Source organism: Heterodontus francisci, chromosome 21, assembly GCF_036365525.1.
Source record: "Heterodontus francisci isolate sHetFra1 chromosome 21, sHetFra1.hap1, whole genome shotgun sequence".
Lineage (NCBI taxonomy): Eukaryota > Metazoa > Chordata > Chondrichthyes > Heterodontiformes > Heterodontidae > Heterodontus > Heterodontus francisci.
The window spans coordinates 26775296-26919474 of NC_090391.1; positions in this window are offsets into that span (position 1 = coordinate 26775296).

The following is a 144179-nucleotide window of genomic DNA, read 5'->3' on the forward strand; positions in this document are numbered from 1 at the left end:
CGTAAATGAAAAGTTAGTCTCAAACAACCTTGAATATATTCAATGACGCAGGCTCCACTGCCTTCTGGGTGAGTGAATTCTAAATGCGATGGAACTTTCAAGAGAAGAAATTCCTCCTCATTACCATTTTAATTGGGAGACCACTTATTCATAAACGGTGGAGAATGTGCACAGGCTGTGGTTGATCACTGAGCTGGGCGGGAAGTGGACTACGAAATTAATGTTAGGAATTGACAAAGTTCTTCAAATTGATTCACTGGAACCACGACGTAAAATGTGGAATTTGGCAAGAAGGCAGAGTTCAAGGGTATTCGTCCTTGACCAGATTAGGATCTGAGCTGTGGCATTCGGTATGCCTGTAGGTTGCGGTGGAGGGAAATGGGTTACTTGGTAAGGAGAGCAGTATGGAGTTTGAGAGTCGAGGTGAGGAAAGCTGGATTACGGTTGTGGAAACAAAGTGTGAGAGCAGCCAATATTTCAGAGGTGATCAACAGCAGGTTTCTGATGGCTTGGATACAAGAGGAGGATGCTGATTTCCGGGCTGGCTGGGGCACCAATGTGGGCTTAGCCTGAGGTCGCAAGTTGAAGGTTCTTCCTTCTTGTAACTTGGACGAGGGCATTTCTGGCGAGGCTGGGATTTGTGATCCATCTTTTGTTTGCCTTGAGAATGTGATGGAGAGCCACCTTCTTGAAACCCTAGGCTCCATCTGCTTTTGACACACCGGCAGTGCAATTGGAAAGAAAGTTCTAGTATTTTTACGCAGCAATAGTGAAGAAATGGTGACGTCGTTCCAACTCAGGATGTGTATGGCTTGAGGGAACTTGCAGGTGTCCATGTTTCCATGCGTCCGCCCCCTTATGCTTTAAGGTGTTAGAGGTCGCGTGCTAGAAAGGAGCTGTCGAAGTAAAATTAGTCACTTCCTGCATTGTGAAATTGTGAATGGGGCACACCCACACTTTTTGGGATTTTCTTCTCCCTGCTGCTTTCACATGCGTTCAAGTCCTCTGAAGAAGGAATTTTCCTCCACACAAGCGAAGTCCAAAGTATGGAAAGTCCTCATCAGGGAACTCCTCTTTGCTGACGATGCTGCTTTAACATCTCACACTGAATAGTGCCTGCAGAGTCTCATCGACAGGTTTGCAGCTGCCTGCAATGAATTTGGCATAACCATCAGCCTCAAGAAAACGAACATCATGGGGCATGACGTCAGAAATGCTCCATCCATCAATATTGGCGACCACGCTCTGGAAGTGGTTCAAGAGTTCAACAACCTAGGCTCAACTATCACCAGTAACCTGTCTCTAGATGCAGAAATCAACAAGCACATGGGAAAGGCTTCCGCTGCTATGTCTAAACTGGCCAAGAGACTGTGGGAAAATGGTGCACTGACACGGAACACAAAAGTACGAGTGTATCAAGCCTGCTTCCTTCGTACCTTGCTCAATGGCAGCGAGGACTGGACAAAGTATGTCAGCCAAGAGCGACGTCTCAATTCATTCCATCTTCGCTGCCTCCGGAGAATACTTGGCATCAGGTGGCAGGACCGTATCTCCAACACAAAAATCCATCGAGGCGGCCAACTTCCCCAGCTTATACACACTACAGAGTCAGCGACGCTTGAGATGGCTTGGCCATGTGAGCCGCATGGAAGATGGCAGGATCCCCAAAGACACATTGTACAGTGAGTTCGCCACTGGTATGAGACCCACCGGCCGTCCAGGTCTCCGCTTTAAATTTCGTCTGCAAACGCGACATGAAATCCTGTGACATTGATCACAAGTCGTCAGAGTCAGTTGCCAGCGTTCGCCAGAGCTGGCAGGCAGCCATAAAGGCGGGGCTAAAGTGTGGCGAGTTGAAGAGACTTAGTAGTCGGCAGGAAAAACGACAGAGGCGCAAGAGGAGAGCCAACTGTGTAACAGCCCCGACAAATAAATTTTACTGCAACACCTGTTCAAGAGCCTGTCACTCTAGAATTGGCCTTTATAGCCACTCCAGGCGCTGCTCCATACACCACTGACCACCTCCAGGCGCTTACACATTGTCTCTCGAGATAAGGAGGCCAAAGATAACACACAGCAGTCACTGTGTGCAGTGGTGGAAGGAGTTCAGTGTTAACGTGGTGCATCAGGTGCACATCAAGTGTGTTCACTTACCTGGATCTTACTGAGGCGCTTGAGTTTTGTTGGAGGCGGCACAGATCCAGGAAAATGGAGAGCATTCCATTATTTCTGACTTATGCCTTTGTAGATTGCGAACCTAAGAGGCAGTGGATGAGTAATTTTTTGCATAAATTCCAGCGCCTGATCTTTTCTTGGAGCAACAATATTTATCTGGCTGGCCCAGTTAAATTCCTGATCAAAGGGAATGCCTAGGATGTTGATAATGTGGTAACTGGAAATTGACCACGATGATGAATATCAAGGGGAGGTCGTTAGTTTCTCACTTGCTGCATCTGGCAATTTCCTGGCAAATGTGTGATGTAATTTTCAATGTCCTTTTATGAGCACAAGCCTGATGCAAACAATGCAAAATCTATGGTGTGTTTAGTTGGCAGTGAATGAAGACAGGTTCAGCTTGTTTGTCATTCATCCAAATTTCGTCAATCCTGGCTTCAATGTTTGACCGAATAATTGAAAGTGGAAAATTACAGGGTAGATGAAGGAAGTACAAACTGTCGTTGATCTATTTGTTGAAACAAGCCACGAGCTTCATGGTTGGCTGTGATAATTTCGAATAGATACATTGTAATGAACAGGAAAACAAGGGCAATACGCAGGGTTGTATCATATATGGACAAGAGGAGGGGTCATTGGATCTGATACAGGCTCGTTCATTCCCCTTCAATACTTAGTTACATGTTGTAAAGGGGATGACACAATAGGAAGAGTTCTGCTGCTGTCCGTCGAACCATGGGGCTTGCAAAGCTTACTCTGGGGAGTTCGATGAAGCATCTCTTCCCACTATTTGGCAGTACGTCATAGTATCGGGGAAATTGCGGTGGTGCATGTCGGGGCAATGGGAGGGCTATCCTTACCTTCTTCTTGATGGATCTGTCGTTTGAGTGTCCAGTTGGTAGGTGATTGAGAAAGCTGTTAACAGCTCAGCTCTGGCACAGAGTTCTGGAAGTGACTGACAACAGATTGAAGGAGTTCCACGGAAAGTATGTACTACAATTCCCGCCCAAGTAATTCATTGCATTTTCTGGGTTACTTAAAAACAGCAACAAGAAACCTCGAACCCCGACTATGCCAGTTGGCTGTAAAGACAAAGCTGCCACAGATTTCACATTCATGACAAACAGAAATCAAGCACTTGGACTCTCTGGTGAATCAGATTCAGTCCTTTGTAAATACAAACATTTTTCTGTTTCAATAATTTCGTTACCATTCTCGGGAAGATCGGTTCCTCCCCTACATCCGAATTTTACATTTTGTTCCGAAATAGTTGTGTGATTTTATGTTTGATTTCGCACGATATCAGGATGGATCAATTCTACACTTACAAACTTGACATTCAACAATCCCCCAAAAAGACTTCAAGGCAAATCTGTCAGCAAAAACATGTCTACTTCCTTCTGCCTCTCCCTTACATGAGTTGCAGTTATTGCAGATGTTTTACTTTGCGGTGAGTAGTTTCCTCATTGGATTGAATTACCCTGAGAGAAGGACTCATAGCCTCATAGAATATTTCATTCACCTGCCCTGCACGGCCTGAAGTCAGGCAAATCCCTCGCCCTGACAGAGATCAACAAAGGAGAATGAAACATCCCAATTACACGATCAGATCCTGGGAAGGCACAAAATGTAGGTTCATTATTTACCAAATTTGGTAAACATGCATCTGTCAAAGGACAAAGCAGGAACCAGTCTTACTTCCACATAGGTTTATTCACAACACTCCATACAGCATAAGTGTAGACTACATTTCCCTTCTCCAGACCAGCTCCCCCGTACCCCTTCCCAGGTGGAAACTGGTTATTCCATATGTACCCTGATCTTTCCATAATTAGAATCAGCTGCTCTTAATCAGAATTAGAGCATGCAGCTATATACACTCAATTGACAAATCATTTGCAACATTGGCTCATTCGCAGCATTTTATTATCAGTCCATCAGTGTGTCCATTGTACTTTATTCTTTTTCTTGTGATTCTTCTTGGAATAGACAAGTTGCATGTGAGCATTTTAGCTCCACTTTGAAGACCAGACCTGCTCTTCACATGTCCTGCATTGCATGAATGCACACCCTCTGGACTGTTCATTCAACACTCACCACAAAATCTAACACTATGCCACTCACTCACACAGCGACATACACAAACACACGTAAGCAAAGTACAGTTGAAAAGAATAGTGCACTTTTAAAGTTTATAAACAAAATAATAGTTCATAATTCACATGGCTCGTTTTCGAAAAGACACAATGCAGACCTTTTGAAAAAGACGGCTTCCCTCTTGAAGTGTAGTTAAACAGCCGGAGTCACGTGCTGAAGTGGCTTTCATGATTCTCTTGAAGGGATAGAATTTCTGCAGGCCACAAACTAGGTTGCTTGTCGTCTCGTTACCACGAGGTCACTTTGCAGTATTGATGGGTTCGAAATGGAACAGGCTTGGAGTCCTCACCATGTTACCGACTCCAATTATTAAGGCATAGATTTTGCTGCACTTCCTGCTGCTGCTGTTGCATCTTTCTTCAGACAGCACTTTAATAATAAAAATAAACCAACATGGCTACCGTACCATGTGAATTCTCACATTACCCTTTCCCAAATATGGTGTTGGAAATAGGGTGATTATTCATCAACTGACTTATTACTTGATTACGGTCTTTGTTTCAGAAAGCCCCATTCAGTTCAGGATTGCCACTTGGATTGTCTCAGGATACGTGAAGTTGCCACTTCTTAGTCTGGAATGTATCATTTTGTCCTTGTGAGACAGTATGTCTGTATAGAAATTAACTGATCATGTCAGATGACCTTTGGTGGCCATCATTTGCGGCTCGTATGATCCGTTTTAACCTCTCCTCCTTTGCGTATGCACTTTGCCAACATACATTCCACTGCAATGAGGAAAGAAGTGGGTGAACCCAGACAGTAGAGGGTGGGGTGGCAAGAAACCGGTGACCTGCAGTGAAATGGACGCTGACCACAACCATGGCAACTTACATTAACAAAGCGCGACACACATCCAAAGAGACATCTCAGAAGACATAATAGAGCAGGTTAAAACAGAGTGACATCAAGAGCGAGTGGAAAAGTATAGATAGTGCGAGATTGATGAGCACGTAGTGAGAGATATCGACTTCCAGACGGGTTTTGAAGACAAGACGAGAGTTGAAATGATGTAGTGCAGGAATTTCCGATGCCCTAGGTACAGCTTATTGGGAAACACCTGCTGACGGTACAGCGGAAACAGTGGTGCATAGCAAATACTGTTCGACAACAGATGACAAGGGAGGAGTGGAGTAAGTTCACAGCGATTTATAGCTTGGCATGTTGTTGTGATTGAAAGGGTGTCATCTGCAACAGGATTGATATGGTCGTCCAAGTTTCTTCAAATTATTTCAGTGGAACAATGAGGACAAGGGTAATTTGGTGGAACGGTAGTGGACAGGGATTGGAGTGTTATTCTGGTCTGGACTTGAGTTCTGGCACTCGGGATACCTGCCGTTTCGGCTGTGCTCCTGATTTGGTTTTGGGTAGACAAAAACTGGAGTCGAAGACAGGGATAATGGAACTGACCAGGAGCAGAGCCTAGTCATGTGACCCTGTATTCCTGGAAGGTGGGGTAATTTGTGCTGACTGCTGTTTGATTGAATCCTGGATTTGTGATCATATTTCCTCCCTGGTTACCATTCATGAGCTTCAGTGAACATGGGCAGCAGCTGGTTCTGACAGCGGACACATTGAGTAAGATTCCTCCATATAAATAGAAGAAACAATATGAGTATAGAATGTGGGACGTCGGCCAGAAGTGTGTTTGAACATTCAAAACAGGAACTGATAAATACACGTATGAGTTTTCAGCAGCATTTGAGGTGAAACGGGGTAAGAGGAATGGGTCATTGTGATGGCGCAGGCTTATAGTTGTAAGCTCATCTCGAGGTTATCGTATGACCAAGGTTGCGGAAAATAGGGTTCAGTCATCGATAGTTTCCAGGAAAAGGATTTCTGGCTGGAGCGTAAAGTTTGTAACAAGGAACAAAGTAATTGGCTTCAGCCTTTGCAATATTTAATTGAAGGACATTGTTGTTCATCCAGAACCAGATTTCTGACAAGCCGTATGACAATCCAGAGACAACTGAGCAATGAGAGATATGATGGTGAGGAAGAGTTTGGTGTCTTCAGAACCAATAGTGAAAGTGACATTCTGTTTTTGGATGATGTCACTGGCAGACAGAATGTAAGTGAGAAATTGACCTTTCGAGATAAACAGAGACACTGCTGCAGAAATTGGAATAGAATCTACTGATGGTGATATTCTGGCGATGATTATAATGATAAGAATGGAAACAGATGATTGCAGTTCCAGAAACGGGGGCGATGGCGGAGAGATTTGGAGGATTGACTGATCAACTCGGTCAATTTCTGCAGACAGGTCGAGAATACGAGGAGGAAAAGTTAATGTTTATTTCAGTCACACAGGATGCCATTTGTGATTTTGATAAGAGCTGATATGGTACTGTGGCAGTAACGGATGTCTGATTGGAGGACTTCAATCATGGAATTCTGGAAAAGATAGGCACAAATTAAGGAGGCAACATGAAACGGCAAGAGCTTGGGATGGAAACTGAGTTTGGAAATCGACTAAAGAAAGGGTTCTAAAATAAAAACTAAAAGTGCTGGAAATACCCAGCAGGTCTGGCTGCATTTGAGGAGAGAGCAACAGAGTTAACGTTTCAGGTCAGTGAGCTTTGATCAGAAATGGCAAAGGTTAGAAATGTGATTGGTTTAAAGCAAATAAAGCGGCGGTGGGGCAAAAGATAACAAACTGGAAGGTGTTGATAGGTTAGAGGGTCACAGAGAATAACTGACAAGGAGGTCATCGGGGAAAGGCAAAGAGAGTGTGTTAATGGCGTGAAGAAAGACAGCACGTCAGTGCAGAGAGGTTGTTAAATGACTAAATAATAAAAGCTCCTGCCAAAAGCACAAACAGGAATAAACACCGTGGGCAGGAATATGGTGAAAAAATTGAATGATGAAACAAAGTAAAACAATAAAAGTAAACATGAAAGAGGACTTTAAAATTTTTTTTAAATGGGGGCCAGTCATGCTCTGAAATTATTGAACTCAATGTTCAGCTCGCAAGGCTGTAGAGTGCCTTACTGGTGAATGGGGTGCTGTTCCTCGATCTTGCGTTGATGTTAACTGGAACACTGCAGCAATCCGAGGACAGAGTGGTGGGCATGACAGCAGGGGTGTGTGTTGAAATGGCAAGTGACAGGTAGATCAGGATCATGTTTTCAGACTGAGCGGAGGTGTTCAGAAAAGCGCTTACCTAATCTGCGTTTGGTCTCACCAATGTAGTGGAGATTGCAATGTGACCAGCGAATACAGTATACTAAACTGAAAGAAGTACAAGTAAATGGCTGCTTCCTCTGAAATGGGTGTTTCAGGCCTTGGATAGTGAAGAGAGAGGAGATAAAAAGCGAGGTATTACACATCCTGCGATTCCATGGTTAGGTGCCGTGGGAAGGGGACGAGGTGGCGGGGGTAATGGAAGAGTGGACCAGGGTGTTGCAGAGGGAACGATCCGCTCGAAAGTCTGACAGGGAGAAAAAGATATATTTGGTCGAGGCATCACGCTGGACGTGACGGAAATGGCGCAGGATAATCATATGCATGTGCAGGCTGGCGAGTGGAAAATGTGGTCAAGAGGATCCCTGTCGCGGTTCTGGGAGGGAGAGGAAGGGCTGAGGGCGCAGGTGCAGGAAATTGACCGGACACGGTTGAGGGCCCTGTCACCCACAGTGGGGAGGAATCCTTGGTTGTGGAAAAAAGAAACCATATTAGAGGCACTGTCGTGCACAGTGAATCGTCACAAGTTTGAACACAGCTTCCAGGGAATTCTGGTCAATGAATAGTCCCAAGTCTAAACACATTTCTTGGGCGGAAGATGCACAGTGAATTATCACAAGATTAAACACAGGGACCAGGGGCTCCGGCACAGTGATTGGACACAAGTTTAAGCATAGGGCCCGGGGGGAACCTTCACAGTGAATGGTCACAAGTTTAAGCACAGGGTTGGGGTGGGGGACCTGCACAGTCATAGTCACCAGATTAAACACATGGCGTGAAGGGTACTTGCACAGTCAATAGTTCACAAGATTAAACAAAGGGCCTGGGCGATCCTGCACATTGAATAGGCACAAGTTTAAACACAGGGCACGGGGGAAACTTGCACAGTGATTCATGTCAAGTTTAAACACAATGGTCGGGTGTATCCTTCACAGTGGTTTGTGTCAAGCTTAAACACAGGGCCCGGGGGGATTCTGCACAGTGATTCGTAACAAATGTACACACAGGGCCCCAGGGAGAAGTCGCAGAGTGAACAGTCACAAGTTTAAACATCGGGCCCGGGGCATCCTGCACAGAGATTCGTGTCAAGGTTAGACATAGGGCCTGGGGGTGGCCACGCAGTGAAGAGTCACAAGATTAAACACAGTGCCCGGGAGGAAGCCGCACAGGGAGTCATCACAAGTTTAAATACAGGGCTTGGGGAAGCCGCACAGTGAACAGTCACAAGATTAAACACAGAGTCCGGGGATAAGCGACACAGTGATTAAACACAGGGCCCGGGGGGAAGCCGCAAGGCGAAAAGTCACAAGATTAAACACAGGGCCCGGGTGCCAGCCGCACTGTGAATAGTCTCAAGATTAAACACAGTGCCTGGGAGGAAGCCGCACAGTGAGTAGTCACAAGATTAAACACAGGGCCCATGGGGAAACCGCACAGTGAATAGTCACAAGATTAAACACAGGGCCCGTGGGAAGCCGCACAGTGAATAGTCACAACATTAAACACAGGGTCCGGGGGTAAGCCACAGAGTGATTAAACACAGGGCCCATGGGGAAACCGCACAGTGCAAAGTCACAAGATTAAACACAGGGCCCGTGGGAAGCCGCACAGTGAATAGTCACAACATTAAACACAGGGTCCGGGGGTAAGCCACAGAGTGATTAAACACAGGGCCCAGGTGGAAGCCGCACAATGAATAGTCACAAGATTAAACACAGTACCTGGGAGGAAGCCGCACAGTGAATAGTCTCAAGATTAAACACAGGGCCCGTGGGGAAGACGCACAGTGAATAGTCACAAGATTCAACACAGGGCCCGTGGGGAAGCCGCACAGTGAATAGTCACAAGATTAAACACAGGGCCCGGGGGAAGCCGCACAGTGAAAAGTCACAAGATTAAATACAGGGCCCGGGGGCAAGCCACAGAGTGATTAAACACAGGGCCCGGGGGGAAGCCGCACAATGAATAGTCACACGATTAAACACAGGGCCCGAGAGGAAGCCGCACAGTGAATAGTCACAACATTAAACACAGGGTCCGGGGGTAAGCCACAGAGTGATTAAACACAGGGCCCATGGGGAAACCGCACAGTGCAAAGTCACAAGATTAAACACAGGGCCCGTGGGAAGCCGCACAGTGAATAGTCACAACATTAAACACAGGGCCCAGGTGGAAGCCGCACAATGAATAGTCACAAGATTAAACACAGTACCTGGGAGGAAGCCGCACAGTGAATAGTCTCAAGATTAAACACAGGGCCCGTGGGGAAGACGCACAGTGAATAGTCACAAGATTCAACACAGGGCCCGTGGGGAAGCCGCACAGTGAATAGTCACAAGATTAAACACAGGGCCCGGGGGAAGCCGCACAGTGAAAAGTCACAAGATTAAATACAGGGCCCGGGGGCAAGCCACAGAGTGATTAAACACAGGGCCCGGGGGGAAGCCGCACAATGAATAGTCACACGATTAAACACAGGGCCCGAGAGGAAGCCGCACAGTGAATAGTCACAAGATTAAACACAGGGTCCGGAGGTAAGCCACAGAGTGATTAAACACAGGGCCCGGGGGGAAGCCGCACAATGAATAGTCACACGATTAAACACAGGGCCCGAGAGGAAGCCGCACAGTGAATAGTCACAAGATTAAACACAGGGCCCGAGAGGAAGCCGCACAGTGAATAGTCACAAGATTCAACACAGGGCCCGTGGGGAAGCCGCACTGTGAATAGTCACAAGATTAAACACAGGGCCCGGGGGAAGCCGCACTGTGAATAGTCACACGATTAAACACAGGGCCCGAGAGGAAGCCGCACAGTGAATAGTCACAAGATTCAACACAGGGCCCGTGGGGAAGCCGCACTGTGAATAGTCACAAGATTAAACACAGGGCCCGGGGGAAGCCGCACTGTGAATAGTCACACGATTAAACACAGGGCCCGAGAGGAAGCCGCACAGTGAGTAGTCACAAGATTAAACACAGGGCCCATGGGGAAGCCGCACAGTGAATAGTCACAAGATTAAACACAGGGTCCGGAGGTAAGCCACAGAGTGATTAAACACAGGGCCCGGGGGGAAGCCGCACAATGAATAGTCACAAGATTAAACACAGGGCCCGGGGAAGCCGCACAGTGAATAGTCACAAGATTAAACACAGGGCCCGGGGGGAAGCCGGAGAGTGAATAGTCACAAGATTAAACACAGGGCCCGGGGGGAAGCCGCATTGTGAATAGTCACCAGATTATACACAGGGCCCGGGTGAAGCCGCACAGTGAATATTCACAAGATTAAACACAGGGCCCGGGGAAGCCGCACAGTGAATAGTCACAAGATTAAACACAGGGCCCGGGGGGAAGCCGCATTGTGAGTAGTCACCAGATTATACACAGGGCCCGGGTGAAGCCGCACAGTGAATATTCACAAGATTAAACACAGGGCCCGGGGAAGCCGCACAGTGAATAGTCACAAGATTAAACACAGGGCCCGGGGGGAAGCCGCATTGTGAATAGTCACCAGATTATACACAGGGCCCGGGTGAAGCCGCACAGTGAATATTCACAAGATTAAACACAGGGCCCGGGGGGAAGCCACACAGTGAATCGTCACAAGATTAAACACAGGGTCCGGGGGTAAGCCACAGAGTGATTAAACACAGGGCCCGGGGGTAAGCCACACAGTGAATCGTCACAGGTTTAAACAAAGGGCCCGGGATGTAACGGCACAGTGCTCTTACCATTCCCTCGCGCAAATATAATGGCCACGAGTTGGACTCTAAGGCTGGTGGGAACTGCAGGAGCGTTCCAGTTATACCAACTCTGGAAATGAACAGTTTGCTCACACAGTGGATGCAAATCTCCTTCTATACTTTTCATGGCATATGATGCCAAGAAGACCAAAACTACTGGAGTGCACTGCCAGTGTTGCTTCCCTAGCTCAGAAGGCTAGTACAGAACGCCCCAGCACTGAGGGAGGTGAGCTGTCCATGACTCCGGGTGGGTGCCAGTTACCTCCAAAAGAAGCAGGTTCCTGACATTCAAGAGCAAAGCAAGTTGTGTTAGCATTCATCACCCAACCAGCACTGCGGACATACCGAACGTCTCTCTACCCCCAGCATAAGTACAGTGATCTCGGAGGAGAAGTGTATGGCAGACTTGGGGTAGCTGGGTACTTGTGGTATATCTGTAATGTTGTAGAAATGAACCCAAATGAGACACCCTCATATTGATCCCACAGCCGACAGATTGCAGATTACTCATCTTCTACACATGGTAAACACACTATGTGATCGAAGCCTCGCAGCACAGGAAGTAGTCACGTGTGGGCTTTAGATGCAAAATTAGCTGTCAAAACCCACATAGATGAATAGGCTGCAGCCACTCAGTTCGAAGCCTTAGTGGAGCAGTGGTTAGCACTGCAGCCTCACAGCTGCAGGGACCCGGGTTCAATTCTGGGTACTGCCTGTGTGGAGTTTGCAAGTTCTCCCTGTGTCTGTGTGGGTTTTCTCCGGGTGCTCCGGTTTCCTCCCACAAGCCAAAAGACTTGCAGGTTGGTAGGTAAATTGGCCATTATAAATTGTCACTAGTATAGGTAGGTGGTAGGGAAATATAGGGACAGGTGGGGATGTTTGGTAGGAATATGGGATCAGTGTAGGATTAGTATAAATGGGTGGTTGATGGTCGGCACAGACTCGGTGGGCCGAAGGGCCTGTTTCAGTGCTGTATATCTAATCTAATCTAATCTAATCATATGAAGAACAGATACTTGGGAAAGTGGTGGGGAACTACTAACACCTGTCAAATTGGAATTCAGTGGAATTACAGGCTTGAACAGAAGATCAGTCCGGAGCAGCCATTGCACAGTGCACCAGCTTGTATTTATACAGTAGCTTTAAGGTAGCAAAATGTGCCAAGACACTTCACAGGGGCATTACCAAAGGACAATTGGCACCAGGACAGGGGATATTTAGATCAAATGACCAAAGGAGATATTAGAGCAAATGACCAAAAGCTTGATCAAAGAGGAACGTTTTAAGGAGTGTATTAAAAGTAGGATAGAGAGTGAAGCAGTTTAAAGATAGTAGTGGGAAATTGTGTGTGGAATCAGAGGAGATAGGGGAAGCGTTAAATGAATATTTTGCGTCAGTATTTACAGTAGAGAAAGAAAATATTGTCGAGGAGAATACTGAGATACAGGCTACTAGGCTAGATGGGATTGAGGTTCACAAGGAGGATGTGTTATCAATTTTGGAAAGTGTGAAAATAGATAAGTCCCCTGGGCCAGATGGGATTTATCCTAGGATTCTCTGGGAAGCCAGGGAGGAGATTGCAGAGCCTTTGTCCTTGATCTTTATGTCGTCATTGTCGACATGGATAGTGCCGGAAGACTGGAGGATAGCAAATGTTGTCCCCTTGGTCAAGAAGGGGAGAAGAGACAGCCCTGGTAATTATAGACCTGTGAGCCTAACTTCGGTTGTGGGTAAAATGTTGGAAAAGGTTATAAGCGATAGGATTTATAATCATCTTGAAAAGAATAAGTTCATTAGCGATAGTCAGCATGGTTTTGTGAAGGGTAGGCCGTGCCTCACAAACCTTATTGAGTTTTTTGAGAAGGTGACCAAACAGGTGGATGAGGGTAAAGCCGTGGATGTGGTCTATATGGATTTCAGTAAGGCGTTTGATAAGTTTCCCCATGGTAGGCTATTGCAGAAAATACGGAAGTATGGGAGTGAAGGTGATTTAGTGTTTTGGATCAGAAATTGGCTAGCTGAAAGAAGACAGAGGGTGGTGGTTGATGGCAAATGTTCATCCTGGAGTTTAGTTACTAGTGGTGTACCGCAAGGATCTGTTTTGGGGCCAATGCTGTTTGTCATTTTTATAAATGACCTGGAAGAGGGTGTAGAAGGGTGGGTTAGTAAATTTGCGGATGACACGAAGGTCGGTGGAGTTGTGGGTAGTGCCGAAGGATGTTGTAGGTTACAGAGGGACATAGATAGGCTGCAGAGCTGGGCTAAGAGATGGCAAATGGAGTTTAATGCTGAAAAGTGTGAGGTGATTCACTTTGGAAGGAGTAACAGAAATGCAGAGTACTGGGCTAATGGGAAGATTCTTGGTAGTGTAGATGAGCAGAGAGATCTTGGTGTCCAGGTGCATAAATCCCTGAAAGTTGCCACCCAGGTTAATAGGGCTGTTAAGAAGGCATATAGTGTGTTAGCTTTTATTAGTAGGGGGATCGAGTTTCGGAGCCACGAGGTCATGCTGCAGCTGTACAAAACTCTGGTGCAGCCGCACCAGGAGCATTGCATGCAGTTCTGGTCACCGCATTATAGGAAGGATGTGGAAGCTTTGGAAAAGGTGCAGAGGAGATTTACTAGGATGTTGCCTGGTATGGAGGGAAGGTCTTACGAGGAAAGGCTGAGGGACTTGAGGTTGTTTTCGTTAGAGAGAAGGAGGAGGAGAGGTGACTTAATAGAGACATATAAGGTAATCAGAGGGTTAGATAGGGTGGATAGTGAGAGTCTTTTTCCTCGGATGGTGATGGCAAACACGAGGGGACATAGCTTTTAGTTCAGGGGTGATAGATATAGGACAGATGTTAGAGGGAGTTTCTTTACTCAGAGAGTAGTAGGGGCGTGGAACGCCCTTCCTGCAACAGTAGTAGACTCGCCAACTTTAAGGGCATTTAAGTGGTCATTGGATAGACATATGGATGAAAATGGAATAGTGTAGGTCAGATGGTTTCATAGGTCGGCGCAACATTGAGGGTCGAAGGGCCTGTACTGCGCTGTAATGTTCAATGTTCTATGTTCTATGTTCTAAAGATGGTGTATCGGTTCATTGCGTCTATGCCGTTTCTTCACGGAGCTATCCAGTCATTCCCAGTCCCCCCACTCAATCCCCATAGCCCTGCAAATTTATTTCCTTCACTTTGCCATACAATTTCAATTTGAATTCATTGATTGCCTCTGCTTTCACCACCCTTATGGACAGCAGGATTTAGATCATTAGTACCCGCTGTGTAAAAAAGTTCCCAATCATATTTAGCCTGTATCTCTTGCTCAAAGCCTTCAAGCTGTGTCCTCTCGTCCTTGTACCACGAGTTGCTGGGAAAGGATTTTCGTTCTCTAACTTATCTAAGCCTGTCATAACCGTGTACAATTCCATTAAATTTCCCCTCAACTTCCTTTGTTCGAAGGAGAGCAGCCCAGCTTTTCCAACCTAACCTTACAACTAAAATCCTCCATCCTCAGGAAAATCTCCTCTGCATCACCTCAAAAACCGTTACATTCTTCCTAAAGTGTTGTGATGATAATTGGACACAATATTCCAGTTGGAGCCTAAAGAAAGAGCTTTACACATGTTCAGCATAACTTCCTTTTGTACTCAATGCCTCTGTTCAGGAAGCCCAACATCCCATATGATTTACGAATTGCTCTCTCAATATGTTCTGCCACCTTCAAAGATCGATGCACATGATCCTGCTGGTCACTCTTTCCTCCCACACTCTTTCGAACTGTGTCATTAAGTATATATTTCCTCTCGCTATCCCATCTGCCAAAATACATCAACTACCACTTGTCAGTGTTATATTCCATCTGTCACCTGTCTTCCCATTCTTCTAGCCTATCTTTGTCCTGGTGTAGGCTGTTCATATCATCCTCACTGTTTGCCACCTCTTCAAGTTTGGTGTCGTCTGGAGATTTTGAAATTCTACTCTGTATTCTAAGATCCAAAGAATTTATACAGATCAAAACAGGAAAACATTGCTGCTCCACTGACTCTTGGGGAACACCACTGTCTACCATCCTCCAGTCTGAAAAACAATAATTTAATACGATTCGGTGTTTTCTGTCCTGAAGCTTATTTTTGATCCAATTGAACACTGACCCTCCTATTGCGTGAACCTCAATTTTGTTCACCAACCTTTATGTGTTGCCTTATCAGTCATTTTCTTCAAAACCACACAAAACAACATCCACCACATTCCCTTCATCAACCTTCTCTGTTATTTAATCTAAAATGTAATTAGGTTAGTCAAGTAAAATCTGCATGTTGCGGAATTGTTTCGGCTATCCATAGAAATTAAAACCTCTCCAAGTGTGTGCAGATTTTTCCCTCATTATTTTTTCTAAAACCTTACCCATCACTGATGCTAAACTAACTGGCCTGAGGTTGCGAGGATTGTCTTTACACACTGTCTTGAAAGCATTTGCCACTTTGCAATCCTCTGGCACCCCGCCCATACCCCCAACCCCCGCCACTCGTTATGCAGGGAAGGATTGAAGATTATAGTAAGCCCTTCCATTACCGCCATCCACACTTCCAATAGCAGCCTGGGAATCTATTCATCTAGATCAGGTGTCTTATCGACCCTAAGCTTAGCCCCCTTTTTAGTATCTCTCCTTCTCAATGTTTATCCTATCCATTGCTTCCACTCTCCCTGCTTCTGCAGAAATTTTGTCAGTTTCCACTTCCTGAGTGAAGACTGATATTAAGTCTTGATTAGGTATACTAAGTATATATTAAGTATATGTATGCTTCATAGTAGACCACAGAAAACTTAATTCTTGCACTATAAATACACATATGACTGCCTTAATAATCTGAGCAAAGAAACAGAGCTCCTTGGCTGGTAATTCATGCATCCGTGATCTACTGGTATAACTACAATATCCTTCTGTTAAAGATGGGTTCATGAACTGTTTATCGCAGCTTCTTCAGTAGTGCCTGCGTCCATGCTTACCTTCCAGTCACATCAGTCCTCTGTTGCACCTTCCACCGCTGTCGGTCCTGTGCAACTGTGATGTGAACTTTACCTTGAATGGACTCCTCTGACTCACTATCATTCCCACGCGGGATGATAATCTCTGAGTTGGTGCGTGTTGAAGACTGAGGGGGTGATGGTACATATAGGGGTTGCTGGTCGGGCTCACCATCTTCTGAAGGGCCTAACCAGTGAAAACAGAAAAAAAGGATGAACGAATGGAAAACATTGGGCAGGTTATACAGCTTGCTCGATCTGGGAGTGGTTAGGCATCCAAAACATGGGAAGCTTCCTGAAAGACATTCGCTGGTGGAATAAATAGAAGAGAAGAGAGCCAATCGCAATTCAGATCAGTTTGGATGGTCACATACTTCATTGCCGATGTGTTATCTTTGGAGAGGTGTTCAGTTGATAAGTCACGGGTCATCTAATGTGTAAGTTCGAATTATGGCGTTTGTCAGTTTGTTTAAAAATAATTGTGTTTGTATGCAAAGAGGTCAATTTATGAAAACTATAAGTTCATGTTTCGAACAAAGAACAGTACAGCACAGGACAGGTCATTCGGCCCTCCAAGCCTGCGCCAATCTTGATGCCTGCCTAAACTAAAACCTTCTGCACTTCTGGAGTCCGTTTCCCTCTATCCCTTCCTACTCATGTATTTGTCAAGATGCCTCTTAAACGTCTCGATGGTATCTGCTTCCACCACCTCCCCCTGCAACAAGTTCCAGGCACTCACCACCCACTGTGTAAAGAACTTGCCTCGCACATCCCCCCTAAACTTTGCCCCTCTCACCTTAAACCTATGTCTCCTAGTAACTGTCTCTTCCACCCTGGGAAAAAGATTCTGACTATCCACTCTGTCCATGCCACTTATAACTTTGGAAACCTCTATCATGTCGCCCCTCAACCTCCGTCGTTACAGTGAAAAGAATCCGAGTTTATCCAACCTCTCCTCATAGCTCATGCTCTCCAGACCAGGCAACATCCTGGTAAACCTCATCTGTACCACTAGTTGGTTCATGCTTCATTCTCTGGCTGTTGTTTGCATTTCTTGTCTTGATCTTGAACAAATGCAGAAATACTGGATGGGTGTACGGTTCCACGTTGAGAAAGCAAATATTGCATCAGTTGGAGTCATTGGCACAGTTTATGCAGGAGGATCTGCAAGTGCATGTACGCATTATGGTGTAAGTATAACCACTTCAAAGGAGTATGAGAATATCACTGTGTTAATGTAGCCATGCACTGTGCAGAATTCCACAACAAAGGTAAAATCCAGGACTTATCAATGGAGGCAGATATTAATGTATCAAATTACGTTCTTCAGTCTTCAGCATTCATCATTTCTATAACTGTAAATATTGAATTGTTTATGCACAAGTAGAGGGACATATTACTGCTTTAATGCAGCCGATGAACAGTGCAATATTGACCAGCAGAGGGAGGCATTATTGTAATTATGGTTCTGTACAGAATCCGCAGGCAGATGTGGACATTATTGAATCAATGTAATCATTGCGCTGTGCAGTTTTCACCAGTGTGACAGTTAGTCAACTTATATCTGGGAAGTTAGAATTTCAGTCTGCATTTTATCTAGCTAAGTTTATTTTCATATATATATGTATATATATATATGAAAGATGAAAATCATTCGCTGAACTTGTTTATTTAGTGACTGTAATGAATGTCAATTTTCATTGGGCCCAATTGAATTTCTTTGCTTTGAATCAGAGTTTCATTGTTATGTTATTCTTCCCAAACGTCAGTGAGATCATCAACTCGGGGACAGACATGTATCAGCCGCTCAAGAGGGAGGGAGAGAATGGATCAACGTCTGAGAAGATTACTTTGGAAGAGATTGATCAGCAAGCTTAAATATGTATAGTCAAACGACCAACTACCATCTTTTGAAATTAGGATATATATTGCAGTTCAGGGTTGTACTATATCCGACTCCTGATGCTGGTGTTCCTGGAGAGACTCGAAGTCCAAATATTGATGCTTCTAAATTTTCATAGAAATATAGCCGGTTATGGATTGTGTATCGATATTTCCGGGTATTCCATGGAATTGACAGTATTTGATCAGGATCTCTGGGAGTCTAGATGCACCTTCGAGGGGGTTTGGCAACGTGAATGTCAAAGAATTTGCAGATCAGGCATTTGTCTGCATCTGTCGAACCCATTTCCCACACTTATGCCGTCACCCCTAGTTTCCCAGCGAGCAGAAAAATAATCACATTAAACACTTAATTTTCCACCCCTCGCCCCTGCCCGCACCCCCCTCCCCCCACCTCAGAATAAAGCATACCAAGCCAGGTTTCTTAAACAACAAAATCAATTATTTTTAAAAAACAAAATCTTAAACAATAATGAAACAAATCTATAGCTGAAAATATTTTATAACTTCTTACTCTTCCTAACTCTCATGCACACATACATATGCACTCAAACACCAGTTAACCGGGGGGAAATGCTTTTCTCTTTACAACTGTTTCTTGAGAATAATAACATAACATGGTCATAATATTCTGGTCGCATATTCCCGGGTCGGTGAGCTGCCCCAGAGTCCAATAGTCGGATGCAACTTGAAATCTCTCCAGTTGGGTTTAATGAATAGTCTGTGATGGTTTGGCGTTCAAGGCTATTCGTCTGCAGCAGCCGCCACACAGATCTTTCAGCAAAGGGTATAGCAGCAGGCCTACTTGGATTTTGAAGTAGCTGTCTAGCAATATAAGCTTTCTTGAGCTTTCTGGGTCTTCTAAAATATAAGAGGGAGCAGAAATCACTCTTGAGACTGAGCTTTTTCAGAGACTGGAGGCAATATGATCCTGTTCCTTTAACAATGCAGGGCTTCCTTTCTGCAATGTAATTTTCCACCACAGAATATAGCAACTCCTCTTTTCCTAGGTCTTTTTTCTCTTTAGGGCTCTTTTCCCCTCTCCAAGCAGACCACAACCAGACCTCAAATGTAGGATTTTTTTTCCAAGAGAGGCAAATCGTATTTTTTCAAATAATAGCTCTTTTCCCTTGTCTGCAAACATAGGTCCCTGCCAGCTCACTGATCTCTCACAGGGAAAAGTGAAACTAAAACCCGAACAATAAGTAATGTGGCATTTATAAATCTTGCTGTCATTTCCCTATTGAGCTGCTTGGAAACAGGTGCTGGCAGTCTAAACTCCGTTCCAACACCAAGTTTCAGCGTTCAATGTTCACATAAAATCCTTTTGCTCAACCATTTAAAAGTGCACAGAATTCTTAGCTTTCAATACAAAAAGAAAAGGTCTTGTGACATTATTGTAATTACTGCTTGACTACGAGCTTCCTATTACTTGCTATTTGAATTCCCCACCCTGCTCTCACGCCCACATTTCTGACCTTGGCCTCCTGCAGTCTTCCGGTGAAGCTCAACACAAGCTCGAAGAAAGCACCTCGTCTTCTGATTAGGCACACTACGGCCTTCTGGGCTCAACATCGAGTTCAACAATCTCAGATCATGACTGCCATTATTTTTTTTCAATTTAATTGATTTCATTTTACTTTTAACCATGTGTCTGTTTTGCGTGCTTTTGCTTTTGGACAGAGCTTATCATTGCACGGCAATTAACACCCTCTCTGGAGTAATACTATGTATTTTTACGACAACTCTTTGCACCCCGTTTTCCTTTTATTCCGTGTTATGTCTGTTATTTCGTCCATCTGGAATTAAAAGTTAGTCTGATGGTGACCGTGAACCGATTGTCGATAGTTGTAGAAACCCCTCTGGTTCACTGAAGTCCTTCAGGAAAGGAAATCTGCTGTCCTTACCGGCCTGTCCTACAGGAGACGCCCGACCCACAGCAATGTGCCTGACTCATAAAATGTCCTCTGGAATGGTCTAGCAAGACATTCAGTTGTATCAAACCACTAACAAGTCTAAGGAATGGAATGAATCCAGAAGAACCATCCAACGTTGACTCAGGCTCCGGAAACACAGCAATGTCGACTTTGTAAAGTCCTCCTGACTAACATCTGGGGGCATGCGCCAAAACTCGAAGAGATGTCCCACAGGCTTTACAAGCAACAGCCTGATATATTCATACTTATGGAATCATACATAACGGACAATGTCTCAGGCACCACCATTATCATTCCCAGATATGTCCTGTCCCACTGAAAGGACATACCCACCGAAGCTGGTGGCAGAGCGGTATACAGTCAGGATGAAGTTGCCTTAGAAGCTCTCAACAATGACTCTAGACCCCATGAAGTCTCATGGCATCAGATCAAACATGAACGAGGAAACCTCCTGCTGATTGCCACCTACACCTGCTCGACCCCTCCCCCACGCCTTGGGTGAAGAATCAGTGCTTATCCATATTGAACACCAATTGGAAGAAGTACTTAGCGCAGCAAGGGCACAAGATGTGCTCTGGGTGGGAGACTTCAATGCCCATCACCAAGAATGGCTGGGTAGTACCACTACTGACCAAGCAGCTTGTGTCCTGAAGGGCACAACTGCGAGACTACGTCTGTGGCAGGTGGTGAGAGGACCAAGAAGAGGGAAAAACCTACTTGACCTCGTCTTCACCAATCTCCCTGCTGCAGATGCATCTGTCAAAAGCAGTATTGGGAGGAGTGAACATCGCACAGTCATTGTGGAGACGAAGTCCTGTCTTTACATTGTACTCTCCATTGTGCGGTGTGGCACTGCCACCATGCTAAAATGATGTAACTTCATGGCACAGCATATCCCTCACTCTACCATTATCATCAAGCTGTGGGATCTAACGTGGTTCAATGAGAGTGCAGGAGGGCTTCCCAAGAGCAGCACCAAATATACCTAAAAATGAAATGTCCGCCTGATGAAGCGACAAAGCTGGACTACTTGCATGCCCAGCAGTACTGCCTGTGCGGAGTTTGCAAGTTCTCCCTGTGTCTGCGTGGGTTTTCTCCGGGTGCTCCGGTTTATTCCCACAAGCCAAACGACTTGCAGGTTGGTAGGTAAATTGGCCATTATAAATTGCCCCTAGTAGAGGTAGGTGGTAGGGAAATATAGAGACAGGTGGGGATGTGGTAGGGAACATGGGATTAGTGTTGGATTAGTATAAAAGGGTGGTTGATGGTCGGCACAGACTTCATGGGCCGAAGGGCCTGTTTCAGTGCTGTATCTCTAAACTAAACTAAACTAAACAGTGGAAGCAGCAAGTGATAGACAGAGCTAAACAATTCCACAACCAACAGGTCAGCTCCTCACCCGAAGCCTTCTCCACCCGTATAGCCAGCTCTCCTGACTCCCATGCCATCTCCAAAAGGCTTTAGAAATTCAGCCTATTGAATCAGGAACGGGTTCCATCCACATGACGCAACAGAAGAAATAACTTGTAGAGGAAAAAGGAAAGTCCTTTGGTCGATGAACTCCATTTTTTCCCACAGTTCATATAAAACCCCTCCTCCCCCTCCCACAAGCTTTTCATACTCTCTTACACCAGCAAGCTAACAGTTAAAAAATCATTCTTCATACTGTCCCCACTCACTCACCTGGATGAGTGCAGGTCCAATAACACAAACAGCTCAGCAGTCCTGTCGCATTCAGTCATGAATGGTGGTGGACAAGTGAATAAGTAACAGAAGGAAGAGGTCCCACAAATATCCACATCCTTACTCCTCGGGGAGCCCAGCACATCAGTGCAAAGGACAAGGCTGCAATATTGACATCCATCTTCAGCCAGAAGTGCAGAGTGGATGTTTCATCTCGGCCTGCTCCTACGGCCGCCAGCATCACAGATGTCAGTCTTCAGCCAATCTTATTCACGTCACGTGATATCATGAACTAGCTGAAGGCATCGGATATTGCAAATGCTCTGGGCCCTGACAATATTCAAGCAATAGTATAGCTTATGTTCCAGAGCTAGCCATACGCCGAACCAAGCTGTTCCAGTACGGCTACAACAATAGCTTCCACCTTGCAATGTGGAAAATTGCCCAGGTATGTCCTGTCTACAAAAAAAAACAGGACAAATCAAACCTCGCCAATTATCGCCTTATCAGTCTACTCTCGATCAAGAGCAAAGTGATGGGGGTGGGGGGAGGGGTGTTCAGTGTTCTCAAGCGACACTTGCTCAGCAATAACCTGCTCAATTTGGTTTCCACCAGGGCCACTCAGCTCCTGACCTCATCACAGGCTTGGTCCAAACATGGGCAAAATAGTTGAAGTTCAGACGTGAGGGGAGCGTGACAGCTTTTGACATCATGTCAGTATTTAATTGAGCATGGCATTAAGAAGCCATATTAAAAACTGGAATCAAAGGGCATCAGAGGGAAAGATCTCCACTGTTTCGAGCAATACCTAGGAGAAAGAAAGTTGGTTGTGGTTGTTGGAGGTCAATTATCTCAGCCCCAGGATATCACTGCAGGAGTTCCTCAGGGCAGCGTGCTCAGCTCAGCCATCTTCAGTTGCTTCATCAATGACCTTCCATCCATTATAAGGTCAGAAGTGGGGATATTCGCTGATGATTGCACAATATTCAGCAATATTTGAGACTCATAATGTACTGAAGCAGCCTGTATCCACATGCAGCAAGATCTGGACATCATCAAGACTTGTCGTAATAAGTGGCAAGCAACATTTGCACAACACAAGTGCCAGTCAGTGACCATCTCAAACATGAGATAATCTAACCATCTCCCCTTGATGTTCAATCACATCAGAATTGTTGAATGCCCCACTTCCAATATCCAGTGGGTAACCATTGACCAGAAATTGAACTGAACCAACCAGATAAACACTATGGCTACAGGCGCAGGTCAGAGGTTAGGAATTCTGCCGCGAGTGCCTCATATCCCGTCTCCCAAATGCATGTTCACCATCTACAAGGCACATGTCAGGAGTATGATGGAATACTCTTCACTTGCTTGGATGGGTCCAGCTCCAGCAACACACAAGAAGCTCGACACTATCCAGGACAAAGCAGCCTGCTCGACTGGCACCCCATCCTCAACCTTCAACATTCACTCCCTCCACCACCGACGCACTGTGGAAGCAGTGTGTATCATGAACAAGGTACACTGTGGCAATACACCAAGTCTCCTTCGAACAGCACCTGCCAAAGCCGCTACCACTACTACCTAGAAGACCAAGAGCAACAGATGCATAAGAACATTAACACCTAAAAGTTCCCCTGCAAGCCACACACCATTCGGACTTGGAACTATATTGCCGTTCCTTCACTGTCGCAGGGTTAAAATTCTAGCACACCCTTCCTTACAGCACTGTTGGTGTACCTATACCCCCAGGACTGCAGCAGTTAAAGAAGGCAACTCACACCATCTCAAAGGCAATCAAGGATGGTCAATTCATGCTGGTCTTGCCAGGGACGCCCACGTCCTATGAATCAATAATAAAAGAAATAGCGTTCCTGCCCTCCACCTGATCACACATCTTAACATTATTTCTTCTTGAACCTTCTTTTCACTTTCTAAAAATAAACTATTACCTTTCTAATATTTGCCAGTTCTGATGTAAGGTCACAGACCTGAAATACTAACTCTGTCTCCATAGATGCTGTCAGATTTGCTCAGTATTTCCAGCACTTTCTAATTTAAGGTCAGGGTTTATTGGGTTGCCTGAGTGTCACATTATTAACAGGGATCCCAGAAAATGATAGTGTTGGCAGAGAGATCCTCAGATCTCTACTTTCACACTGCATTCTCTTAAGTATTTGAGAAATTCTGAGGAGATCTTGCATGTGTATTTATATAGGTTCTTTGCTGAACATCAGTGATTGCTGCAAGTGTTTGATGACATTTGTGGATGGTTAAAAAAAAACATGGCTCTTAGTAAACTGTGAATATTATAATAGCAGACTTCAGAAGGACATACACAATCTGCTGAAATTGGCAGATCCATGGTAGTTGCAATTTATTGTGGTCAACTTTGAAGTGATGCTGGGAAAATATCATGCTGGTATAATATAAATGGCACCATTTTCAGGGAATGCAAGTACAGAGGGATCCGGGGAATGCACGTCCATAAATCTTTGAGGATTGCAAGACAAGTAGCGAAGCTGATTGAGAAAGTGTATGGGATACTTGTTTTGGAAATAGAGATTTTGAATGTAAATATAAAGTAAATCAAGCTAAGCCATAACAAATCAATTGTTATGACACAGCTGGAGTCTTGTGTGCAATTCGGGGAAGAATACCTCAGAAGAATGTCAAGGCCCTGGAGAGGGTTCAGAGGAGGATTGTCAAGAAGACACCATGGGTGAGGGAATTCATTTACATGGAGAGAATGGAGGAGCCTGGATTTTTCTCATTACAGCAGAGCATGTTCAGGGGGATCTACCAGAGTTCAAAATGATGAAGGATTATGATAGAGTAAGCATGGTCAGCAGCGATCATTGCAAGGATTTTACTGGCCTCAAGCAGAACGGAAGCCAGGAAGGAAGTGGGGAGGGGGGATCATGGAGAAAAGTGGCGGGTGGCAGTTGATGTAGCAGAATAGAGATCCCATCGCCTCTCATCGTGCAGTGATCCCGGGGAAGGGATAGGCCGAAAACTGCCTTCACGCCCGGACGCAATTTGAGGATCTTAATTGGCCTATTAAGGGCCAATTATGGGATCATTCCATCGCCGCTGGGATCTTACTAGTGACAGATTCTTCCGTCACGTGGAGAGGACACCTTGTAAAAAGAAGCATTCTCCCTGCGGCCTTGTGGATGCGGTGGGCGGCTGCTTCCTTCCGGGCCAATTTCTGGCCCACAGGGCACCCCCACGAGGTAACAATGCATTTCCTGGGACCTCCCTCCTCCTGGTGCACAGGAACACCGCCCCGACCCTCTCACTGGGGCCTTATCGAATTTCTCCGGTGACCACGCCTCACCTACCTCTTTTCCGGGTTTCCAGCCCTGGGCCAGGGTCCGAGGCCCTCTGCAGAAGTGGCAGAATAACTAGAGGGGGAATGAAGAGACATTTCTTCACACAGAGGCTTGTTAAGATCTGGAAAGCACGACCTGAAAGAGCAATGAAATCAGCTTCCAGAGGAACTTTTGAAAGGCAATTGAATACGTCCTTGAAGTGGACGAATTTGCACGGTTATGAGAAAAAGCTACGTTTCTGGCAATAAATTAGATAGCTCTTTCAAAGGGACGACTCTGACTATAGTAACCGAATAGCCTTTCCTGTGCATCGATGATTCTGTGATCTGGACGCCAGATCAGTGACTCATTTACCTTTCACGCTGTCACACGTCATTGTCCTCGCAGGATCGGCTGGTAGTTGGAACCCGGGTTCATTGTATCCATGAATGGTCACATTTCGTATTATTGGTGCATTTTACCAGACTGTAATTCACGGTTCACACAAGTCAAAATCTATTGGTTATTTGGAAGAAAACATTAGTTTCTGTAGAAACTGCTGTGAAGAATTAACTTCCACAACAGCCGGACATTCAGAGGGTACTGGAAAACGTTCAGTTAATGTTCTGATCTCATCCTGTACCGGCCTCCAGAACCATGCTGCAGTCCTTCTGACCCTGTTTCTATTGCAGCTTTTGAACTGTAAGTTACGGATTATTGAATCCATTATGTTATTTATTGATACACTGATTATTATTGCAAGATGTGCATCATTAATCGAATTATCACCTTTACGACAGAACACATTCAGATGATGTAGAAAGTAAATAATGCTTCATACATTTTAATTTTCTTGTGTGGAGTTTAATGAAATATTGGAACTTGTTTATTGCCTTCTGCCTGCCGCTCGTACAAACAGAGCAGACTGATGTTGAAAATGTAATGGGACTATTTAAGCTGAGTCTGTCAGAAAAAGAGGCACTTCGCTGTTAGATTAGAATCTGTCAATGTCTGGGATCAATTTACAGAAAACGGATCTATTTTATTTACAGTTATCATTCATTGAGATGGTATGAAATGGATACTGAAATTTTTTATATAATTTGTAGAAGTTTCATTTGATACATATTTTGGATTGTTTATCTCCATTCTAAGTGCTATCAAGTACAAATAGGAACAAACCTCCATTTATAAAAGAAAGTCTTGCGTTAATATAACGCATTTTCCGACATCAGGGCGTCCCAAAGAGCTTCACTGTCAATTAAGTATTGATTTGTCGTGTTGCCTATACTGTAATGATGGCAACACGGGAGACAATTTTCATACAGCAAATTTCGACAAGCAGCACTGTGATAATGACCAAAATAACATGTATGTGTGTGTGTGACGTTGGTTGACGTATCAACATCGGCCAGAATACAAGGGTTAAGTCTTCCATCCTTCTTTCAAGTAGTGCACCTGAGAGGGCAGAGGGAGCCTCGGATTATTTTTTCTTCCGAGTGGCAGCCCAGATTTTGTGCTTAAGTCTCGGGAATTTGACTTGAACCCACCGTCTCCTGACTAGGAGGTGAGAGTGCTACCAACTGAGCTGCTGCTGACAGCACTACTGTTTCAGTGATATTAAAGGAGATGGACTATTTTACATCTAATTAACCAGTCTTTTAAATTCCCAGTTGAGATTTGTGTCGAACACAAAGACCACGATAGTTTGCTTTATATTTCGCCCTGCGTTTCTTATGCTGAAAGAGCCAGCTGGAATTGAAATTCTAATCTGATTATTTAAAGCGAGTCTGATAGAAGTAGAGTGCAGTCTTTGTTTGAATTGAGTGTATCAGATTCTGGGTGTAAGTTATCTCACTGAGTGTAGAACACCAGTCAAAACAACATCTACTGTCGATTTCTCAACACAAGTGTTGTCTGCTCGCCTAGTGGTACAGTTCACGAAAATAAATATTTCAAAATAGTTTCTTCTATATTAAAATGTTATGTTAAATCTATAATAACCTCCCAGCTGGAGCTAGGACCAAAATTCTCTTAATTCGTTTTAATTATCAGGATAATTATCGAATGCACTCTGCAAAAAATGATGTTACTGAAAGTACCTAAATCGTTGGGAACTTGCTCTGTCTTATCGATCAGTTAGTGGCGATCTTCAAAATTAGTATCTTTTATATTAATTCATTATTTTATTTCCTCCATTTATATGTGCAGTGCCTAAATATATTTAAGTTTTCCCAATCATATATGTTTACATAGTGTCATGTAGTGTGTAATGAGTTAGCGATATTGTTCTTTAGTACATTTGCAACAGCTCGATGTTTGCTGTTTTATTGCATCGATGATTCCATTCTGTTTCTCACTACTTCCCGTGTGTGATTGGTTACATTTATTAATCTCTGTCTATAAAGAAAACGTTATTGGTTTGCTAACAGGGAAACTTAGTCCCAGTGTTATCAGATACTTTATATATTTAACTAATTATATTAACGTGAATGTTGCCTAATTGGAGACTAAAGTCATATTTTGTGGATTATTTAAAGAACGTTTGATTCAAGGCACAGACAGGGTAAAAGTTATTTGCACATGACTCCCTGTATCCTTTTCTCCAATCGCTAGTTATTCAGAACCATTTTTAAAAAGCAGGCATGCTAAATGAAAACACATTTTTTACATTGCTTTTGTATGAAGCGAATATTGAAATAGTTTATCTCATTTGCAGAATTCACATTGAATACGGAGCTTGGGCTGTTGGTTTAATTTTACATTCTATCAATATTAAATAGGGAAACATTATCAATTCTTTCGCCATCAGAAAATATTGTTTTTATATTATATTGCATCTCATTAACACATCTTCGCAATTCCCATGTGGGACATGTGCGAAACTTTGATTTAAATCCAAAATTGAAAATAAATATCGTGGCAATTTGATTGTTTTGGTCCTCTGCGGCTCTTGTACCGACGCAACTGACTGGAGTTGAAATTCTAAGCAGACTATTCAAACACAAAATCTAGAATTAGAGCGTGATCACAGGAAGAAAAGAAGGTCTCGGGGTTTGGGGTCTATTGCAACACAAGAATTTTAGAACAGCAGTCAAAGCTAAGCCTACGGCCGACTGAACCCACACGAGCATTTCTGTTCCAGGTATTTCACAGTAGAAGTGCTGTCTGAACCTGTGTGGTATGCTGAATGGAACTGAAATAATTTAAATAGCTTGTGCCACGTTCGAGTGTTGCACATGGTCTATAAACATTGTAGAATATATTAACTAGAGTCAGAACCAATCGTATTTCAATTAGCATTAATTATTACAGAAATTGTGAAGTGCTTCTCCAAAAGATTATGTTATTGATTATTCCAAAAACTCCGGAGCATTTTCCATTTATTAGTGCTTACTCACTGATGACCTTGCAAATTTAGATATTTGTATTAAAGAATAAAGAACAAAGAAAATCACAGCACAGGAGCAGGCCCTTCGGCCCTCCAAGCCTGTCGCCGATCCAGATCCTCTATCAAAACCTGTTGCCTATTTTCTAAGGGTCTGTATCTCTTTGCTTCCTGCCCATTCATGTATCTGTCTAATACATCTCAAAAGACGCTATCGTGCCCGCATCTACCACCTCTGCTGGCAACGCGTCCCAGGCACCAACCACCCTCTGCGTAAAGAACTTTCCACGCATATCACCCCTCAACATTTCACCTCGCACTTTGAACTCATGACCCCTAGTAATTGAATCCCCCACTTTGGGAAAAAGCTTCTTGCTATCCACCCTGTCTATACCTCTCATGATTTTGTATACCTCAATCAGGTCCCCCCTCAACCTGCGTCTTTCTAATGAAAATAATCCTAATCTACTCAACCTCTCTTCATAGCTAGCGCCCTCCATACCAGGCAACATCCTGGTGAACCTCCTCTGCACCCTCTCCAAAGCATCTACATCCTTTTGGTAATGTGGCGACCAGAACTGCACGCAGAATTCCAAATGTGGCCGAACCAAAGTCTTATACAACTGTAACATGTCCTGCCAACTCCTTGTACTCAATACCCCGTCCGATGACGGAAAGCATGCTGTATGCCTTCTTGACCACTCTATTGACCTGCGTTGCCACCTTCTGGGAACAATGGACCTGAACACCCAAATCTCTCTGTACATCAATTTTCCCCAGCACTTTTCCATTTACTGCATAGTTCACTCTTGAATTGGATCTTCCAAAATGAATCACCTCGCATTTGCCTGGATTGAACTCCATCTGCCATTTCTCTGCCCAACTCTCCAATCTATCTATATTCTGCTGTTTTCTCTGACAGTCCCCTTCACTATCTGCTACTCCACCAATCTTAGTGTCGTCTGCAAACTTGTTAATAATAAATTCTCAACTCATTTCACATATTCATATGTACAATGTCAAGTAATGATTAATGTGACAAAGTCTCCTTCCACATGCTGCTTTTATGTAAAACATCGTGAAGTGTTTAATGAGATATCATGAATAGTCTCCTTCCACCTTCTACATATTTTTGCGGAGTTTTTCGGTGGATGATTCGATGCAGTTTCTCACTGTTTCTAGTGCGGGTTTGGTTACATTTGTTAATGTCTATCGACAACAAATGCTGGTTCACGACAGGGAAATGTTCCCTAAATGTTATTGCAGACTTTCATGATGAAATTTCTTTTGTTTTTGTCAAAGGGATTGTATTCTAAAATCCTGATTTTGAAGGTAATTTAAGAATATTTTCTGCAAGCCAACAGAACGGAGAGATAGTATTGAAAAAAACTAAAGCAAAATACTGTGGATGCTGAAAATCTGAAATAAAAACAAGAAATGCTGGAACCACTCAGCAACTCTGGCAGCATCTGTGAAAAGAGAAGCAGAGTCAACGTTTCGGGTCAGTGACCCTTCTTCGGAGAAAGTACTGAATGTCGCTGACTCCCTGAATCTTTTTTCTTAGCAATCGGCCCAGATCAAAATCAACTTACAGGAAATGTGCATATTTATTTAAATTTGTCATTTATTGAGATTATATAAAGTGAGTATTGAAACAGCTTCCTTAATTTGTAAATTTATCACTTAATACATTTTTACATTTTGTCCTGTTTGATTTTAAGTTCATCAAAATCAAATAGGAAACTGTTATCAGTTGTTGTCGCTGACAGCAAAAACGGATCTAATATTTGTCATCTGATTAACATTTAATTGCATTAACAGAAATATTTGAGTTAAACCTAGTTTTGTTTTAAACATTGAGCATAAATACCACAAGAGTTGGTTTTATGTTGTTTCCAGTGGCTCTCGGTCAGACGCAGTAGAGTGGAGTTAAAATTCTAATCAGGCATTTAAAATGGAGACTACTGGAAATAGAAAGTGCTCTGTGTTGCAAGCGAGTGTATGGGAGTCAGAACTGCAGAATACCGGGATCTGCATCCATCCAACTCATCCACATTGAGGTTTCTGCCCTCGGAATTTCTCAGTGAAGTGCCTTGTGATTCAGAGAATTAAATTAAATAGCTTGTACAGCATTTGGAAACTTCGGAAATGACTATAAATATTGTGTAATATGTTACCTGGAGGTGGAACCAATATTGATTCATTTGCATTAATTATTAATAGAGTTATCAATTACACTCTCCAAAAATTCTGCTACTGATCTTAGGGGAATTCGCTGGATGAGCTGTTTTATTTAGTCAGCGACAATCTTCAAAACTCACCATTTTTACAATATATCATGCTTTCTAATTCATACATTTATATGCACGGTGTCGTGTAATGATTAGTGTTTCTCAGTCTCTTTCTGCATGATTCATACATTCCGTGGAGTATTTAATATCCAGACGTGTTTCTGAATCTCTTTCCACAAGTCCCATACTTTTTATATCGTGTGATGCAGTGTTTAATGAAAGATGCGGAGTTCCTTCCCAATCCCTGGGGAAAGGCCCAGAAAGTGGTTTGGGGGTAGTAGGTCTGCCATGATTTTATTGAACAGTGAAATATGGGTAGGCAGTATGGCCTAATCCAACTCCTATTAAATTATTTAATGTCCTTCCACATGTTTCATACTCTGGTCACCTTGCGAGACAAATTCTGAATTCGTTTGCATATTTAAATTCAACAGACAGTGCCCAGAACAATTTGTTTCGGTACTGTAAATGTTCGATGCGTGTTTGGTTATTTCTAACCATGGTAACGTGTCTTTTGGCACTAGCCCATGTGTTGTAGAGATAGATTGTTAAAAGTTACTGATAATGCTGTTGACGCACAGAATCCAGATTTTTTTTGATGTGAGGTCCTTTTGCCCAGTGCTATGCCTATGTTTTAAGCTTAAATAACTGAATATTATCAATGAAATTATTTCTGACATCTGCAAGAGCTCACTTAATTGCGAAAGTTGTTCAAATTGGACCTAAAATAATTTGATATAATTTAACTATTTAGATTCTTAACCCACCTAATAATCTGCCGTGAGAAGCATGTACTTATAAACTCTCTGTATTGACTGCATTTTGTAATCCCAAAACCACCCCTGTACCTGGTTTTGCAACTCATTCAAGAGTTTAAATTCTGAGCTTTGAATATCCCACGTTTGTCCCGTTTCACTTCACCTTCCTTTGAATTTATTTTTATTTGTAATTAATATTTCTGTATTACTGATTTGCAGTAAATTAAAAGACATTGAAATTTACCTCAGGATCGGAAAATATTTATTTTCTGTTACCGTCCCTTCAAAAACTTGGGATCGGAATGCTGAATTCAATGCGAGTACCATCACCAGCGGGTTTCCAAGCTGGTCTATCAGCACCCTCTTCTCAGGGCACCTAAACACGGTCATCAAAGGTGAGAGCACCATCAACACAAATTTACAGGGCGATGGGAAAAGGGAGTGGGAATAATGAGACACATCTTACAAAGAGGTAGCATGGGCACCATGGGCTGAATGGCGTCCCTCTGTGCTGTTTCATTGTAAGATTCTTTGAGGGAGACAACCATCACCACCGCCTTCTCAGAGCACCGTCATATTGGTAATACATGGAGCCCACCCACCGTCACCACAAGGAGAGAGTGTATCCGGGTCTCAGTGTGTGTATATGTGAAAACAATTCTGGATACATTTTGGCCCATTACCAAAATTAATTTGTTACAGAAATTGTATTTTCAATTTAAGGAATGAAGCTCAGATGAGATCACAGATCCCAATATAATTTCTTCTGCAACGTGACGGGAATAATGACCCTGAAGTTAGTTGTATTTGTGTCTTTTCTTTCTGACAGTTTCATTCATTTCTTGCCCCAGTGAACTGTAATTGTCAACTTCTCATTTCAGGCAGGCCTGGGAACAGTCAGGCTGACCTGTCAGGTAATCGCCCTTGATTTTCACACTATCTGCTGTCTCTCTGCTCTAATCCATCCCATTAAATATTAAGCTTGGGCGACAATCTCAGTACCTTTTTGATCACGGATTAACCTACTGTCATGTTGCTAGTCAGAAAGGGAATGTGCCCCTCACAGTGTTACTAAAGATCTTTAATTCTGGCTGAGAGATGGCTGTTGGCTTTATGTGGAGGGACATTAACTGAGGGTCTCTGAAAGCAGAGTGTGAAGCATCAGCTCCAATAACACTGCTCCCAAAGGTGATCACATTTTACACCTCCCCAATCAGCGCTGAGATCGAGATCACGTGACCACCCAGCCCTGACTTTATTGGCTATGGTGGGTGAGGGTGCAATTTCTTCTGCTCTTTCCTGCTGCTGGGATCTGACTGTGTTCGTCCAATCAGTACTGAGCATGTAAATATGTAATCATTACAGCCATGCTCATCTCCCTATTTTTGCAGGTTAAGTCTGTTCTGAGCCGACATCGCCACCCGGATTCCATTGGAGCTGCTTTGTTGGTGGTAATTTCCGGTTGTCCATTATTTCCATGCTGGATTGCACCGTTTATGAGCATTTCCCTCTGCTTTTTGCCATGTTTGTTATTTACTCTAGGTTTTATTCGGGTTCTGGACATAGTCTGACACTAATTCCCCTCTTGCCTGGTGAAGGGGCGTACCACGCGCTGGAAGCCTGTGGGTTTATTTGACTGTAATCGCTTGATGACACTTCAAATATTTTACAGAGACGGTGAAGCTGAGACTGGTGAATGGCGGCTGTCGGTGAGTGGGAGAGTGGAGATTCACTACAGGGGTAGTGGGGGACCGTGGACGACTCTTACTGGGACCTGCAGGTCGCCACTGTTGTGTGTCCAGAGATGGGCTGTGGGACCGTGGTCTCTGCACTGGGCCAGGCTCACTTTGGGGAAGGCTTCGGACCCATTGTGAAGGAAGCTGTAAAGTGCGGCGGGACCGAGGCCGCTTTGAGGGAATGTAAGTCACATGAATGGGATTACTATTCCTGGCCACACTCCAGTGATGGCGGCGTCATTTGCTCAGGTAAAAATCTTTCTCAGTCTCTCATCTCCCGCTGCGTCAGATAGAATCCGGAGGAAAAAGTGGAAGTAAAATAATCCGTGATGATCCATACCTGGACCGTGAGATAATCCTTATAGTATTCTCTGGTTAGTAATAATGTTATATAACTATTAGAATCACTGTTTGTTAAAATTATATCACTCGTATTATATTTAATAAACATTCTCCACCGGGAGTAATAAATACCTGATACTGAGTACATTTATAACACAGACAGAGCAGTTTCCATTGAGATTTGCCCTGAAGCCACAGTGAATGATCTGAACTGCTGCAAATGGCACAATCTCAATCTATCTCTCCATTCATCAACCCAGAAGCCGCTACCGGGGATGTTCTGTCAGCCCGATTGTGCGCCTCTGCTGATCGCTGGCCTCAGATCTGGTATATTGTACATGTTGTGAAGCTGAAACTGGGGAGCAGCGGAGGGAGGTTTCTCAGCCTCGGGGATCTGGAGCAATGGATTAATGTGGGTATCACAAGAGGAAACTGCGCTTTCAGATCCCATCGCTGCCTGTGCATTCCCATTTAAGTTTGGGAAATATTATGAAAGTGAAATGCTCAGAACATTAAACAACAGAGCGACCATAGTGCAGAAAGCAATTGCAACGATTAAACTCAACACCGCTGAACTATTGGAAGAAAAGCGGCGAGTTTTCCTGAAATCCTGGCCAGTTACTCTAAGAAAGATAGTGATAGACCTCAAGAGGACAATGAGAGGCTGGTGAAATGGGTGGACACGTGGCAGATGAAATTTAATGCAGAGAAGTATCAACTAATGCATTCTGGTTGGAACAAGGAGGAGATGCAATATCACAGCATCGCAGAACTGTTACAGCGCACAAGTGGCTATTCAGCCCATCGTGTCACACTGGCTCTCTGAGAGAGCAATTCACTCAATTCCATTCCACTGCCTTCTCTCCATAGCCCTGCACATTCTTCGTTTTCAATTAATTGCCCAATTCCCTTTTGAATGCTTCAATTGAACCTGCCTCCACCAAATTCTCAGGCTACGCATTCGGGAACTTAACCACTTACTGCATGAAAACGTTTCTCGTCAAGTAATGTTTGTTTCTTTTACCCGTTACTTTAAATCGGTACCCTCTCCTTCCCGATCCTTTCACAAGTGGGGACAATTTCTCTCTATCTACCCTGTCCAGACACCTCATGCTTTCGAATACCTCCATCAAATCACCTTCAGCCTTCTCTTCTCCAGGGAAAACAGTCCTAACTTCTGCAATCTATCTTCATAGCTGAAATTCCTCATCCCTGGAACCATTCTCCTGAATCTCTTCTGTACGCTTTCAAATGCCCTGACATCTTTCCTCAAGTGTGGCACACAGGATTGGACGCAATACTCCAGCTGAGTCCGAACTCGTGTCTTATACAAATTCAACATAACTTTCTTGCTCTTTTTCCCTATTAATAAAGCCCAGGACACAGCTCTCTCAACCTGTCCTGCCATCTTCAATGACTTATGCACATATCTACCCAGGCACCTCTTCTCATGCGCCCCCTTTAGAATTGAGCCCTTTATTTTATATTTTGTCTCAATGTTCTACCTACCAAAATGAATCACTTCACATTTCTCTGCATTGAACTTCATCTGTCACCTGTTTGCCTATTGTACCAAATTGCCTATGTCCTTTTGAAGTTCTGCACTGTACTCCTCACCGTTCACAATGCTTCCAAGTTTTATATCATCTGCAAACTTTGAAATTATGTCCTGTACAACAAGGCCTAGGTCATTAATATATATCAGGGAAAGCAAGTGTCCCAAGACTGACCCCTGTGGAACTCGACTACAAACCTTCATCCAGCCTGAAAAATATCCATAACCACTACTCTTCGTTTCCTCTCACAACGCCAATTCTTTATTCTCCAAAGTGCCTGATGCAACAAATCCAATCACCTTTATCCAAACCAGTTTAAATATTGATTTTCCACTGAACCAGGAGCTCTGCATATTTTGAGTTCAATTGCCATAGACACACCCTGATCATGCCCAAAATTTCGCAGAGAGATCTTGTTTTCTGCCCTCTTTGGTCCAGTCCAACAGTCATATATTGATATAATTAGCAGTTTAGTTCATTGATCCTTTACAGACAATAGAAATTGCTAATGTGCCTCACACATTTCGTTTACTCATTTAACATAAGCTCTTCCCTAATGGCATTGGCTTGTCTGGAAAGAGAGGTCTGCACATTGTCTGTTCAGACATGCTGTTTTCGTTTCTAAAATTACTCGAATATCTTCATTGTCAAAGACAGAGTCCCATCCTTACAAAAGTAAGCGATTCTGTTATGTAATTAACATTAAATTGATTTATGATAATGTTATAAGCACCACAACCCGAGAACATAGTTGAATACAAAGATGCAGCATATTGGACTGCTGATATTCAAGGGTAGTACTTGTGGACGTTACATTCTCCGGTGTGAAGCGGAAGTGATGAATAGGGTGGTTGAAACTTTAAACCAAATAGGCAAAGCGACATCTGGTGAACTATCTGGTAATATAAACCTGAATGGATGAATCACAGAAAGCATCATCGGGTCCTACTCTTCTTTGAAAAAAAATGCTCATTAGTCAAAGATCATCCACGAAGGGAAGGAACACGCACAGCATATATTCCTCATCACAAATCTTCCTCCTAAACCACTCCCCTGCCTCATCCACCCTCAACTCCAAAAATAACTGAGAGGAGCTCGTGAACGTTTAGTTACAAAGTTCAAAAACATCCATTCAGTCGCCTAAACTGCTTCCCTTTCTTCCTCAACCCACCAGGCCTAACTTCCCATAAGTGAGCCCGCATCCCATCATCCAAAATTCGCATTGCTTGTGTCTCTCCTGGAGGCCTTCACGCTCTCTTTGAACTGATGCTGTCGATGAAATCTGCATCTTGCTGTCTGCACCCTATTTCTACCAAACTACTGAACACACACGTTCCCTTCTGTTGGAGAATTTTTCTGAGCTTTGCTAATTATAACATAACTTTGTAGAAGCAGAAAAGCAGGACACAGCTTGTAGCTAATCTAACCACAACCAATGGTCATAAATTGTAGACAGAGCAGCTAACCACAATCAACAGTTAAAAGGTGGCGACAGAGGTCATGGCGAATGTGGGGAAGTGGGCAAAGAATATTCTGCTGAACCTTCTGCCTTGAAAATTGCTTGTGCAACCCAGACAGACATTAGCAACGGGCGGATGTTGAACCTGGAGTGTGCATTGACTTGCAGCCTTATGCGAAGCTGACCTTGGGCTGTGCATGGTGTATAGTCACGTTGGCAGTCCTGTGGTTATCTTGTGGTTTTATGTCTGATTGAGAAACTGTCTGCTCTGCCTCTGTTATACTATTTAAGTCCACGGCGATCTGTAGCTCTTTGGGAGTAGCGCTGGACCGCATTTAGGTAAGGTGTACCAACCATGATATCATGCAATAAAGTGTTTGTTCTCAACGTCTGAGTCCGGAGAATTTGTTCAGCAATTGGGCACAATCTGGATTTTCTCCAACACCTTCCTTGTCCCCATGTTAGCTGACAATATGAACGATTCTCTCCCTCGCTTCATGTTCTGACTCCTCTCCTTCAAATCGGTGGGAATCGCACCTCCCCTTAAAGAAACCATTAACCACCTGCCCTTGCAAATTACTGCTGCAGCTCCAACTGTTATTACCTCACCAAAGTCCTTGAATGTGTTGTCACCTCAAAAATCCATGCTCATCTTTTATGGAGCTGCATGTTTCAATTCCTCAAATCATGTTTCTAGTAAAACCACAGTACTAAAGTAAGTTTAAAGGGTGGCATAGTGGCGCAGTGGTTAGCACCGCAACCACACAGTTTCAAAGGCCCGAGTTCGATTCTGGATGCTGCCTGTGTGGAGTCTGCACGTTTGCCCTGTGACTGCGTGGGTTTTCCTCTCACAGCCAAAGCCGTGCAGGTTGATAGATAAATTGGCTGTTGAAAATTGTTCCTGCTGCAGGTAGGGTATGTGGGAGTTTTGCAGATTCGGTGGGCCGAAGGGCCTGTTTCAGTGCTGTATCGCTAAATATAAAATAAAATATGTATGTATAAAAAAGAACAACTCTTATCAAAGTCATAAAGGGCATCCTAAGTTATTGTGACAAATGTAAACGATTCCTCTTTCTTGACTTGTCTTCAGCTTTTGATATGATTGATCATGGAATTCTGCTCCAACTCCTCTCCATTCACACACGGCTGGGGGGAACTGCATGCAGCTGGGGGTTCCAGTCTTATCTATTCAGTCATAGTCAGAAAGTTATCTGCAATGGCTTCTCTTCCCGCTCCTGTAAAGTCACCAAAGACTGAAGACTAAAGACCTTCGACTTCTCATTTACATGCTGCCTCTCAGTGATATCCACAAAGACAACCTTAGTTTTCACAGGTATCTCACGGTACCCAACTATACGTCAAATCCAACATTCTTGATCCCACCACTGCTTGGGAACTGCCAGAATTCCAGTCTGACATTCAGTACTGCGTTTGCAAAAAATTCCCACATTTCAGTATTGAAAGGATAGAAGTCATTGCCTTCAGTCCCCATCGCATCTGCTCCCTTGCCACCAACTCTATTTCTCCCCATGCCAACCGTCGGTGACTGAGCTTGACTGCTTGTAACCTTGGTATTATATTTAACTCCTCGCACACATCCATACCATCACGACCACTGTCTATTTTCTACCTCCATAATATCACCTGACTTTGCCCATATCTAGTCTTACCCATTGCTTTGTTCCCTCTAAACCTGATGATTCTAATGGATTCCTGGTTGTCTTCCCTGGTTACAACCTCTGCAAACTCTGCTGCCTTGACCAAGTGTCACTCAGCCATCTGCCCTGTGCTCACTGACCTACATTGCCCAGCAATGCGTGATTTTAAAATTCTCATCCTTGTTTTCAAATCCCTTCCTGGCCTCACAGCTCCTGTCTTTGCAATCGGCTCCAGGCTGACAGCTCCCAGTTTTGGCTTCTTGAGCATTCCTGATTTTAATTGCACACCATTGGCGGCCGTGCCTTTAGCTGTGAAGGACACACGTGCTAGAGTTACTTCCTTAAATCTCTCTACCTATCAATCTCTTTCCTGCTTTACGACACTCCATAAAACCTAAATCTTTTACTTAGCTTCTGGTCATCTGACAAGAATATTCTTAGGCACTCCGTGTCTAACTTTCTTTGATATGACTCCTGTATAGCACCTTGGGATGGTTTATTACGCTAATGGCGCCAGATAAATGCAAGTCACTTGCTATTCAAGATAAAGGAAATAGGAGATGGCAGTAAATGTCGGGCCAAGATAATAGATAAGGGTAACATACGTGGACAAGCAACAGATATAGTTATATAACATGAGTATAAAATGATGGTTAATCACGTGAGTGATTGCCTTTACAACAATGTATATAGCGTTTGAAACATAAAAGGGGGACTGGAGGCCAGAACTTGTTAGCGCCAGATGTTGTAGGATATCTGAAACATTTCTGCGCATTTCATTACATGTAATATGTAACTGCAGACAGATTTTCTGCTATAAATATTGTATAGTTTCATTTACCTTTCACGTATGCATTTAGAATGTTTATTTCTAGTGAGTGATGGTACAATGAGTTGGATTGAGTGATGAGGTGAATGCCTAATGTAAATCTAATCCTCCTATATTGTTGTCCAACAGACCATTTGCAGTTAAGGTTGTCCGATGGTGGGAGCCCATGTGCTGGCCGAGTGGAGATTTATTACAACGAGACATGGCGCTCAGTTTGTGATGACTCCTGGGATCTGGTGGAAGTCAACTTGGTTTGCAAACAGCTGGGTTGTGGAAAAGCATTAGACATGATACTTCCTGCTTCTTGTGAACCAGGCTCAGGGTCAGCTTGGTTGAATGAACTGAACTGTTTTGGTAACGAATAATTTCTCTGGGAAGTTCCCTCAGCATCGTGGGGTAACCACGACTGTTCTCATAAAGAAGATGTGCGGATCATGTGTTCAGGTAAGGCTGCTATGAATGTACTCATTTTATGTAGTGGTGTAAACGAGGATTCACACAGAAATTATGATATAGAATTGCATGGAATGTGTCATGGACTTGTCTCGTTTTTTCGCCTACGATTAAAAACAATGTGCAACTTTAAGACTCTGTTAAAAATAGAGCACCTTTAAGGGAGAGAACGTTCTGGAATTTCTAAGGCACAGTGTACCAGAAGCTGCATTTTGTTACCTGGGCCGCAGCGGGAGAGAGAGTTCACATGGTGCAATGTTACTACTTAACTGTGTGTAAAACTGAAAAAAAAGCGGCTGAACGCAGACTCACCAGCGAAACGAACTGAAGAGAAAGGAGCTGTTTATTCTCGCTCAGCAAAAATTCTATAGAGAGCTACAGGCCGAATTAATTGCCTAAAGAAGAAATTCCTTTTTTTTTTCAAGAAACCGTTTGTATTGCTGAAGGAACTGCTGTTGCCTCCTGCAGCTCAACAGTTAAACGCCTGTTAAGAACAGACCAGTGCATCCAATCCTCATGAAGACTTCAAGTGGCCTTTGACTATTTCCACATTAGAATGCCTCATCCACCAGGAAGGTAATCCACATGTTTACTTATTTTATTCGTTCTTGAGAAGCAGCTAAATTTCAAAAACACTAATTTTAAAACGAGTTAACTACTGTTGGTTTTGAATGCATGTGTGCGAATGTGGGGAGTTAGTTTAAAATCATCAGGTCTTTAGTCATAGGTTTATCTTAATAGTATTTAAGACTTTTGTTTCAATAAATAGTTAATTTGTTGGTGTCTGAAGATACTAGGTTTGGTCTCTTTTATTCTGGGGTTACCAGAGTGTTTATTTTGGCAGTTTTCCAATTGGGTGTGAAAGCTTAATAATATGCTGCGACCTGTGGAGTGACGGGACTGAATTGACAGTGTATTGCTCCCACCGCGGTTGTAATATATTAATTGGGAGGCTCGTCTGAGATCAGAATCAGATGAATTGAGGGTCTCATGTTTGGAATCATATAAATTACTGGTCTCTTGGACAGCATAAAATTTTGGATCTTGTGTCTGGCAGCATATTAATTGCTGTCGGCTTTGGGATCATATTAATTGGAAACTTGGGTGTCAGGATCCAAATCTAACACCAATTATGATAAAAGGGAACGAATTTTCTTGAATAGTAAGGTAGAGTCTATAACATCAGAATGGCTCAGCAGTTGCAGCAGAGTTCTCAGGAAAGGAAAATGTTTCCCTCAGTGGCTTGACACCTTTAACTCCGAATAAATGAAAAGGATTGGCAGCAAAATAGTGGTAGGAATTGAAATTCCTTTTTCAGGAATTGAAAGTCAACAATGCGGCGATAATTGACCTAATAGTCAATAATTCTAATAATTAGAAGGAAAATAAGAGGAACAAGAACGTACTAAGTCAGAGATTGATGCAGCAGAATTGGCAAACATTCAGTTGCAGTTAAGTCAACTGGATCTTCAACAGGATACAGAAAAATAAATACCAATAAGAAAACTTGAGGCTGGAAAAGAATTAAGAAAACTTGCACTTGAAAAAGAGGAAAGGGAGAAAGAGAAGGAATTTAGCCTAAAAGAGATGGAACTAAGACAAAGGAATAGTCTTGAATCCAGGGAAATGTCGGGTCATGAGGAATCTGAATTCAGCCCAGGACCCAGCAAAAAGCTGTTTACTTTATAAAAGCTGTTCCTACGTTGGGGGAAAGGGACGTAGAGGCACTTTTTTCCTATCTTTTGAAAAAAATAGTCAAACAGATGAAATGGCCGAAGGAAAGCTGGACACTGATTTTGCAAAGCCGGTTGGTCGGCAGAGCTCATGAAGTTGAGATGCTGCTTCCTGAAGAGGCTTCTGCAGAGTGTGAGATGGCAAAAATCCTATTCTCCTCGCGTATGAGTTAGGCCCTGAAGCTTATGGTCAGAAGTTTCAGGACTGACAGAGATTGGCTGAGCAGACAAATGTAGAATTTGAGAGGGTGAAACAATTTAATTTTGACCGGTAGAGACGGGCAGTAAAGACGCACACCACGTATGGGAAGCTTCGAGGGTTAATTCACTTAGAGGAATTTAAAAATTGCATTCCTTCAGTAGTGTGAACTCATGTAGATAACCTGAAAATTTTGAAATCTAGGCAGGCAGCGGAAGTTGTAGATGATTTTGACCTTGTGAATAAGCAAAACCTTTTGCCCGTCACCGCCATAAACCCAAGAATGATAGAAAGTGGGAGAGTGACAGGAAGGCAAGTATCCGGGGACAAGAATGAACAGTTGGAAATGCCCAAGTAGCACCTCCTGAAGTCAGAAAGGAAGGTGCTGAGGATAGAAGTGAGGTTCGCAAGCCAACGTGTTATCATTGACACAAAACGGGACATCTTCGTTCAGAATGCTGGAAATCGCCAGGTAAACCCATAGGACTCAGGGTACACAAAGTTAACGCAGAGGAAAATACTCTGCCTAAGAGGATAGCATACCAGGCTATAGCTTTAAACAGCAGCTTTAAAACAAGATCCATAAAGGAAAGTGAGGATAGACGTGAAGAAAACGATGCCCGAACGTTATGATTTTCTTTTTCAAAGGAAAAAGGAACAGCGCTTCCTTTAGGTCAAGTAGGAAGACATGTCATTATACTCAGGGATACAGGAGCAACCCAAACTTACTGGGGAAAGGTATAACGTTTCTACCAGAGATCGCCTGGAATGCTAAAGCTTTACTTAATGGAGTTGGCAGGGAGTATATACCCGCATCTTTATATAAAGTATGCCTAGAGAGTGACTTAATATCTGGTATGGTAACTATACAAGTTAGAACATTGAACCTAGAAAAAATGCAGAACTGAAGGAGGCCATTCAGTTCATCATGTCTGCGCTGGCCGAATAAGCCATCCACCCAAACTAATCCCACCTTCTAGTACCTCGCCCACAGTCCCGCAGGCTATAACACTTTGGGTGCATGTCCAGGTGCCTTTTAAAACAATTGAGGATCTCTGCCTCCACCACTGATCCTGGCAGTGAATTCTAGACACCCACCACCCTCTGGGTGAAAAAAGATTTTCCTCCTGTCCCCTCTAATCCTTCTACCAAACACCTTAAATCTGTGTCCACAGTTTGACAATCAAGGGAATTGATCGAATCCTCGGGAATGATTTGGCGAGATCAAAAGAATCAGTTTTGCCTACAATTACAGAGGAACCAAGTGAATTATGGAAACAGAGCAATTACATGAACAAGTTCCAGGAACTCACGTATAAATGAATCTTATTACTGGCCAGTTCTTCCAAAGGATGTGAGACAATTTTGCAGGACATGCCATACCTGTCAAATGGTAGGAAAACCGTAACCTACCACAAAACCGGCACCAATAGTTCCATACCAGTGATTGAGGAACCATTTAGCAGGGTAATGGTAGATTCTGTAGGATCCTGGCCAAAATCAAAATCTGGACCTCAATACATATTTACCATCATGGATATGGCTACTCAATTTCCAGAGGCAATTCCTGTGAGGACAATTAATGCTAGAATAATAGTAGCAAAGTTAGCACAATTCTTTTCGAGATATGGGTTATCACTATATGTTCAATCGGGTCAAGGTTCGAATGTCATGCCTAAGGTATTTCAAGACGTATGAGCAATTAGGGTATTAGTCAGTTAGAATCTTCAGCATCAAACCAACAGTCACGGGGTGCTTTGGAGAGATACCACCAAACACTCAAAACAATTATTAGAACAGACTGTCACGTGACTGGGATAAAGGGCAAAACTTTCTTTAATTTGCCCCCACAGACTTTACTGAATGAGTCCTGAATGAGTGAACTAGGCTTCATTCATTTCAAATTGGTTGACAGCCATGAGGTAAGAAGTCTTGTACAACTCATAAAAGACAGATTATTCGAACAAAACGCGGAATCTTCGAAGTTAGACTATGTATCTGTGTTCTGGGAAAGGGTCAGGAGATCTTTTGGTGCGGCTCAGAATCACATTAAATCATCCCAAGCCAACATGAATAAATGGGCAGACAAGAATGCAAAACCCCGCGATTTTTAACCAGGGAATGAAATATTAGTGTTATTACAGTTACAGGGACAACCATTATAAACACGGTTCAGTTGCCCATACAGAGTTGGTAAGGTAGATTACTTGATTGCTACTCCTGATCGTCGAAGGAAGAATGGTTGTGTCACATTAATATGTTCAAGCAATATTATCTCAGTGAGGAGGATAAGCCAGTACAGATATGTCAGGTAATCGGCACTCTTGAGAAGGGAAAGGAAAGTGAGGATGAGGCAGAAGGATGCATGGAAAATTCTCAGATTGAACATCCAACACTCAGATTAGGGAGTACAGAACGGCGAGGAAAATTGGATAACATGCTTTTGCACTGAGAGGCAAAACAACGTAAAGAGCTAACCAGGCTTTCAACAGCAGTTAATGGAATTTGTCGGGATACACTGGGATGTACAACCTTAGTCAGACATGATCGAGATAAAGGGGGAATCGTTCCTTCAAAAGAATATGTTTACCGCTTATCTGTGGTCAAACAGGCCCAAAGAAAAGCTAAGATCCAGTACATGCTGGAAAACAATTTGATCGATCGTCGTCAAAGGAGCTGGAATTCACCATTAGTGCTAGTATCAGTTCTGATGAAGAGTCACTGACCTGAAACGTTTACTCTGTTTCTCTCTCCACAGAAGCTGCCAGACCTGGTGAGTATTTCCAGTACTTCTTGTTTTTATTTCAGATTTCCAGCATTTTGCTTTTATAATGGGCTGGTATCTATACCTGAAAGGGTGAACCCAATTTTGTATGGACTACAGAAAAGTCAATGAGGTAATAAAGGCTGGCTCCTACCCAATTCCACGTTTAGAAGACCGTATTGACAGAGTGGGCCGTACTGGATTTACTCCCAAGATCGACATGTTAAAGGGATACTAGCAAGTTCCTTAGTCTTGTCGAGGCAGATATATCAGCTTGTCTAACATCTGACAGTCTTCCTCAGGCCACTTGATGCCATTCAGGCTTAAAAGAAAAGTCCCAAGCCACTTATCAATGATGAATGATTCAGTTTTTCCCGACTGTGTAGTGTATCTCAATGATGTACTAATATACAGAAACGCTTCGCAAGAACACTTAAACCAACCAGAAAATATGTTTAAAAAGTTACAAGCCATGGACTTAGTGATAAATCTGGCAAAAAGCGAATAGGGAAAAGCAAGAGTAACATAGCTCGAACACATAGCGGGGCAAGGACAGTTACTGCCAAAAACGGCAAAGGTACAAGTCTTAGTAGAGTTCCCTATCCCTGAACCTAAGTGGAAAATAATGAGCTTTTTAGGGATGCGCGGTTTTTACAGGAAATATGTACAGAACTTTTGTACTGTGGCTGCTCCATTAACCAATTTACAGCAAAAAAGAACAACAATGTAGAATGCTCAGATGATTGCCAGACAGCTTTTTAAAATATGAAAGCAATCTTAACTAATGAGCCAGTGTGGGCTGCTCCAAATTCTGCTAAACCATTCAAAATAGCAATTGATGCTGGCGACCTGGGGGCTGCTGCAGTACTATTGCAGGATGACGAATCAGGCATAGAGAAGCCAGAAGGGTACTTTTCAAGAAAACTAAGTTGTCATCAAAGAATGTATTCCACTGTGGAAGAAGAAATATTAGGACTTTTGATGGCTCTCAAACATTTTGAAATATATGTCTGCTAAGACGATAAATAAATACTAATATACACTGACCATAACACATTAACGTTCGTGTAAAAAAATAAAACCGAAATGTTAGAATATTTAGATGGAGTCTGTTATGACAGCTAAATCATCCAAACATTTTACATATATCGGGGAAAAATAATGCTATTGTTGACACTTTGTCACGAATTTGACCTTATTAAATTATATGGATTGCGATGGTATAAAGATAATGCTGTAAACTATCAGTAGAATTAATTGCGTTTGAATATGGAAGAAAATGTTATTTTTACCCCAGTTCCTAATATTTTTTAGTTTTTGCAACGTAATGAAAGGCATTGCAGGAATGGCGTTTCATTTTGCCATATGCGAGGGCGTTGTTTTCACCATGGATTAAGAACAGTGTGTGCCTTGATGATTCTGTTAAAAATAATGCTGTAGGGATAGAAATAGGGATAGAAAGTTTTGGAATTTCAAAGGCATTGTGTGCCAGAAACAGCATTTTTGTTACTTTGGCAACAGCAGGAGAGAAATGTCACATGTTATGATGTTTCTATTTAATTGTGTAAATTTGGCAAATCTGGCTTGAAACCAGACTGGCTAGAGAAGCACACTGAAGAGAAATTAGCTGTTTATTGTCTCTCAGCAAAGATTCGACAGGGAACTACGGGCCTAAATCGTGGTACACAGAGGCACCAACGACATAGGTATGAAGACAGATGGGGATTTAAGGCAGAAGTTCAGGGAGCTAGGGTAGAAGCTTAGAGCGAGAACAAACAAAGTTGTTATCTCTGGGTTGTTGCCCGTGCAACGTGCTAGCGAAGTGAGGAATAGGGAGAGAGAGGAGTTGAACACGTGGCTGCTGGGATGGTGTAGGAGGGAGGGTTTTGGTTTCCTCGATAATTGGGGCTCTTTCTGGGGTAGATGGGACCACTACAAACAGGATGCTCTTCACCTGAACCAGAGGGGTACCAATATCCTGGGGGGGGAGATTTGCTAGTGCTCTTCGGGGGGGGGGGGTGAGGGGGGGGGGGGTTGAAACTAATTCAGCAGGGGGACGGGAACCTAAATTGTAGTTCCAGTGTGCAGGATGTTGAGAGTAGTGAGGTCAGGGATAAGGTTATAAGGACACAAGAGGGCACTGGCAAGCAAGAACCTGGTTTAAAGTGTGTCTACATCAACGCCAGGAGCATCCGGAATAAGGTGGGTGAGCTTGCAGCATGGGTTGGTACCTGGGATCTCGATGTAGTGGCCATTTCAGAGACATGGGTAGAGCAGGGGCAGGAATGGATGTTGCTGGTTCCGGGATTTAGATGTTTCACTAAGAACAGAGAAGATGGTAAAAGCGGGGGTGGGGGGGGGGGGTGGGTGGGGGGGGGGCGGGGAGGGGATGTGGCATTGTTAATCAAGGAAAGTATTACAGCGGCAGAAAGGACGTTTGAGGACTCGTCTACTGAGGTAGTCTGGGCCGAGGTTAGAAACAGGAGAGGAGAGGTCACCCTGTTGGGAGTTTTCTATCGACCTCCGAATAGTTCCAGAGATGTAGAGGAAAGGATAGCGAAGATGATTCTCGACAGGAGCGAGAGTAACAGGGTAGTTGTTATGGGAGACTTTAACTTTCCAAATATTGACTGGAAATACCATAGTTCGAGTACTTTAGATGGGTCTGTTTTTGTCCAGTGTGTGCAGGAGGGTTTTCTGACACAGTATGTAGACAGGCCAACCGGGGCGATGCCACATTGGATTTGGTACTGGGCAATGAACCCGGCCAGGTGTTAGATTTAGAAGTTGGTGAGCACTTTGGTGATAGTGATCACAATTCGGTTAGGTTTACCTTAGCGATGGGCAGGGACAGGCATATACAGCAGGGCAAGAATTATAGCTGGGGGAAAGGAAATTATGATGCGATTCGGCAAGATTTAGGATGCGTAGGATGGGGAAGGAAACTGCAGGGGATGGGCACAACCGAAATGTGGAGCTTATTCAAGGAGCAGCTACTGCGTGTCCTTGATAAGTATGTACCTGTCAGGCAGGGAGGAAGTTGTCGATTGAGGCAGCTGTGGTTTACTAAAAAAGTTGAAGAGCTTGTCAAGAGGAAGATGAAGGCTTATGTTAGGATGAGACGTGAAGGCTCAGTTAGGGCGCTTGAGAGTTACAAGCCAGCCAGGAAGGATCTAAAGGGAGAGATAAGAAGAGCAAGGAGAGGACACGAGAAGTCATTGGCGGATAGGATCAAAGAAAACCCTAAGGCTTTCTATAGGTATATAAGGAATAAAAGAATGACTAGAGATATGTTAGGGCCAATCAAGGATAGTAGTGGGAAGTTGTGTGTGGAATCAGAGGAGATAGGGGAAGTGTTAAATGAATATCTTTCGTCAGTATTTACAGTGGAGAAAGAAAATGTTGTCGAGGAGAATACTGAGACACAGACTACTAGGCTAGATGGGATTGAGGTTCACAAGGAGGAGGTGTTAGCAATTTTGGAAAGTGTGAAAATAGATAAGTCCCCTGGGCCAGATGTGAATTAACCTAGGATTCTCTGGGAAGCCAGGGCAAGGATTGCAGAGCCATTGTCCTTGATTTTTATGTCTTCATTGTCGACAGGAATAGTGCCGGAAGACTGGAGGATAGCAAATGTTGTCCCCTTGTTCAAGAAGGGGAGTAGAGACAGCCCTGGTAATTATAGACCTGTGAGCCTTACTTCGGTTGTGGGTAAAATGTTGGAAAAGGTTATAAGAGATAGGATTTATAATCATCTTGAAAAGAATAAGTTCATTAGAGATATTCAGCACGGTTTTGTGAAGGGTAGGTCTTGCCTCACAAACCTTATTGAGTTTTTTGACAAGGTGACCAAACAGGTGGATGAGGGTAAAGCCGTCGATGTGGTCTATATGGATTTCAGTAAGGCGTTTGATAAGGTTCCCCACGGTAGGCTATTGCAGAAAATACAGAAGTATCGGATTGAAGGTGAATTAGTGCTTTGGATCAGAAATTGGCTAGCTGAAAGAAGACAGAGGGTGGTGGTTGATGGTAAATGTTCATCCTGAAGTATAGTTTCTACTGGTGTACCGCAAGGATCTGTTTTGGGGCCACTGCTGTTTGTCATTTTTATAAATGACCTGGATGAGGGTGTAGAAGGGTGGGTTAGTAAATTTGCGGATGACACGAAGGTCTGTGGAGTTGTGGATAGTGCCGAAGGATGTTGTAGGTTACAGAGGGACATAGATAGGCTGCAGAGCTGGGCTGAGAGATGGCAAATGGAGTTTAATGCAGAAAAGTGTGAGGTGATTCACTTCGGAAGGAGTAACAGGATTGCAGAATACTGGGCTAATGGGAAGATTCTTGGTAGTGTAGATGAGCAGAGAGATCTTGGTGTCCAGGTACATAAATCCCTGAAAGTTGCCATCCAGGTTGATAGAGCTGTTAAGAATGCATATGGTGTGTTAGCTTTTATTAGTAGGGGGATCGAGTTTCGGAGCCACGAGGTCATGCTGCAGCTGTACAGAACTCTGGTGCGGCCGCACCTGGAGTATTGCGTGCAGTTCTGGTCACCGCATTATAGGAAGGATGTGGAAGCTTTGGAAAAGGTGCAGAGGAGATTTCCTCGGATGTTGCCTGGTATGGAGGGAAGGTCTTACGAGGAAAGGCTGAGGGACTTGAGGTTGTTTTCGTTAGAGAGAAGGAGTAGGAGAGGTGACTTAATAGAGACATATAAGATAATCAGAGGGTTGGACAGGGTGGATAGTGAGAGCCTTTTTCCTCAGATGGTGATGGCAAACACGAGGGGACATAGCTTTAAGTTGAGGGGTGATAGATATAGGACAGATGTCAGAGGTAGTTTCTTTACTCAGAGAGTAGTAGGGGCGTGGAACGCCCTGACTGCAACAGTAGTTAACTCGCCAACTTTAAGGGCATTTAAGTGGTCATTGGATAGACATATGGATGAAAATGGAATAGTGCAGGTCAGATGGTTTCACAGGTCGGCGCACAATCGAGGGCTGAAGGGCCTGTACTGCGCTGTAATGTTCAATGTTCTATGTTCTAAATAAGAAAAGCCACCTTTTTTTCCAATAGACCATTTGTATTGCTGAAGGAACTGTTGGTGCCTATTAAGAATAGTCTACTGCATCAAAATCTCGTGAAGACTTGCAGCGGTCTTTGACTAATTCCCCGTTACAATACCTCATCCATCAGGAAGGTAACCCACAAAGAGTTGTTTATTTCATTTAATCTTAAGAAGCAACTAATTTTTAACAACACGTCTATTAAAACCGATTAAGTACAGTTATTTTTTAATGTATGTGTGTACATGGGGGAATTAGAATGAAAAAAGAAGTCATACTGTCTTTAGACCTAGGTTTGTCTTCATTGCGTTTAAGATTTATTTCTTCATAAATAGTTAATTTGTTGTTGGCTAAAGATACCTGGTTTGGCCTGTTGTATTCCAGGCGTTTATCGAATGGTTAATTTCGCTGTTTTCCAATTGGGTGTGAAAGCTTCATAATATGTTGCAACCTGTGGAGTGAGGGGACTGAATTGAAGTGCGTTGTTCAGTTCGTGGCCATAATAAATGTACAGCATAGAATCGGGCCATTCGGCCCAACCAGTCTATGTGGTATTTATGTTGCACGCGTGCATCACCCCAAATTACTGCATGCAACCCTCTCTGCATGTCCTCCAATGTCTTTCTCACTCATGTCCTTATCGAGCTTCACTGAAAATACATCTGTGCTGTTCGCCTCAGCTATTGCATGCGGTCCAAGTTCCACATTCGATTCACACCCTCTGCTGAAAACGATTCTGCAAAAATTCATATTTCGTATTTTGATGACTCTCTCATAGTTATGATCTCTAGCTGCGGTGTCTGACACGTTACAAGCAATTAGTTTAACCGTATCCCTCGATTTATTTGCTCCTATACATCATTCTCACTCGTATTTTCCAAGAAGTACGTGGCCTCTTTATTTGTACTACCAAAATTCACCACCCTAGACTTTATTTGTATTAAAATTAATTTGCCAATTGCACGCCCATTTGGTCCATTTATTAATGTCTTCACGTATTTTGTCGCTCTCTTCCTTGATATTAATTATATCCCCAAATTGCTGCCACCTTAAATTTTGAAATTATGTATCCCACTTCTAGGTACAAATCCTTTGTGTAAATATTGAGCAGCAGTGACCCCAGCACCAATCCCTGTGGAACACCACTTCCCACCTTCCGCCATTCGGGGCAATCACCTTTAACCCTGACATTGTATTTTGCAGCTGGTTTGCTACCATTGTTTCACTGATCCCTTGACTCCACTTGCGCGACCTCACTCAAGATCCTACTAGATGGCACCTTGTCTGAGGCCTTTGTAAAAAAAACATGCATATTGCATCGACTGCATTATCCCTGTTATCTTTCAGTACCTTCTTCAAAGAATTCTATGACGTTGCATGTCCTTCTGTTGTGAACTCCGTGTGATTATTCGTTATTACATCACGGGATGTCGGTGTTTTTTCTCTTGCCTTTCTTAAATAATTCCCGGGAACCAGCATGTGTTGATCTGTGCAATATGGACACACGAGTTATCCATATAACCATCTGGAAATCTCTTCTTTCATTGAGAGAACACAAAGAGCTGCGGCTGGTGAATGGGAAGCATCGCTGTGAGGGGAGAGGGGAAGTGTTCTACAATGGCACCTGGGGAACAGTGTGCTCAGATACACTTGATGGACCTGATGCAGAAGTGATCTGTAAACAATTACAGTGCGGTCCCCTCAGTTCTATAGATTATTACGCTCAGTCATTTGGAGAAGGATCTGGACCCATTTGGCTCAATAAGATTGAGTGTAAATCACAGGAAGCGTTCCTTTGGCAGTGTCAATCAGACCCGTGGGTTAAAAACAAATGTGCACACAGGGAGGCACTAGTGTTCTTTGTGCAGGTAGCACAGCAAATCTCTCAATGTGTGAGTGTCATTTCAGAAATTGATGCAGTCAGCATGTTTCTGTTCTGAACAGAAGCAAAAGTAACTATGGAGCAGACCCACAGATCAAAGGACCACATTCGAGAATATGTTTGCAAACGTGCGCCTTCACCAGGTAAAACCTCCTCTTCAATGTATCAACAATTTTTTTTAATTCATTCATGGCATGTGGACGTTGCTGGCCAGGCCACAATGTATCTCCCATCACTAATTGCGCTTGCGAAGGTGCTGGTGAGCTGCCTTCTTGAACGGCTGCAGTTCAGATGGGGTTGGTAAATCCACAGTGCTCTCAGGAACTATCTGACATCCACTCCTGTCTCATACTACATCAACAATAATCATTGATTCTCTTTGACAGATCCAGAACAATGGTTGTGCCTGTTTGGAGGTAACAACAACTGCACTGGGAGAGTGGAGATTTTGTGCAATAACAGCTGGGGCACGGTGTGTGATGACTCCTGGGATATGGCCGATGCCAATTAGAATTAGAATTAGAATTAGAATTAGAGCATTACAGTGCAGTACAGGCCCTTCGGCCCTCGAAGTTGCGCCGACCTGTGAAACCATCTGACCTACACTATTCCATTTTCATCCATATGTCTATCCAATGACCACTTAAATGCCCCTAAAGTTGGCGAATCTACCACTGCTGCAGGCAGGGCGTTCCACGCCCTTACTACTCTCTGAGTAAAGAAACTACCTCTCACATCTGTCCTATATCTATCACCCCTCAACTTGAAGCTATGTCCCCTCGTGTTTGCCATCACTATCCGAGGAAAAAAACGCTCACTATCCACCCTATCTAACCCTCTGATTATCTTATATGTCTCTATTAAGTCACCTCTCCTCCTCCTTCTCTCCAACGAAAACAACCTCAAGTCCCCCAGCCTTTCCTCGTAAGACCTTCCCTCCATGCCAGGCAACATCCTAGGGCGGCACAGTGGCGCAGTGGTTAGCACCGCAGCCTCACAGCTCCAGCGACCCGGGTTCAAATCTTGGTACTGCCTGTGTGGACATTGCAAGTTCTCCCTGTGTCTGCCTGGGTTTCCTCCGGGTGCTCCGGTTTCCTCCCACATGCCAAAGACTTGCAGGGTGATAGGTTAATTGGCCATTATAAATTGCCCCTAGTATAGGTAGGTGGTAGGGAAATATAGGAACAGGTGGGGATGTGGTATGAATATGGAATTAGGGTAGGATTAGTATAAGTGGGTGGTTGATGGTCGGCACAGACTCGCTGGGCCGAAGGGCCTGTTTCAGTGCTGTATCTCTTAAAAAAAAATATCCTCTGCACCCTTTCCATAGCTTCCGCATCCTTCCTATAATGCGGTGACCAGAACTGCACACAATACTCCAGGTGCGGTCTCACCAGAGTTTTGTACAGCTGCAGCATGACCTCGTGGCTCCGAAACTCGACCCCCCGACTCATAAAAGCTAACACACCATATGCCTTCTTAACAGCCCTATTAACCTGGGTAGCAACCTTCAGGGATTTATGCACCTGGACACCAAGATCTCTCTGCTCATCTACACTACCAAGAATCTTCCCATTAGCCCAGTACTCTGCATTCCTGTTACTCCTTCCAAAGTGAATCACCTCGCACTTTTACGCATTAAACTCCATTTGCCATCTCTCAGCCCAGCTGTGCAGCCTATCTATGTCCCTCTGTACCCTACAACATCCTTCGGCACTATCCACAACTCCACCGACCTTAGTGTCATCTGCAAATTTACTAACCCACCCTTCTACACCCTCTTCCAGGTCATTTATAAAAATGACAAACAGCAGTGGCCCCAAAATAGATCCTTCCGGTACACCACTAGTAACTAAACTCCAGGATGAACATTTGCCATCAACCACCACCCTCTGTCTTCTTTCAGCTAGCCAATTTCTGATCCAAAGCTCTAAATCACCTTCAACCCCATACTTCGGTATTCTCTGCAATAGCCTACCGTGGGGAACCTTATCAAACGCCTTACTGAAATCCATATAGACCACATCCACGGCTTTACCCTCATCCACCTGTTTGGTCACCATGTCAAAAAGCTCAATAAGGTTTGTGAGGCACGACCTACCCGTCACAAAACCGTGCTGACTATCTCTAATGAACTTATTCTTTTCAAGATGATTATAAATCCTGTCTCTTATAAACTTTTCCAACATTTTACCCACAACCGAAGTAAGGCTCACAGGTCTATAATTACCAGGGCTGTCTCTACTCCCCTTCTTGAACAAGGGGACAGCATTTGCTATCCTCCAGTCTTCCGGCACTATTCCTGTCAACATTGACGACATAAAGATCAAGGACAAAGGCTCTGCAGTCTCCTCCTTAGCTTCCCAGAGAATCCTAGGGTAAATCCCATCTGGCCCAGGGGACTTATCTATTTTCACACTTTCCAAAATTGATAACACCTCCTCCTTGTGAACCTCAATCCCATCTAGCCTAGCAGCTTGAATCTCAGCATTCTCCTCAACAACATTTTCTTTCTCTACTGTACATACTGACGCAAAATATTCATTTAACACTTCCCCTATCTCCTCTGATTCCACACACAACTTCCCACTACTATCCTTGATTGGCCCTAATCTAACTCTAGTCATTCCTTTATTCCTGATATACCTATAGAAAGCCTCAGGGTTTTCCCTGATCATATCCACCAATGACTTCTCGTGTCCTCTCCTTGCTCTTCTTATCTCTCCCTTTAGATCCTTCCTGGCCAGCCTGTAGCTCTCAAGCGCCCGAACTGAGCCTTCACGTCTCATCCGAACATAAGCCTTCTTCTTCCTCTTGGCAAGCGCTTCAACTTCTTTAGTAAACCACGGCTCCCTCGCTCGACAACTTCCTCCCTGCCTCACAGGTACATACTTATCAAGGACACGCTGTAGCTGCTCCTTGAATAAGCTCCACATTTCGATTGTGCCCATCCCTTGCAGTTTCCTTCCCCATCCGACGCATCCTAAATCTTGCCTAATCGCATCATAATTTCCTTTCCCCCAGCTATAATTTTTGCCCTGCGGTATATACCTGTCGCTGCCCATCGCCAAGGTAAACCTAACCGAATTGTGATCACTCTCACCAAAGTGCTCACCTACATCTAAATCTAACACCTGGCCGGGTTCATTTCCCAGTACCAAATCCAATGTGGCATCGCCCCTGGTTGGCCTGTCTACATACTGTGTCAGAAAACCCTCCTGCACACACTGGACAAAAACTGACCCATCTAAAGTACTCGAACTACAGTATTTCCAGTCGATATTTGGAAAGTTAAAGTCCCCCATAACAACTACCCTGTTACTCTCGCCCCTGTCGAGAATCATCTTCGCTATCCTTTCCTCTACATCTCTGGAACTATTTGGAGGTCTATAAAAGACTCCCAACAGGGTGACCTCACCTCTCCTTTTTCTAACCTCGGCCCATATTACCTCAGTAGACCAGTCCTCAAACATCCTTTCTGTCACTGTAATACTCTCCTTGATTAACAATGCCACACCCCCCCCCCTCTTTTACCACCTTCTCTGTTCTTACTGAAACATCTAAATCCCGGAACCTGCAACATCCATTCCTGCCCCTGCTCTACCCATGGCTCCGAAATTGCCACTACATCGAGATCCCAGGTATCAACCCATGCTGCAAGCTCACCCACCTTATTCCGGATGCACCTGGCGTTGACGTAGACACACTTTAAACCAGGTTCCTGCTTGCCAGTGCCCTCTTGCGTCCTTGTAACCATATCCCTGACCTCACTGCTCTCAACATCCTGTACACTGGCTCTACAATTTAGGTTCCCGTTCCCCTGCTGAATTAGTTTAAACCCCCCCTGAAGAGCACTAGCAAATCTCCCCCCCCCCCCCCCCAGGATATTGGTACCCTTCTGATTCTGGTGAAGAACATCCTGTTTGTAGAGGTCCCACCTACCCCAGAAAGAGCCCCAATTATCCAGGAAACCAAAACCCTCCCTCCTGCACCATCCCTGCAGCCACGTGTTCAACTCCTCTCTCTCCCTATTCCTTGCTTCGCTATCACGTGGCACGAGCAACAATCCAGAGATAACAACTCTGTTTGTTCTCGCTCTAAGCTTCCAACCTAGCTCCCTGAATTTCTGTCTTAAATCCCCATCTCTCTTCCTACCTATGTCGTTGGTGCCTATGTTTACCACGACTTGGGGCTGCTCCCCCTCCCCCTTAAGGATCCCAAAAACACGATCCGAGACATCACGAACCCTGGCACCTGTTAGCCAACATACCAACCGTGAGTCTCTCTCGTTCCCACAGAACCTTCTATCTGTTCCCCTAACTATGGAGGCCCCAATGACTAATGTTCTGCTCCTCTTCCCCCTTCCCCTCTGAGCAACATCGACAGACTCTGTGCCAGATACCTGTACCCCATTGCTTGCCCCTGGTAATTCGTCCCCCGCAACAGTATCCAAAACGGTATACCTGTTGTTGTGGGAAACGGCCACAGGGGATCCCTGCACTGCCTGCTGGTTCCCTCTCCTTCCCCTGACGGTAATCCATCTACCTAATTCTTTTACCTGAGGTGTGACTACCTCCCCAGAACTCCTCTCAATGTTGTCTGCAGTGAGCTGGGTTGTCGCCACGCTCCACTCGCCCCAGGAGGAGCTACGTTTTCCCAGGGTGGCGGTGTTATCTGTCTGGATGAGGTGAAGTGCACCGGAAGTGAATCTTCTCTGGACGACTGTCCTTCCTCATCGCCGGGTCAATCCGACTGTAATCACAAGGAAGATGCCAGTGTGATTTGTTCCGGTGAGGGTGGCAGGGTTTGGAGAGTGAGTTTTGGTTCTTTGTTTTGTTACATTGACTCGTTCGGGACGTTAGGAACAGTATTTATCGTTTTAATGTAAATTGCTGACATTTCATCTTCCTGAATTTTTTGCACAATATATTCAACAGGGTTCGAAGTGCCTCCAATTGCTTTCCCTTCCTCATCTGCAGGTACTGACCATTATGAGTATTCCAGCTAGCGTTAAGGTTTGTATTCGTTTATTTAGTATCGTTGCCCTTTTCGGAAGATAATATGAGCTCATTCTCACTGACTGACGGGAACATTTTTCCCTCACCGCATATTTTCAAGCGTCTGGTTGGAGTTCCATTAACCCCAGTTTCTGGCTGTACCTTACCTGTCCTGTACTCAACAGAAACATGGGGCCACTATCTCTGTAATTTAGACTGGGTCACACGTTCCTCTGTTGCAATGCACACCACACATACTGGGGAATGTTCAGCTTGACTCATTGCTCTGAAGCAGTGTTTATAATTATTAAATACTTATTGCAAATATTTGATCATGCAAGGCGGTCTGTGTCTGTGATAAACCTTTCTGTATTGTTTTCATTAAGAAAAGGGATATAAAACTACTTCCATCCTAGTTGTGGTCTGCTTCGGAGTCCTGTTAATCTGTGAGTTGAACTCACTGATGGAGGTTATACAGGAAAAGTCAATCAGAAGAGGTGAGCTTCATACCTTACCACAGAACGAACACAAGATCCCAGATATTGTGCCATATCCTTGCAAGACTCTAGTTAACTGCAGCTTTCCAATGAATGTCAAGTGGCCTTATTAGAAATAAATCGTAATCGTGTTTGCTGATTTGCTCTATTCAATGTGCTTCGGAATTAGGAAAATCCGACATTTAAAATGTTATCTTACTTCATCCATTGGTTATAATTCCAGCCATTCAGATTATAGGTATAGCCATTCATTCTCGAGCTGTCCAACCTGTTTCTCTATTCCAAAATAAAGCTTCCGCTCGAATTTCACCCATTCAACTCACTGCTGAATTACAAGGGTTCGAATAAATGATTCACATAGGTGAACTACCAGCTCCCCAAAATAAGGTACATCGATGGATTGTCGGAGGAGCAGAGACAGCATGCCCCATCGGGTGCAAGATCGAGAGCTTCGTGGCATCTCGACTAACTGGAAGAGGTGAAAACACAGCGAGAGAGAGCGAAAGAGAGGGAGGAAGAAGCCTGCTCTTCCAGCTTCAGAGAGTGACAGTAAAATTATCTGCCATAGGTCGTATACTTCTTGTGTCAATTTAGCTTATGCATCGAGTCTAAAATGTTGATTCCTCATAAGCTTAATATTTTTAAATTACTTACGAGTTCTCGACCACCTATTTTGGATGAACTGTGACTTCTGAACCTACATCTTACACTATGTACACGAATCTTTTCTCACAGTGAGGGAACATACCAAAGAACAATAAGCTCCTCGCTCATATTTCCAACTGATGCTGTCACAGAATCAGTCAACTTCATCCAGCTTCTCTTCAGCTGAATTCCACTTGTGGGCCCAGAATCCAGTAATCAGTTGAAATTTGTTTCTCCTGATACCCGCTCATTTCTTCTTGCCCCCAGACTGCTGCAGATGAACATATCAGTATGCAGAACAAAATAGACACATAGACATATACAAAAGTATACACAAAAAAACTACTCTGCATTCACAATACCTGGCTTTGTCTCTTTGCTGTCACCATCATTGTGACATTGTGATTTGAATGTGCTCGCAGATAATTTACTGTTAAACGCTCGTGTGTTGGAACAAAACGTAAATCTCTCCATCCTCCATCCGACTGGTTCTGTCACTCACGGCAAGGATTCACCAGCTGGTTTATACCAAGCAGTTTATGCAGCGATTGGGAATATTGTACCTGGCAAGGATACCTCGCAGATCCGGCGTTCAGTTCTGTGGTTTATATTTCATACCGAATTTTCACTGGACAAATGTCACGTCCCCTTAATTACCCCATTTTAATGGTCTATTTACTCACTGAAATCTGTCAGAAACCGCTCATTATCCCGATGTGAAGGAGTCAGATCACAGTGCGAGTGTGTCTAAATATGTGTATATAGAAAGGCGAGCAATGGGTTTGGGAATATTTCCACCGGCCGCTATTGCTTAAAGAACGTGCTTTCTGTTTTTTTGTAAATAGTAATCAAAGTCATTGTTTCATTTTCCCTTCCGTCTGCACACTGACTGCCAGATATCTAAACTCCCGAATAATAAACACATCGGCTGTTCGTGTTGTTTGTTAATTTTATATTCTCTCAAACAGCAACTGAATGTCATAAATCAGCTGAAAGTATTTTCAACTTTTCATTTATCGTCACATCCTTTATAGCATATTCTATATCTGCTGACTTTACAGTCTGATTCACTACCATTTCATTTTATTCCCTTTAAGCATGATCATAAACAGTCACTGCTCTCAGTGGAGACAGTCACCATGATTCACATTTTATTTCTCGAGGTGACTGGATTTCTGGATCAGAAACATGTTTCCATCAGGACCTGCTTACGTGAAATCGGTGGTTTCTACCAAAAAACTTATTCTAACAGTTTGAATGCTGAATTTTAACATTAACCAACAAATTCTACTTCACAATACTAGGGCAACAACACTACCGAATCGATAACATTGTCCTTGCGCTATATTTGGGGAGTAATTTAACCGTTGAGATATATTTCTTAGTTTAAAACAAAACACACCCAGAAGAAAAACAATCTGAAATTAGCCTCCTTGCACTCGTTTCTGCCCCATTATTTGGGGTGGGGTAAAGGTTTGGAGTCACCGCCGGCCGTTTGAGACTCTGAAAGGAAAGGAGACCGGGACGGGGTGGACAGATTCTGTATTACGAAGCTGTGCTCACCGACTGGGTTTTAAACTATGGTCTCTGCTCTGATGCCTGAAATCGAAATCACCACCTGTACTGTGTATTGTTTTGACTGCTCTCTGGATGATCCAACATTTATGGTCCATGATAAGTTTCTCTTGAACCACTGCAGTCCCTGAGATGGTTGATGCTCCACAATCGGGTCATATAAAAAGTTCCTGGACATTGTTACCAGATGAACACCAAAAACTTCTTATTCCTGTCTGGTGCAAAGGTAAGACGGGAAAGGTAGCCAAACCTTGGCTTTCAAGGGAAATTGGAGATAACATTAGATCCAAGGAAGAGGCATACAAATTTGCCAGTAAATAAAAGTACAGACCTGAGGATTGGGAACAGTTTAGAATTCAATAAAGAAGGACCAAGGGATTGATTAAGAAGAGGAAAATGCAGTACGAGAGTAAACGTGTGAGGATCATAAGAACTGACTGTAATAGCTTCTTTAGATATGTGAAGAGAAAAAGATTGGTGAAAACAAATGTAGGCCCCTTACAGTCAGAAACAGGGGAATTTATTATGGGGAATAAAGAAATTGCTGACCAACCAAATGGATACTTCACTTCTGTCTTCACAAAGGAGGACACAAACATCACACCGGAAATGTTGGGGAACACAGGGTTTAGTGAGAGGGAGGAACTGAATGAAATGAGTATTAGTAGAGAAATGGTGTTGAGGAAACTGACGGGAGTGAAGGCCGATAAATCCCCAGGGCCTGATAATCTACATCACAGAGTACTTAAGGAAGTGGCCCTCGAAATCATGGATGCATTGGTGCTCATCTTCCAAGATGTAAAATCATGCAACAGTAGTAGACTCGGCAACTTTAAGGGCATTTAAGTGGTCATTGGATAGACATATGGATGAAAATGGAATAGTTTAGGTCAGATGGTTTCACAGGTCGGCGCAACATCGAGGGCCGAAGGGCCTGTACTGCGCTGAAATGTTCATTGTTCTATGATCTAAACTCTGGAACAGTTCTTACAGATTGAAGTGTAGCTAATGTAACCCCACTATTTTAAAAGAGAGTGAGAGAGAAAAGGGGGAATTGTAGACCAGTCAGTCTAAGGTCGTTAATGGGGAAAATTCTAGAGTCTATTATCGAAGATTTTCTAGCAGAGCACTTGGAGAACAGTGGTGGAATCGGACAGAGTCAGCACGGATTTACGAAAGGGAAATCATGCTTGACAAATCTCCTAGAATTCTTCGAGGATGTAATTAGTAGGGTTGATGAGGGAGAGCCACTGGATGTGGTTTATTTGGACTTTCAGAAGGCTTTTGTCTAAAGATACGGGGTAAACTTTTCAGGACTGAGATGAGGAGAAATTTCTTCACCCTGAGAGTGATGAGCCTATAGAAATTGGTACCACAGAATGCAGTTGAGGCCAAAGCATTGTATGTTTTCAAGAAGGAGTTGGATTTCACGAAAGGGTTCAAAGGATATGGGGCAAAAGTGGGAACAGGCTATTGAGTTGGATGATCAGCCATGATCATAATGAATGGCGGACCAGGGCCAAATGTCCTACTTCTGCTCCTATTTTCGATGTGTCTATGTTTCTATGATGAAGGTATTATGTTATTTGTTCGAACGTCCCTATCAATGTCTCCAATAACTATCCATGTTTGTGTTTAACAGTTGCTGATTCCATTGAGTCCCTCAATCAGATTGAATATTACACCAGTCCCAGTTTGGGTGACACGGATCCTGGATCAGAAAATCCTGAAGGGAACTCCTCCAGGAATCAGGGTGGATACATTTCTACTCGCTACCATCACTTTAAAAAAAAAATCATCATGTTATCTAAAATCAGCAACTAAATATATCAGAACTTAGTCGCTGTAAAATGATGCTGCTGGAGACATGGAGATTTTCTGAGTGATTTTAGTTTTAGAAAATGGAGAAATAGTTTGGATTCCTACAAAATCATCCCGATTGCACCCAGTACTTTAATAGAATGAAACATTCAATATTATGTTTTCTGACACTGTTTTCTGGGCGGTGAAATGTGAAATTTGTGTGCATATTGGATGGGTGATTCAAGGGATACATGTGACTTTAGAACGGAGGGCAACATGCTGGTGGATAGCGGTGTGAAGGATTCCCAACGTTTTTTGCTGCTGGGTGATATTCCCAGAGTCGTCCGAGCTGGTGGGTCGAGGCCTCACTTTAAGACGATGCGCTAGCAACTGAGCCTAGTGAACAGGAAATGCAAGCGATTTTCCAAGCTATTCACAATTTAATGAAAGTCGCGCGAGGACAACAGAGTTTCAGAGTCTGGTCATCTACAAGGAGGGGGAAGGTCAGTGGAAGGTCAGTTTTGCATACATGAAGCATCATGGCAGTGTAGGGACGGTGAGAGATACTGAATCACGGTATGGACTATCTGAAGGCTGACCAATCTTGGCGAGTACATCGGATGAATTCAGGTTGAGCATCCACTCCGACTTGCAACCTATGTTTGCAGAGTAAAAAGAATGGAGGACTTGAGAAATGAGTTAAGCAATAGGTCTCATCCACGCCGGTTTTGAGGCCTCCCATTGTGGAGGAAGATCAGAGATGGAGAGAGCTGCAGTCACCGGGAATTCGGCTACAGCACCCAGAGACGGAAAAGGATCATGAGGCTGGAAGAGAGTGTGGATGAGCAGGGAGCACAGTAGCAGCCACAGGGGGACAATGATCATGAGGCTAGAAGAGATTGTGTATGAAAAAGGCGCATGTAGCACGCAACCAACGTCTTGAATAATGTATATGCTACCCGTCAGACAGGGTTTACCATTAGAGGTTCTGCTTCCTGCAAATGTCGGAGCAGCAGTGTCAGTGAAGGTTCTGTCTCTCCAGGAAGGCGGCCATTGAGCTTCGTCCTATGTAGGAGGAGGATCTGAACCCAATGGGAATTGGTATGCTCCCATTTCCTGCGACACTGAAACTCACAGTGGCACTGAATTGTTACACCTCAGGATCATTGCAGAGATCCTCTGGAGACATCTGTGGGATATCCCGGCCTGTGGCACATCACTGCATCAAGAAGGCCGTAAATGCCATGTTCAAGAAGGCGAGCCAATACATACACTTTCACACCAATCTGGACAGCCAGACTGAGATTGTTGTAGTATTTGGGGAAATCGCGAGATGCAGGGTGTCATCGACAGCATGCATGTGGCCATTAAGACTTCCACAGTTCAGGAATCAATAGGAACTGCGTCTACCCTCTGTGCAAATGGTTTGGGAACATTGCAAATTCTTCTTATGTATCTGTGCAAGGTTCCTGGGAGGCTATCACGATGCCTTCATTCCACAGCGGTCTGAGGTGCACGAGTTTTTCAGCCCCCCCCCCCAATGAGACTTCAAGGATGGATAATAGGTGTCAAGGGCGACCACTGAAGGCGTGCCTCATATGCCTGTGCAAAACCCAGCACAGATGCAAAGGAGAGCTGCAACAGTTGCCATTCAACAATTCCAACGACCACTGAGTAGGCGATAAAGCTTCTAGAAATGCAGTTCAGATGCTTTGATAGATCTGGTTGAGCCATTCAATTTGCCCCATCATGATTCTTGCATATCGTGGTGCTCTGTTGTGCTCTGCTCGTGGAGATAAATGACGTGACGCTACATCCTCAGAGGTCTCCTGCGGCACAAGTTTGCAAAACGCATATAAACTTATATAAAACTTATATAAACTAACCTTTTTGTTTTGGCAGTTTCTTTTTGCAGAGGCGACAGGGAGAGCGAGGTGGCAGCTGTGTAAGTGAGTTTACAACTTATATAAACTTACCTTTTTGTTTCGGCAGTTTATTTTTGCAGAGGCGACAGGGAGAGCGAGGTGGCAGCTGGGTATGTGAGTTTACAACTTATATAAACTTACCTTTTTGTTTCGGCAGTTTGTTTTTGCAGCGGCGACAGGGAGAGCGAGGTGACAGCTGTGTAAGTGAGTTTACAACTTATATAAACTTACCTTTTTGTTTCGGCAGTTTCTTTTTGCAGCGGCGACAGGGAGAGCGAGGTGGCAGCTGGGTAAGTAAGTCCTATATATTTAGGCAGCGGCTGAACCCGAGAGACTACACCTGTAGTGTCTCCCACCCGCCCTCCTCCTCGAACCAAAAAAAAAGGACTCGGTGGTGTGCAGATAAGGGAAGGCTTTTTCTATTTTTTTTTCGTGTGATTGGTAAAAACATTTCATTCCTTTTTCATTTATCTAAGATAAGCTTAAGATTAAAATTGGCAGGATATCTTAGACCCGTGTTATGCTCCTCTTGCTCAATGTGGGAGCTCAGGGACACGGCTGATGTCCCTGACTCCATCACGTGCTGGAAGTGTGTCCAGCTGCAGCTCGTGTTAGACTGCATGACGGCTCTGGAGCTGCGGATGGACTCACTTTGGAGCATCCGCGATGCTGAGGAGGTCGTGGATTGCACGTTTAGCGAATTGGTCACACCGCAGATTAGGATTGCTGAGGGAGAAAGGGAATGGGTGACCAAAAGGCAGAGAAAGAGCAGGAAGGCAGCGCAGGTGTCCCCTGCGGTCATCTGCCTCCAAAACAGGTATACCGTTTTGGATACTGCTGAGGGAGATGGCTCACCAGGAGAAGGCAGCAGTAGCCAGGTTCATGGCACGGTGGCTGGCTCTGCTGTTCGGAAGGGCGGGATAAAGAGTGGAAGGGCTATAGTCATCGCGGATTCGATTGTAAGGGGAGTAGATAGGCGGTTCTGTGGTCGAAAACGAGACTCCCGAATGGTATGTTGCCTCCCAGGTGCACGGGTCAGGGATGTCTCAGATCGGCTGCAGAACATTCTGAAAGGGGAGGGTGAACAGCCTGTTGTCGTTGTGCACATAGGCACCAATGATATAGGTAAAAAACAGGATGAGGTCCGACAAGCAGACTTTAGGGAGTTAGGAGCCAAGTTAAAAAGTAGGACCTCAGAGGTAGTAATCTCAGGATTGCTACCAGTGCCACGTGATAGTCAGAGTAGAAATGAAAGAATAGTCAGGATGAATGCGTGGCTTGAGAGATGGTGCAGGAGGGAGGGGTTCAGATTTTTGGGACATTGGGACCGGTTCTGGGGGAGGTGGGACTATTACAAATTGGACGGTCTACACCTGGGCCGGACTGGAACCAATGTCCTTGGGGCGGCTTTTGCTAATGCTGTTGGGGAGGGTTTAAAATAATGTGGCGGAGGGATGGGATCCAAATGAGGAGGTCAGTGGACAGTAAGGAGGTAGTAACTAAAGCCTGTCTGGAACTAGATAATGAAGTCTGTGTGAATAAGGGAAAGAGTAGGCAGGAAGCAGATGATGAACACAAAGGGACTGGTGGTCTGAGGTGCATTCCTTTTAATGCAAGAAGTGTAGTAGGAAAGGCAGATGAACTTAGGGCTTGAATTAGTACCTGGGAGTATGATGTCATTGCTATTACTGAGACTTGGTTGAGGGAAGGGCATGATTGGCAACTAAATATCCCAGGATACCGATGCTTCAGGCGGGATAGTGAGGGAGGTAAAAGGGGTGGAAGAGTTGCATTACTAGTCAAAGAGGATATCACAGCTGTGCTGAAGGAGGGCACTATGGAGGACTCTAGCTGTGAGGCAAAATGGGCAGAACTCAGAAATAGGAAGCGTGCGGTAACAATGTTGGGGCTGTACTACAGGCCTCGCAACAGCGAGCGTGAGATAGAGGTATAAATATGTAAACAGATTATGGAAAGATGTAGGAGCAACAGGGTGGTGGTGATAGGAGATTTTAGTCTTCCCAACATTGACTGGGATTCACTTAGTGTTGGAGGTCTCGATGGAGCAGAATTTGTAAGGAACATCCAGGAGGGTTTTCTAGAGCAGTACGTAAATATTCCAACTCGGGAAGAGGCCATACTGGACCTGGTGTTGGGGAATGAGCCCGGCCAGGTGGTTGAAGTTTCAGTAGGGGACTACTTTGGGAATAGTGATCACAATTCCGTAACTTTTAGAATACTCATGGACAAAGACGAGAGTGGTCCCAAAGGAAGAGTGCTAAATTGGGGGAAGGCCAACTATACCAAAATTCGGCAGGAGCTCTTTGAAGGTAAATCCACATTTGATATGTGGGAGGCTTTGAAAGAGAGGTTGATTAGCGTGCAGGAGAGACATGTTCCTGTGAAAATGAGGGATAGAAATGGCAAGATTAGGGAACTATGGATGACAGGTGAAATTGTGAAACTAGCTAAGAGGAAAAAGGAAGCATACATAAGGTCTAGGAGGCTGAAGAAAGACGAAGCTTTGAAAGAATATCGGGAATGTAGGACCAATCTGAAACGAGGAATTAAGAGGGCTAAATGTGGTCATGAAATATCTTTAGCAAACAGGGTTAAGGAAAATCCCAAAGCCTTTTATTCATATTTAAGGAGCAAGAGGGTAACTAGAGAATGGATTGGCCCACTCAAGGACAAAGGAGGAAAGTTATGCGTGGAGTCAGAGAAAATGGGTGAGATTCTAAACGGGTACTTTGCATCGGTATACACCGAGGAGAGGGAGATGACGGATGTTGAGGTTAGGGACAGATGTTTGATTACTCTCGGTCAAGTCGGCATAAGGAGGGAGGAAGTGTTGGGTATTCTAAAAGGCATTGAGGTGGACAAGTCCCCAGGTCCGGATGGGATCTATCCCAGGTTACTGAGGGAAGCGAGAGAGGAAACAGCTGGGGTCTTCACAGATATCTTTGCAGCATCCTTAAACACGGGTGAGGTCCTGGAGGACTGGAGAATTGCTAATGTTGTCCCCTTGTTTAAGAAAGGTCGCCGGGATAATCCAGGTAATTATAGACTGGTGAGCCTGACGTCAGTGGTAGGGAAGCTGATGGATAAGATACTGAGGGATAGGATCTATTCCCATTTGGAAGAAAATGGGCTTATCAGTGATAGGCAACATGGTTTTGTGCAGGGACGTTCATGTCTTACCAACTTAATAGAATTCTTTGAGGAAGTGACAAAGTTGATTGATGAGGGAAGGGCTGTAGATGTCATATACATGGACTTCAGTAAGGCGTTTGATAAGGTTCCCCATGGTAGGCTGATGGAAAATGTGAAGTCGCATGGGGTCCAGTGTGTAGAAGCTAGATGGATAAAGAACTGGCTGGGCAACAGGAGACAGAGAGTAGCAGTGGAAGGGAGATTCTCAAAATGGAGACGTGTGACCAGTGGTGTTCCACAGGGATCCGTGCTGGGACCACTATTGTTTGTGATATACATAAATGATTTGGAGGAAGGTATAGGTGGTCTGATTAGCAAGATTGCAGACGACACTAAGATTGTTGGAGTAGCAGATAGTGAAGGGGACTTTTTTTTAGAGATACAGCACTGAAACAGGCCCTTCGGCCCACCGAGTCTGTGCCGACCATCAACCACCCATTTATACTAATCCTGCACTAATCCCATATTCCTATCACATCCCCACCTGTCCCTATATATTTCCCTACCACCTACCTGTACCAGGGGCAATTTATAATGGCCGATTAACATATCAACCTGCAAGTCTTCGGCATGTGGGAGGAAACTGGAGCACCCGGAGGAACCCCACGCAGACACAGGGAGAACTTGCAAACTCCGCACAGATGTACATTGATGTCCAGAGAGATTTGGCTGTTCAGTTCCATTGTTCCCTGAAGGTGGCAACGCAGGTCAATAGAGTGGTCAAGCAGGCATATGGCATGCTTTCCTTCATCGGACGGCGTATTGAGTACAAGAGTTGGCAGGTCATGTTGCAGTTGTATAAGACATTGGTAAGGCCACATTTGGAATACTGCGTGCAGTTCTGGTCGCCACATTACCAAAAGGATGTGGATGCTTTGGAGAGGGTGCAGAGGAGGTTCACCAGGATGTTGCCTGGTATGGAGGGCGCTAGCTATGAAGAGAGGTTGAATAGATTAGGATTATTTTCATTAGAAAGACGGAGGGTGAGGGGGGACCTGATTGAGGTGTACAAAATCATGAGAGGTAAAGACAGGGTGGATAGCAAGGAGCTTTTTTCCCAGAGTGGGGGTTTCAATAACTCGGGGTCACGAGTTCAAAGTGAGAGGGGAAAAGTTTAGGGGGGATATGTGTGGAAAGTTCTTTAAGCAGAGGGTGGTTGGTGCCTGGAATGCTTTGCCAGTGGAGGTGGTAGACGCAGGCATGATAGGTACTTTTAAGATGTATCTAGACAGATACATGAATGGACAAGAAGTAAAGAGATACAGGCCCTTAGAAAATAGGCGACAGGTTTAGATAGAGGATCTGGATCGGCGTAGGCTTGGAGGGCCGAAGGGCCTATTCTTGTGCTGTAATTTTCTTTGTTCTTTGTTCTTTTGTTCTGCAGTGTCGCCGGCTGCGTCTGCTTCTACTTGATCTGAGAGAGAGAGACAATAATGGTGAGAGTGTGCTCCATACATTATTTGACTATTCATTTTCTGGAGCTGCAGGAGGCCAATGATACCACATCAACGCTATGCTTATTGCTCAGCAGCATTCATTTATTTTCCCTCATCCATTGGGGCACACACTATCTGGTGCCTCCGGACACATCTCACCATCTGTGCCACAGGCTGCTCTGCCTCCAGTCCTCCTCGCTCCACGGCCACTTCCTCCATTGGCATCAGGACTATGAGAAAAGGGACGCCACCTCCAGTCCTTCTTCTCTCATGCACATTGTGAATTCACTTCCCCTGCAAGCACACAGATTAACATTGGCATTTACCCGTCATAGACAGACACCATAGCTTGGTTGGCAGCAGCCTCACTGACCACCATGGCACCACAAGGATGCCTGCTGCATGCAGCCATTCAGTGCTGGAAGTGCAGGGATCAGCTGTGACTGACCAGTGTCCTGCACAGAGGGGTTAATATACCTCTGGCAGCCATTGTTGCTACCTGGGAATTGTTGCAGACTCAGTGGGGACACCCCCTATCCAATTTCAGTTTCATTTTTTCTTACATTTAAGGCTGCCAGCTAATGTTCAGCAGTTCACTCACCTTGCCTAAGCACATCATAGCATTGATCCAGTTCTTGCACTGCAGCCTCTTATGTGGGACCACCTCATAGCTGCTCACCTCCTCTTCAATCTCCTGCCATGCTCTCCTTGCCTGCCTAGCTGGTGTCCTCCACCTGTCCCAAGCGAAACGCGCTTCCCTCCTTACCCTTGCTGCCTGGATGAGCACTTTTGGCGTGGCAGGAGAAAACCTGGGCGTCATCCTTGCTCTGGCCGCTGCCATCTGCCAAATACACCAGGTGCCAGCCCTCCCACCCAATGTCCTTCAGAGCTCCTGCCTTTCAATCGATTGCTGGCTGTCTTTTAAATATGACACTGACCTAGGAAGACTCAATTGCCGCCACATGACATGGTCCTACCATTCGCCATCCTTTAATCTCACTACAGCTGAAGATCGCCATCTGCCCTGGCCGTCCCGGGTAGATTGACATTTAATCATATAATTCGAAATATTCAGTATTACCATTTGATTTCAGTGAAAATCATTATTTCCTCTCAGGTCTGGTTCCGGGTGATTATGATGATATTGAGACTGGAGCCATTGACACTCAGGATGGTCACTTGTTTCTGGACAGTGCTCCTGATGATCTCTTCACACTGACAAGTGCCGGCGGTGATCTCTCCACTCTCGGTGAGTTAAACTCCCACAGTCACCATTCTCTGTCACTACTTTTAATTTCATTCCTATCGGTGTTGCCACAGGCCGCTGGTTGATTTAAATTCATGTTGTGATTAAAGGAAATTAGATTAAACAAAGCTTGACTTATTTTAGAAAAGACATCCTGATAGTATTTGGTCTATGATATCTCTCTTATTAACACTCCCACTGGAAATCCTTCATGTGCTCAATGTGAACACCCTGATTCAAGCTCAGCATATCCACTTCATCTGCTGTCATCCAGCGGTAAAAAAAACAACTCGGTGAATGGAGCTGGATAACATTCAGAATCCAGCAAATTCCAGTCCCCTTTACGTTATTGACACATATATATATGACCCGCACTGAACCCGCTTTCAGTCCAATCATTAATCCATAATCTTTCTCTCACAGTATACAGCTCTCGGACCCACACTGAACCCGCTTTCAGTCTATTCATTAATCCATAATCTTTCTCTCACAATATACAGCTCTCGGACCAACACTGAACCCGCTTTCAGTCTATTCATTAATCCATAATCTTTCTCTCCACAGTATACAGCTCTCGGACCAACACTGAACCCGCTTTCAGTCTATTCATTAATCCATAATCTTTCTCTCACAATATACAGCTCTCGGACCAACACTGAACCCGCTTTCAATCCAATCATTCATCCATAATCTTTCTCTCCACAGAATACAGCTCACAGACCCGCACTGAACCCACTTTCAGTCCAATCATTATTCCATAATCTTTCTCTCCACAGTATACAACTCTCAGACCCGCATTGATCCCGCTTTCAGCCCAATCATTAATCCATAATCTTTCTCTCCACAGTATACAGCTCTCAGACCCGCACTGATCCCGCTTTCAGCCCAATCATTAATCCATAATCTTTCTCTCCACAGTATACAGCTCTCAGACCCGCACTGATCCCGCTTTCAGCCCAATCATTAATCCATAATCTTTCTCTCCACAGTATACAGCTCTCAGACCCGCACTGATCCCGCTTTCAGCCCAATCATTAATCCATAATCTTTCTCTCCACAGTATACAGCTCTCAGACCCGCACTGATCCCGCTTTCAGCCCAATCATTAATCCATAATCTTTCTCTCCACAGTATACAGCTCTCAGACCCGCACTGATCCCGCTTTCAATCCAATCATTCATCCATAATCTTTCTCTCCACAGTATACAGCTCTCAGACTCGCATTGATCCCGCTTTGCTGGTTTGCTCCCTTCCTGAAAAAAAATGAGGATGTTCACTGTGACACGTTCACAATAGCAGACATTCCACGAACGATGGACAATGACTTTAGAGTTCAACATCTTACATCTCCATCACCCCGGTAAGACCAATGCTTTATTATTTGTTCCAAGTATTTGCGCTGACAGTGTGCAGTCCCGGCTGTTTCCGATATGAATATGATAATTACTGGTGTTTTCAACGGTCAGTGATTCCAAAGTATCAGAGAGACGATTTTCTGTACTTACTAAAGAAATAGGAAGCTTATTGTAGCAGAAATATTCGGAGGAGATCATATACTGCATTTGATGGGATTATTTGATGGATAGCATTGCTGTAAACCTCTCAAGTCATTTTTGTTCTCGTTTCAGCTAAACGCCAGCTTGAAATCTTGCATGTGTTGTCTGGAGGTGGATCACAGACTGGTGGAAAATATTCTGTGTTAAATCTGAGAGAATGGCATGAAATTTCCCAACAGTGTGAACATGCTGAATGTGCTTTGCTTTACTATATAGACATCACTTTATATTAATCAAGCATCATTTTACTTTGTATTGAAATAAGTAGATTTGGCTTTTATCCATATTTTGCCTGAAAGTGCGTGTGTTCTGTTCAATTAAAATACCAAACAGAATTGATTTCGGATCATTTCTCTGTCTATACAAATACTGAGATAGATTACTCTGCATGTAATTACCAACAATGTGACAGAGATTACAATCATTGCTTATTAATAACAGTTTATACAAAGTTTGTTTTGTAACCGCCTCACATTTACATATGCTATTAAAGAAGGTTTAGAATACATCAGACAACCAATGAATGGTCTGTCTCTTTTCTCTGCATTTATTGTAACTGCTTCCTCCACCGCCATATACTCAATGTGGACAAATTACTGCAGTTTATAATGTAAATCTTGATTTACAATGGAAATAGCCTTAAATAATAATAACATATTTATTAAATGTTTTAGTTGGAATTTGTGCCTTTGTCAATATTAATGCTTGTATTATGTTTCAAGTGCTAAATAAACACTAATTCCCAGATATAATATCTTGTTGTTTTACTTCACTACACTATCCCTGAGGATTCTGGAGTATTTCGGGATAGCAGGAGAATCTGATCAGAAATGAATGTGTTTTTGCACTTTAATTTTAAATATTTCAGCAGAACGCAATTGTTGCTCAGTCGGGAGAACGACTACACCGTGCATTATCCTCCAACAGATTGTGATTTTCATGCCATTCCTTCACCTACTGAAACACCAGTATCCACCAGCAGAAGGCGGACCTGCGTGAGAAGGGCAGCGGCGGCGGGAGATAAAAAGCGGCGGCAGAGTGCCCTTTCTCCCTCTCCCCACATGTCAGAGCCGAAGTGTGACATCTCAGGGGAAGAGGGTAGTGTTTGCTGGGCCGCTCGTCCGTGTCTCTCTTGATTAGCCAAGTGGTTTAAATCAATGACGTTATTACAGCTGAATACTGCAGGTAAGAAATTCACTTTTGAAATATTTAACATCGAAATTAATTAAGTAAGTAGAATAGAGAATGGCTGGGCAGTCGTTGTATTGCAGCTGTAGTATGTGGGAGCCGATGGACGCCGGTGCGATCCATGATGATCACATCTGCAGCAAGTGTTGGCTGCTCGAGTTACTTTCGGCTCAGAGTTGATGAGTTGGAGTCCGAGCTGCGGATTGTGCGACACATCAGGGAGGGGGAGAGTTACCTGGACACTGGATTTCAGGAGAAAGTCACAGCCTTAGATTAATTACATCTCATTTGGACCGTGATCAGGGACAGGGGGTATGCATGCGAGTGAGGAAGATATGGTGATCTCGGGCTTAGCTTTGGAGGAAAACTCAGCCAGTGCCCTTAGTCAATAGGTATGAGTTTCTTGCTCCCGGTGTGGACGAGGGCACAGACTGCAGGAAGGATGAGCGAACTGACCACAGCAAGGTGGTTGAAAGCGCCAATCAAATGAGACGATACAAGAGAAATATAATCGTCATAGGGGATGGCATATTTAGGGGATTAGCAGCAAAGACAGGGAGTCCAAAAGGCTGTGTTTCCTACGTGGTGCCAATGTTAAGGACATCTGTTCGGTGCTAGAGAGGAACTTGGAGTGGGAGGGGGAGGATACAGTTGTTGTGGTCCACGTAGGTACCAACGACATAGGTTGGAATAGGAAAGAGGGACTATGAGCAGCTGGGGTCTAAATTAAAAAGCAGATACACAAAGGTAATCATCTCTGGATTACTACCTGAAGCACGTGCACATTGGCGTAGAATAAATAAGATTAGAGGGGTAAACACGTGGCTCAAAGATTTGTGTGGGAGAAATGTGCTTTGATTCATGGGGCACTGGCACCAGTACTGGGGAAGGACAGAGATAAAAACAAGAAATGCTGGAACCACTCAGCAGGTCTGGCAGCATCTGTGAAAAGAGAAGCAGAGTTAACGTTTCGGGTCAGTGACCCTTGTTCGGAACTGACAAATATTAGAAAAGTCACAGGTTATAAGCAAGTGAGTTGGGGGTGGGAAAAGAGATAACAAAGGAGAAGGTGTGGATTGGACCAGGCCACATAGCTGACCAAAAGGTCAAGGAGCAAAGGCAAGCAATATGTTAATGGTTTGTTGAAAGACAAAGCATTAGTACAGATTAGGTATCAATGCACTGAATATTGAACAGCAGTAAGTACAAACCTGAAAAAAAAACAGTAGGTGAGCAAACGGAACAAACTAAGATGAAATGAAATAAATGCAAAAATAAGGACAGAGATGTTCTGTTGGGACGGGCTTCATTTGAACCAAGCTGGGACCAGTGTCCTGGTGAATCGTTCAACTATGATTGTCGATCGGGCTTTAAACTAATTAGTGGTTGGTGGGATGGGCGGGGCGGGGTGGAGGGTTCAATGGAAGGGAAGCTTGAAAAAATCAAATAAGGGACGAGAGAGCAGAGGTGCAGGGTCATGAGGAAGGGTACGGTAACCAAAGTGTGACAGGAAGGGGCAGAAAATATAAACAGAAGAGTGCAGCAGTAATTAGAACCAGAATGAGTATTAATGGTAAAAATGTCAAAGCGTAAGGCTCTTTATCTGAATGCACACAGCATTTATAGCAAGATAGGTGATTGATGGCACAAATGGAAATAAATGAATATGACTTGATAGCTAATATACAGACGTGCTTGCAGGCTGACCAAGACTGGAAACTCAATATTCACGGGTATTTGGCATTCTGGAAAAATAGGCAAAAAGGAAAAGGAGGTGGGATAGCTTTGTTAATAAAGGAAGGTATCAGTGCGGTGGTGAGTAGTGATATAGGAGCAGCACATCGTGATGTGGAATCAGTTTGGCTGGAAATAAAGAATAGCAAGTAGAGGAAGTCACGGCTGGGAATCGTCTGTAGGCCCCTGAAGAGTTGCCTCACTGTGGGACAAATTATAAATAGGGAAGTAATGGAGGCGTGTAAGAATGCAATCCTGTTTTTATTCACTCTTTTCCGATTGTGTGAGTTGGGCTCAGTAACAATCCAACTGTGATTAACAAATGGTTGGATTCATTTGGCCATTTCCTGGTGTGTTAGTGGGACTCAGAACCATTCCAGCTGGGATTAACCCAGGCTTAGTTTGAATTGGCCATTTCCTGTTTCGTGAGTGGGACTCAGGACCATTCCAGATGGGATTAAAACAGGGCTCGTTTGAATTAGCTGTTTCCTAGTGTGTGATTCGGTGTCTCAACCACTACAGCTGGAAGAAACGCAGGGCTGGTTTCAATTCGCTCTTTCATTGTGTGTCGGTGGGACTCAGCACCATTCGAGCTGGGATTAACACATATCTGGTAGAATTTGCTCTAACCTGGGTGTGAGTGGGAGTTTGTTCCACACCAGCTGGGATTAACACAATCCTGATTTGTTTTTGCCATTTACAGCTGTGTGTCTTGGACTCACTACCACTCCAGCAGGGATTAACACAAGCCTGGTTGTACTTTCTCGATCCTATTGCGTATTTGGGTCTCAGTTCCGCTCCAACTGGGATTAGACGAGGCGGTGTTTGAATGGGTCATTTCGTGGTGTGTGAGTGGGACTCAATACCAGTCCAGCTGGGAATAAAGCAGCCATGGTATGAATTAGCCCTTCCTTGTGTTTGAGTGAGACGCAGTGCACTTTCGCAGAGATTTACAGTTGTCAGGTTTGAAGTGGCATTATAAGCCCACTTACTCCCACAGCTACCTCGACTACACTTCTTCACACCCTACCTCCTGTAAGGACTCCATTCCATTCTCCCAGTTTCTCCGTCTCCGACGCATCTGCTCTGATGATGCTACCTTCCATGACGGTGCTTCTGATATGACCTCCTTTTTCCTCAACCGAGGATTTCCCCCCACTGTGGTTGACAGGGCCCTCAACCGTGTCCGACCCATTCCCCGCACCTCTACCCTCACCCCTTCCCCTCCCTCCCAGAACCGTGACAGGGTTCCCCTTGTCCTCACTTTTCATCCCACCAGCCTCCATATCCAAAGGATCATCCTCCGCCATTTTCGCCACCTCCAGCGTGATGCCACTACCAGTCGCATCTTCCCCTCCCTTCCCCTGTCAGCATTCCGAAGGGATCGTTCCCTCCGCGACACCCTGGTCCACTCCTCCATTACCCCCACCACCTCGTCCCCGTCCCAGGGCACCTTCCCTTGCAATCGCAGGAGGTGTAATACCTGCCCATTTACCTCCTCTCTCCTCACTATCCCAGGCCCCAAACACTCCTTTCAGGTGAAGCAGCGATTTACTTGTACTTCTTTCAATGTAGTATACTGTATTCGCTGCTCACAGAGTGGTCTCCTCTACATTGGGGAGACCAAGCGCAGACTGGGTGACCGCTTTGCGGAACATCTCCGCTCAGTCCGCAAGCAGGACCCTGAGCTTCCGGTTGCTTGCCATTTCAACACTCCCCCCTGCTCTCATGCTCACATCTCTGTCCTGGGATTGCTGCAGTGTTCCAGTGAACATCAACGCAAGCTCGAGGAACAGCATCTCATCTACCGATTAGGCACACTACAGCCTGCCGGACTGAACATTGAGTTCAATAATTTCAGAGCATGACAGCCCCCCACTTTACTTTCATTTTTAGTCATTTTTAGTTATTTTTTCTTCCTTTTTTTTTTGCATTCCTTTTTACATTTTTTACAATCTTTTTTTGCATTTATTTCATTTCATCTTAGTTTGTTCAGTTTGCTTACCCACTGTTTTTTTCAGGTTGTTTTTCTTCAGGTTTGCACTTGCTGATGTTCAATATTCAGTACATTCACACCTAATCTGTACTGATGCTTTGTCTTTCAACACACCATTAACATATTGTTTGCCTTTGCTCTGTGACCTTTTGGTCAGCTATGTGGCCTGGTCCAATCTGCACCTTCTCCTTTGTTATCTCTTGCCCAACCCCCACCTCACTTGTTTATAATCTGTGACTTTTCTAATATTTGTCAGTTCCGAAGAAGGGTCACTGACCCGAAACGTTAACTCTGCTTCTCTTTCCACAGATGCTGCCAGACCTGCTGAGTGAATCCAGCATTTCTTGTTTTTGTTGTTGACGTGGCGTTTCCTGGCTTGTGAATGGGACTCAGAACCATTCCAGCTGGGATTAACCCAGGCCTGGCAGAATTATCTCTGTCCTGGTGTCTGTTTTGGACACAGTACCACTCCAGCTGTGAATAACTCTGGCCTAGATTGAATTGGCCATTTCCTGTTGAGTGAGTCAGACTATAACCACTTGATGATGTTTCTGATACTTTACAGAGACAGTGAGGTTGAGACTGGTGAATGGGGAGGGTCCGTGCAGTGGGAACCTGTCAGTTTAACACACGATAACCGCTTGATGTTATTTCTGATACTTTACAGAGACAGTGAAGCTGAGACTGGTGAATGGGGAGGGTCTGTGTACTGGGAACCTGTGGGTTTAACAAACTATAACTACTTGATGATATTTCTGATACTTTACAGAGACAGTGAAGCTGAGACGGGTGAATGGGGAGGGTCCGTGCAGTGGGAACCTGTCAGTTTAACACACTATAACCGCTTGATGTTATTTCTGATACTTTACAGAGATTGTGAAGCTGAGACAGGTGAATGGGGTGTGCTGGGAACTGTGAACCCGTGGGTTTAAGACACTATAACCGCTTGATGTCATTTCTGATACTTTACAGAGATTGTGAAGCTGAGACTGGTGAATGGGGAGGGTCTGTGCACTGGGAACCGGTGGATTTAACACACTATGACCGCTTGATGATGTTCCTGAAACTTTACACAGACAGTGAAGCTGAGACTGGTGAATGGGGAGGGTCTGTGCACTGGGAACCTTGTGGGTTTAACACACTATAACACGTTTGATGTTATTTTTAACACTTTACAGAGATTGTGAAGCTGACACTGGTGAATGTGGAGTGTCTGTTCGCTGGGAACCTGTGGGTTTAACACACAATAACCGCTTGATGATATTTCACATATATTACAGAGACAGTGAAGTTGAGACTGGTGAATGCGGAGGGTCTGTGCACTGGGAACCTTGTGGGTTTAACACGCTATAACCACTTGATGTTATTTCTGATACTTTACAGAGATTGTGAAGCTGAGACTGGTGGATGGGGAGGGTCTGTGCACTGGGAACCTGTGGGTTTAACACACTATAACCGCTTGATGGTATTTCTGATACTTTACAGAGACAGTGAAGCTGAGATTGGTGAATGGGAAGGGTCTGTGCACTGGCAACCTGTGAGTTTAACACACTATAACTGCTTGATGATATTTCTGATACGTTGCAGAGATTGTGAAGCTGAGACTGGTGAATGGGGAGGTTCTGTGCACTGGGAACCTGTTGGTTTAACACGCTATAACCGCTTGATGATATTTCTGATACTTTACAGAGACAGTGAAGATGAAGCTGGTGAATGGGGAGGGTCTGTGCACTGGGAATCTTGTGGGTTTAACACTCCATAACCGCTTGATGATATTTCTGAAGCTTTACAGAGACAGTGAAGCTGAGACTGGTGAATGGGAAGGGTCCGTTCACTGGGAACCTGTGGGTTCAACACACTATAACCGCTTGATGTTATTTCTGATCCTTTACAGTGATTGTGAAGCTGAGACTGGTGAATGGGGTGTGCTGGGCACTGGGAACCGGTGGGTTTAACACACTATAACCGCTTGATGATATTCCTGAAACTTTACAGAGACAGTGAAGCTGAGACTGGTGAATGGGGAGGGTCTGTGCACTGGGAACCTTGTGGGTTTAACACACCATAACACGTTTGATGTAATTTCTGATACTTTACAGAGATTGTGAAGCTGAGACTGGTGAATAGGGAGAGTCTGTGCTTTGGTAACCTGTGGGTTTAACACTCTACAACCGCTTGATGTTATTTCTGATACTTTACAGAGACAGTGAAGCTGAGACTGGTGAATGGGGAGGGTCTGTGCACTGGGAACCTTGTGGGTTTAACACTCTATAACACGTTTGATGTTATTTCTGATACTTTACAGAGACAGTGAAGCTGAGACTGTGAATGGGTAGGGTCCGTGCAGAGGGAACCTTGTGGGTTTGACACACTAAAACCGCTTGATCTTATTTCTGATACTTTACAGAGATTGTGAAGCTGAGACTGTTGAATAGGGAGTTTCCGTTCACTGGGAACCTCTGGGTTTAACACACTATAACCGCTTGATGATATTTCACATATATTACAGAGACAGTGAAGTTGAGACTGGTGAATGCGGAGGGTCTGTGCACTGGGAACATGTGGGTTTAACACGCTATAACCGCTTGATGATATTTTACATACATTACAGAGACAGTGAAGTTGAGACTGGTGAATGCGGAGGGTCTGTGCACTGGGAACATGTGGGTTTAACACACTATAACACGTTCGATGTTATTTCTGATACTTTACAGATTGTGAAGCTGAGACTGGTGAATGCGGAGGGTCTGTGCTCTGGTAACCTGTGGGTTTAACACTCTATAACCGCTTGATGTTATTTCTGATACTTTACAGAGATTGTGAAGCTGAGACCGGTGGATGGGGAGGGTCAGTGCACTGGGAACCTGTGGGTTTAACACATTATAACCGCTTGATGGTATTTCTGATACTTTACAGAGACAGTGAAGCTGAGACTGGTGAATGGGAAGGGTCTGTGCAGTGGCAACCTGTGAGTTTAACACACAATAACTGCTTGATGATATTTCTGATACTTTACAGAGACAGTGAAGCTGAGACTGGTGAATGGGGAGGGTCTGTGCACTGGGAACCTTGTGGGTTTAACACACTATAACACGTTTGATGTTATTTCTGATACTTTACAGAGACAATGAATCTGAGACTGTGAATGGGTAGGGTCCGTGCAGAGGGAACCTTGTGGGTTTGACACACTAAAACCGCTTGATCTTATTTCTGAAACTTTACAGAGATTGTGAAGCTGAGACTGTTGATTAGGGAGTGTCCGTTCACTGGGAACCTCTGGGTTTAACACACTATAACCGCTTGATGATATTTCACATATATTACAGAGACAGTGAAGTTGAGACTGGTGAATGCGGAGGGTCTGTGCACTGGGAACATGTGGGTTTAACACGCTATAACCGCTTGATGATATTTCTGATACTTTACAGAGACGTCGAAGCTGAGACTGGTGAAAGGGGAGGGTCTGTGCACTGGGAACCTTGTGGGTTTAACATGCTATAACCGCTTGATTTTATTTCTGATACTTTACAGAGATTCCGAAGCTGTGACTGGTGGATGGGGAGGGTCAGTGCACTGGGAACCTGTGGGTTTAACACACTATAACCGCTTGATGGTATTTCTGATACTTTACAGAGACAGTGAAGCTGAGACTGGTGAATGGGAAGGGTCTGTGCAGTGGCAACCTGTGAGTTTAACACACAATAACTGCTTGATGATATTTCTGATACGTTGCAGAGATTTTGAAGCTGAGACTGGTGAATGGGGAAGTTCTGTGCACTGTGAACCTGTTGGTGTAACACGCTATAACCGCTTGATGATATTTCTGATACTTTACAGAGACAGTGAAGATGAAGCTGGTGGATGGGGAGGGTCTGTGCACTGGGAATCTTGCGGGTTTAGCACTCCATAACCGCTTGATGATATTCCTGAAACTTTACAGAGACAGTGAAGCTGAGACTGGTGAATGGGGAGGGTCTGTGCACTGGGAACCTTGTGGGTTAAATACACCATAACACGTTTGATGTTATTTCTGATCCTTTACAGTGATTGTGAAGATGAAACTCGTGAATGGGGACAGTCCGTGCACTGGGAACCTGTGGGTTTAACACACTATAATCGCTTGATGTTATTTCTGATACTTTACAGAGACAGTGAAGTTGAGGCTGGTGAACGGGGAGGGTCTGTGCACTGGGAACCTGTGGGTTTAACACACTACAACCGCTTGATCATATTTCGGATATATTACAGAGACAGTGAAGCTGAGACTTGTGAATGGGGAATTTCTGTGCACTGGGAAGAGGTGGGTTTAACACACTATAACCGCTTGATGATATTTCTGATACTTTACAGAGACAGTGAAGCTGAGACTGGTGAATGGGGAGGGTCTGTGCACTGGGAACCGGTGGTTTTAACACACTATAACCGCTTGCTGATATTTCTGATACTTTACAGAGAGAGTGAAGATGAAACTCGTGAATGGGGAGGGTCTGTGCACTGGGAACCTGTTGGTTTAACACACTATAACCGCTTGCTGATATTTCTGATACTTTACAGAGAGTGTGAAGATGAAACTTGTGAATGGGGAATTTCTGTGCACTGGGAACCGGTGGGTTTAACGCACTATAACTGCTTGATGATATTTCTGATACTTTACAGAGATTGTGAAGCTGAGACTGGGGTTTGGGGCGGGGCGGGGGGGGGGGGGGATGTGTGCACAGGGAACCTGTGGGTTTAACACACTCTAACCGCTTGATGATATTTCTGATACTTTACAGAGACAGTGAAGCTGAGACTGGTGAATGGGGAGGGTCTGTGCACTGGGAACCTGTGGCTGTAACACACTCTAACCGCTTGATGTTATTTCTGATACTTTGCAGAGATTGTGAAGCTGAGACTGGTGAATGGGGAGGTTCCGTGCGCTGGGAACATGTGGGTTTAACACACTATAACCTCTTGATGATATTTCTGATATTTTACAGAGACAGTGAAGCTGAGACTGGTGAATGGGGAGGGTCTGTGCACTGGGAACCTGTGGGTTTAACACACTATAACCGCTTGATGTTATATCTGATACTTTACAGATCTTGTGAAGCTGAGACTGGTGAATGCGGAGGGTCTGTGCGCTGGGAACATTGTGGGTTTAACACTCTATAACCGCTTGATGATATTTCTGATACTTTACAGTGATTGTGAAGCTGGGACCTGTGAATGGGGAGGGTCTGTGCATTGGGAACCTGTGGGTTTAACACACGATAACCGCTTGATGTTATTTCTGATACTTTACAGAGACAGTGAAGCCTAGACTGGTGAATGGGGATGGTCCGCGCACTGGGAACCTGTGGGTTTAAAACACTATAACCACTTGATCATATTTCTGATATATTACAGAGACAGTGAAGCTGAGACTGGTGAATGGTCAGGGTATGTGCACTGGTAAACTGTGGGTTCAAGACACTATAACCGCTTGATGATATTTCTTATACTGTACAGAGATTGTGAAGCTGAGACTGGTGAATGGGGATTGTCTGTGTACAGGGAACCTGTAGGTTTAACACACTATAACCACTTGATGTTATTTCTGATACTTTACAGAGACAGTGAAGCCTAGAATGGTGAATGGGGATGGTCCGTGCACTGGGAACCTGTGGGTTTAACACACTATAACCACTTGATGTTATTTCTGATACTTTACAGAGACAGTGAAGCTGAGACTGGTGAATGGGGAGGTTCTGTGCACTGGGAACCTGTGGGTATAACACACTATAACCGCTTGATGTTATTTCTGATATATAACAGAGCTTGTGAAGCTGAGACTGGTGAATGGGGAGGGTCTGTGCACTGGCAACCTGTGGGTCTAACACACTAGAACCGCTTGATGATGTTTCTGATACTTTACAGAGACAGTGAAGCTGTGACTGGTGAATGGGGAGGGTCCGTGCACTGGGAACCTGTGGGTATAACACACTATAACCGCTTGATGATATTTCTGATATATTACAGAGCTTGTGAAGCTGAGACTGGTGAATGGGGAGGCTCTGTGCACTGGGAACCTTGTGGGTTTAACACTCTATAACCGCTTGATGATATTTCTGATACTTTACAGAGACAGTGAAGCTGAGACTGGTGAATGGGGAGGGTCTGTGCACTGGGACCCTGTGGGTTTAACACAGTATAGATGCTTGATGATATTTCTGATACTTTACAGAGACAGTGAAGCTGAGACTGGCGAATGATGGGGAGGGTCTGTGCACTGGGAACCATGTGGGTTTAACACTTTCTAACCGCTTGATGATATTTCTGATACTTTACAGTGATTGTGAAGCTGAGACTTGTGAATGGGGACAGTCCGTGCACTGGGAACCTATGGGTTTAACACACTATAACCGCTTAATGTTATTTCTGATACTTTACAGAGACAGTGAAGCTGAGACTTGTGAATGGGTAGGGTCCGTGCACTGGGAACATGTGGGCTTAACACACTATAACCGCTTGATGATACTTCTGATACATTACAGAGACAGTGAAGTTGTGGCTGTTGAATGGGGAGGGTCTGTGCACTGGGAAGCGGTGGGTTTAACACACTATAGATGCTTGATGATATTTCTGATACTTTACAGAGACTGTGAAGCTGAGACTGGTGAATGATGGGGAGAGTCTGTGCACTGGGAACCTGTTGGTTTAACACACTATAACCGCTTGCTGATATTTCTGATACTTTACAGAGATTGTGAAGCTGAGACTGGGGTGTGGCGGGGTGGGGGGGGGGGGGGTGGTGGGGGGGTGGGGTGCGCACAGGGAACCTGTGGGTTTAACACACTCTAACCGCTTGATGATATTTCTGATACTTTACAGAGACAGTGAAGCTGAGACTGGTGAATGGGGAGGGTCTGTGCACTGGGAACCTGTGGGTTTAACACACTATAACCGCTTGATGTTATATCTGATACTTTACAGATCTTGTGAAGCTGAGACTGGTGAATGCGGAGGGTCTGTGCGCTGGGAACATTGTGGGTTTAACACTCTATAACCGTTTGATGATATTTCTGATACTTTACAGTGATTGTGAAGCTGGCACCTGTGAATGGGGAGGGTCTGTGCATTGGGAACCTGTGGGTTTAACACACGATAACCGCTTGATGTTATTTCTGATACTTTACAGAGACAGTGAAGCCTAGAATGGTGAATGGGGATGGTCCGTGCACTGGGAACCTGTGGGTTTAACACACTATAACCACTTGATGTTATTTCTGATACCTTACAGAGACAGTGAAGCTGAAACTGGTGAATGGGGAGGTTCTGTGCACTGGGAACCTGTGGGTATAACACACTATAACCGCTTGATGTTATTTCTGATATATAACAGAGCTTGTGAAGCTGAGACTGGTGAATGGGGAGGGTCTGTGCACTGGCAACCTGTGGGTCTAACACACTAGAACCGCTTGATGATGTTTCTGATACTTTACAGAGACAGTGAAGCTGTGACTGGTGAATGGGGAGGGTCCGTGCACTGGGAACCTGTGGGTATAACACACTATAACCGCTTGATGTTATTTCTGATATATTACAGAGCTTGTGAAGCTGAGACTGGTGAATGGGGAGGGTCTGTGCACTGGGAACCTTGTGGGTTTAACACTCTATAACCGCTTGATGATATTTCTGATACTTTACAAAGACAGTGAAGCTGAGACTGGTGAATGGGGAGGGTCTGTGCACTGGGACCCCGTGGGTTTAACACAGTATAGATGCTTGATGATATTTCTGATACTTTACAGAGACAGTGAAGCTGAGACTGGTGAATGATGGGGAGGGTCTGTGCACTGGGAACCATGTGGGTTTAACACTTTCTAACCGCTTGATGATATTTCTGATACTTTACAGTGATTGTGAAGCTGAGACTTGTGAATGGGGACAGTCCGTGCACTGGGAACCTATGGGTTTAACACACTAGAACCGCTTAATGTTATTTCTGATACTTTACAGAGACAGTGAAGCTGAGACTTGTGAATGGGTAGGGTCCGTGCACTGGGAACATGTGGGCTTAACACACTATAACCGCTTGATGATATTTCTGATACATTACAGAGACAGTGAAGTTGTGGCTGTTGAATGGGGAGGGTCTGTGCACTGGGAAGCGGTGGGTTTAACACACTATAGATGCTTGATGATATTTCTGATACTTTACAGAGACAGTGAAGCTGAGACTGGAGAATGATGGGGAGAGTCTGTGCACTGGGAACCTGTTGGTTTAACACACTATAACCACTTGATGTTATTTCTGATACCTTACAGAGACAGTGAAGCTGAAACTGGTGAACGGGGAGGGTCTGTGCACTGGGAACCTATGGGTTTAACACACTACAACCGCTTGATCATATTTCTGATATATTACAGAGACAGTGAAGCTGAGACATGTGAATGGGGAATTTCTGTGCACTGGGAACCGGTGGGTTTAACGCACTATAACTGCTTGATGATATTTCCGATACTTTACAGAGATTGTGAAGCTGAGACTGGGGTGTGGGGGGGTGGGGGTGGTGGGGGGGGTGGGGTGCGCACAGGGAACCTGTGGGTTTAACACACTCTCACCGCTTGATGATATTTCTGATACTTTACAGAGACAGTGAAGCTGAGACTGGTGAATGGGGAGGGTCTGTGCACTGGGAACCTGTGGGTATAACACACTCTAACCTCTTGATGATATTTCTGATATATTACAGAGACAGTGAAGTTGAGACTGGTGAATGGGGAGGGTCTGTGCACTGGGAACCTGTGGGTTTAACACACTATAACCGCTTGATGTTATTTCTGATACTTTACAGATCTTGTGAAGCTGAGACTGGTGAATGGGGAGGGTCTGTGCGCTGGGAACATTGTGGGTTTAACACTCTATAACCGCTTGATGATATTTCTGATACTTTACAGTGATTGTGAAGCTGGGACTAGTGAATGGGGAGGGTCTGTGCACTGGGAACCTGTGGGTTTAACACACGATAACCGCTTGATGTTATTTCTGATACTTTACAGAGACAGTGAAGCCTAGACTGGTGAATGGGGATGGTCCGTGCACTGGGAACCTGTGGGTTTAAAATACTATAACCACTTGATCATATTTCTGATATATTACAGAGACAGTGAAGCTGAGACAGGTGAATGGGGAGGGTCTGTGCACTGGTAACCTGTGGGTTCAAGACACTATATCCGCTTGATGATATTTCTTGTATTTACAGAGATTGTGAAGCTGAGACTGGTGAATGGGGATTGTCTGTGTACAGGGAACCTGTAGGTTTAACACACTATAACCACTTGATGTTATTTCTGATACTTTACAGAGACAGTGAAGCCTGGAATGGTGAATGGGGATGGTCCGTGCACTGGGAACCTGTGGGTTTAACACACTATAACCACTTGATGTTATTTCTGATACTTTACAGAGACAGTGAAGCTGAGACTGGTGAATGGGGGAGGTTCTGTGCACTGGGAACCTGTGGGTATAACACACTATAACCGCTCGATGATATTTCTGATATATTACAGCGCTTGTGAAGCTGAGACTGGTGAATGGGGAGGGTCTGTGCACTGGGAAATTGTGGGTTTAACACACTATAACCGCTTGATGTTATTTCTGATACTTTCCAGATCTTGTGATGCTGAGACTGGTGAATGGGGAGGGTCTGTGCGCTGGGAACATTGTGGGTTTAACACTCTATAACCGCTTGCTGATATTTCTGATACTTTACAGTGATTGTGAAGCTGGGACTTGTGAATGGGGAGGGTCTGTGCACTGGGAACCTGTGGGTTTAACACACGATAACCGCTTGATGTTATTTCTGATACTTTACAGAGACAGTGAAGCCTAGACTGGTGAATGGGGATGGTCCGTGCACTGGGAACCTGTGGGTTTAAAATACTACAACCACTTGATCATATTTCTGATATATTACAGAGACAGTGAAGCTGAGACAGGTGAATGGGGAGGGTCTGTGCACTGGTAACCTGTGGGTTCAAGACACTATATCCGCTTGATGATATTTCTTGTACTTTACAGAGATTGTGAAGCTGAGACTGGTGAATGGGGATTGTCTGTGTACAGGGAACCTGTAGGTTTAACACACTATAACCACTTGATGTTATTTCTGATACTTTACAGAGACAGTGAAGCCTGGAATGGTGAATGGGGATGGTCCGTGCACTGGGAACCTGTGGGTTTAACACACGATAACCGCTTGATGTTATTTCTGATACTTTACAGAGACAGTGAAGCCTAGACTGGTGAATGGGGATGGTCCGTGCACTGGGAACCTGTGGGTTTAAAATACTATAACCACTTGATCATATTTCTGATATATTACAGAGACAGTGAAGCTGAGACAGGTGAATGGGGAGGGTCTGTGCACTGGTAACCTGTGGGTTCAAGATACTATAACCGCTTGATGATATTTCTTATTCTTTACAGAGATTGTGAAGCTGAGACTGGTGAATGGGGATTGTCTGTGTACAGGGAACCTGTAGGTTTAACACACTATAACCACTTGATGTTATTTCTGATACTTTACAGAGACAGTGAAGCCTAGAATGGTGAATGGGGATGGTCCGCGCACTGGGAACCTGTGGGTTTTGTACACTATAACCACTTGATGTTATTTCTGATACTTTACAGAGACAGTGAAGCTGAGACTGGTGAATGGGGAGGTTCTGTGCACTGGGAACCTGTGGGTATAACACACTATAACCGCTTGATGATATTTCTGATATATTACAGAGCTTGTGAAGCTGAGACTGGTGAATGGGGAGGGTCCGTGCACTGGGAACCTGTGGGTTAACACACTATAACCGCTTGATGATATTTCTGATATATTACAGAGCTTGTGAAGCTGAGACTGGTGAATGGGGAGGGTCTGTGCAATGGCAACCTGTGGGTCTAACACACTAGAACCGCTTGATGATGTTTCTGCTACTTTACAGAGACAGTGAAGCTGAGACTGGTGAATGGGGAGGGTCTGTGCACTGGGAACCTTGTGGGTTTAACACTCTATAACCGCTTGATGATATTTCTGATACTTTACAGAGACAGTGAAGCTGAGACTGGTGAATGGGGAGGGTCTGTGCACTGGGAGCCTGTGGGTTTAACACACTATAGATGCTTGATGATATTTCTGATACTTTACAGAGACAGTGAAGCTGAGACTGGTGAATGATGGGGAGGGTCTGTGCACTGGGAACCATGTGGGTTTAACACTTTCTAACCGCTTGATGATATTTCTGATTCTTTACAGTGATTGTGAAGCTGAGACTTGTGAATGGGTAGGGTCCGTGCACTGGGAACATGTGGGCTTAACACACGATAACCGCTTGATGATATTTCTGATACATTACAGAGACAGTGAAGTTGAGACTGGTGAATGGGGAGGGTCTGTGCACTGGGAACCGGTGGGTTTAACACACGATAGATGCTTGATGATATTTCTGATACTTTACAGAGACAGTGAAGCTGAGACTGGTGAATGATGGGGAGAGTCTGTGCACTGGGAACCTTGTGGGTTTAACACTCTATCACCGCTTGATGATATTTCTGAAACTTTACAGTGTTTGTGAAGCTGAGACTGGTGAATGGGGAGGGTCTGTGCACTGGGAACCTGTGGGGTTAGCACACTATTACCGCTTGATGATATTTCAGATATTATACAGAGACAGTGCAGCTGAGACTGGTGAATAGGGAATGTCTGTGCACTGGGATACTGTGGGTTTAACACAAGATAACCGCTTGGTGATATTTCTGACATTTTACAGAGACAGTGAAGCTGAGTCTGGTGAATAGGGAGGGCCTGTGCACTGGGAACCTTTGGGTTTAACACACTATAATCGCTTGAAGATATTTCTGATATTATACAGAGACAGTGCAGCTGAGACTGGTGAATAGGGAATGTCTGTGCACTGGGATACTGTGGGTGTAACACAAGATAACCGCTTGGTGATATTTCTGATACTTTCCAGAGACAGTGAAGCTGAGACTGGTGAATAGGGAGGGTCCGTGCACTTTGAACCTATGGGTTTAACACACGATAACCGCTTGAAGATATTTCTGATATATTACAGAGACAGTGAAGCTACCACTGGTGAATGGGGAGGGTCTGTGCGCTGGGAACCTGTTGGTTTAACACATGGTAACCGCTTGATGATATTTGTGAAATTTTACAGAGACAGTGAAGCTGAGACTGGTGAATAGGGAGGGCCTGTGCGCTTTGAACCTGTGGGTTTAATACACTATAACCGCTTGATCATATTTCTGATATTTTACAGAGACAGTGAAGCTGAGACTGGTGAATCGGGAGGGTCTGTGCACTTGGAACCTGTGGGTTTAACACACAATAACCGCTTGATGATATTTCTGATATTTTACAGAGTCAGTGAAGCTGAGACTGGTGAATGGGGAGGGTCTGTGCACTGGGAACCTGTGGGTTTAACACACTATAAACGCGTGATGATATTTCTGATACTTTACAGAGACAGTGAAGCTGAGACTGGTGAATGGGGAGGGTCTGTGCACTGGGAACCTGTGGGTTTAATACACAATAACCGCTTGATGATATTTCTGATATTTTACAGAGACAGTGACGCTGAGACTGGTGAATAGGGAGGGTCCGTACACTGGGAACCTGTGGGTTTAACACCCTATAACCGCTTGATGATATTTCTGATACTTTATAGATTGTGAAGCTGAGGCTGGTGAAAAGGGAGGTTCTGTGCGCTGTGAACCTGTTGGTGTAACACGCTATAACCGCTTCATGATATTTCTGATACTTTACAGAGACAGTGAAGATGAAGCTGGTGAATGGGGAGGGTCTGTGCACTGGGAACCTTGTGGGTTTAACACTCCATAACCGCTTGATGATATTTCTGAAGCTTTACAGAGACAGTGAAGCTGAGACTGGTGAATGGGAAGGGTCCGTGCACTGGGAACCTGTGGGTTCAACACACTAAAACCGCTTGATGTTATTTCTGATACTTTACAGAGATTGTTAAGCTGAGACTGTTGAATAGGGAGGGTCCGTTCGCTGGGAACCTGTGGGTTTAACACACTATAAACGCGTGATGATATTTCTGATACTTTACAGAGACAGTGAAGCTGAGACTGTTGAATAGGGAGGGTCTGTGCACTGGGAACCTATGGGTTTAACACACTATAACCGCTTGATGATATTTCTGATACTTTACAGAGACAGTGAAGTTGAGGCTGGTGAACGGGGAGGTTCTGTGCACTGGGAACCTGTTGGTTTAACACACTACAACCGCTTGATCATATTTCTGATACTTTACAGAGACAGTGAAGTTGAGGCTGGTGAACGGGGAGGTTCTGTGCACTGGGAACCTGTTGGTTTAACACACTACAACCGCTTGATCATATTTCTGATACTTTACAGAGACAGTGAAGTTGAGGCTGGTGAACGGGGAGGTTCTGTGCACTGGGAACCTGTTGGTTTAACACACTACAACCGCTTGATCATATTTCTGATATATTACAGAGACAGTGAAGCTGCGACCTGTGAATGGGGAATTTCTGTGCACTGGGAAACGGTGGATTTAACGCACTATAACTGCTTGATGATATTTCTGATACTTTACAGAGATTGTGAAGCTGAGACTGGGGAATGGGGGCGGGGGGGGGGGGGGTGGTCTGTGCACAGGGACCCTGTGGGTTCAACACACTCTAACCGCTTGATGATATTTCTGATACTTTACAGAGACAGTGAAGCTGAGACTGGTGAATGGGGAGGGTCTGTGCACTGGGAACCTGTGGGTATAACACTCTCTAACCGCTTGATGTTATTTCTGATACTTTACAGAGACAGTGAAGCTGAGACTGGTGAATGGGGAGGGTCTGTGCACTGGGAACCGGTGGGTTTAACACACTGTAACTGCTTGATGATATTTCTGATATTATACAGAGACAGTGCAGCTGAGACTGGTGAATAGGGAATGTCTGTGCACTGGGATACTGTTGGTTTAACACAAGATAACCGCTTGGTGATATTTCTGATACTTTACAGAGACAGTGAAGCTGAGACTGGTGAATGGGGAGGGTCTGTGCGCTGGGAACCTGTTGGTTTAACACATGATAACCGCTTGATGATATTTGTGAAATTTTACAGAGACAGTGAAGCTGCGACTGGTGAATGGGGAGGGTCTGTGCACTGGGAACCTGTTGGTTTAACACATGATAACCGCTTGATGATATTTGTGAAATTTTACAGAGACAGTGAAGCTGAGACTGGTGAATAGGGAGGGCCTGTGCGCTTTGGACCTGTGGGTTTAATGCACTATAACCGCTTGATAATATTTCTGATATTTTACAGAGACAGTGAAGCTGAGACTGGTGAATGGGGAGGGTCTGTGCACTGGGAACCTGTGGGTTTAACACACAATAACCGCATGATGATATATCTGATATTTTACAGAGTCAGTGAAGCTGAGACTGGTGAATGGGGAGTGTCTGTGCACTGAGAACCTGTGGGTTTAACACACTATAAACGCGTGATGATATTTCTGATACTTTACAGAGACAGTGAAGCTGAGACTGGTGATGAGAGAGAGTCCGTGCACTGGGAACCTATGGGTTTAACACACGATAACCGCTTGAAGATATTTCTGATATATGACAGAGACAGTGATGCTGAGACTGGTGAATGGGGAGGGTCTGTGCGCTGGGAACCTGTTGGTTTTACACATGATAACCGCTTGATGATATTTCAGAAATTTTACAGAGACAGTGAAGCTGAGACTGGTGAATAGGGAGGGTCTGTGCACTGGGAACCTGTGGGTTTAATACACAATAACCGCTTGATGATATTTCTGATATTTTACAGAGACAGTGACGCTGAGACTGGTGAATTGGGAGGGTCCGTGCACAGGTAACGTGTGGGTTTAACACCCTATAACCGCTTGATGATATTTCTGATACTTTAGAGATTGTGAAGCTGAGGCTGGTGAATAGGGAGATTCTGTGCGCTGTGAACCTGTTGGTGTAACACGCTATAAACGCTTCATGATATTTCTGATACTTTACAGAGACAGTGAAGATGAAGCTGGTGAATGGGGAGGGTCTGTGCACTGGGAATCTTGTGGGTTTAACACTCCATAACCGCTTGATGATATTTCTGAAGCTTTACAGAGACAGTGAAGCTGAGACTGGTGAATGGGAAGGGTCCTTGCACTGGGAACCTGTGGGTTCAACACAGTATAACCGCTTGATGTTATTTCTGATACTTTACAGAGATTGTGAAGCTGAGACTGGTGAATGGGGTGTGCTGGGCACTGGGAACCGGTGGGTTTAACACACTATAACCGCTTGATGTTATTTCTGATACTTTACAGAGACAGTGAAGCTGAGACTGGTGAATGGGGAGGGTCCATGCACTGGGAACCTTGTGGGTTTAACACACTATAACCGCTTGATGTTATTTCTGATACTTTACAGAGACAGTGAAGCTGAGACTGGTGAATGGGGAGGGTCCATGCACTGGGAACCTTGTGGGTTTAACACACTAAAACCGCTTGATGTTATTTCTGATACATTACAGAGATTGTTAAGCTGAGACTGTTGAATAGGGAGTGTCCGTTCGCTGGGAACCTGTGGGTTAAACACACTATAACCGCTTGATGATATTTCTGATACTTTACAGAGATTGTGAAGATGAAACTCGTGAATGGGGATGGTCCGTGCGCTGGGAACCTGTTGGTTTAACACACTATAACCGCTTGATGATATTTCTGATACTTTACAGAGACAGTGAAGATGAGGCTGGTGAACGGGGAGGATCTGTGCACTTGGAACCTGTGGGTTTAACACACTACAACCGCTTGATCATATTTCTGATATATTACAGAGACATTGAAGCTGAGACTTGTGAATGGGGAATTTCTGTGCACTGGGTCCTATGGGTTTAACACACTATAACCGCTTGATGATATATCTGATACTTTACAGAGACAGTGAAGTTGAGGCTGGTGAACGGGGAGGGTCTGTGCACTGGGAACCTGTGGGTTTAACACACTACAACCGCTTGATCATATTTCTGATATATTACAGAGACAGTGAAGCTGAGACGTGTGAATGGGGAATTTCTGTGCACTGGGAACCGGTGGGTTTAACGCACTATAACTGCTTGATGATATTTCTGATACTTTACAGAGATTGAGAAGCTGAGACTGGGGAATGGCGGGGGGGGGGGGAGGGGTGGGGGTCTGTGCACAGGGAACCTGTGGGTATAACACACTCTAAACGCTTGATGTTATTTCTGATACTTTACAGAGACAGTGAAGCTGAGACTGGTGAATGGGGAGGGTCTGTGCACTGGGAAGCTGTGGGTATAACACACTCTAAACGCTTGATGTTATTTCTGATACTTTACAGAGACAGTGAAGCTGAGACTGGTGAATGGGGAGGGTCTGTGCACTGGGAACCGGTGGGTTTAACACATTGTAACTGCTTGATGATATTTCTGATACTTTACAGAGTCAGTGAAGCTGAGACTTTTGAATGGGGAGGGTCTGTGTACTTTGAAACAGTGCGTTTAACACACTATAACGGCTTGATGTTATTTCTGATACTTTACAGAGATTGTGAAGCTGAGACTGGTGAATGGGGAGGTTCCGTGCACTGGGAACCTGTGGGTATAACACACTATAACCGCTTGATGATATTTCTGATATATTACAGAGACAGTGAAGTTGAGACTGGTGAATGGGGTGGGTCTGTGCACTGGGAACCTGTGGGTTTAACACACTATAACCGCTTGATGTTATTTCTGATACTTTACAGATCTTGTGAAGCTGAGACTGGTGAATGGGGAGGGTCTGTGCACTGGGAACCTTGTGGGTTTAACACTCTATAACCGCTTGATGATATTTCTGATATTTTACAGTGATTGTGAAGCTGGGACTTGTGAATGGGGAGGGTCTGTGCACTGGGAACCTGTGGGTTTAACACACGATAACCGCTTGATGTTATGTCTGATACTTTCCAGAAACAGTGAAGCCTAGACTGGTGAATGGGGATGGTCCGTGCACTGGGAACCTGTGGGTTTAACACACAATAACTACTTGATGATATTACTTATAATTTACAGAGATTGTGAAGCTGAGACTGGTGAATGGGGATTGTCTGTGTACAGGGAACCTGTGGGTTTAACACACTATAACCACTTGATCATATTTCTGATATATTACAGAGACAGTGAAGCTGAGACTTGTGAATGGGGAGGGTCTGTGCACTGGTAACCTGTGGGTTCAACACACTATAACCGCTTGATGATATTACTTATACTTTACAGAGATTGTGAAGCTGAGACTGGTGAATGGGGATTGTCTGTGTACAGGGAACCTGTAGGTTTAACAGACTATAACCGCTTGATGTTATTTCTGATTCTTTACAGAGACAGTGAAGCCTAGAATGGTGAATGGGGATTGTCCGTGCACTGGGAACCTGTGGGTTTAACACACTATAACCACTTGATGTTATTTCTGATACTTTACAGAGACAGTGAAGCTGCGACTGGTGAATGGGGAGGTTCTGTGCACAGGCAACCTGTGGGTCTAACACACTAGAACCGCTTGATGATGTTTCTGATACTTTACAGAGACAGTGAAGCTGTGACTGGTGAATGGGGAGGGTCCGTGCACTGGGAACCTGTGGGTTTAACACACTATAACCACTTGATGATATCACTTATACTTTACAGAGATTGTGAAGCTGAGACTGGTGAATGGGGATTGTCTGTGTACAGGGAACCTGTAGGTTTAACACACTATAACCACTTGATCATATTTCTGATATATTACAGAGACAGTGAAGCTGAGACTTGTGAATGGGGAGGGTCTGTGCACTGGGAACCTGTGGGTTCAACACACTAGAACCGCTTGATGATATCACTTATACTTTACAGAGATTGTGAAGCTGAGACTGGTGAATGGGGATTGTCTGTGTACAGGGAACCTGTAGGTTTAACACACTATAACCGCTTGATGTTATTTCTGATACTTTACAGAGATTGTGAAGCCTAGAATGGTAAATGGGGATTGTCCATGCACTCGGAACCTGTGGGTTTAACACACTATAATCACTTGATGTTATTTCTGATACTTTACAGAGGCAGTGAAGCTGAGACTGGTGAATGGGGAGGTACTGTGCACAGGCAACCTGTGGGTCTAACACACTATAACCGCTTGATGATGTTTCAGATACTTTACAGAGATAGTGAAGCTGTGACTGGTGAATGGGGAGGGTCCGTGCACTGGGAACCTGTGGGGATAACACACGATAACCGCTTGATGATATTTCTGATATATTACAGAGCTTGTGAAGCAGAGACTGGTGAATGGGGAGGGTCTGTGCACTGGGAAACTGGTGGGTTTAACACTCTATAACCGCTTGATGATATTTCTGATACATTACAGAGACAGTGAAGTTCAGACTGGTGAATGGGGAGGGTCTGAACACTGGGAACCTTGTGGGTTTAACACACTATAACCGCTTGATGATATTTCTGATACTTTACAGAGACAGTGAAGCTGAGACTGGTGAATGGGGTGGGTCTGTGCACTGGGAGCCTGTGGTTTTAACACACTATAGATGCTTGATGATATTTCTGATACTTTACAGAGACAGTGAAGCTGAGACTGGAGAATGATGGGGAGGGTCTGTGCACTGGGAACCATGTGGGTTTAACACTTTCTAACCGCTTGTTGATATTTCTGATACTTTACAGTGATTGTGAAGCTGAGACTTGTGAATGGGTAGGGTCCGTGCACTGGGAACATGTGGGTTTAACACACTATAACCGCTTGATGATATTTCTGACACATTACAGAGACAGTGAAGCTGAGACTGGTGAATGGGGAGGGTCTGTGCACTGGGAACCTGTGGGTTTAACACACTATAACCGCTTGTTGATATTTCTGAAACTTTACAGTGATTGTGAAGCTGAGACTGGTGAATGGGGAGGTTCTGTGCACAGGCAACCTGTGGGTCTAACACACTAGAACCGCTTGATGATGTTTCTGATACTTTACAGAGACAGTGAAGCTGTGACTGGTGAATGGGGAGGGTCCGTGCACTGGGAACCTGTGGGTTTAACACACTATAACCACTTGATGATATCACTTATACTTTACAGAGATTGTGAAGCTGAGACTGGTGAATGGGGATTGTCTGTGTACAGGGAACCTGTAGGTTTAACACACTATAACCACTTGATCATATTTCTGATATATTACAGAGACAGTGAAGCTGAGACTTGTGAATGGGGAGGGTCTGTGCACTGGGAACCTGTGGGTTCAACACACTAGAACCGCTTGATGATATCACTTATACTTTACAGAGATTGTGAAGCTGAGACTGGTGAATGGGGATTGTCTGTGTACAGGGAACCTGTAGGTTTAACACACTATAACCGCTTGATGTTATTTCTGATACTTTACAGAGACAGTGAAGCCTAGAATGGTAAATGGGGATTGTCCATGCACTCGGAACCTGTGGGTTTAACACACTATAATCACTTGATGTTATTTCTGATACTTTACAGAGGCAGTGAAGCTGAGACTGGTGAATGGGGAGGTACTGTGCACAGGCAACCTGTGGGTCTAACACACTATAACCGCTTGATGATGTTTCTGATACTTTACAGAGATAGTGAAGCTGTGACTGGTGAATGGGGAGGGTCCGTGCACTGGGAACCTGTGGGGATAACACACGATAACCGCTTGATGATATTTCTGATATATTACAGAGCTTGTGAAGCAGAGAATGGTGAATGGGGAGGGTCTGTGCACTGGGAAACTGGTGGGTTTAACACTCTATAACCGCTTGATGATATTTCTGATACATTACAGAGACAGTGAAGTTCAGACTGGTGAATGGGGAGGGTCTGAACACTGGGAACCTTGTGGGTTTAACACACTATAACCGCTTGATGATATTTCTGATACTTTACAGAGACAGTGAAGCTGAGTTTGGTGAATGGGGTGGGTCTGTGCACTGGGAGCCTGTGGTTTTAACACACTATAGATGCTTGATGATATTTCTGATACTTTACAGAGACAGTGAAGCTGAGACTGGAGAATGATGGGGAGGGTCTGTGCACTGGGAACCATGTGGGTTTAACACTTTCTAACCGCTTGTTGATATTTCTGATACTTTACAGTGATTGTGAAGCTGAGACTTGTGAATGGGTAGGGTCCGTGCACTGGGAACATGTGGGTTTAACACACTATAACCGCTTGATGATATTTCTGACACATTACAGAGACAGTGAAGCTGAGACTGGTGAATGGGGAGGGTCTGTGCACTGGGAACCTGTGGGTTTAACACACTATAACCGCTTGTTGATATTTCTGAAACTTTACAGTGATTGTGAAGCTGAGACTGGAGAATAGGGAGGGCCTGTGCACTGGGAACCTGTGGGTTTAACACACAATAACCACTTGATGTTATTTCTGATACTTTACAGAGACAGTGAAGCTGAGACTGGTGAATGGGGAGGGTCCATGCACTGGGAACCTTGTGGATTTAACACCCTAAAACCGCTTGATGTTGTTTCTGATACTTTACAGAGATTGTTAAGCTGAGACTGTTGAATAGGGAGTGTCCGTTCGCTGGGAACCTGTGGGTTAAACACACTATAACCGCTTGATGATATTTCTGATACTTTACAGAGATTTTGAAGATGCAACTCGTGAATGGGGACGGTCCGTGCGCCGGGAACCTGTTGGTTTAACACACTATAACCGCTTGATGATATTTCTGATACTTTACGGAGACAGTGAAGTTGAGGCTGGTGAACGGGGAGGGTCTGCGCACTGGGAACCTGTGGGTTTAACACACTACAACCACTTGATCATTTTTCTGATATATTACAGAGACAGTGAAGCTGACACTTGTGAATGGGGAATTTCTGTGCTCTGGGAACCGGTGGGTTTAACGCACTATAACTGCTTGATGATATTTCTGATACTTTACAGAGATTGTGAAGCAGAGACTGGGGAATGGGGTTTGGGGGGGGGGGGCGGACTGTGCACAGGGAACCTGTGGGTTTAACACACTCTAACCGCTTGATGATATTTCTGATACTTTACAGAGACAGTGAAGCTGAGACTGGTGAATGGGGAGGGTCTGTGTACTTTGAAACAGTGGGTTTAACACACTATAACGGCTTGATGTTATTTCTGATACTTTACAGAGATTGTGAAGCTGAGACTGGTGAATGGGGAGGTTCCGTGCACTGGGAACCTGTGGGTATAACACACTATAACCGCTTGATGATATTTCTGATATATTACAGAGACAGTGAAGTTGAGACTGGTGAATGGGGAGGGTCTGTGCACTGGGAACCTGTGGGTTTAACACACTATAACCGCTTGATGTTATTTCTGATACTTTACAGATTTGTGAAGCTGAGACTGGTGAATGGGAAGGGTCTGTGCACTGGGAACCTTGTGGGTTTAACACTCTATAGCCGCTTGCTGATATTTCTGATATTTTACAGCGACAGTGAAGATGCGAATGGTGAATAGGGAGGGTCTGTGCACTGGCATACTGTGGGTTTAACACACTATAACCGCTTGGTGATATTTCTGATCTTTTAGAGAGACAGTGAAGCTGAGACTGGTGAATGGGGAGGGTCTGTGCACTGGGAACCTGTGGGTTTAATACACAATAACCGCGTGATGATATTTCTGATAATTTGCAGAGACTGTGAGGCTGAGACTGGTGAATAGGGACGGTCCGTGCACAGGTAAAGTGTGGGTTCAACACCCTATAACCGCTTGATGATATTTCTGATACTTTAGAGATTGTGAAGCTGAGGCTGGTGAATAGGGAGGGTCTGTGCACTGGGAACCTGTGGTTTTAACACACTGTAACCGCTTGATGATATTTCTGATACTTTACAGAGACAGTGAAGCTGAGACTGGGGAATGGGGAGGGTCTGTACCCTGGGAACCTGTGGGTTAGCACACTATAACCGCTTGATGATATTTCTGATACTTTACAGAGACATTGAATCTGAGACTGGTGAATAGGGAGGGCCTGTGCGCTGGGAACCTGTGGGTTTAACACAATATAACCACTTGATTATATTTCTGATATTTTACAGAGACAGTGAAACTGAGACTGGTGACTGGGGAGTATCTGTGCACTGGTAACCTGTGGGTTTAACACACTGTAACCGCTTGATGATATTTCTGATATTTTACAAAGACAGTGAAGCTGAGACTGGTGAATGGGGAGTATCCGTGCACTGGGAACCTGTGGTTTTAACACACTATAACCGCTTGATGATATTTCTGATACTTTACAGAGACAGTGAAGCTGAGACTGGTGAATAGGGAGGGCCTGTGCGCTGGGAAGCTGTGGGTTTAACACACCGTAACCGCTTGATCATATTTCTGATATTTTACAGAGACAGTGAAGCTGAGACTGGTGAATAGCGAGGGTCTGTGCACTGGGAACCTGTGGGTTTAACACACTATAACCGCTTGCTGTTATTACTGATATTTTACAGAGACAGTGAAGCTGAGACTGGTGAATGGGGAGGGTCTGTGCACTGGCAACCTGTCAGTTTAACACACTATAACCGCTTGATGATATTTCTGATAAATTACAGAGATTGTGAAGCTGAGACTGGTGAATGGGGAGGATACGTGCATTGGGAACCTGTGGGTTTAACACACTATAACCGCTTGATCATATTTCTGATATTTTACAGAGACAGTGAAGCTGAGACTGGTGAATAGGGAGGGTCTGCACACTGGCAACCTGTGGGTTTAACACATTATAACCGCTTGATCATATTTCTGATATTTTACAGAGACAGTGAAGCTGAGACTGGTGAATAGGGAGGGTATGCACACTGGCAACCTGTGGGTTTAACACATTATAACCGCTTGGTGATATTTCTGATATTTTACAGAGACAGTGAAACTGTGACTGGTTAATAGGGAGGTTCTGTGTACTGGGAACCTGTGGGTGTAACACACTATAACCGCGTGATGATATTTCTGATATTTTACAGAGACAGTGACGCTGAGACTGGTGAATGGGGAGGGTCCGTGCACAGGTAACGTGTGGGAGGGTCTGTGCACTGGGAACCTGTGGGTTTAATACACAATAACCGCGTGATGATATTTCTGATATTTTACAGAGATTGTGAAGCTGAGGCTGGTGAATAGGGAGATTCTGTGCGCTGTGAACATGTGAGTTTAACACACAATAACAGCGTGATTACATTTCTGATACTTTACAGAGATTGTGAAGCTGCGACTGGTGAATAGGGAGGGTCTGTGCACTAGGAACCTGTGGTTTTAACACACTGTAACCGCTTGGTGATATTTCTGATACTTTACAGAGACAGTGAAGCTGGGCCTGGGGAATGGGGAGGGTCTGTACCCTGGGAACCTGTGGGTTAGCACACTATAACCGCTTGATGATATTTCTGATACTTTACAGAGACAATGAATCTGAGACTGGTGACTGGGGAGTATCTGTGCACTGGGAACCTGTGGTTTTAACACACTATAACAGCTTGATCAAATTTCTGATACTTTACAGAGACAGTGAAGCTGAGACTGGTGAATAGCGAGGGTCTGTGCACTGGGAACCTGTGGGTTTAACACACTATAACCGCTTGCTGTTATTACTGATATTTTACAGAGACAGTGAAGCTGAGACTGGTGAATGGGGAGGGTCTGTGCACTGGGAACCTGTGGGATTAACACACTATAACCGCTTGCTGATATTTCTGATATTTTACAGCGACAGTGAAGATCCGACTGCTGAATAGGGAGGGTCCGTGCACTGGGAACCTATGGGGTTAACACACTATAATCGTTTGAAGATATTTCTGATATATTGCAGAGAAAGTGAAGCTGAGACTGGTGAATGGGGAGGGTCTGTGCGCTGGGAACCTGTTGGTTTAACACATGATAACCGCTGGATGATATTTCTGAAACTTTACAGAGACAGCGAAGCTGAGACTGGTGAATCGGGAGGGTCTGTGCACTGGGAACCTTTGGGTTTAACACACTATAACCGCGTGATGATATTTCTGATAATTTGCAGAGACAGTAAGGCAGAGACTGATGAATAGGGAGGGGCCTTGCACTGGGAACCTGTGGGTTTAACACACTATAATAGCTTGAAGATATTTCTGATATATTACAGAGACAGTGAAGCTGAGACTGGTGAATGGGGAGGGTCTGTGCACTGGGAACCTGTCAGTTTAACACACTATAACCGCCTGATGATATTTCTGATAAATTACAGAGATTGTGAAGCTGAGACTGGTGAATGGGGAGGGTCCGTGCATTGGGAACCTGTGGGTTTAACACACTATAACCGCTTGCTGATATTTCTGATATTTTACAGAGACAGTGAAGCTGAGACTGGTGAATAGGGAGGGTCTGCACACTGGCAACCTGTGGGTTTAACACATTATAACCGCTTGGTGATATTTCTGATATTTTACAGAGACAGTGAAACTGTGACTGGTTAATAGGGAGGTTCTGTGTACTGGGAACCTGTGGGTGTAACACACTATAACCGCTTGGTGATATTTCTGATATTTTACAGAGACAGTGAAGCTGAGACTGGTGAATGTGGAGGGTCTGTGCACTTGGAACCTGTGGGTTTAACAGACAATAACCGCTTGATGATCTTTCTGATATTTTACAGAGACAGTGAAACTGAGACTGGTTAATAGGGAGGTTCTGTGCACTGGGAACCTGTGGGTGTAAAACACTGTAACCGCTGGATGATATTTCTGATACTTTACAGAGACAGTGAAGCTGAGACTGGTGAATGGAGAGGGTCTGTGCGCTGGGAACCTGTTGGTTTAACACATGATAACCGCTTGATGATATTTCTGAAATTTTACAGAGACAGTGAAGCTGAGACTGGTGAATAGGGAGGGCCTGTGCACTGGGAACCTGTGGGTTTAACACACAATAACCGCTTGATGATCTTTCTGATATTTTACAGAGACAGTGAAGCTGAGACTGGTGAATAGGGAGGGTATGCACACTGGCAACCTGTGGGTTTAACACATTATAACCGCTTGGTGATATTTCTGATATTTTACAGAGACAGTGAAACTGTGACTGGTTAATAGGGAGGTTCTGTGTACTGGGAACCTGTGGGTGTAACACACTATAACCGCGTGATGATATTTCTGATATTTTACAGAGACAGTGACGCTGAGACTGGTGAATGGGGAGGGTCCGTGCACAGGTAACGTGTGGGAGGGTCTGTGCACTGGGAACCTGTGGGTTTAATACACAATAACCGCGTGATGATATTTCTGATATTTTACAGAGATTGTGAAGCTGAGGCTGGTGAATAGGGAGATTCTGTGCGCTGTGAACATGTGAGTTTAACACACAATAACAGCGTGATTACATTTCTGATACTTTACAGAGATTGTGAAGCTGAGACTGGTGAATAGGGAGGGTCTGTGCACTAGGAACCTGTGGTTTTAACACACTGTAACCGCTTGGTGATATTTCTGATACTTTACAGAGACAGTGAAGCTGGGCCTGGGGAATGGGGAGGGTCTGTGCACTGGGAACCTGTGGGTTTAACACACAATAACCGCTTGATGATCTTTCTGATATTTTACAGAGACAGTGAAACTGAGACTGGTTAATAGGGAGGTTCTGTGCACTGGGAACCTGTGGGTGTAACACACTGTAACCGCATGACGATATCTCTGATAATTTACAGAGACAGTGAAGTTGAGATTGGTGAATAGGGAGGGTCTGTGCGCAGGGAGTCTGTGGGTTTATCACACTATAACCGCTTGGTGATATTTCTGATCTTTTAGAGAGACAGTGAAGCTGAGACTGGTGAATGGGGAGGGTCTGTGCACTGGGAACCTGTGGGTTTAATACACAATAACCGCGTGATGATATTTCTGATATTTTACAGAGACAGTGACGCTGAGACTGGTGAATAGGGAGGGTCCGTGCACAGGTAACGTGTGGGTTCAACACCCTATAACCGCTTGATGATATTTCTGATACTTTAGAGATTGTGAAGCTGAGGCTGGTGAATAGGGAGATTCTGTGCGCTGTGAACATGTGAGTTTAACACACAATAACAGCGTGATTACATTTCTGATACTTTACAGAGATTGTGAAGCTGAGACTGGTGAATAGGGAGGGTCTGTGCACTGGGAACCTGTGGTTTTAACACACTGTAACCGCTTGATGATATTTCTGATATTTTACAGAGACATTGAAACTGAGACTGGTGAATAGGGAGGGTCTGTGCACTTGGAACCTGTGGGTTCAATACACAATAACCGCTTGATGATATTTCTGATATTTTACAGAGACAGTGAAACTGAGACTGGTGAATAGGGAGGGTCTGTGCACTTGGAACCTGTGGGTTCAATACACAATAACCGCTTGATGATATTTCTGATATTTTACAGAGACAGTGAAACTGAGACTGGTTAATAGGGAGGTTCTGTGCACTGGGAACCTGTGGGTGTAACACACTATAATCGCTTGAAGATATTTCTGATATATTACAGAGACAGTGAAGCTGAGACCGGTGAATGGGGAGGGTCTGTGCGCTGGGAACCTGTTGGTTTAACACATGATAACCGGTTGATGATATTTCTGAAAATTTACAGACAGTGTGAAGCTGAGACTTGTGAATAGGGAGGGTCTGTGCACTGGGAACCTGTGGGTTTAACACACTATAACTGCATGATGATATCTCTGATACTTTGCAGAGACAGTGAAGCTGAGACTGGTGAATAGGGAGGTTCCGTGCACTGGGAACCTGTGGGTTTAACACACTATAACTGCATGATGATATCTCTGATACTTTGCAGAGACAGTGAAGCTGAGACTGGTGAATGGGGAGGGTCTGTGCGCTGGGAACCTGTTGGTTTAACACATGATAACCGCTTGATGATATTTCTGAAATTTTACAGAGGCAGTGAATCTGAGACTGGTGAATAGGGAGGGTCTGTGCACTTGGAACCTGTGGTTTTAACACACTGTAACCGCTTGATGATATTTCTGATATTTTACAGAGACAGTGACGCTGAGACTGGTGAATAGGGAGGGTCCGTGCACAGGTACCGTGTGGGTTCAACACCCTATAACCGCTTGATGATATTTCTGATACTTTAGAGATTGTTGAAGCTGAGGCTGGTGAATCGGGAGATTCTGTGCGCTGTGAACATGTGAGTTTAACACACAATAACCGCGTGATTACATTTCTGATACTTTACAGAGATTGTGAAGCTGAGACTGGTGAATAGGGAATGTCTGCGCACAGGGAACCTGTGGTTTTAACACACTATAACCGCTTGATGATATTTCTGATACTTTACAGAGACAGTGAAGCTGAGACTGGTGAATAGGGAGGGCCTGTGCGCTGGGAAGCTGTGGGTTTAACACACTGTAACCGCTTGATCATATTTCTGATATTTTACAGAGACAGTGAAGCTGAGACTGGTGAATAGCGAGGGTCTGTGCACTGGGAACCTGTGGGTTTAACACACTATAACCACTTGATGATATTTCTGATATTTTACAGAGACAGTGAAGCTGAGACTGGTGAATAGGGAGGGTCTGTGCACTGGGAAACTGTGGGTTTAACACACTATAACCGCTTGCTGTTATTACTGATATTTTACAGAGACAGTGAAGCTGAGACTGGTGAATGGGGAGGGACTGTGCACTGGGAACCTGTCAGTTTAACACACTATAACCGCTTGATGATATTTCTGATAAATTACAGAGATTGTGAAGCTGAGACTGGTGAATGGGGATGGTCCGTGCATTGGGAACCTGTGGGTTTAACACACTATAACCGCTTGCTGATATTTCTGATATTTTACAGAGACAGTGAAGCTGAGACTGGTGAATAGGGAGGGTCTGCACACTGGCAACCTGTGGGTTTAACACACTATAACCGCTTGCTGTTATTACTGATATTTTACAGAGACAGTGAAGCTGAGACTGGTGAATGGGGAATTTCTGTGCACTGGGAACCTGTCAGTTTAACACACTATAACCGCTTGATGATATTTCTGATAAATTACAGAGATTGTGAAGCTGAGACTGGTGAATGGGGAGGGTCCGTGCATTGGGAACCTGTGGGTTTAACACACTATAACCGCTTGCTGATATTTCTGATATTTTACAGAGACAGTGAAGCTGAGACTGGTGAATAGGGAGGGTCTGCACACTGGCAACCTGTGGGTTTAACACATTATAACCGCTTGGTGATATTTCTGATATTTTACAGAGACAGTGAAACTGTGACTGGTTAATAGGGAGGTTCTGTGTACTGGGAACCTGTGGGTGTAACACACTATAACCGCTTGGTGATATTTCTGATATTTTACAGAGACAGTGAAGCTGAGACTGGTGAATGGGGAGGGTCTGTGCACTTGGAACCTGTGGGTTTAACACACAATAACCGCTTGATGATCTTTCTGATATTTTACAGAGACAGTGAAACTGAGACTGGTTAATAGGGAGGTTCTGTGCACTGGGAACCTGTGGGTGTAACACACTGTAACCGCTGGATGATATTTCTGATACTTTACAGAGACAGTGAAGCTGAGACTGGTGAATGGAGAGGGTCTGTGCGCTGGGAACCTGTTGGTTTAACACATGAATACCGCTTGATGATATTTCTGAAATTTTACAGAGACAGTGAAGCTGAGACTGGTGAATAGGGAGGGTCTGTGCACTTGGAACCTGTGGGTTTAACACACAATAACCGCTTGATGATCTTTCTGATATTTTACAGAGACAGTGAAACTGAGACTGGTTAATAGGGAGGTTCTGTGCACTGGGAACCTGTGGGTGTAACACACTGTAACCGCATGACGATATCTCTGATAATTTACAGAGACAGTGAAGTTGAGACTGGTGAATAGGGAGGGTCTGTGCGCAGGGAGCCTGTGGGTTTATCACACTATAACCGCTTGGTGATATTTCTGATCTTTTAGAGAGACAGTGAAGCTGAGACTGGTGAATGGGGAGGGTCTGTGCACTGGGAACCTGTGGGTTTAATACACAATAACCGCGTGATGATATTTCTGATATTTTACAGAGACAGTGACGCTGAGACTGGTGAATAGGGAGGGTCCGTGCACAGCTAACGTATGGGTTCAACACCCTATAACCGCTTGATGATATTTCTGATACTTTAGAGATTGTGAAGCTGAGGCTGGTGAATAGGGAGATTCTGTGCGCTGTGAACATGTGAGTTTAACACACAATAACAGCGTGATTACATTTCTGATACTTTACAGAGATTGTGAAGCTGAGACTGGTGAATAGGGAGGGTCTGTGCACTGGGAACCTGTGGTTTTAACACTCTGTAACCGCTTGATGATATTTCTGATACTTTACAGAGACAGTGAAGCTGAGACTGGGGAATGGGGAGGGTCTGTACCCTGGGAACCTGTGGGTTAGCACACTATAACCGCTTGATGATATTTCTGATACTTTACAGAGACAATGAATCTGAGACTGGTGAATAGGGAGGGCCGGTGCGCAGGGAACCTGTGGGTTTAACACACTATAACCGCTTGATTATATTTCTGATATTTTACAGAGACAGTGAAGCTGAGACTGGTGAATGGGGAGTATCCGTGCACTGGGAACCTGTGGGTTTAACACACTATAACCGCTTGATGATATTTCTGATACTTTACAGAGACAGTGAAGCTGAGACTGGTGAATAGGAAGGGCCTGTGCGCTGGGAAGCTGTGGGTTTAACACACTGTAACCGCTTGATCAAATTTCTGATATTTTACAGAGACAGTGAAGCTGAGACTGGTGAATAGCGAGGGTCTGTGCACTGGGAACCTGTGGGTTTAACACACTATAACCGCTTGCTGTTATTCCCGATATTTTACAGAGATTGTGAAGCTGAGACTGGTGAATGGGGAGGGTCTGTGCACTGGGAACCTGTGGGATTATCACACTATAACCGCTTGATGATATTTCTGATATTTTACAGAGACAGTGAAGCTGAGACTGGTGAATAGGGAGGGTCTGTGCACTGGGAACCTGTGGGTTTAACACACTATAACCGCTTGCTGTTATTCCCGATATTTTACAGAGATTGTGAAGCTGAGACTGGTGAATGGGGAGGGTCTGTGCACTGGGAACCTGTTGGTTTAACACATGATAACCGCTGGATGATATTTCTGAAATTTTACAGAGACAGCGAAGCTGAGACTGGTGAATAGGGAGGGTCTGTGCACTTGGAACCTGTGGGTTTAATACACAATAACCGTTTGATGATATTTCTGATATTTTACAGAGACAGTGAAACTGAGACTGGTTAATAGGGAGGTTCTGTGCACTGGGAACCTGTGGGTTTAACACACTATAATCGCTTGAAGATATTTCTGATATATTACAGAGACAGTGAAGCTGAAACTGGTGAATGGGGAGGGTCTGTGCACTGGGAACCTGTCAGTTTAACACACTATAACCGCCTGATGATATTTCTGATAAATTACAGAGATTGTGAAGCTGAGACTGGTGAATGGGGAGGGTCCGTGCACTGGGAAAATGTGGGTTTAACACACTATAACCGATTGATGATATTTCTGATATTTTACAGCGGCAGTGAAGCTGAAACTGGTGGATGGGGAGGGTCTGTGCATTGGGAACCTGTGGGTTTAACACACTATAACCGCTTGCTGATATTTCTGATACTTTCCAGCGACAGTGAAGATGCGACTGGTGAATAGGGAGGGTCTGTGCGCTGGGAAACTGTGGGTTTAACACACTATAACCGCTTGCTGATATTTCTGATACTTTCCAGCGACAGTGAAGATGCGACTGGTGAATAGGGAGGGTCTGTGCGCTGGGAAACTGTGGGTTTAACACACTATAACCGCTTGCTGATATTTCTGATAATTTACAGCGACAGTGAAGATGCGACTGGTGAATAGGGAGGGTCTGTGCGCTGGGAAACTGTGGGTTTAGCACAATATAACCGCTTGATGATATTTCTGATATTTTATAGAGACAGTGAAGATGCGAATGGTGAATAGGGAGGGTCTGCGCACTGGGAACCAGTGGGTTTAACACATGATAACCGCTTGATGATATTTTTGATATTTTACAGAGACAGTGAAGCTGAGACTGATGAATAGGCAATGTCTGTGCACTGAGATACAGTGGCTTTTGCACAAGATAACCGCTTGGTGATATTTCTGATATTTTACAGAGACAGTGAAGCTGAGACTGGTGGATGGGGAGGCTCTGTGCGCTGGGAACCTGTGGGTTTAACACACTATAACCGCTTGATGATATTTCTGATACTTTACAGAGACAGTGAAGCTGAGACTGGTGAATGGGGAGGGTCTGTGCGCTGGGAACCTGTTGGTTTAACACATGATAACCGCTTGATGATATTTCTGAAATTTTACAGAGACAGTGAAACTGTGACTGGTGAATGGGGAGGGTCTGTGCACTTGGAACCTGTGGGTTCAATACACAATAACCGCTTGATGATATTTCTGATATTTTACGGAGACAGTGAAGCTGAGACTGGTGAATGTGGAGGGTCTGTGCACTTGGAACCTGTGGGTTCAATACACAATAACCGCTTGATGATATTTCTGATATTTTACAGAGACAGTGAAACTGAGACTGGTTAATAGGCAGGTTCTGTGCACTGGGAACATGTGGGTTTAACACACTATAATCGCTTGAAGATATTTCTGATATATTACAGAGACAGTGAAGCTGAGACCGGTGAATGGAGAGGGTCTGTGCGCTGGGAACCTGTTGGTTTAACACATGATAACCGCTTGATGATATTTCTGAAAATTTACAGACAGTGTGAAGCTGAGACTGGTGAATAGGGAGGGTCTGTGCACTTGGAACCTGTGGGTTTAATACACAGTAACCGCTTGATGATATTTCTGATATTTTACAGAGACAGTGACGCTGAGACTGGTGAATAGGGACGTTCTGTGCACTGGGAACCTGTGGGTTTAACACACTATAACTGCATGATGATATTTCTGATACTTTGCAGAGACAGTGAAGCTGAGACTGGTGAATAGGGAGGTTCCGTGCACTGGGAACCTGTGGGTTTAACACACTATAACCACTTGAAGATATTTCTGATATATGACAGAGACAGTGAAGCTGAGACTGGTGAATGGGTTGGGTCTGTGCGCTGGGAACCTGTTGGTTTAACACATGATAACCGCTTGATGATATTTCTGAAATTTTACAGAGGCAGTGAATCTGAGACTGGTGAATAGGGAGGGTCTGTGCACTTGGAACCTGTGGTTTTAACACACTGTAACCGCTTGATGATATTTCTGATATTTTACAGAGACAGTGACTCTGAGACTGGTGAATAGGGAGGGTCCGTGCACAGGTACCGTGTGGGTTCAACACCCTATAACCGCTTGATGATATTTCTGATACTTTAGAGATTGTTGAAGCTGAGGCTGGTGAATAGGGAGATTCTGTGCGCTGTGAACATGTGAGTTTCACACACAATAACCGCGTGATTACATTTCTGATACTTTACAGAGATTGTGAAGCTGAGACTGGTGAATAGGGAGGGTCTGTGCACTGGGAACCTGTGGTTTTGACACACTGTAACCGCTTGGTGATATTTCTGATATATTACAGAGACAGTGAAGCTGAGACTGGGGAATGGGGAGGGTCTGTGCTCTGGGAACCTTGTGGGTTTAGCACACTATAACCGCTTGATGATCAGTGTCAGAGCTTCCCTCCTCCAATCAAGTTACTGTTGAGCATGCTTTATGTTCTGCAGTGAAGGCATGTACTGATAACACTGCCAATGAATCACTCAGTACCCACCTCAGCAGTCAGAGTCAGAATGATTTTACTGCCCCTATCTCGTGATGTTTCAACGCTGCTCTCAGGGAAAACATGAATAATGTGAGGGTGCTGGAGAAAGAACCACGTTTCTTTTGTACTATGAGCATAAAGCAGGCCATTCTGTCCAGCTGTTCTCTGCTAGTGGTCATGCTACTCCTGCGCCTTCCCGTCTGCTCCCATTTAATCTTGCCTACTGCTATCAGCATCACCTTCCATTTCTTTCACTCATCTCTTCCTTTGCCTTAAAGCAACATTGAGGATGGAGAACTTTGTGGCTGCACTCCCACCTCACCAGTTGTGTACACAGCAAGAACATTCACATTTGTGCTTCCACTGGAAACGGCATGCTTGTTTCTTTTAGTGCTCAGACTCTTCTTGCTGACTGTTCTCCAAGTGCTTGACCGCTTTAGAAGCCCTCTCTGCTTGACTGGCAGCAGCTGGCAATTGCGGAGGCTCACAAGGCTCTGCATGGTTGTTTGAACCATGGGCGGGGTGAGAGAGCGGGGCGTGGGGGAGAGAGCGGGGCGTCCGTGGGGTGAGAGCGGGGCGTCCGGGAGAGATAGAGCGGGGCGTCCGGGCGAGAGAGTGCGGGGCGTCCGAGAGAGAGAGAGCGGGGCGTCCGGGAGAGAGAGAGCGGGGCGTCCGGGAGAGAGAGAGCGGGGAGAGAGGTGTGGAGGTGGGGAAGTGAGGAGAGAGCAGGGTGGTAGGGGGAGAGCGGGGCGGTAGGGGGAGTGCGGGGCGGTAGGGTGAGAGCGGGGAGAGCTGGGTGTGTGTTAGAGAGTGGAGAGAGAATGGGATCTGAGGGTGTAAGCAGGGAGAGAGCGGGGTGAGAGACAGAGAGTGGGATATGAGGGAAGAGAGTGGTTTGTGCGGGGGAGCGTGGAAGAGAGCGGGGTGTGAGGGAGAGAGTGGGGAGAGTGTGGGGGGTGAGGGAAGAGAGTTGATTGTGGTAGGGGAAGGGGGGAGAGAGCGGGGTGTGCGCGAGATAGTGGGCAGAGAGCGGGGTGTGAGGGAGAAAGAGTGGAGAGAGCGGGGTGTGAGGGAGAAAGTGGGGAGAGAACGGGGTGTGCAGGAGAGAGTGGGGACAGAGCGGGGTGTGGGGAGAGAGCGCGGTGGGAGGGAGTGGGGAGGGAGTGAGGCGGTTGGGAGAGAGCGGGGCGGTGGGGAGAGATCGGTGCTTGAGGGAGAGAGCGGGGCGTGAGGGAGAGCGGAGAGGGCTGTGTGTGGTTTAGAGAGTGGAGAAAGAACGCGGTCTGAGGGAGGGAGCGGGATGAGAAGCAGAGAGTGGGATGTGAGGGAAGAGAGTGGTTTGTGCTGGGGGAGGAGGGAAAGAGCGGGGTGTGGGGGAGAGAGTATGGAGAGAGTGGGGTGTTGGGGAGAGAGTGGGAGAGAGAGCGGGGTGTGGGGGAGAGTGTGGGAGAGAGATCGGGGTGTGAGGGAGAAATGGGGAGAGAACGGGGTGTGAGGGAGAGAGTGGGGAGAGAGCGGGGTGTGAGGAGAGAGCGCGGTGTGAGGGAGTGGGCAGAGAGTGGGGCGGTGGGGAGCGACCGAGGCGGTGGGGAGAGATCGGGGCGTGAGGGAGAGAGCGGGGCGTGAGGGAGAGAGCGGAGAGAGCTGGGTGTGCTTTCGAGAGTGGAGAAAGAACGGGGTCTGAGGGAGGGAGCGGGGTGAGAGGCAGAGAGTGGGATGTGAGGGAAGAGAGTGGTTTGTGGCGCGGGGAAGAACGGAGAGAGCGGGGTTTGAGGGAGGGAGCGGGGTGTGGGGAGAGAGCGGGGTGTGAGGGAGAGAGTGGGGAGAGAGCGGGGTGTGAGGGAGTGAGTGGGGAGAGAGCGGGGTGTGGGGAGAGAGCGCGGTGTGAGGGATTTGGGAGAGAGTGGTGTGTGGGGGAGAGAGTGGTGTGTGGTGGAGAGAGTGGTGTGTTGGGGAGAGAGCGGGGAGAGAGCGGGGTGTTGGGGAGAATGTGGGGAGAGAGTGATGTGTGTGGGAGAGAGTGGTGTGTTGGGGAGAGAGCGGGGAGGGAGCGGGGTGTTGGGGAGAGAGCGGGGAGTGGGGGAGAGAGCGGGGAGAGAGCGGGGAGAGCTGGGTGTGTGTTACAGAGTGGAGAAAGAACGGGGTCTGAGGGAGGGAGCGGGGTGAGAGGCAGAGAGTGGGATGTGCGGGAAGAGAGTGGTTTGTGCGGGGGAGGAGGGAAAGAGCGGGGTGTGGGGGAGAGAGTGGGAGAGAGAGCGGTGTGTGGGGGAGAGAGTGGGAGAGAGCGCGGTGTGTGGGGAGAGATGGCGGGGAGTGGGGAGAGAGCATGGAGTGTGGGGAGAGAGTGCGGGTGAGGCGAATACAGCGCGGGTGCCGGGGATAGAGCGGGGAGAGAGCGGGGTGTGGGGGAGAGAGCAGGGAGAGAGCAGGGCGGTCGGGTGTGAGCGGGGCGGTATGGAGAGAGCGGGAGGAGCTGGGTGTGTGTTCCAGAGTGCAGAGAGAATGGGCTCTGAGGGGGGGAGCAGGGAGAGAGCGGGGTGAGAGGTAGAGAGTGGGATGTGAGGGAAGAGAGTGGTTTGTGGCGGGGGGAAGGAGGGAGAGAGCGGGGTTTGAGGGAGAGAGTGGGGAGAGAGCAGGGTGCGGGGAGTGAGCGGGGTGTGAGGGAGAGAGTGGGGAGAGAGCGGGGTGTGGGGAAGAGAGTGGGGAGAGAGCGGGGTATGGTGAGAGAGCGCGGTGTGAGTGAGTTGGGAGAGAGTTGTGTGTGGGGGAAAGAGTGGTGTGTGGGGGAGAGAGCGGTGTGTTGGGGAGAGAGCGGGGAGAGAGCGCGGTGTGTGGGGAGAAAGTGGGGAGAGTGTGGTGTTTGGGGGAGAGAGTGGTGTGTTGCGGATAGAGCGGGGAGAGAGCGGCGTGTTGGGGAGAGAGCGGGGTGTGGGGGAAAGAGCAGGGAGAGACTGGGGTGTGGGGCAGAAAGTGGGGAGAAAGTTGTGTGTGGGGGAGAGAGCGGGGAGTGGGGGTGCGAGCGGGCAGAGAGCGGTGCGTGGGGGCGAAAGTGGTGAGAGCGCGGGGTGTTGGGGACAGAGCGGGCAGAGAGCGGGGTGTGGGGAGAGAGCGCGGTGTGAGGGTGTTGGGAGAGAGTGGGGTGTGGGGGAGAGAGTGGTGTGTGGGGGAGAGAGTGGTGTGTTGGGGAGTGAGCGGGGAGAGAACGGGGTGTTGGTGAGTGAGTGGGGTGTGGGGGAGAGAGCGGGGAGAGAGTGGTGGGTGGGGGAGAGAGTGGTGTGTTGGGGAGAGAGCGGGGAGAGTGCGGGATGTTGGGGAGTGTGCGGGGTGTGGGGGAAAGAGCAGGGAGAGAGTGGGGTGTTGAGGAGAAAGTGGGGAGAGAGTGGTGTGTGTGGGAGAGCGCGGGGAGAGAGCGGGGTGTCGCGGAGAGAGCGGGTTGTGGGAGAGGGAGCAGGGAGAGAGCGGGGTGAGAGGCAGAGAGTGGGATGTGAGGGAAGAGAGTGGTTTGCGGCGGGGGATGGGGGAGCGAGCGAGGTATGAAGGAGAGACTGGGGAGAGAGCGGGGTGTGGGGGAGAGAGTGCGGAGAGAGAGGGGTGTGGGGAGAGAGCGCGGTGTGAGGGAGTGGGGAGAGAGCGGGGTGTGGGGGAGAGAGTGGGGAGAGAGCGGGGTGTGTGGGAGAGAGTGGGGAGAGAGCGGGGTGTGAGGGACAGGGTGGGGCGAGAGCGGGGTATGGGAGAGAGAGTGGGGAGAGAGCGGGGTGTTGGGGAGAGAGTGGTTTGTGGCGGGGGAAGGGGGGTGAGAGCGGGGTGTGAGGGAGAGAGTGGGGAGAGAGCGGGGTGTGGGGGAGAGAGTGGGGAGAGAGCGGGGTGTGTGGGAGAGAGTGGGGAGAGAGCGGTGTGTGAGGGAGAGGGTGGGGCGAGAGCGGGGTATGGGAGAGAGAGTGGGGAGAGAGCGGGGTGTTGGGGAGAGAGCGCGGGGTGTGGGAAGAGAGCGCGGTGTTTTGGGGAGAGATCGGGGTGTGAGGGCGAGAGTGGGGAGAGACCTGGGTGTGAGGGGGAGATTGGGTAGAGAGCGGGGTGTGAGGGAGAGAGTGGGGAGAGAGCGGGGTGCAGGGGAGAGAGCGGGGTGTTGGGGAGAGAGCGGGGTGTGAGGAAGAGAGCGGGGGAGAGCGGGGTGTGAGGGAAGAAAGTGGTTTGTGGCGGGGGAAGGAGGGAGAGAGTGGGGTGTGAGGGTGTTAGTGGGGAGAGAGCGGTGTGTGAGGGAGAGAGTGGGGAGAGAGCGGGGTGTGAGGGAGAGTGTGGGGAGAGAGCGGGGTGTGGGGAGAGAGCGGGGTGTGAGGGAGAGAGTGGGGAGAGAGCGGGGTGCAGGGGAGAGAGCGGGGTGTTGGGGAGAGAGCGGGGTGTGAGGAAGAGAGCTGGGAGAGAGCGGGGTGTGAGGGAAGAAAGTGGTTTGTGACGGGGAAGGAGGGAGAGAGCGGGGTGTGAGGGTGTTAGTGGGGAGAGAGCGGTGTGTGAGGGAGAGAGTGGGGAGAGAGCGGGGTGTGAGGGAGAGTGTGGGGAGAGAGCGGGGTGTGGGGAGAGAGCGGGGTGTGAGGGAGAGACTGGGGAGAATGCGGGGTGTGGGGGAGAGAGCGGGGTGTGGGGAGAAAGTGGGGAGAGAGCGGGGAGTGGCTGACAGAGTGGGGACAGAGCGGGGTGTTGGGGAGAGAGCGGGGTGTGGGGGAGAGAGCGGGGAGAGAGCGGGGTGTGGGGGAGAATGTGGGGAGAGAGTGATGTTTGTGGGAGAGAGTGGTGTGTTGGGGAGAGAGCGGGGAGGGAGCGGGGTGTTGGGGAGAGAGCGGGGTGTGGGGAAAAGAGAAGGGAGAGAGTGGGTTGTGGGGGAGAAAGTGGGGAGCGAATGGTGTGCGGGGGAGGGAGCGGGGATAGAGCGGGGTGTTGGGGAGAGAGCGGGGAGTGGGGGAGAGAGCGGGGAGAGAGCGGGGAGAGCTGGGTGTGTGTTACAGAGTGGAGAAAGAACGGGGTCTGAGGGAGGGAGCGGGGTGAGAGGCAGAGAGTGGGATGTGCGGGAAGAGAGTGGTTTGTGCGGGGGAGGAGGGAAAGAGCGGCATGTGGGGGAGAGAGTGGGAGAGAGAGCGGTGTGTGGGGGAGAGAGTGGGAGAGAGCGCGGTGTGTGGGGAGAGAGTGCGGGTGAGGCGAATACAGCGCGGGTGCCGGGGATAGAGCGGGGAGAGAGCGGGGTGTGGGGGAGAGAGCAGGGAGAGAGCAGGGCGGTCGGGTGTGAGCGGGGCGGTATGGAGAGAGCGGGGGGAGCTGGGTGTGTGTTCCAGAGTGCAGAGAGAATGGGCTCTGACGGGGGGAGCAGGGAGAGAGCGGGGTGAGAGGTAGAGAGTGGGATGTGAGGGAAGAGAGTGGTTTGTGGCGGGGGGAAGGAGGGAGAGAGCGGGGTTTGAGGGAGAGAGTGGGGAAAGAGCGGGGTGCGGGGAGTGAGTGGGGTGTGAGGGAGAGAGTGGGGAGAGAGCGGGGTGTGGGGAAGAGAGTGGGGAGAGAGCAGGGTATGGGGAGAGAGCGCGGTGTGAGGGAGTTGGGAGAGAGTTGTGTGTGGGGGAGAGAGTGGTGTGTGGGGGAGAGAGCGGTGTGTTGGGGAGAGAGCGGGGAGAGAGCGGGGTGTGGGGGAGAAAGTGGGGAGAGTGTGGTGTTTGGGGGAGAGAGTGGTGTGTTGCGGATAGAGCGGGGAGAGAGCGGCGTGTTGGGGAGAGAGCAGGGTGTGGGGGAAAGAGCAGGGAGAGACTGGGGTGTGGGGCAGAAAGTGGGGAGAAAGTTGTGTGTGGGGGAGAGAGCGGGGAGTGGGGGTGCGAGCGGGCAGAGAGCGGTGTGTGGGGGCGAAAGTGGTGAGAGAGCGGGGTGTTGGGGACAGAGCGGGCAGAGAGCGGGGTGTGGGGAGAGAGCGCGGTGTGAGGGTGTTGGTTGAGAGTGGGGTGTGGGGGAGAGAGTGGTGTGTGGGGGAGAGAGTGGTGTGTTGGGGAGAGGGCGGGGAGAGAGTGGTGTGTTGGGGAGAGAGCGGGGAGAGTGCGGGATGTTGGGGAGTGTGCGGGGTGTGGGGGAAAGAGCAGGGAGAGAGTGTTGTGTTGAGGAGAAAGTGGGGAGAGAGTAGTGTGTGGGGGAGAGAGCGGGGAGAGAGCGGGGTGTCGGGGAGAGAGCGGGTTGTGGGAGAGGGAGCAGGGAGAGAGCGGGGTGAGAGGCAGAGAGTGGGATGTGAGGGAAGAGAGTGGTTTGCGGCGGGGGATGGTGGAGAGAGCGAGGTATGAAGGAGAGACTGGGGAGAGAGCGGGGTGTGGGGGAGAGAGTGCGGAGAGAGAGGGGTGTGGGGAGAGAGCGCGGTGTGAGGGAGTGGGGAGAGAGCGGGGTGTGGGGGAGAGAGTGGGGAGAGAGCGGGGTGTGTGGGAGAGAGTGGGGAGAGAGCGGGGTGTGAGGGAGAGGGTGGGGCGAGAGCGGGGTATGGGAGAGAGAGTGGGGAGAGAGCGGGGTGTTGGGGAGAGAGCGCGGGGTGTGGGAAGTGAGCGCGGTGTTTTGGGGAGAGATCGGGGTGTGAGGGAGAGAGCGGGGAGAGAGCGGGGTGTGAAGGAAGAAATTGGTTTGAGGCTGGGGAAAGGGGGAGTGACCTGGGTGTGAGGGAGAGAGTGGGGAGAGACCGGTGTGTGAGGGGGAGATTGGGTAGAGAGCGGGGTGTGAGGGGAGAGAGCGGGGTGTTGGGGAGAGAGCGGGGTGTGAGGAAGAGAGCGGGGGGATAGCGGGGTGTGAGGGAAGAAAGTGGTTTGTGGCGGGGGAAGGAGGGAGAGAGCGGGGTGTGAGGGTGTTAGTGGGGAGAGAGCGGTGTGTGAGGGAGAGAGAGGGGAGAGAGCGGGATGTGAGGGAGAGTGTGGGGAGAGAGCGGGGTGTGGGGAGAGAGCGGGGTGTGAGGGAGAGAGTGGGGAGAGAGCGGGGTGCAGGGGAGAGAGCGGGGTGTTGGGGAGAGAGCGGGGTGTGAGGAAGAGAGCTGGGAGAGAGCGGGGTGTGAGGGAAGAAAGTGGTTTGTGACGGGGGAAGGAGGGAGAGAGCGGGGTGTGAGGGTGTTAGTGGGGAGAGAGCGGTGTGTGAGGGAGAGAGTGGGGAGAGAGCGGGATATGAGTGAGAGTCTGGGGAGAGAGCGGGGTGTGGGGAGAGAGCGGGGTGTGAGGGAGAGACTGGGGAGAATGCGGGGTGTGGGGTAAAGAGCGGGGTGTGGGGTGAAAGTGGGGAGAGATCGGGGTGTGGGTAGAGAGCGGGGTGTGGGGGAGAGTGTGGCGACAGAGCGGGGTGTGGGGGAGAGAGTGGAGTATGGGGGAGTGAGTGGGGAGAGAGCGGGGCCTGGCGGAGAGAGTGGGGAGAGAGCGGGGTGTGGGGGAGAATGTGGGGAGAGAGTGGTGTGTGGGGGAGAGAGTGGTGTGTGGGTGAGAGTGTGGTGTGTGGGCGAGAGAGCGGAGAGAGAGCGGGGTGTGGGGGAGAGAGTGGGGAGAGAGCGGGGAGTGGCGGACAGAGTGGGGACAGAGTGGGGTGTGGGCGAGAGAGCGGAGTGTTGACGAGAGAGTGGGGAAAGAGCGGGGATTGGGGGAGAGAGTGGGCTGTGGGGGTTAGCTGGGGATAGAGCGGGGTGTGGGGGAGAGAGCGGGGTGTGGGGGAGAGAGCAGGGTGTCGGGGGGAAGTTGGGAGAGAGCGGGGTGTGGGGGAGAGAGTGGGGAGAGAGCGGGGTGTGAGGGAGAGAGCGGGGACATAGCTGGGTGTGGGGAAGTGTGTGCGGACAGAGCGGGGTGTGGGGGAGAGAGCAGGGTGTGGGGGGGGGAAGTAGGGTGAGAGCGGGGTCGGGGGGGGAAGTGGGGAGAGAGCGGGGTGTGGGTTAGAGAGTGGGGAGAGAGCGGGGTGTGATTGAGAGAGTGGGTTGTGGGGTTGGGGAAGAGGGGAGACAGCGGGGGATTGTCCGCGGGCAGCGAGCGGCCAATGGCCTTTGTGTCACCGGGTGCGATCTCCTCCTGCTCCCTCCAAACGCTCTCATCGGGCATTCTCCCCCACGCACTCCGGCCATTCACCAGTCAGCCGATCTCTCCAGCCATTATGTGCTGCCATGTGTTTACGTTGCCTTTGTGTGATTATTTGAGCAGCACCATCTTTTGTCCTGGCAGCTGCTTGAAGGCCCCTGACTGTGAGGTTTTAGTTGAACAGGCTGCATGTGACAATGCAACGCCACCTAAATTAAATACTGGGTCAGTGATTAACTGTTGGAACATTCATCTCAGTTTAAAGAGAGAATTTCACAGTGTCTGGGAACAGATGCAGCTGATTGCTGCAAATGTCTGTAAATTGCAGCAATGCTGTCCACAATGGAGTTTGGAGTGAATAGTTTGCAGATCATCAGGAAGCAGCTCCTTGTCATGTCTTTGCTCAGAGCTGTCTCTGTTACCTGGATTAACAGGAAAATGGGCAGGTACTCAGCTCCTGAAACCCTGGCTCACATTCCAATCACATCCCATTCTCTGGCTCTGTGTCGGGGGTTGTGTTTGTAACTGAGAGATGGTTTTATGTCAGTCTGTGAGAGAACGGGCCCTGGGCTTTTTCTGTGTTTTATTTCTGTTCAAAAATGCTTTGCTTTGTTTGAATCAATTTTATTTCTCTTATTCGCAAAGAGAATCTTTTCGGAAGCTGCAGCTGTGATGATGCAGAGGGAGAATTTTACTGGTACGTGGAATTCTCAGACAAGAGCTTTAACCAGATAGGAAAATAATAAATAGATATGTGTGATTGTCAAATTCATTTCTAGATACAGAAAAGAAGACTGTGTTTTTTCGGGGCTGATAGAAGAACAAAGTGCTGGAAATGCTCAGTATTTCTATTACAGATTTCCAGCATTCACAGTATTTTGATTTTGTGTTTTCGAGGGTCTGTGAATTTTTTTTTACCACAAGGGAGGGGGCTGTGAAGCAAATAGTTTGGGAAGATCCAGAACAATCAATGTAATCCCATAGTTTTCCCTCTCTCTATCTCTGGCTGCTTCTTGTTCCCTGTACCTTACTCCTTGTTCCTAGCTCTGTTTCTGAACATCTTTAAATCCCTATCTCTGTATCTCTCAAAATCCTTTCTATCTCTGCCTCTCTCTGGAGTCTCACAGGTTTTCATTTTCATTCTCTTTCTGCAATTCTTTGCATCTTTATCTCTCTCTCCCTCTGTCCATTTCTTCTCTCACTCACTTCCAAATCCCTGAATCTTTCCATCTCTGTTTCTCCTTTCCTGCAAGATTATCTTTGCATTTCCCCCCGCCCTGGGACGCCCCTCTCTATTCTGAATCTACATCTTACTTTGTATCTCTGCCCCTCCACTTCTTTCTACGTCTGCGTTTCTCTCTTTGTCTGGGATCTTTCTCAATATCAACATCGCTTCAGCATTCTCTCTCTCTACACCTCCAACTCCCTGCCCCGCTCTCCACCCTGGTTTCTGCAATTAACACCCACCCAGTCAAAGACCAGCCCAGTGTTTCTTTGTCTCTCTGTGTATCTGCACCCCGACTGTCTCTGCCTGTCCTCTTGTGTCTCAATGGGGGAAGAGACGGATCAGCCAGGAACTAACATGGGTTGAACAGGTACAAAAGGCTGAATGGCCTCCTCCCGTCCCTGTGTCAGTCAGTATGTGTGTGTGTGTCTCCCTCTGTTTGATTCCCAGAAGCCGATGAGGAGAACAGGTGAAACGTCTATTTGCAGAGAGGGATGTGTCTGGTGCTGGGATCTTCCTCTGCTTTAAAGGCTTAGAATGCCAGTGAGCCTCTGAAGGTCATTGCTCAATGCCCGACCCTGCCGTTGACCGGGAATGAGTTAAAGGTGCCGGGGTCTGGGAGCCATTTGTTAGAATTCCAGTGGCTTATCCCAAACGGAATGGAAGTGAATGAAGGACTGTGAGAGATGGAGCCGCACCCAGGAACGTGATAGAGGTTGAACTTACACAGGGGGAGGGGGGGCGGGGGGTGAATTGGGACGGGAGTTACACAGGGGGGTGCTGTTCTCAGGGGAGATGATGCAGAGTGGGATTTAGTGGGGGGGATTACAGGACAAGGAGGGTATTTAGTATGGGGTAGTGTTTACAGTGGCGGCACGGGGGAGAATTAGAGGGTGATATTCACAGACGGAATTAGTTATGTTAAAAATTGGGGGGGGGGGGTGGGGGGTGGGAGGATTCTCCAATCTGTTCATGGAGGGTTTCGATGTGGGATGTTCACGTGGAGGGTGTTGGGAAAATTACAAGGGGGTCTGTTCACAGGAGGGGTATTCGATAGCAGTCTGTTCGCAGGAGGGGTATTAGATGGGAGTCAGTTCACAGGTGGGGTTGTAGATGGGAGTCACTTCACAGGATGGTATTACATGGGGGTTGTGTGTCAATTAGCAGTAGGATTTCAGATAGGCGTCTGCAGACGATGGGTATTTAGATGGGGGGGGTTCTGTTTGCAGGGGGGAATTATCTGGGCAGTAATTTTCTAGCGGGGGAAATATTGCCGAGGAAAAAAATTGTGTGGTCAAATTTTCAGGGGGGTGGGAGTGGAATTTTTAGGGGGAAATAATTGGCCTGGGATGTTGAGCGAGGGAAGGGATATTTTGCGGAGGGAAGAGAAATATTTGCCATGTTGGGGGGGGGGGGGACGCAAAGAAAGAGAGAAATTCGGAAAGAGGCAAAGAAAGAGTGAGAAAAGAGAGAAAGCAGAGAAAAAGAAAGAGAGGGAGAAAGCTGGAAAGCGGCAAAGAAAGAGAGAGAAAGCAGAGAAAGAGAGAGAGAGGGAGGGAAAGAGAGAAAAAGAGAGAAAAAGAGAGAGAAAGCAGAGAAAGGGAGAGAGAGAAAGTCGGAAAGTGGCAAAAAAGAGAGAGAAAGGAGAGAAAGAGAGAGAGAGGGAGAAAGTTGGAAAGCGGCAAAGAAAGAGAGAGAACGCAGAGAAAGCGAAAGAGAGAGAGAAAGTCGGAAAGGGGCAAATAAAGAGAGAGAGAAAGCAGAGAAAGTGAGAGAGTGAGGGAAAGGACAGAAATTGAAAGAGAAAGAGAGAATGTCGGAAAGGGGCAAAGAAAGAGAGAGAAAGCAGGGAAAGAGATACAAGGGAAAGAAAGAGAGAGGGAAAGTCAGAAAGAGGCAAAGAAAGAGAAATAAATCAGAGAAATAGAAAGAGAGGGAGAAAGTTGGAAAGTGGCAAAGAAAGAGATGGAAAGCAGAGAAAGGGAAAGAAAGGGCGAGAGAACGTCGGAAAGGGCAAATAAAGAGATGGAAAGCAGGGAGAGAGAGAGAGAAAGCAGAGAAAGTGAACGAAAGAGAAGAGAAAGTCGGAAAGGGGCAAAGAAAGAGAGAGAAAGCAGAGAAGGAGAGAGAGAGAGAAAGCAGAGAAAGTGAAAGAAATAGAGAGATAGTAGGAAAGGGGCAAAGCAAGAGAGAGAAAGCAGAGAAAGAGAGAGAGGGAGAGCAAGCAGGGAAAGAGAAAGAGACAGAGAAAGCGAGAGAGAATGTCAGAAAGAGGCAAAGGAAGAGAGAGGGAGAGCAAGAGAGAGAGGAACACAACGACTCAGAGAGAAAGAGACTGAGGGGAATAGACTGCGATTGAGGGAGAGAGAGACAATAAAGATGTGATACTCACCATCCCACACGGTCTGCGCTCCATCGTTGGACCCTAACACCTTCCCTCCATCTGCTCATCCATAGGTAAAAGATCCTGGACAGAAGCATTGGGGTGGGAATTGAAGAAAAGGGTCAGGACTGGGACAGAGAGAGGGGGATTCAGACTGGACCCTCTCACACACACACACACTGTAATCAGCTTGCAATTCACCTGGGCACAGAAACTGAGACACAGAAACTCACCTTCACAAAGCAGCCGCATGTAAAGAAAGATTGGAGGCTGATGTTGTCCCAATATATCCCAGAACCTGTCACTCAAAACCCAGTCCACCAAAATACAGCTCATCCGACCAGCTCTCCATTTCCTCTATCTGGACACTGCCTCCCAGGTATGGCACAGTCCAAGGTGAGTCTCTGTGTAAACAGGGAATGGGGGAGAGAGGGATATTCTAGCCATATCCCAAGTGGACCATTCCAGACAGAAACCTGTCTGTCTCTCCCTCGCTCCCTCCCCCATAAACCTCATTAACAGAGCAGAAAAGCTGTTGTAATTTAAAACATGGAAGGGCCGGTTTGGATATTGACCATTTAACACTCATTGCACTGAATGTCTTTCACTATTCACCTCCAGTTTACAGAAAGTTCAGAAAATTACTGAAAATGTCTCACTGCAGTAACCTTGAAATTCTGGCAAAGAGTTTCTGCTGGAGACACCTGTTTGACTGCAGTATAAGCAGTCACTTTTTATTCGGATTGTCAATTCCACTGTGTGACAAATCCTGAAACGACAGCCAAGTTAATGATGCAGCCAAAGGAACTTTTACAACTGGTGACATTTCACACAACAGTTGTGACCCATATTTACAGCTATATTTGTCAATGATTCTTTGTACGTTATTTAATGCAGCTGTATTTATGTATTACACTGTACTCATTGGAAAACAAATCTTTCTTGACATTTACCACTTTAATGTTACAAGGGTTTACAAAGCTGGGAAATGGCCATTTAACACTGATTGTATTAAAGATCTTCCACTTTTCACCTTCCGTTTATTTAAAGCTCAGCGATAAAGACCTTCACATTCTGACAAAGAGTTTTTGCTGCTGCAATAAAGTGTCACTTATTTCCCTTTGCTTCCAGACTGTTTCTATCCTCTGCTCTCCTGGGGGATTCAAAGGGATTTTAGTTCATCGCGTGTCCAAACTCAGGAGGTTCCAGCTCCTCTGCAGCTGCTGTCCTGCAGAAATTAATTGCATTCAAAATCTTTCCCTCGTTTTTGAGACACGAGGAGAGACTGTTTACACTAGCAGAGGGGTGAAACAAATGGGCAGGGAGTTATTATGGTCTGGAATTCACTGTCTGACAGGTTTCTGAAAGCAAGTTCAATATTAACTTTAAAAAGACAATTGGATCAAAATTTATATTACTCTGAGTTATAGTAGAGAATATACCAGCATAGCAAGAGAAGTGAGAGAGAGAGAGATGTCATAACGTAGGTAATCAAGAAATCAACACAACTTATATTGAGAGTTTTTATGCATAAATGACTGTTTGAGTTTTATTTGATCCTGTTGTGTTATTTATACATTACCTTTAATCACTCAATATAACTTTGCAAACAGGAACGAGTTTCATGTTACAAGTGTTCACATAGTAGAAAAATAGCCATTTTACAAAAGTTGCATTGAAATTATTTTATTCAGCGTCTCAAGTTTACAATAAAGTAAAATCCTCAGATTTGTGGAAACTTTCAAACTCAGCAAGAGATTCCCCCATCAGCAATGGCTCAGCATCTCCATCTGCTGGTGTCCCTGTCTTACTGCAGATACTGGTCCCCTCTCAACATCTCCATCTGCTGGTGTCCCTGTCTAACTGAAGTTACTGTCCCCCTCTCACCATCTCCATCTGCTGGTGTCCCTGTCTTACTGCAGCTACTGACCCCCTCTCACCATCGCCATCTGCTGGTGTCCCTGTCTCACTGAAGTTACTGTCCCCCTCTCACCATCTCCGTCTGCTGGTGTCCCTGTCTTACTGCAGCTACTGTCTCACTTTCACCATCGCCATCTGCTAGTATCCCTGCCTCACTGAAGTTACTGTCCATCTCCCACCATCTCCATCTGCTGGTGTCCCTGTCTCACTGCAGTTACTGCCCACATTGATTGCGATTTGCAGCTTTGTCCATTGGCTGCGGTTGTTGACAAAGCAACCACTAGGCAGCGCTGTACTGGCACATGCGCCAATGTAGACTGTTCCAGTTCAGCATCAGGGTCTGCCACGTTCAGGCAGCTGCCAGGACTAAAGATGGTGCTGGTCAAATAATCACAGAGGCGGGTGGAGGGTGGGTGGTGGAGCGGGGCGGGGTTTGGAATGGGATTTAGTTCCAGTGTTTGAAACCCTTCAGCTCTTTCTATGATTTCACTAATTTAACAATGAGATTGAGAGGGTATTTCACCGCCTTCTTTAGCTCCTGTCTGAATTTAGTCTGGGTCACAATGTAAATACATGTGTTGGTGCAGGAACTGAGAAGCTGCAGCATCTTTGATGTGTGATCTGTGATAAAGAGAGGGTCAGTGAAGGAGGAATAATAGTAAATATCTACAATTCGAAAATAAATGATAAACACAACCCGGGTCACCCATAACATTGAAAAACAGCCGGATACACTGAAGAGTAAAATAATTGATTTCCTGCGATTCTCCATCTCTGGGTCATTGTGATTCTCTGCATTGCTGTGGCGCCGAAATCTCCTGCGGACTTTACTGGAGAATAAAATCCGTCTGACAGTCAAAACATTGAGCAGCAAAATCGGAAAGACCGGGGCACAAGGGGTTAAAATGAGGTCAAACAATTCAAATACCCCCCATATGGGGGAAGTTAAGAAGCTCAGGTTGAACCCATGGGAACATTATCAATAATGTCATATTGTTCCAGTGTAAAGTACTTAGGGAGAGTCTCCAAACAGCCCAGCACACTCACTGTTCCCACAACCACAGCCGCCGTTTTCTCGCTGCAATATTTTGTTTTCAGCTTCTCGCAACAAATGGCTACAAATCGATCAAAGGTGAAAGTGACTGTGAGCCAGACAGAAACAACTGTGGATGCAGAAAGCAGAACGGTAATGAGAGAACACACAGGAGTAATGTTCAGGAATGAATATGGGAAATAAATTGGAACAGTCCAGCTCAATATGGGATCAGTGATAACGACCAGGAGATCAGACACTGCCATTCCCACCAGGTAGACGGTGATACATTTGGAGAGACCGCACTTTCCTCGGGACAGGATCACAATCGCCACCAAGTTAACTGGAAGAGAGCGAAAAGGAAGCAGAGAAATTACTGATCAGACCTGGAGACAAAGCAGCAGTTTGACAGGATCTGGGCTGGAATTTCCAGCTTTGTCGCTACATCGAACAGTGAAAACTGATTCATTGATCTGGGCAGTGCCTTGCCACAGTGAAATGTTTGAAAACATAATTATTAATAATGAATTGGAAAAATGATACAGAAATTGAATAAAGTCAGCACGGGATCTATTGGAAATACTGCAGTGCCTGTGGGGAAATGAGAAGGAGTTTTACAGAGATGGAATCCAATGGATTAATTGAGAATTTGTCTCCAGACTGTTGGTTGGGTAGGTTTGTGGAGAGCGGGATGTGGAGCTGGTTTTTTGCTCAGGGTTCGGAGATCCGACAGAGACTGTGACCTAACGGGAAAAGACTGAAAAATGCAGAGCTGAGTTTGAGTATCAGCCATGATCTAGAATGGCGGAGCAGGCTCGTCGGGTTGAATGGCCTCTTCCTGCTCCTAGGCTCCTGTATTCCTATCAGGTTGGACGAGGAAGCTGGAGGTGGAGCCAGTGAGTGAGATTGGGAGGGAGAGAAGGAAAAGCACTGTATGAAGCAGGAGGGGAAACTGGAGGAGATGGTTTGGGAAAGTGGATAAACTGAAGCAATGGATGAGGAGACTGAGGATTCAATACTGTGAGAGGAGAGGCGAAGATTCACAGGGAGAGATTGCAGCAGAGTGTTAGAGGAAATGTAATCTATAGATCCCAGTAATACAACTCAATTCATACATTCAACCTTTAATCCCTGTGGTTATTGATGTTGGAGAACAGTTCATTGTTGATACAATATCTTCAATATATTTAGTTTGTACAGGCAATTAAATATAAATTTAAGTATATTTCTGATATTAGCCGCGCTCTTTATTGAATTTAGCAGTCACAGAGATTTTAAAGTGCAGTATTTAAATAATGAATTACCATCAGTGAAGAACTGATACTAATCTGTTTATTCAATCACTAAGTAAGGAATAGGGAATTTCTGCAAAACAAAATGAGGACCTGACAGAAATCAACACAGAGGATCACGTCCAACAGGAAAATGAACACAATCTGACAACAGACAACTTCAGCACCCAGTTTCTCTCTTTAATTGTTCTGGACATTACAGCGCTTTATGACAGTGAATTATTCACACTGCTGCTTCTTTCTATTTCTCTTTACTGCTGCTTATCTCTTTCCCTCGGTTTCATAATCGCTGCTTCTTTTCTCCTTCCCTATCTCTCTGGAGTACTCACACCCTGCAAACTGTTACTTCATGCGACTTTTCACACATGATTCATTCCTAACATTCTGCGGCTGTGTTCTGATCACCTGTCCCAGGTTCAATGATTCTATTCTCAGAGTCAGTTTATTCAATGGTGAAACCTCTGTGAATAATTTAATGTATCTACAGAACATCCAATTCTCCACCTGTTCACGTGCACTGTTCACTTCATCTACGATACATGGAATAAACAGGATCGAAACTTCTTCAAGACAAACCTCACAATCATTGAAATTGCTTCTTCTGGAATTATAAAGTAATCCGTTAGAATTTGGGATTGTTTAATTAATAAAACACCAACATCAGCGCTGCAGCTGATAAGTGGAAAGACTTTTGATTCCAACTGATAGAGTTCAAGCCAATAACACATCACATCAATACTTTCCATTTTACAATGTAGTCCATCAGAGTGAAGGGTCCATAGTGAAGCTGAGAAGGAGATGTGAAAGTAGCAGCAACAAACTCAGTTCATTAGCTGACCTCTGAAGCAGTGTCAGACACTCACAGAATGAAATAATATTTGATAACAGTGATAACCAATAAGTACATTGAAATCCCAGTTAAACTGAGCCATGTTACTGGGGAGGGAGGACATTGTGCTGTTCCCTTGTAACACTGAGACCGTGAGATGTCTCATCATCAATCACTGAAAAAAGGTCATAAATATATTACAGGACCGGTTAGATCCTCATCATGAAACTGTTAAAAGATCCTTTTGGTCTGATTCTTGATCCCAATCGAGACATCTCATTCAAATACATTCAATACACAGAATAATCCAGTAACAATGTCACGGTTACTATAAACAATACCATTAAAGAAATAATACAACTCCTGCATGACTGAAAGAGTACACAATGACGAGATTCGATCAGTAAATTTCTGGGAAGCACAGGTAATACACACAGTGAGAAATAATACCGAGTACAGTAGCACAGTTAATATCGATTTACACCATTAACAGCTGAGATACTGGCTTACCAGGAACTCCAATTGCTGCAATTACGGGATAATAACTGCGTTCTATATGATACATCAGTGGATATCCCATTTCTGTGAGAAGCAGAGACATCTGTTAGCCTGGAATCCACAGCTCCACCAGGCACTCTGAGCTGATCCATTCCAATGGATCCTGATTTATACAGGGGATAAGTCTCCAATGACACTCTTGTACCCATGATCATTGCTATTAGATACACTCACCTGAACAAACACATTACATCAGCAGCTTTGACTCTTATGTAAATAATGTGGTGGATAAAACACAATCATTTCAATGTCAATGACATTTTCTTCGTAAGACCTCTCTCGGAAATCAACCTGAAATCTGTACTCATACTGGACGGATTTTGCAATTATGAGTGGCGTCATTTACATTTTCCGTATTATTGTATTGACCTTGTTCATTCCTGGCATTTCTATTATAAATGTAACTGATCTGTATGCAGTGGATGGTGAATCTGGGGTCAAAAACAATCACATTTCACTCTTTTCCTGCCTTTTCCCAGTTAAAATGTGAACTTTGGGTCTCTGAATCGGGACCATGATGAGGGTTACAGTGAAAAAACTACTGAGAGTGATATTAAGGGACAGACACTGTACACATCCATTTGGGAGGCAGTCGCATAGTGATAACATCACTGGGCAAGTAATTCAGCGGCCCAACCTGATAGCCAGGGGACAGGAGTTTAAATCCCACCATAGCCGCTGTATATATCTGAAAGAACTGAAATAAAGACGGAGAGAGAGAGAGGGACAGAGAGAGAGAGAGACAGAGAGATATAGGGAGGGGGTGGGGAGAGACTGAACGACAGAGATATAGGGCGAGAGAGAGTTAGAGAGAGGGAGTACGAGAGAGAGAGTGGGCGGGAGGGAGCCGAGTGAGGGGGTAGGATGGGAGAGACAGGAAGAGAGAGTGGGAAGGAGGGGGTGGGAGAGAGTGGGGGTGTGGGAGAGACAGAGAAGGAGAGAGAGAATTAAAGAGAGGGTGCGAGGGATATAGGGTTAGAGGGGGAGAGAGAGAGTGGCAGAGAGAGGGGGAGAGACAGAGGGAGAGTGGCCACCTGGGCCCGAAATGCAACTCCATTTATCCCTCTCTCCTGATGTTTCTCTCTCCATACACATCTCTGGTGTGTTTGTGCACACACCAGTAAAGGATTAAATCAAATTAATATATCTTACATTCTCCCTTTCAGTCCACCCCAGCAATCTCTCTCTCTCCAGCCTTGTCCCTCTCTACAGCCCACTCTCTGCCTGCATATCTAACTCTCTCTCCCTCTGTCTCCCTCTTAGTGTCAGAGTTGCAGGAGGGAGAGATAGAGAGAGAGACACAACGAACAACCTCAGCTTCTCCAATCTATCGATGTAACTGAAGACCCTCATCCCTGCAACCAGGCTTGCGAATCTTTTCTGCACCCTCTATCATGCCTCCAAATCCTTACTCAAGTGCGTTGTGCGGAATCGGATACAATACTCCAGTTGATTCCAAACCAGTGTTTTGAACAGGTCTGTCATAACGTCCATTCTTTTGTACTCTGTGTCTCTATTTATAAAGCCCGGGACTCCTTATGCCTTTTAACCACTTTCTCAACCTGCCCTGCCGTTTTCAGTGATGTGTGTACAAATGCCCCCCAGATCGGTCTGTTCCGGCACCTCCTTTAGAATTGTATCCTTTATTTTATGTCGTCTCTCCTCCTTTTTCCGACCCGTGAAGGCAGAAGATGCCGGCATGGTTCTTAAGAACACATTGAGAGAATGTCTTCACAAAAGAGGGTCGATGCAGACATTGTTGTCAATGAGGAGGGGTTTGAAATATTGAATTGGGATAAACAGTGAGAGTGGAAATATTCAGGGGTTTAGCATCTTTGAAAGCCGATAATTCAGATGTGTCAAGTGGTGCAAGGGAGGAAATAGTGGCGGCTCTGACCATCATTTTCCAAACCCCTCTGGTTGCAGTCGAGCTGCCAGAGGGCTGGAGGACTGCGCGTGTTGTACTGTTGATTAACAAGGGAGAAAGTAATAGACTGAGTAATTACAGGCCACCCAGCCTAATCACAGTGGAGGGAAAAATATTGTGTATAAGGGAGTGATTCACTCCTTTCTAGTACTGTGTGTCTCAGTGTCTCCATGTCTGTGTCTCTGTCATATTTTAAGCACTGACCTTACATTAGTGAGGCGTCAGTCTCTGAAATCAATGCCCAGTGTTGTGGTAACATAAAATGGCCACTGAGAACCAGCATAAAATGGCTGACTGATGTGTGTGGATTTCCACAGATGTTTGAGAGAGGAGAGAAAGAGAGAGAGAGACAGAAAGAGAGACAAATACGGAGACACAGGCCGAGACACAGAGAGTGGTAGCAGGATATTGGTCGTTGGACAGAGGAAGAGGAGGAGGCCATTTCGCCCCTCAAACCTCCTCTGTCGTTCAATGTGCTCATGGCTGATGCATGATCTAACTCCATTTACCTATTTTTGCCCCTTAATACCTTCGGTTCACAAAAATCTATCAGACTCAGATTTAAAAATTAACAAGTGTCTAAGCATCAATTGCCGTTTGTGGAAGAGAGTTCCAAATTGATACCACACCTGGTGTGTTGAAGTATTTCTTCATTTCACTCCTGAAAAGTTTTTAGACTATGTTTAGATTTTTAGACTATGTCACCAAGTTCCAGACTCCGCAGCCAGTGGGAATAGTTACTGTCTGTCCACCCTGCCAGTTTCCCTTATTATCTTGAAAACCTTGATCAAATCACCCCATAACCTTCTAAATTCCAGGGATACACAGTTAAGCACCAGCTACACTGTCCCATTACACATTCACAAGCCAAGCACAATGTTGGGTTTGAAACAGAGTAAATTTCCCTTTACGCTATCCCAGCACACACTCCAATCACTGTAGAGTGAAAATTATTGGGTAAAAGTGATGATTGATTCCTCTCCAGTACTGTGTGTCTCAGTGTCTCCATGTCTGTGTCTCTGTCACACTTTAAACACTACCCTTACACTGGTGAGGAGTCAGTCTCTTAAATAAATGTCCCAGTGCTGTGGTAATATAAAATGGCCATGAGAACCAGCTTAAAGTGGCTGACTGATGTGTGTGGATTTCCCCAGATGTTTGAGAGAGGAGAGTGAGAGACAGACAGAAAGAGAGACAAGGAGGGAAACACAGACCGAGACACAGAGAGTGATTGCAGGATATTGGTCGTTGGACAGAGGAAGGGGAGGAGGCCATTTGGCCCCTGAACCCTGTTCTGTCATTCAATGAGCTCATGGCCGATCTGTGATCTAACTCCAAGTACCCATCTTTGCGCCTCAATACCTTTGATCAACAAAAATCTATCAAACTCAGATTTAAAAATTAACAAGTGTCTCTGCATCAATTTCCGTTTGTGGAAGAGAGTTCCAAACTGAGACCACACCAAACTGAGACCACACCTGATGCGTTGAAGTGTTTCTTCATTTCACTCCTGAATGTTTTTAGACTATGTTTAGAGTTTTAGACTATGCCCCAAGTTCCAGACTCCGCAGCCAGTGGGAATAGTTACTCTCTGTCCACCCGAACAGTTCCCCTTATTATTTGGAAAACGTTCATCAAATCACTCCACAACCTTCAAAATTCCAGGGGTACACAGTAAAGTTCCTGCTACACTGTCCCATTCAACATTCCCAAGCCAAGCACAATGTTGGGTTTGATACAGAGTAAATTTCCCTCTGCCTTGTCCCATCACACACTCCGAGGGCAGGAACATCATGGGGTGGATACAGACTGAATCTCACTCTACACTGTCCGAAACAGACAGAGAGAGAGAGACAGAAAGAGAGAAACAGAGAGACATAGACTGACAGGGTGACTGACAGAGAAAGAAGGATATTTAACAGGGGATATTGATCCGGCATTCAATGAGATCAGGGCTGATCTGTGATCTAACTTGCACTATATATCCTGCCTTTGCCCCTTATCTGTTAATACCTTTGGTTAACAAGAATCTATCAATCACAGGTTTAAAAATTAACCAATAAGCCAGCATGAAATTTAAGCAACCAATATCATGAGGGTGTGATGGCTCCCACACTGGAATAGCGTGTTGGATGTTTAAAATGTCTTCTGGATCATCACAAGTTTCCACCTGGGCCCCAACTTCACCTACATTTCTCCCTATCCCTATGTTTTTTCTCTCCATACCTATCTCTTATACGTTTGTGTACGCAGCAATGAAGGATTACATCAAATTAATGTATCTTACATGATCCTTTTCAATGCACTCCAACAATCTCTCTGTCTTCAACCTTGTCCCGCTCTACAGCCCTCTCTCTGTTTGCATATCTAACCCTCGCTCCCTCTGTCTCTCTCCTAGTGTCAGAGATAGCAGGAGGGAGAGACAGCGAGAGAATGTTAAAGGAACTGTACTCTGTTCCTAAGCTGTGCTGAACCCGCTCTCGGGGTGTTTGATGGGCTACATTAATCGGCCATGTACAGTCCTGTATCAGGCTGTGAAGAAGCAGAGCATGTTCCGTACACAACAGGTCAAAGGGAATGATTCACTCCTGTTTGCTACTTTGAAGAGAGACTGACCTTAACATCAAGGCAGCGTTTGACTGAGTGTGGTATCGAGGAGCCCGAATAAAATTGAAGTCGGTGGGAATCAGGGGAAAAGCTCTCCACTGGTTGGAATCATACCGAGCACAAAGGAAGATGTTTGTGGTTGTTGGAAGTCAATCATATAAGTCTCTGGCCTTCACTGCAGGAGTTTATCAGGCTAGTATCCTCAGCCCAGCAATCTTCAGCTGAGATCTCAGCAGAAAATGCTGGATTTACTGAGCAGGTCAGGCAGCATCTGTGGAGAGAGAAACAGAGTTTGTGATTCAGCACGATGGATTCCAGATTTCCAGCATCCACGGTATTTTGTCTCTGATAATGAAGCAATCCAGAGCCGCATGCACCAAGACACAGACAACATTCAGGCTTGGGCCGACCAGTGGTAAGTAATATTCACCTCACACAAGTGCCAGGCAATGACCATCTGCAACGAGAGAGAATCCAACCACCTCCCTTTGGCATTTAAAGCATTATCCCATCGCTGAATCTACCAGCAATAACATCCTGGGGAAACATTGACATCAAACTTAACTAAACGAAACACATCAATAGTTTTTTCACCATCTGTCTGAGACAGAGACACAGATAAAGAATGTGAGAGGACCTTGACAGAACCTCAGTAAATTGTTCCAACCGATGCTAATGATAGAAATCAAGGATTATATTAGAGCAAAGGAAGAGGCATATAATGTTAGCCCCTTATTAACTGTATCCTTTTGTTCAGGCTGCCTCTCCTCCTTCTTCCTACCTGTGGAGTTGGATGATGTGGGCATGGTTCTTAATGAATACTTGCGCCTGTCGTCATAAAAGAGGGGAATGATGCAGACATTGTAGTTAAAGAGGAGGGTGAGAAATATTGAATGGGATAAACTGAGTCAGAGTGAAATATGAAGGTGTTTAGCAGTTTTGAAAGTGGATAAATGGTCAAGCCAGGATACATTGGAACCAGTTCACAGAAGGTTCACTGGGATGTTTCCTGGGATGAAGAGGTTGTGTTATGAGGAATGGTTGAAAAGGTTGGGTCGATACTCATTGGAGAGTAGATGAATGAGAGATGATCTTATTGAAACATACAAAATACTTAAAGGGATAGACAGATTAGATGCAGGTAAGATGTCTCCTTTGGTTGGGGAGTCTAGAACCAGGGGACATAATTTTAAAATAAGGGGGAAGCCACTTAGGACAATGATGAGGAGAATTTATTTGCTCAGAGGGTTATTAATCTTCGGAATTCTTTCCCGCAGTGGGCTGTGGAAGCTCAAAGAACAAAGAACAGTACAGCACAGGAACAGGCCATTCGGCCCTCCAAAGCTGTGCCGATCTTGATGCCTGCCTAAATTAACACCTTCTGCACTTCCGGGGCCCATATCCCTCTATTCCCTTCCTGTATGATGCATTTGTCAAGATGTCTCTTAAACATCAGTATCGCATATGCTTCCACCACCTCCCCTGGCAGCACGTTCCAGGCACTCACCGCCCTCTGTGTAAAAAACTTGCCTCGCACATCCCCTCTAAACTTTGCCCCTCGCACCTTAAACCTATGCTGCCTAGTAACTGACTTTTCCACCCTGAGAAAAAGGTTCTGACTATCCACTCTGTCCATGCCACTCATAACTTTGTAAACCTCTATCATGTCGCCCCTCCACCTCCGTCGTTCCAGTGAAAACTATCCGAGTTTTTCCAGCCTCTCCTCATAGCTACTGCCCTCCAGACCAGAGAGCATCCTGGTAAACCTCCTCTGTAACCTCGCCAAAGCCTCCACGTCCTTCTGGTAGTGTGGTGACCAGAATTGCACGTCATATTCTAAGTGTTGCCTAACTAAGGTTCTGTACAGCTGCAACATGACTTGCCAATTTTTATAATCTGTGCCCCGACCGATGAAGGCAAGCATGCCGTATGCCTTCTTGACCACCTTATCCACCTGCGCTGCCACTTTCAGTGACCTGTTGACTTGTACGTCCAGATCTCTCTGCCTGTCAATACTCCTAAGTGTTCTGCCATTTACTGTAACCTCCCACCTGCATTAGACCTTCCAAAATGCATTACCTCACATTTGTCCGGATTAAACTCCATCTGCCATTTCTCCGCCCAAGTCTCCAACCGATCTATATCCTGCTGTATCCTCTGACAATCCTCACCATTATCTACAACTCCACCAACCTTTGTGTCATCCGCAAACTTACTAATCAGACCAGCTACATTTTCCTCCAAATCATTTATATATACTACAAACATCAAAGGTCCCAGCACTGATCCCTGCGGAACACCACTAGTCACATCCCTCCATTCAGAAAAACACTCATCCAAGGATGCCCTCTGTCTTCTATGACAGAGCCAGTTCTGTATCCATCTTGCCACCCCACCTCTGATCCCGTGTGACTTCACCTTTTATACCAGTCTGCAATGCAGGACCTTGTCAAAGGCTTTACTAAAGTCCACATAGATAACATCCACTGCCCTTCCTTCATCCATCATCTTCGTCACTTCCTCAAAAAGCTCAATAAAATTAGTAAGACACGACCTCCCCTTCACAAAACCATGCTGTCTCTCGCTAATAAGTTCGTTTCTTTCCAAATGGGAGTAGAGCTGTGCCGAATATTCCCCTCTAATAGTTTCCCTACCTCTGACGTAAGGCTCACTGGCCTATAATTTCCTGTATTATCCTTGCCACCCATCTTACACAAAGGAACAACACTGGTTATTCTCCAGTCCTCTGGGACCCCACCTGTAACCAATGAGGATGCAAAGATTTGTGTCAAGGCCCCAGCAATTTCCTCCCTTGCCTCCCTCAGGATTCTCGGGTAGATCCCAACAGGCCCTGGGGACTTATCTACCTTAATGCTTTGCAAGACTCCCATTCACCTCCTTTTTGATAAGCAAATGACTGAGACTATCTGCGCTCCATTCCCAAGGTTCATCATCCACCCAGTCCTTCTCTTTGGTGAATACTGATGAAAAGTACTCATTTAGCACCTCGCCCATTTCCTCTGGCTCCACACATAGATTTCCATCTCTGTCCTTGAGTGGGCCAAACCTTTCCCTGGTTACCTACTTGCTCTTTATAAACGTATGAAAAGCCTTGGGATTTTCCTTAAACCTGTTTGCCAATGACTTTTCATAACCCCTTTTAGCCCTCCTAACTCCTTGCTTAAGTTCCTTACTACTGTCTTTTGATTCCTCAAGTGCTTCGTCTTTTCCTAGCCTTCCAGCCCTGACAAATGCTTGCTTTTTCTTCTTGACTAGGCTCACAATATCCCGCGTTATCCAAGCTTCCCAAAACTTGCCAAACTTTTCTTTCTTCCTCACAGGAACATGCTGGTCCTGGATTCTAATCAGCTGACGTTTGAAAGACTCCCACATGTCAGATGTTGATTTACCCTCAAACAGCCGCCCCCAATCCAAATTCTTCAGTTCCTGCCTAATATTGTTATAATTAGCCTTCCCCCAATTTAGCACTTTCTTCCGAGGACTACTCTTATCCTTATCCACAAGTACCTTAAAACTGATGGAATTATGGTCACTGCTCCCGAAATGCTCCCCCACTGAATCTTCGACCACCTGGCCGGGCTCATTCCCAAATACCAGGTCCAGAATGGCCCCATCCATAGTTGGACTATCTATATACTGTTTCAAGAAGCCCTCCTCAGTCTGGGAAAAAGGCATTGAAGTGGATGATCCGCCATGATGCTACTGAATGGCGGAGCAGGTTCGATGGGCTGAATGGCATACTCCAATTCCTGTGTTCACAAGCTGCTGAAATCTTTCTCCCAAACTACCCTATCAGTTCCCCTTAATATCACAACATCTTTGAATAAATCACCTTGATCCTCCTAAATTCCAGGGAATAAATCCCTCGTTTGTGTAATATCACCTCGTCATTTAAACCTTGGAGCCCAGTTATCATTCTGGCGAACCTACACTGCACTCAAATGGACATAGACCCCACAAGTCTCTTTGGACCTCCGATGTTTCTATCTTTTCACCACTTATAAAGTACTCTGTTCTGGACTTTTTTGCTGACATTGAAATCTATCTATCACAGTTTTGCCCACTCATTTAAGATATTAATATCTCTTTGTAATTTGATGCTTCCAGCTACACTGCTTACAATGCCTCCGATGTGTGTGTCATTTGTAAACTTGGGTATGTGGCATTCTACCCCATCATCTTAAAACGTTAATAAATACAGAAAAACGGAGACACACACGGGCTTTGCAATAGTAGACAGGAGTTAATCATTTCATCCTAGAGGTTTTTTTAAATGCAGATTTAAGATTTTTTTTAAAGAAAATACAGAATATAAATTCACAACAGCCCAGTGTGGGATTTGAACTCCTGTTTTTGCAATCATTAGCTCAGGCCTTCAAAGTAAAACCCAGAAAAAGAAATTCATTTTCCTACTGCTGTTGGTTGACTGTCTCAGGTTTTGTATATTGTTCCCTTCTCCTCTTCTTCCATGTGTCTGAAGTCTTTGAAGTTTGTCAGACATTGGTAAACTACTTCATATGGTGTTCTGTAAATACCTTCAATCTGTGTATCTGCAAGGGACACAATTCAAATTCTCAACTTATTGCATCAACCAAAAACTGCAGTTCCATTCAAACACTCCTATTTCCTGTCTCTGCAAAGATAGCTCACACTTGCACAATGCAGGAATGTCTGAATGGAAACAGCTTTTGACACATTTCCCAACACTTTTACGAACACTTTTCAGGATGAAGCTAAATTCAACTTAGAGATTGCAAGCCCCAAATTGAATCTTTCAGATATAAAAAGTGACACAAAATAAATCCCAGATCTCTCTGTCCCTGACCCATTTCAACATTGTACCATTTCGTTTATATCGTTTCTCCTCAGCCTTCCTTCCAAAATGCATCATTTTACATTTCTCAGTCTTGAAGTTAACCTGCCATGTGTCTGACCCTTTCCCCAGACTGCCCCGCTCCTCCTGTAGTCTACTACTATTCCCTTCCCAGTTTATTACATTGCAGATGGCACAATGTTGAAGATATGCCCTGTAAACCCAAGTACAAGTCATTAATATATATCAAAAAGATCAGTGGTCCTCATCCAAAGCCCTGGGGAATACCCCTGTACCACAATGTACACTGTATAAAGTCAGTACAAAAGCAGGTAGGTTATGCTGAACATTTATAAAGTTCTAGTTAGGCCCCAACTGGAGAACTGTGTCCAGTTCTGGACACGCTGTAGGAAGGAGGTGAGGTTCCTTGAGAGGGTGCAGAGGAAATTTACCAGAATGGTTTCAGAGATGGGGGATTTTAGTGACAAAGTTAGGTTGGAAAAGCTGGGTTTAGTCTCCTTAGAACAAAGGAGATTGAGGGGAGATTTAATAGAAGTGTATATGATTCTGTCAGGCAAAGACACCGCCCTCCAGTCTGAAGCAACCATTCACCAATAATCTCTGTGTTCTGTCCCTTAGCCAATGTCGTATCCACTCTGTCCCTGTTCCGTTAATTCCATGAGCATTCATTTTGCGAACTGGTCAATTATGACAAAGCATTACGACCTGCCCATGATGAAATTGGTCCCAGAGCACAGAAAAACACACACAGACATGCGATGACCATCTGCAACAAGAGAGAATCCAAGCACCTCCCCTTGGCATTCAAAGCATTATCCCATCGCTGAGTCCCCCAGCATCAACATCCTGGGGAAACATTCACCAGGAGGTGATCTGATGAAATCACATCAATACAGTGGCGACAAGCGACTCATCCCCTGACACCCCAAAGCCGTTCAACCACCGACAAGACGTAAGTCAGGTGTGTGATGGTATCTCTCCACTTGCCTGGATGAGTGCAGCAGCTCCAACACTCCAGATGCTCGGCACCATCTAGGACAAAGCAGCCTAGTTGATTGGCACCACATCCACAACTTTAAACTTTGATCAGATCACCCCTTAACCTTCTAAATTCCAGGGATGCAGAGTAAATCTCCGTTTACACTCTCCCATCAAATGCTGCCAAGCTATTAGTAAATCTCTGTCTTCTCTGTAGCATCAAACACACCCAGGACACTTGGAAAATATTGGCTACATTGGTCAGAGTAAACATGGATTTATGAAAGGGAAATCATCTTTAACAAACCTGTTGGAGTTTTTTGAGGATGAAGCTAGCGAAATAGATAAGGGGAAACCGGTGGATGTGGTACATATGGATTTTCAGAAAGCTTTTGTTAAGGACCCACACAAGAGGTTAGTAAACAAAATTAGAGCACGTGGGATTGGGGGGAATGTACTGGCATGGATCGAGAACTGGTTAATGGACAGGAAACAGAGAGTAGGAATAAATGGGCAATTTTCAGCTTGGTAGGCTGTCACAAGTGGGGTACTGCAAAGAGAGAGGGAGGTAGAGGGAGGGGAGAGAGACAGAGGGAGAGAGAGAGACAGAGAGACAAAGACAGTAGAATAGGGACAGACAGCGACACAGGTAGACAGAGAGAGGGGGAGAGAGTGATGTAAAGGGTGAGAGACAGACAGAGAGGGAGAGAGAGACAACGAGAGAGGCAGAGAGAGAGAGAGAGAGAGGCAGAGAGAGAAAGTCAGAGAGAGATGGTCAGTGAGAAAAGACAGAGAGGCAGAGATGATGTTAGAGAGAGACAAACTGAGTCATGGACAGAGGGAGAGAAAGAGAGATCTGGAGAAACAGAGTAAAAGAAGGGGAGAGAGACATAGACAGAGAGTCAGAGAGAGAGAGACAGCGAGGGAGCAAAAGAGAGAGAGAAGGAGAGGCAGAGAGAGATGGAGAGACAGACAGAGAGGGAGAAAGGGATAGGCTGAATGAATACATGCCACTCAGCCTAGCCTCAGTGGAGGGCAAATAATTGGGATAAATTCTGATAAACAGTAGTAATGGTCATTTAGAAAGGTGCAGATTAATCAAGCACAGTCAGCATGGATTTAGCAAGTGAAGATCGTGTCAGACTCGCTTGAATGTATTTATTGTGTATTTCCCTCGATGACGGAAGCAGCTCATCACCACATTCTCAGGGAAATTAGGCAAGAAATGCTGGTCTTGTAAGTGATGCCCAGATACCGGGAATGAATTTAATACAGTGTGAATGCCTGCACACATACAGTACACAATGGGTACAAGGGAATGATTCCTTCCTGTCTGGTACTGTGTGTCTCTGTGTCTCCATCTCTATGTCTCTGTCACGTTTAAAGCACTAACAGTACATTAGTGAGGAGGCAGTCTCTGAAATAAATGTCCCAGTGTTGTGGTAACATAAAATGGCCATCGTGAACAGACCTACAATGGTTGACTGATGTTTGTGGATATCCACAGATATTCTGAGAGAGGAGGGAGAAAGAGACAGACAGACGGAAAGAGAGACAAAGAGGGAGACACAGACCGAGAGGGTGACCCAGACACAGAGAGTGATCGCAGGATGTTTGTCAGAGGTCTTTGGATGAGGATGAGACCATTTAGCCCCTCAACCCTGTTCTTTCATTCAAAAAGATCATGGCTGATCTGTGATCTAACTCCATGTACCCGTCTTGGCCCCATATCTCTTCTACCTTTAACAACAAAAAGCTATCAATCTCAGATTTAAAAAATAACAATTTGTTTGTGGAAGAGAGTTCCAAACTGATACCACACCTGGTGTGTTGAAGTGTTTCTTCATCTCGCTCCTGGATGGTTTTCGACGATGTTGAGATTTTTAGACTGTGCCCACAATTTTTAGACTCCGCAGCCAGTGGGAATAGTGTCTCTCTGTCTACCCTATCAGTTTCCTTTATTATTCGGAAAACTTGGATCAAATCACCCCTTCACCTTCTAAATTCCAGGGATACTCAGTGAAGCTCCATCGACACTCTCCCATTAAACACTCCCAAGCCAAGCACAGTGTGGGGTTAGACACAGAGTAAATTTCCCTCTGCACTGTCACATTACACACTCCAAGGACAGGGGCAGCATGGGGTTAGATACAGAGTAAAGACAGGGCCACTTGTATTATAAACAGAGAAATAGTCTTGTGCAGCACAAACTGAGATCGGGTGAAACCCAGCAGAAGCAGAGACGACTTCCAGGGCAGGAACATCTTGTGGTGGATGCAGAGTGAATCTCGCACTGCACTGTCCGAAACAGAGAGAGATAGATAGAGCGAGAGACAGGCAGGGTGACCGAGAATGAAATAAGGATATTTAACATAGGACATAGGAAGAGGAGGAGGCAAAATAATACTTCAACCCTGTTCCAGCATTCAATGAGATCAGGGCTGAGTACTGTGTGCCTCAGTGTCTCCATGTCTGAGTTTCTGTCACATTTTAACCACCACACTTACATTAGTGAGGAGTCAGTATCTGAAATAAATGTCCCAGTGTTGTGGTAACATAAAATTGCCACCGAGAACCAGCCTAAAATGGTTGACTGATGTGTGTGGATTTCCACACTGTGGAGAGAGAAATCCACACTCAGAACCTTGGTAAACTGAATTTTGAAGTGTCACAATTTCTGGGATCGTGCTGTGCACAGCTTGCCTGCAGAGTCCGCTGCATTGTAACAGTGACTACATTTTGAAAGTAAATTTGTTGTGTGTAAATCTGTACGGAAGGCCTGGAATTAAAGTCCTGAGCCTGTGTCGGTATATTTCCCGAATAATGCTGCTGTTTGAGGCTGTGGCCTGAATTTGCCAGAAAAAATTAACACCTGGGGTGGGGGTGGTGGGGGGTGGTCATTTGAATTCAGATTTTCACGGTTCAGAATGTGGATTTCTCTCTATCCTTTCTACGGAAAATGCTCAGTATTTCCAGCACGGGTTTTATTTCAGATTGATTTTGTGTTTTCGGGTGTCTGTGTATTATTAACATGGGAGGGGGCTGGAGGGCACTCTAATGCAAATAGTATGGAAAGCTCCAGAACAGTCAATGTAATCCCACAGATTTCCCTCTCTCCATCTCTTGCTGCAACTTGTTCCCTGCACCTTCCTCCTTGTTCCAAGCTCTGTTTCCTCACATCTTTAAATCCCTATCTCTGTATCTCTCAACATCCTTTCTATGTCTGCCTGTCTCTGGAATTTCACATGTTTCCATTTTCAATCTCTTTCTGCGAATTTCTGCATCTTTATTTGTCTCTCTCAGTCCATTTACTTTCTCACTTACTTCCAAATCCCTGAATCTTTCCATCTCTGCTCCTTCTTTCCTGCAAGATTATCTCTGCAATTCCCCCCATTCCCGGGAGAACCCTCTCTATTCTGTAAACACATCTTAATTTGTATCGCTGCCCCTCCATATCTTTCTGTCTCTGCATCTCTCTCTTTGTCTGGGAACTTTCTCAATATCTCTCTGTGTATATCTCCATTTCTCTCTCTCTCCCGACCCTTCTCAGTCTTTTTGCCCTCTTTTCTCAGTTTCTGTCTGTTGGAGAATTTTCTGAGCTTTGCTAATTATTACTTAACTTTGTAGAAATAGAAAAACAGGACGCAGCTTGTAGCTAACCTAACCAATGGTCATTAAATGTAGACAGAGCAACTGATCACTATAAACTGTCTTAGGAAGAGACAGAGCTCATGATGGATTTTGGGGATGTGAACGCAGACTGCTCGTTTCTGACTCTTCCGCTTTTATCATGTTTGTGCAACCTAGCCAGAAGTAACGGCCAGATATAGTATCTTAAGTGGGCATTGAATTAAGGAACTAGCTTGTTATTGTTGAAACTGATGTTTTGCTGACCTCGGACTCGGCATGGTGCACAGTCAAGTAGGCGGTGTTGTGATCATCTTATGGGCGTTTATCTAATTGTGAAATTGTTAGCTCTGCCTCTGTTATACTATATAAATCCACGGCGATCTGTAGCTCTTTGGGAGTAGCACTGGACCGCCTTTAGGTAAGGTGCGCATCCCCATGATATCATGCAATAAAGTGGTTGTTCTCAACGTCTGAGTACGGAGAATTTGTTCAACAATTGGGCACAATCTGGATTTTCTCCAACACTGTCTCACTGGTTTGTGATTCCCTTCCTCTCATTCTCCATCTCCCTTTCCATTTATTTCTCTCTCTCTCTGTTCTATCCTAATCCCGGGATCTATTTTCTGTGTCTCTGTCCCTCTGTCTGGAAGTGGATTTGAACTAGCTGCCTTGGTGTTGTACAGGGTGATTGTGAACGGGGATCCTGCTTTTCACCACTTCCCAGTTTTGCTCCCATTGAAGTAAAAACAGGGGGGAGATGCTGAACGGGCAGCCGATTCACCACCACCCTCCTTCCCTTCACCCTGATTTGCACCATCGGCACCAAATCCAAGTCCAGCCCAGTGTTTCTTTTCCTCTCTGTATATCTGCTCCCCGACTGCCTCTGCCTATCTGCTTATGGCTCAATGGGAGAAGCGACAGATCAGCCATGATCTAACATGGGTGGGACAGGCTCAAAGGGCTAAATGACCTCCTCCTGTCACTGTGCCAGTCAGTGTGTATGTGTTTGTGTGCGCCTCCCTCTGTTTGATTTCCTGAAGCCGATGGGGAGAACAGGTGAAACACCTTACTGCAGAGAGGGATGAGTCTGGGTCTGGGAACTTCCTGTGCGTTAAAGGCTCAGAATGCCAGTTAGCATCTGGAGGTCCTTGCTCTATGCCCGGCCCTGTGTTTCGCCGGGCAGGAGTTAAAGGTGCCGGGGGTCTTGGAGGCAGTTGATGGAATTCCAGTGGCTTATCTGGACAAAGAATTAAAGTGAATTAAAGATTTTCGGGAGATGGAGCCACACCCAGGAAAGCGATGGAGGTTGGAATTACACGGGGGGACGGCGGGAGGAGGGGGCCGTGTTCACGGGGGAGATGCAACAGGGAGGAAATTAGTGGAGTGGAGGCTTTTACAGGACAGGGAGGGTATTTAGAAAGGGGGAGTGTTCACAGTGGGGGCAGGGGGGAGAATTAGAGGGCAATATTCACAGAGGGAATGAGTTATGTTACAAATGGGAAGGTGCAGTGGGGATTCTCCAGGGTTAAAAGGGGAGAGGGCAGTGGAGATTGTCCAGGTTTAAAACGGGAGGGGACAGTGGGGATTCTCCAGGTTTAAAATGAGAAGGGGCAGTGCGGATTCTCCAGTCTGTTCATTAGTGGGGATAATATGAGGTACTTTTCATGGGTAGGATGGAGGTTAATTACTTGGGGTGCCGTTCACAGGAGCAGTATTAGATGGGAGTCTGTTCATCGGAGGATATTTGGATGGGACTCTGAACATAAGACGGGTATTGAGATAGGGGTCTGTTCCCGGGGGTATTTAGTTGGGGATCTGTTCACAGGAGAGGTATTTAGATGGGAGTCTGTTCCAGGGGGTGCATAGAAGAGGGAGGGCTCTGGTCTCAGGAATGGTATTGGATGGGGATCTGATAGTGGGGTTATTTAGATGTGAGTCCGTTCACAGGAGGGGTATTTAGATGGGGGACCTGTTGCTGGTGTATTTAGATGGGAGTCTGGGCACAGCAGAGCTATTTAGATGGGAGTCTGTTCACGGGAAGGGTATATAGATGGGAGTCTGTTCCGGGGGCTATATGGAAGGGGGGCTCTGGTCACAGGAATGGTCTTGGATGGGGGTCTGATTGTGGGGTTATTTAGATGTGAGCCTGTTCACAGGAGGGGTATTTAAATCGGGGGGGCCAGTTCCTGGGGTATTTAGATGGGGGTCTGTCCGTGGGGGTATATAGTTGGGAGTCTGCTCGCAGGAGGGGTATTTAGATGGGAGTCTTCTCACAGAAGGGGTATTTAGATGGGAGTCTTCTGACAGAAAGTGTATTTAGATGGGAGTCCGTTCACAGGAGGGGTATTTAGATGGGAGTCTGTTCACAGGAGGGTTATTTAGATTGAGGTCAGTTAACAGGGGTATATCAGATAGGGGTCTGTAGATCAGGGGTATTTAGATGGGGATAGTATGTTCACCGGGGGTGGGGGGGGGGGGAAGCGTGGGATATCGCAGTGTCAAATAATTGCTTGGGGGATAAAAATTGCGAGGGAGTATTGGAGGGGGGATAATTTGAGGGAGGGGGATATTTGCTGGGGGGGGAATAAATTGCGGGGGGGATATAAATTGCCGGGGGATATAAATTGTGGGCGAGATAAACTGCGGGGGGTGGTGTAAGGGTTAGAAAAAGAAAAAGGGAAAGAAAGTCAGAAAGAGAGATAAAGAAAGTGAAAAGATAGAAAGGGACAAAGAAAGGGAGAGAAAAAGAAAGAGATAAAAGACAGTAAGAGACAGTGAAACAGAAAAGAGAGAGAACGTGATAGATATAAAGAAAAGAAATAAAGAGACAGAGAAATAGAGAAAAGACAGAAAGTCAGAAATAGAGAAAAGACAAAATAAGAAATAGAGAAAAGACAGAAAGTCAGAGAAATAGAGAAAGGACAGAAAGTCAGAGAAATAGAGAAAAGACATGTCAGAGAAATAGAGAAAAACAAAGTCAGAGAAATAGAGAAAGGACAGAAAGTCAGAGAAACAGAGAAAAGACAAAGTCAGAGAAATAGAGAAAGGACAGAAAGCCAGAGAAATAGAGAAAAGACACGTTGAGAGTAAAAGAGGAAAGACAGAAAGGGACATAGAAGTAGAGAAAAGACGGTCAGAAATAGAGAAAAGGCAGAAAGTCAGAAATAGACAAAAGACAAAGTCAGAGAAATAGAGAAAAGACAGAAAGCCAGAGAATTAGAGAAAAGATAAAGTCAGAAATAGAGAACAGACAGAAAGTCAGAGAAGTTGAGAAGACAAAGTCAGAGAAATGGAGAAAACACAGAAAGTCAGAGATATAGAGAAAAGGTAGAAAGAGACATAGAAATAGAGAAAAACACAAAGTCAGAAATTGAGAAAAGACAGAACGTCAGAGAAATCGAGGAAAGACAAAATCAGAGAAATAGAGAAAAGACAAAGTCAGAGTAATAGAGAAAAGAAAGAAAGAGACAGATAAATAGAGAAAAGACAAAGTCAGAAAGAGAGAAAAGACACAAAGTTAGAGAAATAGGGAAATGACAGAAAGAGACAGAGAAAAAGAGAACAGACAGAAAGTCAGAGAAATAGAGAAAAGACAAAGTCAGAAATAGAGAAAAGACAAAAAGTCAGAGAAATAGGAAAATGACAGAAAGAGACAGAGAAATAGAGAACAGACAGAAATTCAGCGAAATAGAGAACAGACAGAAAGTCAGCGAAACAGAGAAAAAGCAAAGTCACAGAAATAGAGAACAGAAAGGGCCGTTCCTGGCCCTGAAATTGCAGGGTGGTGGTGGGGGGTGGGGGGGGGGGGCTAAATTGCGGCGGGGGAATAGGGTCAGAAAATGAAAGAGAAAGAAAATGTTGGAAAGAGAGAAAAAAAAGAGAAAGGATAGCAAGAGACAAAGAAAGAGAAAAGAAAACAAGCGAGAAATAAAGAAAAGATAGAAAGAGACAAAGGGAGAAAAGATAGATAGAGACAAAGAAAGAGAGAAAAGGTAGAAGGAGACAAAGAAAGAGAGAGGGAAAGAAAGAGAGAAAAGATCGAAAGGCATAAAGAAAGAGATAGAAAAAGAAAGAGAGGGACAAAGAAGGAAAAGATAGAAAGAGTACAAGCAAGAGAGAAAAGATGGAACGAGACAAAGAAAGAAAAAGACTAAGAAAGATAGGAAGAGACAAAAATAGAAAGTGACAAAGATGTAAAGAGAAAGAGAGAAGACAGAAAGAGACAAAGAAAGAGAGCAAAAGAAAGAGACAGAGTAAAAGAAAGAAAAGATAGAAAGAGACAAAGGGAAAAGGAGAAAAAAGATAGAAAGAGGTAAGAAAGAGAGAGAGAAAAGGAAAGAGAGAAAAGATAGAAAGTGACAGAGAAACAGAAGAGAGAGAGACAAAGTCAGAGAAATAGAGAAAAGACAGAGAGAGACACAGAAATAGAGAAAATTCAGGAAGTCAGAAATTGAGAGAAGACAGAAAGAGACAGCGAAAAAGAGGAGGGAAAAAAGTGGATGGAAAGAACAGAGACACAGCCAGTGAGAAAGGCACACAGAGAATCACAGAGAGATTGAGAGAGAGAAGGACAGAGAAGCACAGAGAGGGAGATAACAGAGGGAGAGATAAAAACAGAGAAGCACATACAGAGAGAGAGAAGCACAGAGAGAGTGAGAAACAGAGAGAGAGAGAAACATAGAGCGAAATACAGAAAGAAACACAGATAGAGAGAAACACAGAGAAAGAGATTGAGGAACAGAGAGAGAGAGAGAGAGGGAGTGAAACAGATGAGAAAGAAACAGAGAGAAATAGACACAGAGATTAGAATTAGAACATGACAGCGCAGTACAGGCCCTTTGGCCCTCGATGTTGCGCCGACCTGTGAAACCATCTGACCTACACTATTCCATTTGCATCCATATGTCTATCCAATGACCACTTAAATGCCCTTAAAGTTGGCGAGTCTACTACTGTTGCAGGCAGGGCGTTCCACGCCCCTGCTAC